Below are 144,179 nucleotides of genomic sequence, written 5' to 3' on the forward strand. Positions count from 1 at the left end.
ACTCAAAAGAAAGATAACTACTCACCGGAAGCATTCGAGAGAAGGAATATGCCACGTGTGAAGACATGACACATTCTGAACACTTATATTTCCTGCACATTTTTAAAACATATGCAGGGCTGAGTACCTGATGTACCCAGTGAACACGTGCCAAAATAATTCAACAAAATATTGTGTCAGCATTTAAAAGTGAACTCGGTGTTTTACAAAAGACCAAGTCACCAAAACATTTCTCGCTCAAAAGTATGGCTGAAGCCCATTTTTCTCTCTCCTCATACCATATCTGAACCTCATATGTGAAACGAGAACGTGGCCACATTCTCGATCACCGCACCGGCCAACTCGAAAGCTAGCGCACGATCCCCTCTGTTTACACTAGCTTGAATAGGGACTCACTCCCTAGACAAACCCGAATTCGATTAAACTCAAAACTTCTAGTAGGGACTCACTCCCCACTAGGGCGATCAGATAGTGGCACATCCTTAAAAACAAAATACGGCATGACACAACATATTTGAATTTTAAGCACATAACTCATACTCGAAACATATTGCGTAAATTTAAAAGTTAGCCTACACATAATGTAGGATAGAAAGGCCACCTCGTTCTCTTAATATTCTTAACTTGAAAATTCTCACTCTGCCTTAACTCGCTTGCGAAAATAAACCCTGCAGAAAAATCTTGGTCTCTACTCACGGCTTTCTCCCTACTCCTCTATTTTCTCTCTCTCAGATTTGAATGTGATGAAACGTGAAATCGTGTGGAGAGTACATATATATAAAACGGATTGCTATTGTTGGGGGAAAGATATGTCAAAAAGATCCGATTTTTAGTTGGAGATATTTAAGGCGGTGGGATAAGGATGAAGCCGTTTAGAACTGGGAGTGGAAGAAAGATTTGAAGGAAATTTGGGCTTCTCCCAGAATACACTCAAAAGGATTGGGCTCGGATGTATTACTAAAATAAACAAAGATAGGCCCTAAATTTTATTCTTTGACCACTCATTTATATTTGAGAAAAAAATATAATTTCTAATTTCTCCTCAAGAATCGTGTATCATTCCTCGATAAAAGTAAACAAAGGTGCAAAAATTTCCCGGTGCTCAACGACATCCCTTTAAGAACAAAAAGAAAGGTGGAAAAAGTCGGGGTGTTACAATCTACCCATCTTAACAAAAATTTCATCCCAAAATTTGGTTACGTCCTTCGAATTGCATTATTCTCCATCATCTTGTCTTTCCATTTCCAAGCAGCTTCCTCGTATTGATAAAACTAATAACTATAGTTAAAGGTTGTATCTTCATAATATTTTTGTAATGTCACAAATGTCATTCTCGTAGAATATTTTAATCATCCCCGTGCATGCTCTAAAGGTTCCCTCTGTCGTGTCGCCACTTTTAGCAAATTACGCAAGATTAGCCTATACAAATTTAAATCGCGAGTACGATCTCTCGTCGTTGCATGGTTACATCACTTGGCATCTCCTCTTGTCTCACACTCTTTCTCGTCTGAAATTTTTTTTCATTTCGAACTTCTTTTCTTCTTGAACTCCTTATCACACGCAACATCGTTTTGTATTCTCCTTGTTTTTAAGGTTCAGGGAAAATGATAGGAAATTGTAACTACCCATCTTAACTCGAGCTCAACTACAGATTTTAGTTAATCTTATCACTCAGGAAAGTGGGGTTGCAGCTGAAACTTCTTAACAAAATTCGAGCATGTTCATCCTAGCCTATCTCTTAGTTACTCTATGTTCGCACGCAAAGCTCATTGTCTCATACTTCACTTCCATCAACAATTTCATAATCTACCTCATACCTCAACATCTACAAACCATTACATAAAAACGTCATTCATATCTCACATAATTAAACATGCATAAACACATAGCACCTCGCATCCTATGTCGCAGCACCTTCGCGTTTCCCGTCCACTTCCACAATCCAAGCTCTTCGAAAGAAACAAAAGTTACTCGTTTTCTCTTGAAACTCAAAATATATTTGAAACTCACACATTTTCTCCAAAATCAAAAGCCTTTACTTTCAAACTTTAAAAGGTTTTGACTCGAAACAAACATCATCATAAAACTCTCAACTTATCTTAAAAAAAATTGAACTGTCTCTCTCACTTTCAAACTCAAAATTCAAACTCAACCCAAACTCAAACTCAAACTCATCATTCCTCTTCAAAACTCGCTCTTTTCTTAAACATAGCAAATACTCTTCTTAGTTTGAAATCAGTGCCTCACGGAAAGATTTTACTTCCTCATTCTTACAAAAATTTTCTCTTCTTTCTTTCTCAAAAATTTTCTACTTCCTTTTCTCATTAAAATAAATTACCTCTTTCTCGGTTGAGCGTGGTGAGCCTTCAATACTAAAACTGTTTAGTCTAGTGAAATAACGCTGAAAAAGACTCTCGGGTCCAGAGCGGAAAGAAAAATTGCTCTGATACCAATTTGTCACGACCGCATTTTCTAAGGATAGAAAACACGGTTGAATCGCGACTAGGGGAGGATTAAAGAAGAGGGGAAGAAAGGGGAAAACAACGAAACTCGACCATAGCTCGAAATAAATGGGAATAGCTCGAATAAAATCAGAGTGTCTCAACAATCAACAACTTGAAAAGAATATTATCTCAACAGTACAAGAACTCAAAAGAAAGATAACTACTCAGCGGAAGCATTCGAGAGAAGGAATATGCCACGTGTGAAGACATGACACATTCTGAACACTTATATTTCCTGCACATTTTTAAAACATATGCAGGGCTGAGTACCTGATGTACCCAGTGAACACGTGCCAAAATAATTCAACAAAATATTGTGTCAGCATTTAAAAGTGAACTCGGTGTTTTACAAAAGACCAAGTCACCAAAACATTTCTCGCTCAAAAGTATGGCTGAAGCCCATTTTTCTCTCTCCTCATACCATATCTGAACCTCATATGTGAAACGAGAACGTGGCCACATTCTCGATCACCGCACCGGCCAACTCGAAAGCTAGCGCACGATCCCCTCTGTTTACACTAGCTTGAATAGGGACTCACTCCCTAGACAAACCCGAATTCGATTAAACTCAAAACTTCTAGTAGGGACTCACTCCCCACTAGGGCGATCAGATAGTGGCACATCCTTAAAAACAAAATACGGCATGACACAACATATTTGAATTTTAAGCACATAACTCATACTCGAAACATATTGCGTAAATTTAAAAGTTAGCCTACACATAATGTAGGATAGAAAGGCCACCTCGTTCTCTTAATATTCTTAACTTGAAAATTCTCACTCTGCCTTAACTCGCTTGCGAAAATAAACCCTGCAGAAAAATCTTGGTCTCTACTCACGGCTTTCTCCCTACTCCTCTATTTTCTCTCTCTCAGATTTGAATGTGATGAAACGTGAAATCGTGTGGAGAGTACATATATATAAAACGGATTGCTATTGTTGGGGGAAAGATATGTCAAAAAGATCCGATTTTTAGTTGGAGATATTTAAGGCGGTGGGATAAGGATGAAGCCGTTTAGAACTGGGAGTGGAAGAAAGATTTGAAGGAAATTTGGGCTTCTCCCAGAATACACTCAAAAGGATTGGGCTCGGATGTATTACTAAAATAAACAAAGATAGGCCCTAAATTTTATTCTTTGACCACTCATTTATATTTGAGAAAAAAATATAATTTCTAATTTCTCCTCAAGAATCGTGTATCATTCCTCGATAAAAGTAAACAAAGGTGCAAAAATTTCCCGGTGCTCAACGACATCCCTTTAAGAACAAAAAGAAAGGTGGAAAAAGTCGGGGTGTTACAATCTACCCATCTTAACAAAAATTTCATCCCAAAATTTGGTTACGTCCTTCGAATTGCATTATTCTCCATCATCTTGTCTTTCCATTTCCAAGCAGCTTCCTCGTATTGATAAAACTAATAACTATAGTTAAAGGTTGTATCTTCATAATATTTTTGTAATGTCACAAATGTCATTCTCGTAGAATATTTTAATCATCCCCGTGCATGCTCTAAAGGTTCCCTCTGTCGTGTCGCCACTTTTAGCAAATTACGCAAGATTAGCCTATACAAATTTAAATCGCGAGTACGATCTCTCGTCGTTGCATGGTTACATCACTTGGCATCTCCTCTTGTCTCACACTCTTTCTCGTCTGAAATTTTTTTTCATTTCGAACTTCTTTTCTTCTTGAACTCCTTATCACACGCAACATCGTTTTGTATTCTCCTTGTTTTTAAGGTTCAGGGAAAATGATAGGAAATTGTAACTACCCATCTTAACTCGAGCTCAACTACAGATTTTAGTTAATCTTATCACTCAGGAAAGTGGGGTTGCAGCTGAAACTTCTTAACAAAATTCGAGCATGTTCATCCTAGCCTATCTCTTAGTTACTCTATGTTCGCACGCAAAGCTCATTGTCTCATACTTCACTTCCATCAACAATTTCATAATCTACCTCATACCTCAACATCTACAAACCATTACATAAAAACGTCATTCATATCTCACATAATTAAACATGCATAAACACATAGCACCTCGCATCCTATGTCGCAGCACCTTCGCGTTTCCCGTCCACTTCCACAATCCAAGCTCTTCGAAAGAAACAAAAGTTACTCGTTTTCTCTTGAAACTCAAAATATATTTGAAACTCACACATTTTCTCCAAAATCAAAAGCCTTTACTTTCAAACTTTAAAAGGTTTTGACTCGAAACAAACATCATCATAAAACTCTCAACTTATCTTAAAAAAAATTGAACTGTCTCTCTCACTTTCAAACTCAAAATTCAAACTCAACCCAAACTCAAACTCAAACTCATCATTCCTCTTCAAAACTCGCTCTTTTCTTAAACATAGCAAATACTCTTCTCAGTTTGAAATCAGTCCCTCACGGAAAGATTTTACTTCCTCATTCTTACAAAAATTTTCTCTTCTTTCTTTCTCAAAAATTTTCTACTTCCTTTTCTCATTAAAATAAATTACCTCTTTCTCGGTTGAGCGTGGTGAGCCTTCAATACTAAAACTGTTTAGTCTAGTGAAACGAAACTAGACTAACGCTGAAAAAGACTCTCGGGTCCAGAGCGGAAAGAAAAATTGCTCTGATACCAATTTGTCACGACCGCATTTTCTAAGGATAGAAAACACGGTTGAATCGCGACTAGGGGAGGATTAAAGAAGAGGGGAAGAAAGGGGAAAACAACGAAACTCGACCATAGCTCGAAATAAATGGGAATAGCTCGAATAAAATCAGAGTGTCTCAACAATCAACAACTTGAAAAGAATATTATCTCAACAGTACAAGAACTCAAAAGAAAGATAACTACTCACCGGAAGCATTCGAGAGAAGGAATATGCCACGTGTGAAGACATGACACATTCTGAACACTTATATTTCCTGCACATTTTTAAAACATATGCAGGGCTGAGTACCTGATGTACCCAGTGAACACGTGCCAAAATAATTCAACAAAATATTGTGTCAGCATTTAAAAGTGAACTCGGTGTTTTACAAAAGACCAAGTCACCAAAACATTTCTCGCTCAAAAGTATGGCTGAAGCCCATTTTTCTCTCTCCTCATACCATATCTGAACCTCATATGTGAAACGAGAACGTGGCCACATTCTCGATCACCGCACCGGCCAACTCGAAAGCTAGCGCACGATCCCCTCTGTTTACACTAGCTTGAATAGGGACTCACTCCCTAGACAAACCCGAATTCGATTAAACTCAAAACTTCTAGTAGGGACTCACTCCCCACTAGGGCGATCAGATAGTGGCACATCCTTAAAAACAAAATACGGCATGACACAACATATTTGAATTTTAAGCACATAACTCATACTCGAAACATATTGCGTAAATTTAAAAGTTAGCCTACACATAATGTAGGATAGAAAGGCCACCTCGTTCTCTTAATATTTTTAACTTGAAAATTCTCACTCTGCCTTAACTCGCTTGCGAAAATAAACCCTGCAGAAAAATCTTGGTCTCTACTCACGGCTTTCTCCCTACTCCTCTATTTTCTCTCTCTCAGATTTGAATGTGATGAAACGTGAAATCGTGTGGAGAGTATATATATATAAAACGGATTGCTATTGTTGGGGGAAAGATATATCAAAAAGATCCGATTTTTAGTTGGAGATATTTAAGGCGGTGGGATAAGGATGAAGCCGTTTAGAACTGGGAGTGGAAGAAAGATTTGAAGGAAATTTGGGCTTCTCCCAGAATACACTCAAAAGGATTGGGCTCGGATGTATTACTAAAATAAACAAAGATAGGCCCTAAATTTTATTCTTTGACCACTCATTTATATTTGAGAAAAAAATATAATTTCTAATTTCTCCTCAAGAATCGTGTATCATTCCTCGATAAAAGTAAACAAAGGTGCAAAAATTTCCCGGTGCTCAAACGACATCCCTTTAAGAACAAAAAGAAAGGTGGAAAAAGTCGGGGTGTTACAATCTACCCATCTTAACAAAAATTTCATCCCGAAATTTGGTTACGTCCTTCGAATTGCATTATTCTCCATCATCTTGTCTTTCCATTTCCAAGCAGCTTCCTCGTATTGATAAAACTAATAACTATAGTTAAAGGTTGTATCTTCATAATATTTTTGTAATGTCACAAATGTCATTCTCGTAGAATATTTTAATCATCCCCGTGCATGCTCTAAAGGTTCCCTCTGTCGTGTCGCCACTTTTAGCAAATTACGCAAGATTAGCCTATACAAATTTAAATCGCGAGTACGATCTCTCGTTGTTGCATGGTTACATCACTTGGCATCTCCTCTTGTCTCACACTCTTTCTCGTCTGAAATTTTTTTTCATTTTGAACTTCTTTTCTTCTTGAACTCCTTATCACACGCAACATCGTTTTGTATTCTCCTTGTTTTTAAGGTTCAGGGAAAATGATAGGAAATTGTAACTACCCATCTTAACTCGAGCTCAACTACAGATTTTAGTTAATCTTATCACTCAGGAAAGTGGGGTTGCAGCTGAAACTTCTTAACAAAATTCGAGCATGTTCATCCTAGCCTATCTCTTAGTTACTCTATGTTCGCACGCAAAGCTCATTGTCTCATACTTCACTTCCATCAACAATTTCAAAATCTACCTCATACCTCAACATCTACAAACCATTACATAAAAACGTCATTCATATCTCACATAATTAAACATGCCTAAACACATAGCACCTCGCATCCTATGTCGCAGCACCTTCGCGTTTCCCGTCCACTTCCACAATCCAAGCTCTTCGAAAGAAACAAAAGTTACTCGTTTTCTCTTGAAACTCAAAATATATTTGAAACTCACACATTTTCTCCAAAATCAAAAGCCTTTACTTTCAAACTTTAAAAGGTTTTGACTCGAAACAAACATCATCATAAAACTCTCAACTTATCTTAAAAAAAATTGAACTGTCTCTCTCACTTTCAAACTCAAAATTCAAACTCAACCCAAACTCAAACTCAAACTCATCATTCCTCTTCAAAACTCGCTCTTTTCTTAAACATAGCAAATACTCTTCTTAGTTTGAAATCAGTGCCTCACGGAAAGATTTTACTTCCTCATTCTTACAAAAATTTTCTCTTCTTTCTTTCTCAAAAATTTTCTACTTCCTTTTCTCATTAAAATAAATTACCTCTTTCTCGGTTGAGCGTGGTGAGCCTTCAATACTAAAACTGTTTAGTCTAGTGAAATAACGCTGAAAAAGACTCTCGGGTCCAGAGCGGAAAGAAAAATTGCTCTGATACCAATTTGTCACGACCGCATTTTCTAAGGATAGAAAACACGGTTGAATCGCGACTAGGGGAGGATTAAAGAAGAGGGGAAGAAAGGGGAAAACAACGAAACTCGACCATAGCTCGAAATAAATGGGAATAGCTCGAATAAAATCAGAGTGTCTCAACAATCAACAACTTGAAAAGAATATTATCTCAACAGTACAAGAACTCAAAAGAAAGATAACTACTCAGCGGAAGCATTCGAGAGAAGGAATATGCCACGTGTGAAGACATGACACATTCTGAACACTTATATTTCCTGCACATTTTTAAAACATATGCAGGGCTGAGTACCTGATGTACCCAGTGAACACGTGCCAAAATAATTCAACAAAATATTGTGTCAGCATTTAAAAGTGAACTCGGTGTTTTACAAAAGACCAAGTCACCAAAACATTTCTCGCTCAAAAGTATGGCTGAAGCCCATTTTTCTCTCTCCTCATACCATATCTGAACCTCATATGTGAAACGAGAACGTGGCCACATTCTCGATCACCGCACCGGCCAACTCGAAAGCTAGCGCACGATCCCCTCTGTTTACACTAGCTTGAATAGGGACTCACTCCCTAGACAAACCCGAATTCGATTAAACTCAAAACTTCTAGTAGGGACTCACTCCCCACTAGGGCGATCAGATAGTGGCACATCCTTAAAAACAAAATACGGCATGACACAACATATTTGAATTTTAAGCACATAACTCATACTCGAAAGATATTGCGTAAATTTAAAAGTTAGCCTACACATAATGTAGGATAGAAAGGCCACCTCGTTCTCTTAATATTCTTAACTTGAAAATTCTCACTCTGCCTTAACTCGCTTGCGAAAATAAACCCTGCAGAAAAATCTTGGTCTCTACTCACGGCTTTCTCCCTACTCCTCTATTTTCTCTCTCTCAGATTTGAATGTGATGAAACGTGAAATCGTGTGGAGAGTATATATATATAAAACGGATTGCTATTGTTGGGGGAAAGATATGTCAAAAAGATCCGATTTTTAGTTGGAGATATTTAAGGCGGTGGGATAAGGATGAAGCCGTTTAGAACTGGGAGTGGAAGAAAGATTTGAAGGAAATTTGGGCTTCTCCCAGAATACACTCAAAAGGATTGGGCTCGGATGTATTACTAAAATAAACAAAGATAGGCCCTAAATTTTATTCTTTGACCACTCATTTATATTTGAGAAAAAAATATAATTTCTAATTTCTCCTCAAGAATCGTGTATCATTCCTCGATAAAAGTAAACAAAGGTGCAAAAATTTCCCGGTGCTCAAACGACATCCCTTTAAGAACAAAAAGAAAGGTGGAAAAAGTCGGGGTGTTACAATCTACCCATCTTAACAAAAATTTCATCCCGAAATTTGGTTACGTCCTTCGAATTGCATTATTCTCCATCATCTTGTCTTTCCATTTCCATGCAGCTTCCTCGTATTGATAAAACTAATAACTATAGTTAAAGGTTGTATCTTCATAATATTTTTGTAATGTCACAAATGTCATTCTCGTAGAATATTTTAATCATCCCCGTGCATGCTCTAAAGGTTCCCTCTGTCGTGTCGCCACTTTTAGCAAATTACGCAAGATTAGCCTATACAAATTTAAATCGCGAGTACGATCTCTCGTCGTTGCATGGTTACATCACTTGGCATCTCCTCTTGTCTCACACTCTTTCTCGTCTGAAATTTTTTTTCATTTTGAACTTCTTTTCTTCTTGAACTCCTTATCACACGCAACATCGTTTTGTATTCTCCTTGTTTTTAAGGTTCAGGGAAAATGATAGGAAATTGTAACTACCCATCTTAACTCGAGCTCAACTACAGATTTTAGTTAATCTTATCACTCAGGAAAGTGGGGTTGCAGCTGAAACTTCTTAACAAAATTCGAGCATGTTCATCCTAGCCTATCTCTTAGTTACTCTATGTTCGCACGCAAAGCTCATTGTCTCATACTTCACTTCCATCAACAATTTCATAATCTACCTCATACCTCAACATCTACAAACCATTACATAAAAACGTCATTCATATCTCACATAATTAAACATGCATAAACACATAGCACCTCGCATCCTATGTCGCAGCACCTTCGCGTTTCCCGTCCACTTCCACAATCCAAGCTCATCGAAAGAAACAAAAGTTACTTGTTTTCTCTTGAAACTCAAAATATATTTAAAACTCACACATTTTCTCCAAAATCAAAAGCCTTTACTTTCAAACTTTAAAAGGTTTTGACTCGAAACAAACATCATCATAAAACTCTCAACTTATCTTAAAAAAAATTGAACTGTCTCTCTCACTTTCAAACTCAAAATTCAAACTCAACCCAAACTCAAACTCAAACTCATCATTCCTCTTCAAAACTCGCTCTTTTCTTAAACATAGCAAATACTTTTCTCAGTTTGAAATCAGTCCCTCACGGAAAGATTTTACTTCCTCATTGTTACAAAAATTTTCTCTTCTTTCTTTCTCAAAAATTTTCTACTTCCTTTTCTCATTAAAATAAATTACCTCTTTCTCGGTTGAGCGTGGTGAGCCTTCAATACTAAAACTGTTTAGTCTAGTGAAACGAAACTAGACTAACGCTGAAAAAGACTCTCGGGTCCAGAGCGGAAAGAAAAATTGCTCTGATACCAATTTGTCATGACCGCATTTTCTAAGGATAGAAAACACGGATGAATCGCGACTAGGGGAGGATTAAAGAAGAGGGGAAGAAAGGGGAAAACAACGAAACTCGACCATAGCTCGAAATAAATGGGAATAGCTCGAATAAAATCAGAGTGTCTCAACAATCAACAACTTGAAAAGAATATTATCTCAACAGTACAAGAACTCAAAAGAAAGATAACTACTCAGCGGAAGCATTCGAGAGAAGGAATATACCACGTGTGAAGACATGACACATTCTGAACACTTATATTTCCTGCACATTTTTAAAACATATGCAGGGCTGAGTACCTGATGTACCCAGTGAACACGTGCCAAAATAATTCAACAAAATATTGTGTCAGCATTTAAAAGTGAACTCGGTGTTTTACAAAAGACCAAGTCACCAAAACATTTCTCGCTCAAAAGTATGGCTGAAGCCCATTTTTCTCTCTCCTCATACCATATCTGAACCTCATATGTGAAACGTCACCAAAACATTTCTCGCTCAAAAGTATGGCTGAAGCCCATTTTTCTCTCTCCTCATACCATATCTGAACCTCATATGTGAAACGAGAACGTGGCCACATTCTCGATCACCGCACCGGCCAACTCGAAAGCTAGCGCACGATCCCCTCTGTTTACACTAGCTTGAATAGGGACTCACTCCCTAGACAAACCCGAATTCGATTAAACTCAAAACTTCTAGTAGGGACTCACTCCCCACTAGGGCGATCAGGTAGTGGCACATCCTTAAAAACAAAATACGGCATGACACAACATATTTGAATTTTAAGCACATAACTCATACTCGAAAGATATTGCGTAAATTTAAAAGTTAGCCTACACATAATGTAGGATAGAAAGGCCACCTCGTTCTCTTAATATTCTTAACTTGAAAATTCTCACTCTGCCTTAACTCGCTTGCGAAAATAAACCCTGCAGAAAAATCTTGGTCTCTACTCACGGCTTTCTCCCTACTCCTCTATTTTCTCTCTCTCAGATTTGAATGTGATGAAACGTGAAATCGTGTGGAGAGTATATATATATAAAACGGATTGCTATTGTTGGGGGAAAGATATATCAAAAAGATCCGATTTTTAGTTGGAGATATTTAAGGCGGTGGGATAAGGATGAAGCCGTTTAGAACTGGGAGTGGAAGAAAGATTTGAAGGAAATTTGGGCTTCTCCCAGAATACACTCAAAAGGATTGGGCTCGGATGTATTACTAAAATAAACAAAGATAGGCCCTAAATTTTATTCTTTGACCACTCATTTATATTTGAGAAAAAAATATAATTTCTAATTTCTCCTCAAGAATCGTGTATCATTCCTCGATAAAAGTAAACAAAGGTGCAAACATTTCCCGGTGCTCAAACGACATCCCTTTAAGAACAAAAAGAAAGGTGGAAAAAGTCGGGGTGTTACAATCTACCCATCTTAACAAAAATTTCATCCCGAAATTTGGTTACGTCCTTCGAATTGCATTATTCTCCATCATCTTGTCTTTCCATTTCCAAGCAGCTTCCTCGTATTGATAAAACTAATAACTATAGTTAAAGGTTGTATCTTCATAATATTTTTGTAATGTCACAAATGTCATTCTCGTAGAATATTTTAATCATCCCCGTGCATGCTCTAAAGGTTCCCTCTGTCGTGTCGCCACTTTTAGCAAATTACGCAAGATTAGCCTATACAAATTTAAATCGCGAGTACGATCTCTCGTCGTTGCATGGTTACATCACTTGGCATCTCCTCTTGTCTCACACTCTTTCTCGTCTGAAATTTTTTTTCATTTTGAACTTCTTTTCTTCTTGAACTCCTTATCACACGCAACATCGTTTTGTATTCTCCTTGTTTTTAAGGTTCAGGGAAAATGATACGAAATTGTAACTACCCATCTTAACTCGAGCTCAACTACAGATTTTAGTTAATCTTATCACTCAGGAAAGTGGGGTTGCAGCTGAAACTTCTTAACAAAATTCGAGCATGTTCATCCTAGCCTATCTCTTAGTTACTCTATGTTCGCACGCAAAGCTCATTGTCTCATACTTCACTTCCATCAACAATTTCATAATCTACCTCATACCTCAACATCTACAAACCATTACATAAAAACGTCATTCATATCTCACATAATTAAACATGCATAAACACATAACACCTCGCATCCTATGTCGCAGCACCTTCGCGTTTCCCGTCCACTTCCACAATCCAAGCTCTTCGAAAGAAACAAAAGTTACTCGTTTTCTCTTGAAACTCAAAATATATTTGAAACTCACACATTTTCTCCAAACTCAAAAGCCTTTACTTTCAAACATTAAAAGGTTTTGACTCGAAACAAACATCATCATAAAACTCTCAACTTATCTTAAAAAAAATTGAACTGTCTCTCTCTCTTTCAAACTCAAAATTCAAACTCAACCCAAACTCAAACTCAAACTCATCATTCCTCTTCAAAACTCGCTCTTTTCTTAAACATAGCAAATACTCTTCTCAGTTTGAAATCAGTCCCTCACGGAAAGATTTTACTTCCTCATTCTTACAAAAATTTTCTCTTCTTTCTTTCTCAAAAATTTTCTACTTCCTTTTCTCATTAAAATAAATTACCTCTTTCTCGGTTGAGCGTGGTGAGCCTTCAATACTAAAACTGTTTAGTCTAGTGAAACGAAACTAGACTAACGCTGAAAAAGACTCTCGGGTCCAGAGCGGAAAGAAAAATTGCTCTGATACCAATTTGTCACGACCGCATTTTCTAAGGATAGAAAACACGGTTGAATCGCGACCAGGGGAGGATTAAAGAAGAGGGGAAGAAAGGGGAAAACAACGAAACTCGACCATAGCTCGAAATAAATGGGAATAGCTCGAATAAAATCAGAGTGTCTCAACAATCAACAACTTGAAAAGAATATTATCTCAACAGTACAAGAACTCAAAAGAAAGATAACTACTCAGCGGAAGCATTCGAGAGAAGGAATATGCCACGTGTGAAGACATGACACATTCTGAACACTTATATTTCCTGCACATTTTTAAAACATATGCAGGGCTGAGTACCTGATGTACCCAGTGAACACGTGCCAAAATAATTCAACAAAATATTGTGTCAGCATTTAAAAGTGAACTCGGTGTTTTACAAAACACCAAGTCACCAAAACATTTCTCGCTCAAAAGTATGGCTGAAGCCCATTTTTCTCTCTCCTCATACCATATCTGAACCTCATATGTGAAACGAGAACGTGGCCACATTCTCGATCACCGCACCGGCCAACTCGAAAGCTAGCGCACGATCCCCTCTGTTTACACTAGCTTGAATAGGGACTCACTCCCTAGACAAACCCGAATTCGATTAAACTCAAAACTTCTAGTAGGGACTCACTCCCCACTAGGGTGATCAGATAGTAGCACATCCTTAAAAACAAAATACGGCATGACACAACATATTTGAATTTTAAGCACATAACTCATACTCGAAAGATATTGCGTAAATTTAAAAGTTAGCCTACACATAATGTAGGATAGAAAGGCCACCTCGTTCTCTTAATATTCTTAACTTGAAAATTCTCACTCTGCCTTAACTCGCTTGCGAAAATAAACCCTGCAGAAAAATCTTGGTCTCTACTCACGGCTTTCTCCCTACTCCTCTATTTTCTCTCTCTCAGATTTGAATGTGATGAAACGTGAAATCGTGTGGAGAGTATATATATATAAAACGGATTGCTATTGTTGGGGGAAAGATATGTCAAAAAGATCCGATTTTTAGTTGGAGATATTTAAGGCGGTGGGATAAGGATGAAGCCGTTTAGAACTGGGAGTGGAAGAAAGATTTGAAGGAAATTTGGGCTTCTCCCAGAATACACTCAAAAGGATTGGGCTCGGATGTATTACTAAAATAAACAAAGATAGGCCCTAAATTTTATTCTTTGACCACTCATTTATATTTGAGAAAAAAATATAATTTCTAATTTCTCCTCAAGAATCGTGTATCATTCCTCGATAAAAGTAAACAAAGGTGCAAAAATTTCCCGGTGCTCAACGACATCCCTTTAAGAACAAAAAGAAAGGTGGAAAAAGTCGGGGTGTTACAATCTACCCATCTTAACAAAAATTTCATCCCGAAATTTGGTTACGTCCTTCGAATTGCATTATTCTCCATCATCTTGTCTTTCCATTTCCAAGCAGCTTCCTCGTATTGATAAAACTAATAACTATAGTTAAAGGTTGTATCTTCATAATATTTTTGTAATGTCACAAATGTCATTCTCGTAGAATATTTTAATCATCCCCGTGCATGCTCTAAAGGTTCCCTCTGTCGTGTCGCCACTTTTAGCAAATTACGCAAGATTAGCCTATACAAATTTAAATCGCGAGTACGATCTCTCGTCGTTGCATGGTTACATCACTTGGCATCTCCTCTTGTCTCACACTCTTTCTCGTCTGAAATTTTTTTTCATTTTGAACTTCTTTTCTTCTTGAACTCCTTATCACACGCAACATCGTTTTTTATTCTCCTTGTTTTTAAGGTTCAGGGAAAATGATAGGAAATTGTAACTACCCATCTTAACTCGAGCTCAACTACAGATTTTAGTTAATCTTATCACTCAGGAAAATGGGGTTGCAGCTGAAACTTCTTAACAAAATTCGAGCATGTTCATCCTAGCCTATCTCTTAGTTACTCTATGTTCGCACGCAAAGCTCATTGTCTCATACTTCACTTCCATCAACAATTTCATAATCTACCTCATACCTCAACATCTACAAACCATTACATAAAAACGTCATTCATATCTCACATAATTAAACATGCATAAACACATAGCACCTCGCATCCTATGTCGCAGCACCTTCGCGTTTCCCGTCCACTTCCACAATCCAAGCTCTTCGAAAGAAACAAAAGTTACTCGTTTTCTCTTGAAACTCAAAATATATTTGAAACTCACACATTTTCTCCAAAATCAAAAGCCTTTACTTTCAAACTTTAAAAGGTTTTGACTCGAAACAAACATCATCATAAAACTCTCAACTTATCTTAAAAAAAATTGAACTGTCTCTCTCACTTTCAAACTCAAAATTCAAACTCAACCCAAACTCAAACTCAAACTCATCATTCCTCTTCAAAACTCGCTCTTTTCTTAAACATAGCAAATACTCTTCTCAGTTTGAAATCAGTCCCTCACGGAAAGATTTTACTTCCTCATTCTTACAAAAATTTTCTCTTCTTTCTTTCTCAAAAATTTTCTACTTCCTTTTCTCATTAAAATAAATTACCTCTTTCTCGGTTGAGCGTGGTGAGCCTTCAATACTAAAACTGTTTAGTCTAGTGAAACGAAACTAGACTAACGCTGAAAAAGACTCTCGGGTCCAGAGCGGAAAGAAAAATTGCTCTGATACCAATTTGTCACGACCGCATTTTCTAAGGATAGAAAACACGGTTGAATCGCGACTAGGGGAGGATTAAAGAAGAGGGGAAGAAAGGGGAAAACAACGAAACTCGACCATAGCTCGAAATAAATGGGAATAGCTCGAATAAAATCAGAGTGTCTCAACAATCAACAACTTGAAAAGAATATTATCTCAACAGTACAAGAACTCAAAAGAAAGATAACTACTCACCGGAAGCATTCGAGAGAAGGAATATGCCACGTGTGAAGACATGACACATTCTGAACACTTATATTTCCTGCACATTTTTAAAACATATGCAGGGCTGAGTACCTGATGTACCCAGTGAACACGTGCCAAAATAATTCAACAAAATATTGTGTCAGCATTTAAAAGTGAACTCGGTGTTTTACAAAAGACCAAGTCACCAAAACATTTCTCGCTCAAAAGTATGGCTGAAGCCCATTTTTCTCTCTCCTCATACCATATCTGAACCTCATATGTGAAACGAGAACGTGGCCACATTCTCGATCACCGCACCGGCCAACTCGAAAGCTAGCGCACGATCCCCTCTGTTTACACTAGCTTGAATAGGGACTCACTCCCTAGACTAACCCGAATTCGATTAAACTCAAAACTTCTAGTAGGGACTCACTCCCCACTAGGGCGATCAGATAGTGGCACATCCTTAAAAACAAAATACGGCATGACACAACATATTGCGTAAATTTAAAAGTTAGCCTACACATAATGTAGGATAGAAAGGCCACCTCGTTCTCTTAATATTCGTAACTTGAAAATTCTCACTCTGCCTTAACTCGCTTGCGAAAATAAACCCTGCAGAAAAATCTTGGTCTCTACTCACGGCTTTCTCCCTACTCCTCTATTTTCTCTCTCTCAGATTTGAATGTGATGAAACGTGAAATCGTGTGGAGAGTATATATATATAAAACGGATTGCTATTGTTGGGGGAAAGATATATCAAAAAGATCCGATTTTTAGTTGGAGATATTTAAGGCGGTGGGATAAGGATGAAGCCGTTTAGAACTGGGAGTGGAAGAAAGATTTGAAGGAAATTTGGGCTTCTCCCAGAATACACTCAAAAGGATTGGGCTCGGATGTATTACTAAAATAAACAAAGATAGGCCCTAAATTTTATTCTTTGACCACTCATTTATATTTGAGAAAAAAATATAATTTCTAATTTCTCCTCAAGAATCGTGTATCATTCCTCGATAAAAGTAAACAAAGGTGCAAACATTTCCCGGTGCTCAAACGACATCCCTTTAAGAACAAAAAGAAAGGTGGAAAAAGTCGGGGTGTTACAATCTACCCATCTTAACAAAAATTTCATCCCGAAATTTGGTTACGTCCTTCGAATTGCATTATTCTCCATCATCTTGTCTTTCCATTTCCAAGCAGCTTCCTCGTATTGATAAAACTAATAACTATAGTTAAAGGTTGTATCTTCATAATATTTTTGTAATGTCACAAATGTCATTCTCGTAGAATATTTTAATCATCCCCGTGCATGCTCTAAAGGTTCCCTCTGTCGTGTCGCCACTTTTAGCAAATTACGCAAGATTAGCCTATACAAATTTAAATCGCGAGTACGATCTCTCGTCGTTGCATGGTTACATCACTTGGCATCTCCTCTTGTCTCACACTCTTTCTCGTCTGAAATTTTTTTTCATTTTGAACTTCTTTTCTTCTTGAACTCCTTATCACACGCAACATCGTTTTGTATTCTCCTTGTTTTTAAGGTTCAGGGAAAATGATACGAAATTGTAACTACCCATCTTAACTCGAGCTCAACTACAGATTTTAGTTAATCTTATCACTCAGGAAAGTGGGGTTGCAGCTGAAACTTCTTAACAAAATTCGAGCATGTTCATCCTAGCCTATCTCTTAGTTACTCTATGTTCGCACGCAAAGCTCATTGTCTCATACTTCACTTCCATCAACAATTTCATAATCTACCTCATACCTCAACATCTACAAACCATTACATAAAAACGTCATTCATATCTCACATAATTAAACATGCATAAACACATAACACCTCGCATCCTATGTCGCAGCACCTTCGCGTTTCCCGTCCACTTCCACAATCCAAGCTCTTCGAAAGAAACAAAAGTTACTCGTTTTCTCTTGAAACTCAAAATATATTTGAAACTCACACATTTTCTCCAAACTCAAAAGCCTTTACTTTCAAACATTAAAAGGTTTTGACTCGAAACAAACATCATCATAAAACTCTCAACTTATCTTAAAAAAAATTGAACTGTCTCTCTCTCTTTCAAACTCAAAATTCAAACTCAACCCAAACTCAAACTCAAACTCATCATTCCTCTTCAAAACTCGCTCTTTTCTTAAACATAGCAAATACTCTTCTCAGTTTGAAATCAGTCCCTCACGGAAAGATTTTACTTCCTCATTCTTACAAAAATTTTCTCTTCTTTCTTTCTCAAAAATTTTCTACTTCCTTTTCTCATTAAAATAAATTACCTCTTTCTCGGTTGAGCGTGGTGAGCCTTCAATACTAAAACTGTTTAGTCTAGTGAAACGAAACTAGACTAACGCTGAAAAAGACTCTCGGGTCCAGAGCGGAAAGAAAAATTGCTCTGATACCAATTTGTCACGACCGCATTTTCTAAGGATAGAAAACACGGTTGAATCGCGACCAGGGGAGGATTAAAGAAGAGGGGAAGAAAGGGGAAAACAACGAAACTCGACCATAGCTCGAAATAAATGGGAATAGCTCGAATAAAATCAGAGTGTCTCAACAATCAACAACTTGAAAAGAATATTATCTCAACAGTACAAGAACTCAAAAGAAAGATAACTACTCAGCGGAAGCATTCGAGAGAAGGAATATGCCACGTGTGAAGACATGACACATTCTGAACACTTATATTTCCTGCACATTTTTAAAACATATGCAGGGCTGAGTACCTGATGTACCCAGTGAACACGTGCCAAAATAATTCAACAAAATATTGTGTCAGCATTTAAAAGTGAACTCGGTGTTTTACAAAACACCAAGTCACCAAAACATTTCTCGCTCAAAAGTATGGCTGAAGCCCATTTTTCTCTCTCCTCATACCATATCTGAACCTCATATGTGAAACGAGAACGTGGCCACATTCTCGATCACCGCACCGGCCAACTCGAAAGCTAGCGCACGATCCCCTCTGTTTACACTAGCTTGAATAGGGACTCACTCCCTAGACAAACCCGAATTCGATTAAACTCAAAACTTCTAGTAGGGACTCACTCCCCACTAGGGTGATCAGATAGTAGCACATCCTTAAAAACAAAATACGGCATGACACAACATATTTGAATTTTAAGCACATAACTCATACTCGAAAGATATTGCGTAAATTTAAAAGTTAGCCTACACATAATGTAGGATAGAAAGGCCACCTCGTTCTCTTAATATTCTTAACTTGAAAATTCTCACTCTGCCTTAACTCGCTTGCGAAAATAAACCCTGCAGAAAAATCTTGGTCTCTACTCACGGCTTTCTCCCTACTCCTCTATTTTCTCTCTCTCAGATTTGAATGTGATGAAACGTGAAATCGTGTGGAGAGTATATATATATAAAACGGATTGCTATTGTTGGGGGAAAGATATGTCAAAAAGATCCGATTTTTAGTTGGAGATATTTAAGGCGGTGGGATAAGGATGAAGCCGTTTAGAACTGGGAGTGGAAGAAAGATTTGAAGGAAATTTGGGCTTCTCCCAGAATACACTCAAAAGGATTGGGCTCGGATGTATTACTAAAATAAACAAAGATAGGCCCTAAATTTTATTCTTTGACCACTCATTTATATTTGAGAAAAAAATATAATTTCTAATTTCTCCTCAAGAATCGTGTATCATTCCTCGATAAAAGTAAACAAAGGTGCAAAAATTTCCCGGTGCTCAACGACATCCCTTTAAGAACAAAAAGAAAGGTGGAAAAAGTCGGGGTGTTACAATCTACCCATCTTAACAAAAATTTCATCCCGAAATTTGGTTACGTCCTTCGAATTGCATTATTCTCCATCATCTTGTCTTTCCATTTCCAAGCAGCTTCCTCGTATTGATAAAACTAATAACTATAGTTAAAGGTTGTATCTTCATAATATTTTTGTAATGTCACAAATGTCATTCTCGTAGAATATTTTAATCATCCCCGTGCATGCTCTAAAGGTTCCCTCTGTCGTGTCGCCACTTTTAGCAAATTACGCAAGATTAGCCTATACAAATTTAAATCGCGAGTACGATCTCTCGTCGTTGCATGGTTACATCACTTGGCATCTCCTCTTGTCTCACACTCTTTCTCGTCTGAAATTTTTTTTCATTTTGAACTTCTTTTCTTCTTGAACTCCTTATCACACGCAACATCGTTTTTTATTCTCCTTGTTTTTAAGGTTCAGGGAAAATGATAGGAAATTGTAACTACCCATCTTAACTCGAGCTCAACTACAGATTTTAGTTAATCTTATCACTCAGGAAAATGGGGTTGCAGCTGAAACTTCTTAACAAAATTCGAGCATGTTCATCCTAGCCTATCTCTTAGTTACTCTATGTTCGCACGCAAAGCTCATTGTCTCATACTTCACTTCCATCAACAATTTCATAATCTACCTCATACCTCAACATCTACAAACCATTACATAAAAACGTCATTCATATCTCACATAATTAAACATGCATAAACACATAGCACCTCGCATCCTATGTCGCAGCACCTTCGCGTTTCCCGTCCACTTCCACAATCCAAGCTCTTCGAAAGAAACAAAAGTTACTCGTTTTCTCTTGAAACTCAAAATATATTTGAAACTCACACATTTTCTCCAAAATCAAAAGCCTTTACTTTCAAACTTTAAAAGGTTTTGACTCGAAACAAACATCATCATAAAACTCTCAACTTATCTTAAAAAAAATTGAACTGTCTCTCTCACTTTCAAACTCAAAATTCAAACTCAACCCAAACTCAAACTCAAACTCATCATTCCTCTTCAAAACTCGCTCTTTTCTTAAACATAGCAAATACTCTTCTCAGTTTGAAATCAGTCCCTCACGGAAAGATTTTACTTCCTCATTCTTACAAAAATTTTCTCTTCTTTCTTTCTCAAAAATTTTCTACTTCCTTTTCTCATTAAAATAAATTACCTCTTTCTCGGTTGAGCGTGGTGAGCCTTCAATACTAAAACTGTTTAGTCTAGTGAAACGAAACTAGACTAACGCTGAAAAAGACTCTCGGGTCCAGAGCGGAAAGAAAAATTGCTCTGATACCAATTTGTCACGACCGCATTTTCTAAGGATAGAAAACACGGTTGAATCGCGACTAGGGGAGGATTAAAGAAGAGGGGAAGAAAGGGGAAAACAACGAAACTCGACCATAGCTCGAAATAAATGGGAATAGCTCGAATAAAATCAGAGTGTCTCAACAATCAACAACTTGAAAAGAATATTATCTCAACAGTACAAGAACTCAAAAGAAAGATAACTACTCACCGGAAGCATTCGAGAGAAGGAATATGCCACGTGTGAAGACATGACACATTCTGAACACTTATATTTCCTGCACATTTTTAAAACATATGCAGGGCTGAGTACCTGATGTACCCAGTGAACACGTGCCAAAATAATTCAACAAAATATTGTGTCAGCATTTAAAAGTGAACTCGGTGTTTTACAAAAGACCAAGTCACCAAAACATTTCTCGCTCAAAAGTATGGCTGAAGCCCATTTTTCTCTCTCCTCATACCATATCTGAACCTCATATGTGAAACGAGAACGTGGCCACATTCTCGATCACCGCACCGGCCAACTCGAAAGCTAGCGCACGATCCCCTCTGTTTACACTAGCTTGAATAGGGACTCACTCCCTAGACTAACCCGAATTCGATTAAACTCAAAACTTCTAGTAGGGACTCACTCCCCACTAGGGCGATCAGATAGTGGCACATCCTTAAAAACAAAATACGGCATGACACAACATATTGCGTAAATTTAAAAGTTAGCCTACACATAATGTAGGATAGAAAGGCCACCTCGTTCTCTTAATATTCGTAACTTGAAAATTCTCACTCTGCCTTAACTCGCTTGCGAAAATAAACCCTGCAGAAAAATCTTGGTCTCTACTCACGGCTTTCTCCCTACTCCTCTATTTTCTCTCTCTCAGATTTGAATGTGATGAAACGTGAAATCGTGTGGAGAGTATATATATATAAAACGGATTGCTATTGTTGGGGGAAAGATATATCAAAAAGATCCGATTTTTAGTTGGAGATATTTAAGGCGGTGGGATAAGGATGAAGCCGTTTAGAACTGGGAGTGGAAGAAAGATTTGAAGGAAATTTGGGCTTCTCCCAGAATACACTCAAAAGGATTGGGCTCGGATGTATTACTAAAATAAACAAAGATAGGCCCTAAATTTTATTCTTTGACCACTCATTTATATTTGAGAAAAAAATATAATTTCTAATTTCTCCTCAAGAATCGTGTATCATTCCTCGATAAAAGTAAACAAAGGTGCAAAAATTTCCCGGTGCTCAAACGACATCCCTTTAAGAACAAAAAGAAAGGTGGAAAAAGTCGGGGTGTTACAATCTACCCATCTTAACAAAAATTTCATCCCGAAATTTGGTTACGTCCTTCGAATTGCATTATTCTCCATCATCTTGTCTTTCCATTTCCATGCAGCTTCCTCGTATTGATAAAACTAATAACTATAGTTAAAGGTTGTATCTTCATAATATTTTTGTAATGTCACAAATGTCATTCTCGTAGAATATTTTAATCATCCCCGTGCATGCTCTAAAGGTTCCCTCTGTCGTGTCGCCACTTTTAGCAAATTACGCAAGATTAGCCTATACAAATTTAAATCGCGAGTACGATCTCTCGTCGTTGCATGGTTACATCACTTGGCATCTCCTCTTGTCTCACACTCTTTCTCGTCTGAAATTTTTTTTCATTTTGAACTTCTTTTCTTCTTGAACTCCTTATCACACGCAACATCGTTTTGTATTCTCCTTGTTTTTAAGGTTCAGGGAAAATGATAGGAAATTGTAACTACCCATCTTAACTCGAGCTCAACTACAGATTTTAGTTAATCTTATCACTCAGGAAAGTGGGGTTGCAGCTGAAACTTCTTAACAAAATTCGAGCATGTTCATCCTAGCCTATCTCTTAGTTACTCTATGTTCGCACGCAAAGCTCATTGTCTCATACTTCACTTCCATCAACAATTTCATAATCTACCTCATACCTCAACATCTACAAACCATTACATAAAAATGTCATTCATATCTCACATAATTAAACATGCATAAACACATAGCACCTCGCATCCTATGTCGCAGCACCTTCGCGTTTCCCGTCCACTTCCACAATCCAAGCTCTTCGAAAGAAACAAAAGTTACTCGTTTTCTCTTGAAACTCAAAATATATTTGAAACTCACACATTTTCTCCAAAATCAAAAGCCTTTACTTTCAAACTTTAAAAGGTTTTGACTCGAAACAAACATCATCATAAAACTCTCAACTTATCTTAAAAAAAATTGAACTGTCTCTCTCACTTTCAAACTCAAAATTCAAACTCAACCCAAACTCAAACTCAAACTCATCATTCCTCTTCAAAACTCGCTCTTTTCTTAAACATAGCAAATACTCTTCTCAGTTTGAAATCAGTCCCTCACGGAAAGATTTTACTTCCTCATTCTTACAAAAATTTTCTCTTCTTTCTTTCTCAAAAATTTTCTACTTCCTTTTCTCATTAAAATAAATTACCTCTTTCTCGGTTGAGCGTGGTGAGCCTTCAATACTAAAACTGTTTAGTCTAGTGAAACGAAACTAGACTAACGCTGAAAAAGACTCTCGGGTCCAGAGCGGAAAGAAAAATTGCTCTGATACCAATTTGTCACGACCGCATTTTCTAAGGATAGAAAACACGGTTGAATCGCGACTAGGGGAGGATTAAAGAAGAGGGGAAGAAAGGGGAAAACAACGAAACTCGACCATAGCTCGAAATAAATGGGAATAGCTCGAATAAAATCAGAGTGTCTCAACAATCAACAACTTGAAAAGAATATTATCTCAACAGTACAAGAACTCAAAAGAAAGATAACTACTCACCGGAAGCATTCGAGAGAAGGAATATGCCACGTGTGAAGACATGACACATTCTGAACACTTATATTTCCTGCACATTTTTAAAACATATGCAGGGCTGAGTACCTGATGTACCCAGTGAACACGTGCCAAAATAATTCAACAAAATATTGTGTCAGCATTTAAAAGTGAACTCGGTGTTTTACAAAAGACCAAGTCACCAAAACATTTCTCGCTCAAAAGTATGGCTGAAGCCCATTTTTCTCTCTCCTCATACCATATCTGAACCTCATATGTGAAACGAGAACGTGGCCACATTCTCGATCACCGCACCGGCCAACTCGAAAGCTAGCGCACGATCCCCTCTGTTTACACTAGCTTGAATAGGGACTCACTCCCTAGACTAACCCGAATTCGATTAAACTCAAAACTTCTAGTAGGGACTCACTCCCCACTAGGGCGATCAGATAGTGGCACATCCTTAAAAACAAAATACGGCATGACACAACATATTGCGTAAATTTAAAAGTTAGCCTACACATAATGTAGGATAGAAAGGCCACCTCGTTCTCTTAATATTCGTAACTTGAAAATTCTCACTCTGCCTTAACTCGCTTGCGAAAATAAACCCTGCAGAAAAATCTTGGTCTCTACTCACGGCTTTCTCCCTACTCCTCTATTTTCTCTCTCTCAGATTTGAATGTGATGAAACGTGAAATCGTGTGGAGAGTATATATATATAAAACGGATTGCTATTGTTGGGGGAAAGATATATCAAAAAGATCCGATTTTTAGTTGGAGATATTTAAGGCGGTGGGATAAGGATGAAGCCGTTTAGAACTGGGAGTGGAAGAAAGATTTGAAGGAAATTTGGGCTTCTCCCAGAATACACTCAAAAGGATTGGGCTCGGATGTATTACTAAAATAAACAAAGATAGGCCCTAAATTTTATTCTTTGACCACTCATTTATATTTGAGAAAAAAATATAATTTCTAATTTCTCCTCAAGAATCGTGTATCATTCCTCGATAAAAGTAAACAAAGGTGCAAAAATTTCCCGGTGCTCAAACGACATCCCTTTAAGAACAAAAAGAAAGGTGGAAAAAGTCGGGGTGTTACAATCTACCCATCTTAACAAAAATTTCATCCCGAAATTTGGTTACGTCCTTCGAATTGCATTATTCTCCATCATCTTGTCTTTCCATTTCCATGCAGCTTCCTCGTATTGATAAAACTAATAACTATAGTTAAAGGTTGTATCTTCATAATATTTTTGTAATGTCACAAATGTCATTCTCGTAGAATATTTTAATCATCCCCGTGCATGCTCTAAAGGTTCCCTCTGTCGTGTCGCCACTTTTAGCAAATTACGCAAGATTAGCCTATACAAATTTAAATCGCGAGTACGATCTCTCGTCGTTGCATGGTTACATCACTTGGCATCTCCTCTTGTCTCACACTCTTTCTCGTCTGAAATTTTTTTTCATTTTGAACTTCTTTGCTTCTTGAACTCCTTATCACACGCAACATCGTTTTGTATTCTCCTTGTTTTTAAGGTTCAGGGAAAATGATAGGAAATTGTAACTACCCATCTTAACTCGAGCTCAACTACAGATTTTAGTTAATCTTATCACTCAGGAAAGTGGGGTTGCAGCTGAAACTTCTTAACAAAATTCGAGCATGTTCATCCTAGCCTATCTCTTAGTTACTCTATGTTCGCACGCAAAGCTCATTGTCTCATACTTCACTTCCATCAACAATTTCATAATCTACCTCATACCTCAACATCTACAAACCATTACATAAAAATGTCATTCATATCTCACATAATTAAACATGCATAAACACATAGCACCTCGCATCCTATGTCGCAGCACCTTCGCGTTTCCCGTCCACTTCCACAATCCAAGCTCTTCGAAAGAAACAAAAGTTACTCGTTTTCTCTTGAAACTCAAAATATATTTGAAACTCACACATTTTCTCCAAAATCAAAAGCCTTTACTTTCAAACTTTAAAAGGTTTTGACTCGAAACAAACATCATCATAAAACTCTCAACTTATCTTAAAAAAAATTGAACTGTCTCTCTCACTTTCAAACTCAAAATTCAAACTCAACCCAAACTCAAACTCAAACTCATCATTCCTCTTCAAAACTCGCTCTTTTCTTAAACATAGCAAATACTCTTCTCAGTTTGAAATCAGTCCCTCACGGAAAGATTTTACTTCCTCATTCTTACAAAAATTTTCTCTTCTTTCTTTCTCAAAAATTTTCTACTTCCTTTTCTCATTAAAATAAATTACCTCTTTCTCGGTTGAGCGTGGTGAGCCTTCAATACTAAAACTGTTTAGTCTAGTGAAACGAAACTAGACTAACGCTGAAAAAGACTCTCGGGTCCAGAGCGGAAAGAAAAATTGCTCTGATACCAATTTGTCACGACCGCATTTTCTAAGGATAGAAAACACGGTTGAATCGCGACTAGGGGAGGATTAAAGAAGAGGGGAAGAAAGGGGAAAACAACGAAACTCGACCATAGCTCGAAATAAATGGGAATAGCTCGAATAAAATCAGAGTGTCTCAACAATCAACAACTTGAAAAGAATATTATCTCAACAGTACAAGAACTCAAAAGAAAGATAACTACTCAGCGGAAGCATTCGAGAGAAGGAATATGCCACGTGTGAAGACATGACACATTCTGAACACTTATATTTCCTGCACATTTTTAAAACATATGCAGGGCTGAGTACCTGATGTACCCAGTGAACACGTGCCAAAATAATTCAACAAAATATTGTGTCAGCATTTAAAAGTGAACTCGGTGTTTTACAAAAGACCAAGTCACCAAAACATTTCTCGCTCAAAAGTATGGCTGAAGCCCATTTTTCTCTCTCCTCATACCATATCTGAACCTCATATGTGAAATGAGAACGTGGCCACATTCTCGATCACCGCACCGGCCAACTCGAAAGCTAGCGCACGATCCCCTCTGTTTACACTACCTTGAATAGGGACTCACTCCCTAGACAAACCCGAATTCGATTAAACTCAAAACTTCTAGTAGGGACTCACTCCCCACTAGGGCGATCAGATAGTGGCACATCCTTAAAAACAAAATACGGCATGACACAACATATTTGAATTTTAAGCACATAACTCATACTCGAAACATATTGCGTAAATTTAAAAGTTAGCCTACACATAATGGAGGATAGAAAGGCCACCTCGTTCTCTTACTATTCTTAACTTGAAAATTCTCACTCTGCCTTAACTCGCTTGCGAAAATAAACCCTGCAGAAAAATCTTGGTCTCTACTCACGGCTTTCTCCCTACTCCTCTATTTTCTCTCTCTCAGATTTGAATGTGATGAAACGTGAAATCGTGTGGAGAGTATATATATATAAAACGGATTGCTATTGTTGGGGGAAAGATATGTCAAAAAGATCCGATTTTTAGTTGGAGATATTTAAGGCGGTGGGATAAGGATGAAGCCGTTTAGAACTGGGAGTGGAAGAAAGATTTGAAGGAAATTTGGGCTTCTCCCAGAATACACTCAAAAGGATTGGGCTCGGATGTATTACTAAAATAAACAAAGATAGGCCCTAAATTTTATTCTTTGACCACTCATTTATATTTGAGAAAAAAATATAATTTCTAATTTCTCCTCAAGAATCGTGTATCATTCCTCGATAAAAGTAAACAAAGGTGCAAAAATTTCCCGGTGCTCAACGACATCCCTTTAAGAACAAAAAGAAAGGTGGAAAAAGTCGGGGTGTTACAATCTACCCATCTTAACAAAAATTTCATCCCGAAATTTGGTTACGTCCTTCGAATTGCATTATTCTCCATCATCTTGTCTTTCCATTTCCAAGCAGCTTCCTCGTATTGATAAAACTAATAACTATAGTTAAAGGTTGTATCTTCATAATATTTTTGTAATGTCACAAATGTCATTCTCGTAGAATATTTTAATCATCCCCGTGCATGCTCTAAAGGTTCCCTCTGTCGTGTCGCCACTTTTAGCAAATTACGCAAGATTAGCCTATACAAATTTAAATCGCGAGTACGATCTCTCGTCGTTGCATGGTTACATCACTTGGCATCTCCTCTTGTCTCACACTCTTTCTCGTCTGAAATTTTTTTTCATTTTGAACTTCTTTGCTTCTTGAACTCCTTATCACACGCAACATCGTTTTGTATTCTCCTTGTTTTTAAGGTTCAGGGAAAATGATAGGAAATTGTAACTACCCATCTTAACTCGAGCTCAACTACAGATTTTAGTTAATCTTATCACTCAGGAAAGTGGGGTTGCAGCTGAAACTTCTTAACAAAATTCGAGCATGTTCATCCTAGCCTATCTCTTAGTTACTCTATGTTCGCACGCAAAGCTCATTGTCTCATACTTCACTTCCATCAACAATTTCATAATCTACCTCATACCTCAACATCTACAAACCATTACATAAAAATGTCATTCATATCTCACATAATTAAACATGCATAAACACATAGCACCTCGCATCCTATGTCGCAGCACCTTCGCGTTTCCCGTCCACTTCCACAATCCAAGCTCTTCGAAAGAAACAAAAGTTACTCGTTTTCTCTTGAAACTCAAAATATATTTGAAACTCACACATTTTCTCCAAAATCAAAAGCCTTTACTTTCAAACTTTAAAAGGTTTTGACTCGAAACAAACATCATCATAAAACTCTCAACTTATCTTAAAAAAAATTGAACTGTCTCTCTCACTTTCAAACTCAAAATTCAAACTCAACCCAAACTCAAACTCAAACTCATCATTCCTCTTCAAAACTCGCTCTTTTCTTAAACATAGCAAATACTCTTCTCAGTTTGAAATCAGTCCCTCACGGAAAGATTTTACTTCCTCATTCTTACAAAAATTTTCTCTTCTTTCTTTCTCAAAAATTTTCTACTTCCTTTTCTCATTAAAATAAATTACCTCTTTCTCGGTTGAGCGTGGTGAGCCTTCAATACTAAAACTGTTTAGTCTAGTGAAACGAAACTAGACTAACGCTGAAAAAGACTCTCGGGTCCAGAGCGGAAAGAAAAATTGCTCTGATACCAATTTGTCACGACCGCATTTTCTAAGGATAGAAAACACGGTTGAATCGCGACTAGGGGAGGATTAAAGAAGAGGGGAAGAAAGGGGAAAACAACGAAACTCGACCATAGCTCGAAATAAATGGGAATAGCTCGAATAAAATCAGAGTGTCTCAACAATCAACAACTTGAAAAGAATATTATCTCAACAGTACAAGAACTCAAAAGAAAGATAACTACTCAGCGGAAGCATTCGAGAGAAGGAATATGCCACGTGTGAAGACATGACACATTCTGAACACTTATATTTCCTGCACATTTTTAAAACATATGCAGGGCTGAGTACCTGATGTACCCAGTGAACACGTGCCAAAATAATTCAACAAAATATTGTGTCAGCATTTAAAAGTGAACTCGGTGTTTTACAAAAGACCAAGTCACCAAAACATTTCTCGCTCAAAAGTATGGCTGAAGCCCATTTTTCTCTCTCCTCATACCATATCTGAACCTCATATGTGAAACGAGAACGTGGCCACATTCTCGATCACCGCACCGGCCAACTCGAAAGCTAGCGCACGATCCCCTCTGTTTACACTACCTTGAATAGGGACTCACTCCCTAGACAAACCCGAATTCGATTAAACTCAAAACTTCTAGTAGGGACTCACTCCCCACTAGGGCGATCAGATAGTGGCACATCCTTAAAAACAAAATACGGCATGACACAACATATTTGAATTTTAAGCACATAACTCATACTCGAAACATATTGCGTAAATTTAAAAGTTAGCCTACACATAATGGAGGATAGAAAGGCCACCTCGTTCTCTTACTATTCTTAACTTGAAAATTCTCACTCTGCCTTAACTCGCTTGCGAAAATAAACCCTGCAGAAAAATCTTGGTCTCTACTCACGGCTTTCTCCCTACTCCTCTATTTTCTCTCTCTCAGATTTGAATGTGATGAAACGTGAAATCGTGTGGAGAGTATATATATATAAAACGGATTGCTATTGTTGGGGGAAAGATATGTCAAAAAGATCCGATTTTTAGTTGGAGATATTTAAGGCGGTGGGATAAGGATGAAGCCGTTTAGAACTGGGAGTGGAAGAAAGATTTGAAGGAAATTTGGGCTTCTCCCAGAATACACTCAAAAGGATTGGGCTCGGATGTATTACTAAAATAAACAAAGATAGGCCCTAAATTTTATTCTTTGACCACTCATTTATATTTGAGAAAAAAATATAATTTCTAATTTCTCCTCAAGAATCGTGTATCATTCCTCGATAAAAGTAAACAAAGGTGCAAAAATTTCCCGGTGCTCAACGACATCCCTTTAAGAACAAAAAGAAAGGTGGAAAAAGTCGGGGTGTTACAATCTACCCATCTTAACAAAAATTTCATCCCGAAATTTGGTTACGTCCTTCGAATTGCATTATTCTCCATCATCTTGTCTTTCCATTTCCAAGCAGCTTCCTCGTATTGATAAAACTAATAACTATAGTTAAAGGTTGTATCTTCATAATATTTTTGTAATGTCACAAATGTCATTCTCGTAGAATATTTTAATCATCCCCGTGCATGCTCTAAAGGTTCCCTCTGTCGTGTCGCCACTTTTAGCAAATTACGCAAGATTAGCCTATACAAATTTAAATCGCGAGTACGATCTCTCGTCGTTGCATGGTTACATCACTTGGCATCTCCTCTTGTCTCACACTCTTTCTCGTCTGAAATTTTTTTTCATTTTGAACTTCTTTGCTTCTTGAACTCCTTATCACACGCAACATCGTTTTGTATTCTCCTTGTTTTTAAGGTTCAGGGAAAATGATAGGAAATTGTAACTACCCATCTTAACTCGAGCTCAACTACAGATTTTAGTTAATCTTATCACTCAGGAAAGTGGGGTTGCAGCTGAAACTTCTTAACAAAATTCGAGCATGTTCATCCTAGCCTATCTCTTAGTTACTCTATGTTCGCACGCAAAGCTCATTGTCTCATACTTCACTTCCATCAACAATTTCATAATCTACCTCATACCTCAACATCTACAAACCATTACATAAAAATGTCATTCATATCTCACATAATTAAACATGCATAAACACATAGCACCTCGCATCCTATGTCGCAGCACCTTCGCGTTTCCCGTCCACTTCCACAATCCAAGCTCTTCGAAAGAAACAAAAGTTACTCGTTTTCTCTTGAAACTCAAAATATATTTGAAACTCACACATTTTCTCCAAAATCAAAAGCCTTTACTTTCAAACTTTAAAAGGTTTTGACTCGAAACAAACATCATCATAAAACTCTCAACTTATCTTAAAAAAAATTGAACTGTCTCTCTCACTTTCAAACTCAAAATTCAAACTCAACCCAAACTCAAACTCAAACTCATCATTCCTCTTCAAAACTCGCTCTTTTCTTAAACATAGCAAATACTCTTCTCAGTTTGAAATCAGTCCCTCACGGAAAGATTTTACTTCCTCATTCTTACAAAAATTTTCTCTTCTTTCTTTCTCAAAAATTTTCTACTTCCTTTTCTCATTAAAATAAATTACCTCTTTCTCGGTTGAGCGTGGTGAGCCTTCAATACTAAAACTGTTTAGTCTAGTGAAACGAAACTAGACTAACGCTGAAAAAGACTCTCGGGTCCAGAGCGGAAAGAAAAATTGCTCTGATACCAATTTGTCACGACCGCATTTTCTAAGGATAGAAAACACGGTTGAATCGCGACTAGGGGAGGATTAAAGAAGAGGGGAAGAAAGGGGAAAACAACGAAACTCGACCATAGCTCGAAATAAATGGGAATAGCTCGAATAAAATCAGAGTGTCTCAACAATCAACAACTTGAAAAGAATATTATCTCAACAGTACAAGAACTCAAAAGAAAGATAACTACTCAGCGGAAGCATTCGAGAGAAGGAATATGCCACGTGTGAAGACATGACACATTCTGAACACTTATATTTCCTGCACATTTTTAAAACATATGCAGGGCTGAGTACCTGATGTACCCAGTGAACACGTGCCAAAATAATTCAACAAAATATTGTGTCAGCATTTAAAAGTGAACTCGGTGTTTTACAAAAGACCAAGTCACCAAAACATTTCTCGCTCAAAAGTATGGCTGAAGCCCATTTTTCTCTCTCCTCATACCATATCTGAACCTCATATGTGAAACGAGAACGTGGCCACATTCTCGATCACCGCACCGGCCAACTCGAAAGCTAGCGCACGATCCCCTCTGTTTACACTACCTTGAATAGGGACTCACTCCCTAGACAAACCCGAATTCGATTAAACTCAAAACTTCTAGTAGGGACTCACTCCCCACTAGGGCGATCAGATAGTGGCACATCCTTAAAAACAAAATACGGCATGACACAACATATTTGAATTTTAAGCACATAACTCATACTCGAAACATATTGCGTAAATTTAAAAGTTAGCCTACACATAATGGAGGATAGAAAGGCCACCTCGTTCTCTTACTATTCTTAACTTGAAAATTCTCACTCTGCCTTAACTCGCTTGCGAAAATAAACCCTGCAGAAAAATCTTGGTCTCTACTCACGGCTTTCTCCCTACTCCTCTATTTTCTCTCTCTCAGATTTGAATGTGATGAAACGTGAAATCGTGTGGAGAGTATATATATATAAAACGGATTGCTATTGTTGGGGGAAAGATATGTCAAAAAGATCCGATTTTTAGTTGGAGATATTTAAGGCGGTGGGATAAGGATGAAGCCGTTTAGAACTGGGAGTGGAAGAAAGATTTGAAGGAAATTTGGGCTTCTCCCAGAATACACTCAAAAGGATTGGGCTCGGATGTATTACTAAAATAAACAAAGATAGGCCCTAAATTTTATTCTTTGACCACTCATTTATATTTGAGAAAAAAATATAATTTCTAATTTCTCCTCAAGAATCGTGTATCATTCCTCGATAAAAGTAAACAAAGGTGCAAAAATTTCCCGGTGCTCAACGACATCCCTTTAAGAACAAAAAGAAAGGTGGAAAAAGTCGGGGTGTTACAATCTACCCATCTTAACAAAAATTTCATCCCGAAATTTGGTTACGTCCTTCGAATTGCATTATTCTCCATCATCTTGTCTTTCCATTTCCAAGCAGCTTCCTCGTATTGATAAAACTAATAACTATAGTTAAAGGTTGTATCTTCATAATATTTTTGTAATGTCACAAATGTCATTCTCGTAGAATATTTTAATCATCCCCGTGCATGCTCTAAAGGTTCCCTCTGTCGTGTCGCCACTTTTAGCAAATTACGCAAGATTAGCCTATACAAATTTAAATCGCGAGTACGATCTCTCGTCGTTGCATGGTTACATCACTTGGCATCTCCTCTTGTCTCACACTCTTTCTCGTCTGAAATTTTTTTTCATTTTGAACTTCTTTTCTTCTTGAACTCCTTATCACACGCAACATCGTTTTGTATTCTCCTTGTTTTTAAGGTTCAGGGAAAATGATAGGAAATTGTAACTACCCATCTTAACTCGAGCTCAACTACAGATTTTAGTTAATCTTATCACTCAGGAAAGTGGGGTTGCAGCTGAAACTTCTTAACAAAATTCGAGCATGTTCATCCTAGCCTATCTCTTAGTTACTCTATGTTCGCACGCAAAGCTCATTGTCTCATACTTCACTTCCATGAACAATTTCATAATCTACCTCATACCTCAACATCTACAAACCATTACATAAAAACGTCATTCATATCTCACATAATTAAACATGCATAAACACATAGCACCTCGCATCCTATGTCGCAGCACCTTCGCGTTTCCCGTCCACTTCCACAATCCAAGCTCTTCGAAAGAAACAAAAGTTACTCGTTTTCTCTTGAAACTCAAAATATATTTGAAACTCACACATTTTCTCCAAAATCAAAAGCCTTTACTTTCAAACTTTAAAAGGTTTTGACTCGAAACAAACATCATCATAAAACTCTCAACTTATCTTAAAAAAAATTGAACTGTCTCTCTCACTTTCAAACTCAAAATTCAAACTCAACCCAAACTCAAACTCAAACTCATCATTCCTCTTCAAAACTCGCTCTTTTCTTAAACATAGCAAATACTCTTCTCAGTTTGAAATCAGTCCCTCACGGAAAGATTTTACTTCCTCATTCTTACAAAAATTTTCTCTTCTTTCTTTCTCAAAAATTTTCTACTTCCTTTTCTCATTAAAATAAATTACCTCTTTCTCGGTTGAGCGTGGTGAGCCTTCAATACTAAAACTGTTTAGTCTAGTGAAACGAAACTAGACTAACGCTGAAAAAGACTCTCGGGTCCAGAGCGGAAAGAAAAATTGCTCTGATACCAATTTGTCACGACCGCATTTTCTAAGGATAGAAAACACGGTTGAATCGCGACTAGGGGAGGATTAAAGAAGAGGGGAAGAAAGGGGAAAACAACGAAACTCGACCATAGCTCGAAATAAATGGGAATAGCTCGAATAAAATCAGAGTGTCTCAACAATCAACAACTTGAAAAGAATATTATCTCAACAGTACAAGAACTCAAAAGAAAGATAACTACTCAGCGGAAGCATTCGAGAGAAGGAATATGCCACGTGTGAAGACATGACACATTCTGAACACTTATATTTCCTGCACATTTTTAAAACATATGCAGGGCTGAGTACCTGATGTACCCAGTGAACACGTGCCAAAATAATTCAACAAAATATTGTGTCAGCATTTAAAAGTGAACTCGGTGTTTTACAAAAGACCAAGTCACCAAAACATTTCTCGCTCAAAAGTATGGCTGAAGCCCATTTTTCTCTCTCCTCATACCATATCTGAACCTCATATGTGAAACGAGAACGTGGCCACATTCTCGATCACTGCACCGGCCAACTCGAAAGCTAGCGCACGATCACCTCTGTTTACACTAGCTTGAATAGGGACTCACTCCCTAGACAAACCCGAATTCGATTAAACTCAAAACTTCTAGTAGGGACTCACTCCCCACTAGGGCGATCAGATAGTGGCACATCCTTAAAAACAAAATACGGCATGACACAACATATTTGAATTTTAAGCACATAACTCATACTCGAAACATATTGCGTAAATTTAAAAGTTAGCCTACACATAATGGAGGATAGAAAGGCCACCTCGTTCTCTTACTATTCTTAACTTGAAAATTCTCACTCTGCCTTAACTCGCTTGCGAAAATAAACCCTGCAGAAAAATCTTGGTCTCTACTCACGGCTTTCTCCCTACTCCTCTATTTTCTCTCTCTCAGATTTGAATGTGATGAAACGTGAAATCGTGTGGAGAGTATATATATATAAAACGGATTGCTATTGTTGGGGGAAAGATATGTCAAAAAGATCCGATTTTTAGTTGGAGATATTTAAGGCGGTGGGATAAGGATGAAGCCGTTTAGAACTGGGAGTGGAAGAAAGATTTGAAGGAAATTTGGGCTTCTCCCAGAATACACTCAAAAGGATTGGGCTCGGATGTATTACTAAAATAAACAAAGATAGGCCCTAAATTTTATTCTTTGACCACTCATTTATATTTGAGAAAAAAATATAATTTCTAATTTCTCCTCAAGAATCGTGTATCATTCCTCGATAAAAGTAAACAAAGGTGCAAAAATTTCCCGGTGCTCAACGACATCCCTTTAAGAACAAAAAGAAAGGTGGAAAAAGTCGGGGTGTTACAATCTACCCATCTTAACAAAAATTTCATCCCGAAATTTGGTTACGTCCTTCGAATTGCATTATTCTCCATCATCTTGTCTTTCCATTTCCAAGCAGCTTCCTCGTATTGATAAAACTAATAACTATAGTTAAAGGTTGTATCTTCATAATATTTTTGTAATGTCACAAATGTCATTCTCGTAGAATATTTTAATCATCCCCGTGCATGCTCTAAAGGTTCCCTCTGTCGTGTCGCCACTTTTAGCAAATTACGCAAGATTAGCCTATACAAATTTAAATCGCGAGTACGATCTCTCGTCGTTGCATGGTTACATCACTTGGCATCTCCTCTTGTCTCACACTCTTTCTCGTCTGAAATTTTTTTTCATTTTGAACTTCTTTTCTTCTTGAACTCCTTATCACACGCAACATCGTTTTGTATTCTCCTTGTTTTTAAGGTTCAGGGAAAATGATAGGAAATTGTAACTACCCATCTTAACTCGAGCTCAACTACAGATTTTAGTTAATCTTATCACTCAGGAAAGTGGGGTTGCAGCTGAAACTTCTTAACAAAATTCGAGCATGTTCATCCTAGCCTATCTCTTAGTTACTCTATGTTCGCACGCAAAGCTCATTGTCTCATACTTCACTTCCATGAACAATTTCATAATCTACCTCATACCTCAACATCTACAAACCATTACATAAAAACGTCATTCATATCTCACATAATTAAACATGCATAAACACATAGCACCTCGCATCCTATGTCGCAGCACCTTCGCGTTTCCCGTCCACTTCCACAATCCAAGCTCTTCGAAAGAAACAAAAGTTACTCGTTTTCTCTTGAAACTCAAAATATATTTGAAACTCACACATTTTCTCCAAAATCAAAAGCCTTTACTTTCAAACTTTAAAAGGTTTTGACTCGAAACAAACATCATCATAAAACTCTCAACTTATCTTAAAAAAAATTGAACTGTCTCTCTCACTTTCAAACTCAAAATTCAAACTCAACCCAAACTCAAACTCAAACTCATCATTCCTCTTCAAAACTCGCTCTTTTCTTAAACATAGCAAATACTCTTCTCAGTTTGAAATCAGTCCCTCACGGAAAGATTTTACTTCCTCATTCTTACAAAAATTTTCTCTTCTTTCTTTCTCAAAAATTTTCTACTTCCTTTTCTCATTAAAATAAATTACCTCTTTCTCGGTTGAGCGTGGTGAGCCTTCAATACTAAAACTGTTTAGTCTAGTGAAACGAAACTAGACTAACGCTGAAAAAGACTCTCGGGTCCAGAGCGGAAAGAAAAATTGCTCTGATACCAATTTGTCACGACCGCATTTTCTAAGGATAGAAAACACGGTTGAATCGCGACTAGGGGAGGATTAAAGAAGAGGGGAAGAAAGGGGAAAACAACGAAACTCGACCATAGCTCGAAATAAATGGGAATAGCTCGAATAAAATCAGAGTGTCTCAACAATCAACAACTTGAAAAGAATATTATCTCAACAGTACAAGAACTCAAAAGAAAGATAACTACTCAGCGGAAGCATTCGAGAGAAGGAATATGCCACGTGTGAAGACATGACACATTCTGAACACTTATATTTCCTGCACATTTTTAAAACATATGCAGGGCTGAGTACCTGATGTACCCAGTGAACACGTGCCAAAATAATTCAACAAAATATTGTGTCAGCATTTAAAAGTGAACTCGGTGTTTTACAAAAGACCAAGTCACCAAAACATTTCTCGCTCAAAAGTATGGCTGAAGCCCATTTTTCTCTCTCCTCATACCATATCTGAACCTCATATGTGAAACGAGAACGTGGCCACATTCTCGATCACTGCACCGGCCAACTCGAAAGCTAGCGCACGATCACCTCTGTTTACACTAGCTTGAATAGGGACTCACTCCCTAGACAAACCCGAATTCGATTAAACTCAAAACTTCTAGTAGGGACTCACTCCCCACTAGGACGATCAGATAGTGGCACATCCTTAAAAACAAAATACGGCATGACACAACATATTTGAATTTTAAGCACATAACTCATACTCGAAACATATTGCGTAAATTTAAAAGTTAGCCTACACATAATGGAGGATAGAAAGGCCACCTCGTTCTCTTAATATTCTTAACTTGAAAATTCTCACTCTGCCTTAACTCGCTTGCGAAAATAAACCCTGCAGAAAAATCTTGGTCTCTACTCACGGCTTTCTCCCTACTCCTCTATTTTCTCTCTCTCAGATTTGAATGTGATGAAACGTGAAATCGTGTGGAGAGTATATATATATAAAACGGATTGCTATTGTTGGGGGAAAGATATGTCAAAAAGATCCGATTTTTAGTTGGAGATATTTAAGGCGGTGGGATAAGGATGAAGCCGTTTAGAACTGGGAGTGGAAGAAAGATTTGAAGGAAATTTGGGCTTCTCCCAGAATACACTCAAAAGGATTGGGCTCGGATGTATTACTAAAATAAACAAAGATAGGCCCTAAATTTTATTCTTTGACCACTCATTTATATTTGAGAAAAAAATATAATTTCTAATTTCTCCTCAAGAATCGTGTATCATTCCTCGATAAAAGTAAACAAAGGTGCAAAAATTTCCCGGTGCTCAACGACATCCCTTTAAGAACAAAAAGAAAGGTGGAAAAAGTCGGGGTGTTACAATCTACCCATCTTAACAAAAATTTCATCCCGAAATTTGGTTACGTCCTTCGAATTGCATTATTCTCCATCATCTTGTCTTTCCATTTCCAAGCAGCTTCCTCGTATTGATAAAACTAATAACTATAGTTAAAGGTTGTATCTTCATAATATTTTTGTAATGTCACAAATGTCATTCTCGTAGAATATTTTAATCATCCCCGTGCATGCTCTAAAGGTTCCCTCTGTCGTGTCGCCACTTTTAGCAAATTACGCAAGATTAGCCTATACAAATTTAAATCGCGAGTACGATCTCTCGTCGTTGCATGGTTACATCACTTGGCATCTCCTCTTGTCTCACACTCTTTCTCGTCTGAAATTTTTTTTCATTTTGAACTTCTTTTCTTCTTGAACTCCTTATCACACGCAACATCGTTTTGTATTCTCCTTGTTTTTAAGGTTCAGGGAAAATGATAGGAAATTGTAACTACCCATCTTAACTCGAGCTCAACTACAGATTTTAGTTAATCTTATCACTCAGGAAAGTGGGGTTGCAGCTGAAACTTCTTAACAAAATTCGAGCATGTTCATCCTAGCCTATCTTTTAGTTACTCTATGTTCGCACGCAAAGCTCATTGTCTCATACTTCACTTCCGTCAACAATTTCAAAATCTACCTCATACCTCAACATCTACAAACCATTACATAAAAACGTCATTCATATCTCACATAATTAAACATGCCTAAACACATAGCACCTCGCATCCTATGTCGCAGCACCTTCGCGTTTCCCGTCCACTTCCACAATCCAAGCTCTTCGAAAGAAACAAAAGTTACTCGTTTTCTCTTGAAACTCAAAATATATTTGAAACTCACACATTTTCTCCAAAATCAAAAGCCTTTACTTTCAAACTTTAAAAGGTTTTGACTCGAAACAAACATCATCATAAAACTCTCAACTTATCTTAAAAAAAATTGAACTGTCTCTCTCACTTTCAAACTCAAAATTCAAACTCAACCCAAACTCAAACTCAAACTCATCATTCCTCTTCAAAACTCGCTCTTTTCTTAAACATAGCAAATACTCTTCTCAGTTTGAAATCAGTCCCTCACGGAAAGATTTTACTTCCTCATTCTTACGAAAATTTTCTCTTCTTTCTTTCTCAAAAATTTTCTACTTCGTTTTCTCATTAAAATAAATTACCTCTTTCTCGGTTGAGCGTGGTGAGCCTTCAATACTAAAACTGTTTAGTCTAGTGAAATAACGCTGAAAAAGACTCTCGGGTCCAGAGCGGAAAGAAAAATTGCTCTGATACCAATTTGTCACGACCGCATTTTCTAAGGATAGAAAACACGGTTGAATCGCGACTAGGGGAGGATTAAAGAAGAGGGGAAGAAAGGGGAAAACAACGAAACTCGACCATAGCTCGAAATAAATGGGAATAGCTCGAATAAAATCAGAGTGTCTCAACAATCAACAACTTGAAAAGAATATTATCTCAACAGTACAAGAACTCAAAAGAAAGATAACTACTCAGCGGAAGCATTCGAGAGAAGGAATATGCCACGTGTGAAGACATGACACATTCTGAACACTTATATTTCCTGCACATTTTTAAAACATATGCAGGGCTGAGTACCTGATGTACCCAGTGAACACGTGCCAAAATAATTCAACAAAATATTGTGTCAGCATTTAAAAGTGAACTCGGTGTTTTACAAAAGACCAAGTCACCAAAACATTTCTCGCTCAAAAGTATGGCTGAAGCCCATTTTTCTCTCTCCTCATACCATATCTGAACCTCATATGTGAAACGAGAACGTGGCCACATTCTCGATCACCGCACCGGCCAACTCGAAAGCTAGCGCACGATCCCCTCTGTTTACACTAGCTTGAATAGGGACTCACTCCCTAGACAAACCCGAATTCGATTAAACTCAAAACTTCTAGTAGGGACTCACTCCCCACTAGGGCGATCAGATAGTGGCACATCCTTAAAAACAAAATACGGCATGACACAACATATTTGAATTTTAAGCACATAACTCATACTCGAAACATATTGCGTAAATTTAAAAGTTAGCCTACACATAATGTAGGATAGAAAGGCCACCTCGTTCTCTTAATATTTTTAACTTGAAAATTCTCACTCTGCCTTAACTCGCTTGCGAAAATAAACCCTGCAGAAAAATCTTGGTCTCTACTCACGGCTTTCTCCCTACTCCTCTATTTTCTCTCTCTCAGATTTGAATGTGATGAAACGTGAAATCGTGTGGAGAGTATATATATATAAAACGGATTGCTATTGTTGGGGGAAAGATATATCAAAAAGATCCGATTTTTAGTTGGAGATATTTAAGGCGGTGGGATAAGGATGAAGCCGTTTAGAACTGGGAGTGGAAGAAAGATTTGAAGGAAATTTGGGCTTCTCCCAGAATACACTCAAAAGGATTGGGCTCGGATGTATTACTAAAATAAACAAAGATAGGCCCTAAATTTTATTCTTTGACCACTCATTTATATTTGAGAAAAAAATATAATTTCTAATTTCTCCTCAAGAATCGTGTATCATTCCTCGATAAAAGTAAACAAAGGTGCAAAAATTTCCCGGTGCTCAAACGACATCCCTTTAAGAACAAAAAGAAAGGTGGAAAAAGTCGGGGTGTTACAATCTACCCATCTTAACAAAAATTTCATCCCGAAATTTGGTTACGTCCTTCGAATTGCATTATTCTCCATCATCTTGTCTTTCCATTTCCAAGCAGCTTCCTCGTATTGATAAAACTAATAACTATAGTTAAAGGTTGTATCTTCATAATATTTTTGTAATGTCACAAATGTCATTCTCGTAGAATATTTTAATCATCCCCGTGCATGCTCTAAAGGTTCCCTCTGTCGTGTCGCCACTTTTAGCAAATTACGCAAGATTAGCCTATACAAATTTAAATCGCGAGTACGATCTCTCGTTGTTGCATGGTTACATCACTTGGCATCTCCTCTTGTCTCACACTCTTTCTCGTCTGAAATTTTTTTTCATTTTGAACTTCTTTTCTTCTTGAACTCCTTATCACACGCAACATCGTTTTGTATTCTCCTTGTTTTTAAGGTTCAGGGAAAATGATAGGAAATTGTAACTACCCATCTTAACTCGAGCTCAACTACAGATTTTAGTTAATCTTATCACTCAGGAAAGTGGGGTTGCAGCTGAAACTTCTTAACAAAATTCGAGCATGTTCATCCTAGCCTATCTTTTAGTTACTCTATGTTCGCACGCAAAGCTCATTGTCTCATACTTCACTTCCGTCAACAATTTCAAAATCTACCTCATACCTCAACATCTACAAACCATTACATAAAAACGTCATTCATATCTCACATAATTAAACATGCCTAAACACATAGCACCTCGCATCCTATGTCGCAGCACCTTCGCGTTTCCCGTCCACTTCCACAATCCAAGCTCTTCGAAAGAAACAAAAGTTACTCGTTTTCTCTTGAAACTCAAAATATATTTGAAACTCACACATTTTCTCCAAAATCAAAAGCCTTTACTTTCAAACTTTAAAAGGTTTTGACTCGAAACAAACATCATCATAAAACTCTCAACTTATCTTAAAAAAAATTGAACTGTCTCTCTCACTTTCAAACTCAAAATTCAAACTCAACCCAAACTCAAACTCAAACTCATCATTCCTCTTCAAAACTCGCTCTTTTCTTAAACATAGCAAATACTCTTCTCAGTTTGAAATCAGTCCCTCACGGAAAGATTTTACTTCCTCATTCTTACGAAAATTTTCTCTTCTTTCTTTCTCAAAAATTTTCTACTTCGTTTTCTCATTAAAATAAATTACCTCTTTCTCGGTTGAGCGTGGTGAGCCTTCAATACTAAAACTGTTTAGTCTAGTGAAATAACGCTGAAAAAGACTCTCGGGTCCAGAGCGGAAAGAAAAATTGCTCTGATACCAATTTGTCACGACCGCATTTTCTAAGGATAGAAAACACGGTTGAATCGCGACTAGGGGAGGATTAAAGAAGAGGGGAAGAAAGGGGAAAACAACGAAACTCGACCATAGCTCGAAATAAATGGGAATAGCTCGAATAAAATCAGAGTGTCTCAACAATCAACAACTTGAAAAGAATATTATCTCAACAGTACAAGAACTCAAAAGAAAGATAACTACTCACCGGAAGCATTCGAGAGAAGGAATATGCCACGTGTGAAGACATGACACATTCTGAACACTTATATTTCCTGCACATTTTTAAAACATATGCAGGGCTGAGTACCTGATGTACCCAGTGAACACGTGCCAAAATAATTCAACAAAATATTGTGTCAGCATTTAAAAGTGAACTCGGTGTTTTACAAAAGACCAAGTCACCAAAACATTTCTCGCTCAAAAGTATGGCTGAAGCCCATTTTTCTCTCTCCTCATACCATATCTGAACCTCATATGTGAAACGAGAACGTGGCCACATTCTCGATCACCGCACCGGCCAACTCGAAAGCTAGCGCACGATCCCCTCTGTTTACACTAGCTTGAATAGGGACTCACTCCCTAGACAAACCCGAATTCGATTAAACTCAAAACTTCTAGTAGGGACTCACTCCCCACTAGGGCGATCAGATAGTGGCACATCCTTAAAAACAAAATACGGCATGACACAACATATTTGAATTTTAAGCACATAACTCATACTCGAAACATATTGCGTAAATTTAAAAGTTAGCCTACACATAATGTAGGATAGAAAGGCCACCTCGTTCTCTTAATATTTTTAACTTGAAAATTCTCACTCTGCCTTAACTCGCTTGCGAAAATAAACCCTGCAGAAAAATCTTGGTCTCTACTCACGGCTTTCTCCCTACTCCTCTATTTTCTCTCTCTCAGATTTGAATGTGATGAAACGTGAAATCGTGTGGAGAGTATATATATATAAAACGGATTGCTATTGTTGGGGGAAAGATATATCAAAAAGATCCGATTTTTAGTTGGAGATATTTAAGGCGGTGGGATAAGGATGAAGCCGTTTAGAACTGGGAGTGGAAGAAAGATTTGAAGGAAATTTGGGCTTCTCCCAGAATACACTCAAAAGGATTGGGCTCGGATGTATTACTAAAATAAACAAAGATAGGCCCTAAATTTTATTCTTTGACCACTCATTTATATTTGAGAAAAAAATATAATTTCTAATTTCTCCTCAAGAATCGTGTATCATTCCTCGATAAAAGTAAACAAAGGTGCAAAAATTTCCCGGTGCTCAAACGACATCCCTTTAAGAACAAAAAGAAAGGTGGAAAAAGTCGGGGTGTTACAATCTACCCATCTTAACAAAAATTTCATCCCGAAATTTGGTTACGTCCTTCGAATTGCATTATTCTCCATCATCTTGTCTTTCCATTTCCAAGCAGCTTCCTCGTATTGATAAAACTAATAACTATAGTTAAAGGTTGTATCTTCATAATATTTTTGTAATGTCACAAATGTCATTCTCGTAGAATATTTTAATCATCCCCGTGCATGCTCTAAAGGTTCCCTCTGTCGTGTCGCCACTTTTAGCAAATTACGCAAGATTAGCCTATACAAATTTAAATCGCGAGTACGATCTCTCGTTGTTGCATGGTTACATCACTTGGCATCTCCTCTTGTCTCACACTCTTTCTCGTCTGAAATTTTTTTTCATTTTGAACTTCTTTTCTTCTTGAACTCCTTATCACACGCAACATCGTTTTGTATTCTCCTTGTTTTTAAGGTTCAGGGAAAATGATAGGAAATTGTAACTACCCATCTTAACTCGAGCTCAACTACAGATTTTAGTTAATCTTATCACTCAGGAAAGTGGGGTTGCAGCTGAAACTTCTTAACAAAATTCGAGCATGTTCATCCTAGCCTATCTTTTAGTTACTCTATGTTCGCACGCAAAGCTCATTGTCTCATACTTCACTTCCGTCAACAATTTCAAAATCTACCTCATACCTCAACATCTACAAACCATTACATAAAAACGTCATTCATATCTCACATAATTAAACATGCCTAAACACATAGCACCTCGCATCCTATGTCGCAGCACCTTCGCGTTTCCCGTCCACTTCCACAATCCAAGCTCTTCGAAAGAAACAAAAGTTACTCGTTTTCTCTTGAAACTCAAAATATATTTGAAACTCACACATTTTCTCCAAAATCAAAAGCCTTTACTTTCAAACTTTAAAAGGTTTTGACTCGAAACAAACATCATCATAAAACTCTCAACTTATCTTAAAAAAAATTGAACTGTCTCTCTCACTTTCAAACTCAAAATTCAAACTCAACCCAAACTCAAACTCAAACTCATCATTCCTCTTCAAAACTCGCTCTTTTCTTAAACATAGCAAATACTCTTCTCAGTTTGAAATCAGTCCCTCACGGAAAGATTTTACTTCCTCATTCTTACGAAAATTTTCTCTTCTTTCTTTCTCAAAAATTTTCTACTTCGTTTTCTCATTAAAATAAATTACCTCTTTCTCGGTTGAGCGTGGTGAGCCTTCAATACTAAAACTGTTTAGTCTAGTGAAATAACGCTGAAAAAGACTCTCGGGTCCAGAGCGGAAAGAAAAATTGCTCTGATACCAATTTGTCACGACCGCATTTTCTAAGGATAGAAAACACGGTTGAATCGCGACTAGGGGAGGATTAAAGAAGAGGGGAAGAAAGGGGAAAACAACGAAACTCGACCATAGCTCGAAATAAATGGGAATAGCTCGAATAAAATCAGAGTGTCTCAACAATCAACAACTTGAAAAGAATATTATCTCAACAGTACAAGAACTCAAAAGAAAGATAACTACTCACCGGAAGCATTCGAGAGAAGGAATATGCCACGTGTGAAGACATGACACATTCTGAACACTTATATTTCCTGCACATTTTTAAAACATATGCAGGGCTGAGTACCTGATGTACCCAGTGAACACGTGCCAAAATAATTCAACAAAATATTGTGTCAGCATTTAAAAGTGAACTCGGTGTTTTACAAAAGACCAAGTCACCAAAACATTTCTCGCTCAAAAGTATGGCTGAAGCCCATTTTTCTCTCTCCTCATACCATATCTGAACCTCATATGTGAAACGAGAACGTGGCCACATTCTCGATCACCGCACCGGCCAACTCGAAAGCTAGCGCACGATCCCCTCTGTTTACACTAGCTTGAATAGGGACTCACTCCCTAGACAAACCCGAATTCGATTAAACTCAAAACTTCTAGTAGGGACTCACTCCCCACTAGGGCGATCAGATAGTGGCACATCCTTAAAAACAAAATACGGCATGACACAACATATTTGAATTTTAAGCACATAACTCATACTCGAAACATATTGCGTAAATTTAAAAGTTAGCCTACACATAATGTAGGATAGAAAGGCCACCTCGTTCTCTTAATATTTTTAACTTGAAAATTCTCACTCTGCCTTAACTCGCTTGCGAAAATAAACCCTGCAGAAAAATCTTGGTCTCTACTCACGGCTTTCTCCCTACTCCTCTATTTTCTCTCTCTCAGATTTGAATGTGATGAAACGTGAAATCGTGTGGAGAGTATATATATATAAAACGGATTGCTATTGTTGGGGGAAAGATATATCAAAAAGATCCGATTTTTAGTTGGAGATATTTAAGGCGGTGGGATAAGGATGAAGCCGTTTAGAACTGGGAGTGGAAGAAAGATTTGAAGGAAATTTGGGCTTCTCCCAGAATACACTCAAAAGGATTGGGCTCAGATGTATTACTAAAATAAACAAAGATAGGCCCTAAATTTTATTCTTTGACCACTCATTTATATTTGAGAAAAAAATATAATTTCTAATTTCTCCTCAAGAATCGTGTATCATTCCTCGATAAAAGTAAACAAAGGTGCAAAAATTTCCCGGTGCTCAAACGACATCCCTTTAAGAACAAAAAGAAAGGTGGAAAAAGTCGGGGTGTTACAATCTACCCATCTTAACAAAAATTTCATCCCGAAATTTGGTTACGTCCTTCGAATTGCATTATTCTCCATCATCTTGTCTTTCCATTTCCAAGCAGCTTCCTCGTATTGATAAAACTAATAACTATAGTTAAAGGTTGTATCTTCATAATATTTTTGTAATGTCACAAATGTCATTCTCGTAGAATATTTTAATCATCCCCGTGCATGCTCTAAAGGTTCCCTCTGTCGTGTCGCCACTTTTAGCAAATTACGCAAGATTAGCCTATACAAATTTAAATCGCGAGTACGATCTCTCGTTGTTGCATGGTTACATCACTTGGCATCTCCTCTTGTCTCACACTCTTTCTCGTCTGAAATTTTTTTTCATTTTGAACTTCTTTTCTTCTTGAACTCCTTATCACACGCAACATCGTTTTGTATTCTCCTTGTTTTTAAGGTTCAGGGAAAATGATAGGAAATTGTAACTACCCATCTTAACTCGAGCTCAACTACAGATTTTAGTTAATCTTATCACTCAGGAAAGTGGGGTTGCAGCTGAAACTTCTTAACAAAATTCGAGCATGTTCATCCTAGCCTATCTTTTAGTTACTCTATGTTCGCACGCAAAGCTCATTGTCTCATACTTCACTTCCGTCAACAATTTCAAAATCTACCTCATACCTCAACATCTACAAACCATTACATAAAAACGTCATTCATATCTCACATAATTAAACATGCCTAAACACATAGCACCTCGCATCCTATGTCGCAGCACCTTCGCGTTTCCCGTCCACTTCCACAATCCAAGCTCTTCGAAAGAAACAAAAGTTACTCGTTTTCTCTTGAAACTCAAAATATATTTGAAACTCACACATTTTCTCCAAAATCAAAAGCCTTTACTTTCAAACTTTAAAAGGTTTTGACTCGAAACAAACATCATCATAAAACTCTCAACTTATCTTAAAAAAAATTGAACTGTCTCTCTCACTTTCAAACTCAAAATTCAAACTCAACCCAAACTCAAACTCAAACTCATCATTCCTCTTCAAAACTCGCTCTTTTCTTAAACATAGCAAATACTCTTCTCAGTTTGAAATCAGTGCCTCACGGAAAGATTTTACTTCCTCATTCTTACAAAAATTTTCTCTTCTTTCTTTCTCAAAAATTTTCTACTTCCTTTTCTCATTAAAATAAATTACCTCTTTCTCGGTTGAGCGTGGTGAGCCTTCAATACTAAAACTGTTTAGTCTAGTGAAATAACGCTGAAAAAGACTCTCGGGTCCAGAGCGGAAAGAAAAATTGCTCTGATACCAATTTGTCACGACCGCATTTTCTAAGGATAGAAAACACGGTTGAATCGCGACTAGGGGAGGATTAAAGAAGAGGGGAAGAAAGGGGAAAACAACGAAACTCGACCATAGCTCGAAATAAATGGGAATAGCTCGAATAAAATCAGAGTGTCTCAACAATCAACAACTTGAAAAGAATATTATCTCAACAGTACAAGAACTCAAAAGAAAGATAACTACTCACCGGAAGCATTCGAGAGAAGGAATATGCCACGTGTGAAGACATGACACATTCTGAACACTTATATTTCCTGCACATTTTTAAAACATATGCAGGGCTGAGTACCTGATGTACCCAGTGAACACGTGCCAAAATAATTCAACAAAATATTGTGTCAGCATTTAAAAGTGAACTCGGTGTTTTACAAAAGACCAAGTCACCAAAACATTTCTCGCTCAAAAGTATGGCTGAAGCCCATTTTTCTCTCTCCTCATACCATATCTGAACCTCATATGTGAAACGAGAACGTGGCCACATTCTCGATCACCGCACCGGCCAACTCGAAAGCTAGCGCACGATCCCCTCTGTTTACACTAGCTTGAATAGGGACTCACTCCCTAGACAAACCCGAATTCGATTAAACTCAAAACTTCTAGTAGGGACTCACTCCCCACTAGGGCGATCAGATAGTGGCACATCCTTAAAAACAAAATACGGCATGACACAACATATTTGAATTTTAAGCACATAACTCATACTCGAAACATATTGCGTAAATTTAAAAGTTAGCCTACACATAATGTAGGATAGAAAGGCCACCTCGTTCTCTTAATATTTTTAACTTGAAAATTCTCACTCTGCCTTAACTCGCTTGCGAAAATAAACCCTGCAGAAAAATCTTGGTCTCTACTCACGGCTTTCTCCCTACTCCTCTATTTTCTCTCTCTCAGATTTGAATGTGATGAAACGTGAAATCGTGTGGAGAGTATATATATATAAAACGGATTGCTATTGTTGGGGGAAAGATATATCAAAAAGATCCGATTTTTAGTTGGAGATATTTAAGGCGGTGGGATAAGGATGAAGCCGTTTAGAACTGGGAGTGGAAGAAAGATTTGAAGGAAATTTGGGCTTCTCCCAGAATACACTCAAAAGGATTGGGCTCAGATGTATTACTAAAATAAACAAAGATAGGCCCTAAATTTTATTCTTTGACCACTCATTTATATTTGAGAAAAAAATATAATTTCTAATTTCTCCTCAAGAATCGTGTATCATTCCTCGATAAAAGTAAACAAAGGTGCAAAAATTTCCCGGTGCTCAAACGACATCCCTTTAAGAACAAAAAGAAAGGTGGAAAAAGTCGGGGTGTTACAATCTACCCATCTTAACAAAAATTTCATCCCGAAATTTGGTTACGTCCTTCGAATTGCATTATTCTCCATCATCTTGTCTTTCCATTTCCAAGCAGCTTCCTCGTATTGATAAAACTAATAACTATAGTTAAAGGTTGTATCTTCATAATATTTTTGTAATGTCACAAATGTCATTCTCGTAGAATATTTTAATCATCCCCGTGCATGCTCTAAAGGTTCCCTCTGTCGTGTCGCCACTTTTAGCAAATTACGCAAGATTAGCCTATACAAATTTAAATCGCGAGTACGATCTCTCGTTGTTGCATGGTTACATCACTTGGCATCTCCTCTTGTCTCACACTCTTTCTCGTCTGAAATTTTTTTTCATTTTGAACTTCTTTTCTTCTTGAACTCCTTATCACACGCAACATCGTTTTGTATTCTCCTTGTTTTTAAGGTTCAGGGAAAATGATAGGAAATTGTAACTACCCATCTTAACTCGAGCTCAACTACAGATTTTAGTTAATCTTATCACTCAGGAAAGTGGGGTTGCAGCTGAAACTTCTTAACAAAATTCGAGCATGTTCATCCTAGCCTATCTTTTAGTTACTCTATGTTCGCACGCAAAGCTCATTGTCTCATACTTCACTTCCGTCAACAATTTCAAAATCTACCTCATACCTCAACATCTACAAACCATTACATAAAAACGTCATTCATATCTCACATAATTAAACATGCCTAAACACATAGCACCTCGCATCCTATGTCGCAGCACCTTCGCGTTTCCCGTCCACTTCCACAATCCAAGCTCTTCGAAAGAAACAAAAGTTACTCGTTTTCTCTTGAAACTCAAAATATATTTGAAACTCACACATTTTCTCCAAAATCAAAAGCCTTTACTTTCAAACTTTAAAAGGTTTTGACTCGAAACAAACATCATCATAAAACTCTCAACTTATCTTAAAAAAAATTGAACTGTCTCTCTCACTTTCAAACTCAAAATTCAAACTCAACCCAAACTCAAACTCAAACTCATCATTCCTCTTCAAAACTCGCTCTTTTCTTAAACATAGCAAATACTCTTCTCAGTTTGAAATCAGTCCCTCACGGAAAGATTTTACTTCCTCATTCTTACGAAAATTTTCTCTTCTTTCTTTCTCAAAAATTTTCTACTTCGTTTTCTCATTAAAATAAATTACCTCTTTCTCGGTTGAGCGTGGTGAGCCTTCAATACTAAAACTGTTTAGTCTAGTGAAATAACGCTGAAAAAGACTCTCGGGTCCAGAGCGGAAAGAAAAATTGCTCTGATACCAATTTGTCACGACCGCATTTTCTAAGGATAGAAAACACGGTTGAATCGCGACTAGGGGAGGATTAAAGAAGAGGGGAAGAAAGGGGAAAACAACGAAACTCGACCATAGCTCGAAATAAATGGGAATAGCTCGAATAAAATCAGAGTGTCTCAACAATCAACAACTTGAAAAGAATATTATCTCAACAGTACAAGAACTCAAAAGAAAGATAACTACTCACCGGAAGCATTCGAGAGAAGGAATATGCCACGTGTGAAGACATGACACATTCTGAACACTTATATTTCCTGCACATTTTTAAAACATATGCAGGGCTGAGTACCTGATGTACCCAGTGAACACGTGCCAAAATAATTCAACAAAATATTGTGTCAGCATTTAAAAGTGAACTCGGTGTTTTACAAAAGACCAAGTCACCAAAACATTTCTCGCTCAAAAGTATGGCTGAAGCCCATTTTTCTCTCTCCTCATACCATATCTGAACCTCATATGTGAAACGAGAACGTGGCCACATTCTCGATCACCGCACCGGCCAACTCGAAAGCTAGCGCACGATCCCCTCTGTTTACACTAGCTTGAATAGGGACTCACTCCCTAGACAAACCCGAATTCGATTAAACTCAAAACTTCTAGTAGGGACTCACTCCCCACTAGGGCGATCAGATAGTGGCACATCCTTAAAAACAAAATACGGCATGACACAACATATTTGAATTTTAAGCACATAACTCATACTCGAAACATATTGCGTAAATTTAAAAGTTAGCCTACACATAATGTAGGATAGAAAGGCCACCTCGTTCTCTTAATATTTTTAACTTGAAAATTCTCACTCTGCCTTAACTCGCTTGCGAAAATAAACCCTGCAGAAAAATCTTGGTCTCTACTCACGGCTTTCTCCCTACTCCTCTATTTTCTCTCTCTCAGATTTGAATGTGATGAAACGTGAAATCGTGTGGAGAGTATATATATATAAAACGGATTGCTATTGTTGGGGGAAAGATATATCAAAAAGATCCGATTTTTAGTTGGAGATATTTAAGGCGGTGGGATAAGGATGAAGCCGTTTAGAACTGGGAGTGGAAGAAAGATTTGAAGGAAATTTGGGCTTCTCCCAGAATACACTCAAAAGGATTGGGCTCAGATGTATTACTAAAATAAACAAAGATAGGCCCTAAATTTTATTCTTTGACCACTCATTTATATTTGAGAAAAAAATATAATTTCTAATTTCTCCTCAAGAATCGTGTATCATTCCTCGATAAAAGTAAACAAAGGTGCAAAAATTTCCCGGTGCTCAAACGACATCCCTTTAAGAACAAAAAGAAAGGTGGAAAAAGTCGGGGTGTTACAATCTACCCATCTTAACAAAAATTTCATCCCGAAATTTGGTTACGTCCTTCGAATTGCATTATTCTCCATCATCTTGTCTTTCCATTTCCAAGCAGCTTCCTCGTATTGATAAAACTAATAACTATAGTTAAAGGTTGTATCTTCATAATATTTTTGTAATGTCACAAATGTCATTCTCGTAGAATATTTTAATCATCCCCGTGCATGCTCTAAAGGTTCCCTCTGTCGTGTCGCCACTTTTAGCAAATTACGCAAGATTAGCCTATACAAATTTAAATCGCGAGTACGATCTCTCGTTGTTGCATGGTTACATCACTTGGCATCTCCTCTTGTCTCACACTCTTTCTCGTCTGAAATTTTTTTTCATTTTGAACTTCTTTTCTTCTTGAACTCCTTATCACACGCAACATCGTTTTGTATTCTCCTTGTTTTTAAGGTTCAGGGAAAATGATAGGAAATTGTAACTACCCATCTTAACTCGAGCTCAACTACAGATTTTAGTTAATCTTATCACTCAGGAAAGTGGGGTTGCAGCTGAAACTTCTTAACAAAATTCGAGCATGTTCATCCTAGCCTATCTTTTAGTTACTCTATGTTCGCACGCAAAGCTCATTGTCTCATACTTCACTTCCGTCAACAATTTCAAAATCTACCTCATACCTCAACATCTACAAACCATTACATAAAAACGTCATTCATATCTCACATAATTAAACATGCCTAAACACATAGCACCTCGCATCCTATGTCGCAGCACCTTCGCGTTTCCCGTCCACTTCCACAATCCAAGCTCTTCGAAAGAAACAAAAGTTACTCGTTTTCTCTTGAAACTCAAAATATATTTGAAACTCACACATTTTCTCCAAAATCAAAAGCCTTTACTTTCAAACTTTAAAAGGTTTTGACTCGAAACAAACATCATCATAAAACTCTCAACTTATCTTAAAAAAAATTGAACTGTCTCTCTCACTTTCAAACTCAAAATTCAAACTCAACCCAAACTCAAACTCAAACTCATCATTCCTCTTCAAAACTGCTCTTTTCTTAAACATAGCAAATACTCTTCTTAGTTTGAAATCAGTGCCTCACGGAAAGATTTTACTTCCTCATTCTTACAAAAATTTTCTCTTCTTTCTTTCTCAAAAATTTTCTACTTCCTTTTCTCATTAAAATAAATTACCTCTTTCTCGGTTGAGCGTGGTGAGCCTTCAATACTAAAACTGTTTAGTCTAGTGAAATAACGCTGAAAAAGACTCTCGGGTCCAGAGCGGAAAGAAAAATTGCTCTGATACCAATTTGTCACGACCGCATTTTCTAAGGATAGAAAACACGGTTGAATCGCGACTAGGGGAGGATTAAAGAAGAGGGGAAGAAAGGGGAAAACAACGAAACTCGACCATAGCTCGAAATAAATGGGAATAGCTCGAATAAAATCAGAGTGTCTCAACAATCAACAACTTGAAAAGAATATTATCTCAACAGTACAAGAACTCAAAAGAAAGATAACTACTCACCGGAAGCATTCGAGAGAAGGAATATGCCACGTGTGAAGACATGACACATTCTGAACACTTATATTTCCTGCACATTTTTAAAACATATGCAGGGCTGAGTACCTGATGTACCCAGTGAACACGTGCCAAAATAATTCAACAAAATATTGTGTCAGCATTTAAAAGTGAACTCGGTGTTTTACAAAAGACCAAGTCACCAAAACATTTCTCGCTCAAAAGTATGGCTGAAGCCCATTTTTCTCTCTCCTCATACCATATCTGAACCTCATATGTGAAACGAGAACGTGGCCACATTCTCGATCACCGCACCGGCCAACTCGAAAGCTAGCGCACGATCCCCTCTGTTTACACTAGCTTGAATAGGGACTCACTCCCTAGACAAACCCGAATTCGATTAAACTCAAAACTTCTAGTAGGGACTCACTCCCCACTAGGGCGATCAGATAGTGGCACATCCTTAAAAACAAAATACGGCATGACACAACATATTTGAATTTTAAGCACATAACTCATACTCGAAACATATTGCGTAAATTTAAAAGTTAGCCTACACATAATGTAGGATAGAAAGGCCACCTCGTTCTCTTAATATTTTTAACTTGAAAATTCTCACTCTGCCTTAACTCGCTTGCGAAAATAAACCCTGCAGAAAAATCTTGGTCTCTACTCACGGCTTTCTCCCTACTCCTCTATTTTCTCTCTCTCAGATTTGAATGTGATGAAACGTGAAATCGTGTGGAGAGTATATATATATAAAACGGATTGCTATTGTTGGGGGAAAGATATATCAAAAAGATCCGATTTTTAGTTGGAGATATTTAAGGCGGTGGGATAAGGATGAAGCCGTTTAGAACTGGGAGTGGAAGAAAGATTTGAAGGAAATTTGGGCTTCTCCCAGAATACACTCAAAAGGATTGGGCTCGGATGTATTACTAAAATAAACAAAGATAGGCCCTAAATTTTATTCTTTGACCACTCATTTATATTTGAGAAAAAAATATAATTTCTAATTTCTCCTCAAGAATCGTGTATCATTCCTCGATAAAAGTAAACAAAGGTGCAAAAATTTCCCGGTGCTCAAACGACATCCCTTTAAGAACAAAAAGAAAGGTGGAAAAAGTCGGGGTGTTACAATCTACCCATCTTAACAAAAATTTCATCCCGAAATTTGGTTACGTCCTTCGAATTGCATTATTCTCCATCATCTTGTCTTTCCATTTCCAAGCAGCTTCCTCGTATTGATAAAACTAATAACTATAGTTAAAGGTTGTATCTTCATAATATTTTTGTAATGTCACAAATGTCATTCTCGTAGAATATTTTAATCATCCCCGTGCATGCTCTAAAGGTTCCCTCTGTCGTGTCGCCACTTTTAGCAAATTACGCAAGATTAGCCTATACAAATTTAAATCGCGAGTACGATCTCTCGTCGTTGCATGGTTACATCACTTGGCATCTCCTCTTGTCTCACACTCTTTCTCGTCTGAAATTTTTTTTCATTTTGAACTTCTTTTCTTCTTGAACTCCTTATCACACGCAACATCGTTTTGTATTCTCCTTGTTTTTAAGGTTCAGGGAAAATGATACGAAATTGTAACTACCCATCTTAACTCGAGCTCAACTACAGATTTTAGTTAATCTTATCACTCAGGAAAGTGGGGTTGCAGCTGAAACTTCTTAACAAAATTCGAGCATGTTCATCCTAGCCTATCTCTTAGTTACTCTATGTTCGCACGCAAAGCTCATTGTCTCATACTTCACTTCCATCAACAATTTCATAATCTACCTCATACCTCAACATCTACAAACCATTACATAAAAACGTCATTCATATCTCACATAATTAAACATGCATAAACACATAACACCTCGCATCCTATGTCGCAGCACCTTCGCGTTTCCCGTCCACTTCCACAATCCAAGCTCTTCGAAAGAAACAAAAGTTACTCGTTTTCTCTTGAAACTCAAAATATATTTGAAACTCACACATTTTCTCCAAACTCAAAAGCCTTTACTTTCAAACATTAAAAGGTTTTGACTCGAAACAAACATCATCATAAAACTCTCAACTTATCTTAAAAAAAATTGAACTGTCTCTCTCACTTTCAAACTCAAAATTCAAACTCAACCCAAACTCAAACTCAAACTCATCATTCCTCTTCAAAACTCGCTCTTTTCTTAAACATAGCAAATACTCTTCTCAGTTTGAAATCAGTCCCTCACGGAAAGATTTTACTTCCTCATTCTTACAAAAATTTTCTCTTCTTTCTTTCTCAAAAATTTTCTACTTCCTTTTCTCATTAAAATAAATTACCTCTTTCTCGGTTGAGCGTGGTGAGCCTTCAATACTAAAACTGTTTAGTCTAGTGAAACGAAACTAGACTAACGCGGAAAAAGACTCTCGGGTCCAGAGCGGAAAGAAAAATTGCTCTGATACCAATTTGTCACGACCGCATTTTCTAAGGATAGAAAACACGGTTGAATCGCGACCAGGGGAGGATTAAAGAAGAGGGGAAGAAAGGGGAAAACAACGAAACTCGACCATAGCTCGAAATAAATGGGAATAGCTCGAATTAAATCAGAGTGTCTCAACAATCAACAACTTGAAAAGAATATTATCTCAACAGTACAAGAACTCAAAAGAAAGATAACTACTCAGCGGAAGCATTCGAGAGAAGGAATATGCCACGTGTGAAGACATGACACATTCTGAACACTTATATTTCCTGCACATTTTTAAAACATATGCAGGGCTGAGTACCTGATGTACCCAGTGAACACGTGCCAAAATAATTCAACAAAATATTGTGTCAGCATTTAAAAGTGAACTCGGTGTTTTACAAAACACCAAGTCACCAAAACATTTCTCGCTCAAAAGTATGGCTGAAGCCCATTTTTCTCTCTCCTCATACCATATCTGAACCTCATATGTGAAACGAGAACGTGGCCACATTCTCGATCACCGCACCGGCCAACTCGAAAGCTAGCGCACGATCCCCTCTGTTTACACTAGCTTGAATAGGGACTCACTCCCTAGACAAACCCGAATTCGATTAAACTCAAAACTTCTAGTAGGGACTCACTCCCCACTAGGGCGATCAGATAGTGGCACATCCTTAAAAACAAAATACGGCATGACACAACATATTTGAATTTTAAGCACATAACTCATACTCGAAAGATATTGCGTAAATTTAAAAGTTAGCCTACACATAATGTAGGATAGAAAGGCCACCTCGTTCTCTTAATATTCTTAACTTGAAAATTCTCACTCTGCCTTAACTCGCTTGCGAAAATAAACCCTGCAGAAAAATCTTGGTCTCTACTCACGGCTTTCTCCCTACTCCTCTATTTTCTCTCTCTCAGATTTGAATGTGATGAAACGTGAAATCGTGTGGAGAGTATATATATATAAAACGGATTGCTATTGTTGGGGGAAAGATATATCAAAAAGATCCGATTTTTAGTTGGAGATATTTAAGGCGGTGGGATAAGGATGAAGCCGTTTAGAATTGGGAGTGGAAGAAAGATTTGAAGGAAATTTGGGCTTCTCCCAGAATACACTCAAAAGGATTGGGCTCGGATGTATTACTAAAATAAACAAAGATAGGCCCTAAATTTTATTCTTTGACCACTCATTTATATTTGAGAAAAAAATATAATTTCTAATTTCTCCTCAAGAATCGTGTATCATTCCTCGATAAAAGTAAACAAAGGTGCAAAAATTTCCCGGTGCTCAAACGACATCCCTTTAAGAACAAAAAGAAAGGTGGAAAAAGTCGGGGTGTTACAATCTACCCATCTTAACAAAAATTTCATCCCGAAATTTGGTTACGTCCTTCGAATTGCATTATTCTCCATCATCTTGTCTTTCCATTTCCAAGCAGCTTCCTCGTATTGATAAAACTAATAACTATAGTTAAAGGTTGTATCTTCATAATATTTTTGTAATGTCACAAATGTCATTCTCGTAGAATATTTTAATCATCCCCGTGCATGCTCTAAAGGTTCCCTCTGTCGTGTCGCCACTTTTAGCAAATTACGCAAGATTAGCCTATACAAATTTAAATCGCGAGTACGATCTCTCGTCGTTGCATGGTTACATCACTTGGGCATCTCCTCTTGTCTCACACTCTTTCTCGTCTGAAATTTTTTTTCATTTTGAACTTCTTTTCTTCTTGAACTCCTTATCACACGCAACATCGTTTTGTATTCTCCTTGTTTTTAAGGTTCAGGGAAAATGATAGGAAATTGTAACTACCCATCTTAACTCGAGCTCAACTACAGATTTTAGTTAATCTTATCACTCAGGAAAGTGGGGTTGCAGCTGAAACTTCTTAACAAAATTCGAGCATGTTCATCCTAGCCTATCTCTTAGTTACTCTATGTTCGCAAGCAAAGCTCATTGTCTCATACTTCACTTCCATCAACAATTTCATAATCTACCTCATACCTCAACATCTACAAACCATTACATAAAAACGTCATTCATATCTCACATAATTAAACATGCATAAACACATAACACCTCGCATCCTATGTCGCAGCACCTTCGCGTTTCTCGTCCACTTCCACAATCCAAGCTCTTTGAAAGAAACAAAAGTTACTCGTTTTCTCTTGAAACTCAAAATATATTTGAAACTCACACATTTTCTCCAAACTCAAAAGCCTTTACTTTCAAACTTTAAAAGGTTTTGACTCGAAACAAACATCATCATAAAACTCTCAACTTATCTTAAAAAAAATTGAACTGTCTCTCTCACTTTCAAACTCAAAATTCAAACTCAACCCAAACTCAAACTCAAACTCATCATTCCTCTTCAAAACTCGCTCTTTTCTTAAATAGCAAATACTCTTCTCAGTTTGAAATCAGTTCCTCACGGAAAGATTTTACTTCCTCATTCTTACAAAAATTTTCTCTTCTTTCTTTCTGAAAAATTTTCTACTTCCTTTTCTCATTAAAATAAATTACCTCTTTCTCGGTTGAGCGTGGTGAGCCTTCAATACTAAAACTGTTTAGTCTAGTGAAACGAAACTAGACTAACGCTGAAAAAGACTCTCGGGTCCAGAGCGGAAAGAAAAATTGCTCTGATACCAATTTGTCACGACCGCATTTTCTAAGGATAGAAAACACGGTTGAATCGCGACTAGGGGAGGATTAAAGAAGAGGGGAAGAAAGGGGAAAACAACGAAACTCGACCATAGCTCGAAATAAATGGGAATAGCTCGAATAAAATCAGAGTGTCTCAACAATCAACAACTTGAAAAGAATATTATCTCAACAGTACAAGAACTCAAAAGAAAGATAACTACTCAGCGGAAGCATTCGAGAGAAGGAATATGCCACGTGTGAAGACATGACACATTCTGAACACTTATATTTCCTGCACATTTTTAAAACATATGCAGGGCTGAGTACCTGATGTACCCAGTGAACACGTGCCAAAATAATTCAACAAAATATTGTGTCAGCATTTAAAAGTGAACTCGGTGTTTTACAAAAGACCAAGTCACCAAAACATTTCTCGCTCAAAAGTATGGCTGAAGCCCATTTTTCTCTCTCCTCATACCATATCTGAACCTCATATGTGAAACGAGAACGTGGCCACATTCTCGATCACCGCACCGGCCAACTCGAAAGCTAGCGCACGATCCCCTCTGTTTACACTAGCTTGAATAGGGACTCACTCCCTAGACAAACCCGAATTCGATTAAACTCAAAACTTCTAGTAGGGACTCACTCCCCACTAGGGCGATCAGATAGTGGCACATCCTTAAAAACAAAATACGGCATGACACAACATATTTGAATTTTAAGCACATAACTCATACTCGAAAGATATTGCGTAAATTTAAAAGTTAGCCTACACATAATGTAGGATAGAAAGGCCACCTCGTTCTCTTAATATTCTTAACTTGAAAATTCTCACTCTGCCTTAACTCGCTTGCGAAAATAAACCCTGCAGAAAAATCTTGGTCTCTACTCACGGCTTTCTCCCTACTCCTCTATTTTCTCTCTCTCAGATTTGAATGTGATGAAACGTGAAATCGTGTGGAGAGTATATATATATAAAACGGATTGCTATTGTTGGGGGAAAGATATATCAAAAAGATCCGATTTTTAGTTGGAGATATTTAAGGCGGTGGGATAAGGATGAAGCCGTTTAGAATTGGGAGTGGAAGAAAGATTTGAAGGAAATTTGGGCTTCTCCCAGAATACACTCAAAAGGATTGGGCTCGGATGTATTACTAAAATAAACAAAGATAGGCCCTAAATTTTATTCTTTGACCACTCATTTATATTTGAGAAAAAAATATAATTTCTAATTTCTCCTCAAGAATCGTGTATCATTCCTCGATAAAAGTAAACAAAGGTGCAAAAATTTCCCGGTGCTCAAACGACATCCCTTTAAGAACAAAAAGAAAGGTGGAAAAAGTCGGGGTGTTACAATCTACCCATCTTAACAAAAATTTCATCCCGAAATTTGGTTACGTCCTTCGAATTGCATTATTCTCCATCATCTTGTCTTTCCATTTCCAAGCAGCTTCCTCGTATTGATAAAACTAATAACTATAGTTAAAGGTTGTATCTTCATAATATATTTGTAATGTCACAAATGTCATTCTCGTAGAATATTATAATCATCCCCGTGCATGCTCTAAAGGTTCCCTCTGTCGTGTCGCCACTTTTAGCAAATTACGCAAGATTAGCCTATACAAATTTAAATCGCGAGTACGATCTCTCGTCGTTGCATGGTACATCACTTGGGCATCTCCACTTGTCTCACACTCTTTCTCGTCTGAAATTTTTTTTCATTTTGAACTTCTTTTCTTCTTGAACTCCTTATCACACGCAACATCGTTTTGTATTCTCCTTGTTTTTAAGGTTCAGGGAAAATGATAGGAAATTGTAACTACCCATCTTAACTCGAGCTCAACTACAGATTTTAGTTAATCTTATCACTCAGGAAAGTGGGGTTGCAGCTGAAACTTCTTAACAAAATTCGAGCATGTTCATCCTAGCCTATCTCTTAGTTACTCTATGTTCGCACGCAAAGCTCATTGTCTCATACTTCACTTCCATCAACAATTTCATAATCTACCTCATACCTCAACATCTACAAACCATTACATAAAAACGTCATTCATATCTCACATAATTAAACATGCATAAACACATAACACCTCGCATCCTATGTCGCAGCACCTTCGCGTTTCTCGTCCACTTCTACAATCCAAGCTCTTCGAAAGAAACAAAAGTTACTCGTTTTCTCTTGAAACTCAAAATATATTTGAAACTCACACATTTTCTCCAAACTCAAAAGCCTTTACTTTCAAACTTTAAAAGGTTTTGACTCGAAACAAACATCATCATAAAACTCTCAACTTATCTTAAAAAAAATTGAACTGTCTCTCTCACTTTCAAACTCAAAATTCAAACTCAACCCAAACTCAAACTCAAACTCATCATTCCTCTTCAAAACTCGCTCTTTTCTTAAATAGCAAATACTCTTCTCAGTTTGAAATCAGTTCCTCACGGAAAGATTTTACTTCCTCATTCTTACAAAAATTTTCTCTTCTTTCTTTCTGAAAAATTTTCTACTTCCTTTTCTCATTAAAATAAATTACCTCTTTCTCGGTTGAGCGTGGTGAGCCTTCAATACTAAAACTGTTTAGTCTAGTGAAACGAAACTAGACTAACGCTGAAAAAGACTCTCGGGTCCAGAGCGGAAAGAAAAATTGCTCTGATACCAATTTGTCACGACCGCATTTTCTAAGGATAGAAAACACGGTTGAATCGCGACTAGGGGAGGATTAAAGAAGAGGGGAAGAAAGGGGAAAACAACGAAACTCGACCATAGCTCGAAATAAATGGGAATAGCTCGAATAAAATCAGAGTGTCTCAACAATCAACAACTTGAAAAGAATATTATCTCAACAGTACAAGAACTCAAAAGAAAGATAACTACTCAGCGGAAGCATTCGAGAGAAGGAATATGCCACGTGTGAAGACATGACACATTCTGAACACTTATATTTCCTGCACATTTTTAAAACATATGCAGGGCTGAGTACCTGATGTACCCAGTGAACACGTGCCAAAATAATTCAACAAAATATTGTGTCAGCATTTAAAAGTGAACTCGGTGTTTTACAAAAGACCAAGTCACCAAAACATTTCTCGCTCAAAAGTATGGCTGAAGCCCATTTTTCTCTCTCCTCATACCATATCTGAACCTCATATGTGAAACGAGAACGTGGCCACATTCTCGATCACCGCACCGGCCAACTCGAAAGCTAGCGCACGATCCCCTCTGTTTACACTAGCTTGAATAGGGACTCACTCCCTAGACAAACCCGAATTCGATTAAACTCAAAACTTCTAGTAGGGACTCACTCCCCACTAGGGCGATCAGATAGTGGCACATCCTTAAAAACAAAATACGGCATGACACAACATATTTGAATTTTAAGCACATAACTCATACTCGAAAGATATTGCGTAAATTTAAAAGTTAGCCTACACATAATGTAGGATAGAAAGGCCACCTCGTTCTCTTAATATTCTTAACTTGAAAATCCTCACTCTGCCTTAACTCGCTTGCGAAAATAAACCCTGCAGAAAAATCTTGGTCTCTACTCACGGCTTTCTCCCTACTCCTCTATTTTCTCTCTCTCAGATTTGAATGTGATGAAACGTGAAATCGTGTGGAGAGTATATATATATAAAACGGATTGCTATTGTTGGGGGAAAGATATATCAAAAAGATCCGATTTTTAGTTGGAGATATTTAAGGCGGTGGGATAAGGATGAAGCCGTTTAGAATTGGGAGTGGAAGAAAGATTTGAAGGAAATTTGGGCTTCTCCCAGAATACACTCAAAAGGATTGGGCTCGGATGTATTACTAAAATAAACAAAGATAGGCCCTAAATTTTATTCTTTGACCACTCATTTATATTTGAGAAAAAAATATAATTTCTAATTTCTCCTCAAGAATCGTGTATCATTCCTCGATAAAAGTAAACAAAGGTGCAAAAATTTCCCGGTGCTCAAACGACATCCCTTTAAGAACAAAAAGAAAGGTGGAAAAAGTCGGGGTGTTACAATCTACCCATCTTAACAAAAATTTCATCCCGAAATTTGGTTACGTCCTTCGAATTGCATTATTCTCCATCATCTTGTCTTTCCATTTCCAAGCAGCTTCCTCGTATTGATAAAACTAATAACTATAGTTAAAGGTTGTATCTTCATAATATATTTGTAATGTCACAAATGTCATTCTCGTAGAATATTATAATCATCCCCGTGCATGCTCTAAAGGTTCCCTCTGTCGTGTCGCCACTTTTAGCAAATTACGCAAGATTAGCCTATACAAATTTAAATCGCGAGTACGATCTCTCGTCGTTGCATGGTACATCACTTGGGCATCTCCACTTGTCTCACACTCTTTCTCGTCTGAAATTTTTTTTCATTTTGAACTTCTTTTCTTCTTGAACTCCTTATCACACGCAACATCGTTTTGTATTCTCCTTGTTTTTAAGGTTCAGGGAAAATGATAGGAAATTGTAACTACCCATCTTAACTCGAGCTCAACTACAGATTTTAGTTAATCTTATCACTCAGGAAAGTGGGGTTGCAGCTGAAACTTCTTAACAAAATTCGAGCATGTTCATCCTAGCCTATCTCTTAGTTACTCTATGTTCGCACGCAAAGCTCATTGTCTCATACTTCACTTCCATCAACAATTTCATAATCTACCTCATACCTCAACATCTACAAACCATTACATAAAAACGTCATTCATATCTCACATAATTAAACATGCATAAACACATAACACCTCGCATCCTATGTCGCAGCACCTTCGCGTTTCTCGTCCACTTCTACAATCCAAGCTCTTCGAAAGAAACAAAAGTTACTCGTTTTCTCTTGAAACTCAAAATATATTTGAAACTCACACATTTTCTCCAAACTCAAAAGCCTTTACTTTCAAACTTTAAAAGGTTTTGACTCGAAACAAACATCATCATAAAACTCTCAACTTATCTTAAAAAAAATTGAACTGTCTCTCTCACTTTCAAACTCAAAATTCAAACTCAACCCAAACTCAAACTCAAACTCATCATTCCTCTTCAAAACTCGCTCTTTTCTTAAATAGCAAATACTCTTCTCAGTTTGAAATCAGTTCCTCACGGAAAGATTTTACTTCCTCATTCTTACAAAAATTTTCTCTTCTTTCTTTCTGAAAAATTTTCTACTTCCTTTTCTCATTAAAATAAATTACCTCTTTCTCGGTTGAGCGTGGTGAGCCTTCAATACTAAAACTGTTTAGTCTAGTGAAACGAAACTAGACTAACGCTGAAAAAGACTCTCGGGTCCAGAGCGGAAAGAAAAATTGCTCTGATACCAATTTGTCACGACCGCATTTTCTAAGGATAGAAAACACGGTTGAATCGCGACTAGGGGAGGATTAAAGAAGAGGGGAAGAAAGGGGAAAACAACGAAACTCGACCATAGCTCGAAATAAATGGGAATAGCTCGAATAAAATCAGAGTGTCTCAACAATCAACAACTTGAAAAGAATATTATCTCAACAGTACAAGAACTCAAAAGAAAGATAACTACTCAGCGGAAGCATTCGAGAGAAGGAATATGCCACGTGTGAAGACATGACACATTCTGAACACTTATATTTCCTGCACATTTTTAAAACATATGCAGGGCTGAGTACCTGATGTACCCAGTGAACACGTGCCAAAATAATTCAACAAAATATTGTGTCAGCATTTAAAAGTGAACTCGGTGTTTTACAAAAGACCAAGTCACCAAAACATTTCTCGCTCAAAAGTATGGCTGAAGCCCATTTTTCTCTCTCCTCATACCATATCTGAACCTCATATGTGAAACGAGAACGTGGCCACATTCTCGATCACCGCACCGGCCAACTCGAAAGCTAGCGCACGATCCCCTCTGTTTACACTAGCTTGAATAGGGACTCACTCCCTAGACAAACCCGAATTCGATTAAACTCAAAACTTCTAGTAGGGACTCACTCCCTAGACAAACCCGAATTCGATTAAACTCAAAACTTCTAGTAGGGACTCACTCCCCACTAGGGCGATCGGATAGTGGCACATCCTTAAAAACAAAATACGGCATGACACAACATATTTGAATTTTAAGCACATAACTCATACTCGAAAGATATTGCGTAAATTTAAAAGTTAGCCTACACAATAATGTAGGATAGAAACGCCACCTCGTTCTCTTAATATTCTTAACTTGAAAATCCTCACTCTGCCTTAACTCGCTTGCGAAAATAAACCCTGCAGAAAAATCTTGGTCTCTACTCACGGCTTTCTCCCTACTCCTCTATTTTCTCTCTCTCAGATTTGAATGTGATGAAACGTGAAATCGTGTGGAGAGTATATATATATAAAACGGATTGCTATTGTTGGGGGAAAGATATATCAAAAAGATCCGATTTTTAGTTGGAGATATTTAAGGCGGTGGGATAAGGATGAAGCCGTTTAGAATTGGGAGTGGAAGAAAGATTTGAAGGAAATTTGGGCTTCTCCCAGAATACACTCAAAAGGATTGGGCTCGGATGTATTACTAAAATAAACAAAGATAGGCCCTAAATTTTATTCTTTGACCACTCATTTATATTTGAGAAAAAAATATAATTTCTAATTTCTCCTCAAGAATCGTGTATCATTCCTCGATAAAAGTAAACAAAGGTGCAAAAATTTCCCGGTGCTCAAACGACATCCCTTTAAGAACAAAAAGAAAGGTGGAAAAAGTCGGGGTGTTACAATCTACCCATCTTAACAAAAATTTCATCCCGAAATTTGGTTACGTCCTTCGAATTGCATTATTCTCCATCATCTTGTCTTTCCATTTCCAAGCAGCTTCCTCGTATTGATAAAACTAATAACTATAGTTAAAGGTTGTATCTTCATAATATTTTTGTAATGTCACAAATGTCATTCTCGTAGAATATTTTAATCATCCCCGTGCATGCTCTAAAGGTTCCCTCTGTCGTGTCGCCACTTTTAGCAAATTACGCAAGATTAGCCTATACAAATTTAAATCGCGAGTACGATCTCTCGTCGTTGCATGGTTACATCACTTGGGCATCTCCTCTTGTCTCACACTCTTTCTCGTCTGAAATTTTTTTTCATTTTGAACTTCTTTTCTTCTTGAACTCCTTATCACACGCAACATCGTTTTGTATTCTCCTTGTTTTTAAGGTTCAGGGAAAATGATAGGAAATTGTAACTACCCATCTTAACTCGAGCTCAACTACAGATTTTAGTTAATCTTATCACTCAGGAAAGTGGGGTTGCAGCTGAAACTTCTTAACAAAATTCGAGCATGTTCATCCTAGCCTATCTCTTAGTTACTCTATGTTCGCACGCAAAGCTCATTGTCTCATACTTCACTTCCATCAACAATTTCATAATCTACCTCATACCTCAACATCTACAAACCATTACATAAAAACGTCATTCATATCTCACATAATTAAACATGCATAAACACATAACACCTCGCATCCTATGTCGCAGCACCTTCGCGTTTCTCGTCCACTTCCACAATCCAAGCTCTTTGAAAGAAACAAAAGTTACTCGTTTTCTCTTGAAACTCAAAATATATTTGAAACTCACACATTTTCTCCAAACTCAAAAGCCTTTACTTTCAAACTTTAAAAGGTTTTGACTCGAAACAAACATCATCATAAAACTCTCAACTTATCTTAAAAAAAATTGAACTGTCTCTCTCACTTTCAAACTCAAAATTCAAACTCAACCCAAACTCAAACTCAAACTCATCATTCCTCTTCAAAACTCGCTCTTTTCTTAAATAGCAAATACTCTTCTCAGTTTGAAATCAGTTCCTCACGGAAAGATTTTACTTCCTCATTCTTACAAAAATTTTCTCTTCTTTCTTTCTGAAAAATTTTCTACTTCCTTTTCTCATTAAAATAAATTACCTCTTTCTCGGTTGAGCGTGGTGAGCCTTCAATACTAAAACTGTTTAGTCTAGTGAAACGAAACTAGACTAACGCTGAAAAAGACTCTCGGGTCCAGAGCGGAAAGAAAAATTGCTCTGATACCAATTTGTCACGACCGCATTTTCTAAGGATAGAAAACACGGTTGAATCGCGACTAGGGGAGGATTAAAGAAGAGGGGAAGAAAGGGGAAAACAACGAAACTCGACCATAGCTCGAAATAAATGGGAATAGCTCGAATAAAATCAGAGTGTCTCAACAATCAACAACTTGAAAAGAATATTATCTCAACAGTACAAGAACTCAAAAGAAAGATAACTACTCAGCGGAAGCATTCGAGAGAAGGAATATGCCACGTGTGAAGACATGACACATTCTGAACACTTATATTTCCTGCACATTTTTAAAACATATGCAGGGCTGAGTACCTGATGTACCCAGTGAACACGTGCCAAAATAATTCAACAAAATATTGTGTCAGCATTTAAAAGTGAACTCGGTGTTTTACAAAAGACCAAGTCACCAAAACATTTCTCGCTCAAAAGTATGGCTGAAGCCCATTTTTCTCTCTCCTCATACCATATCTGAACCTCATATGTGAAACGAGAACGTGGCCACATTCTCGATCACCGCACCGGCCAACTCGAAAGCTAGCGCACGATCCCCTCTGTTTACACTAGCTTGAATAGGGACTCACTCCCTAGACAAACCCGAATTCGATTAAACTCAAAACTTCTAGTAGGGACTCACTCCCCACTAGGGCGATCGGATAGTGGCACATCCTTAAAAACAAAATACGGCATGACACAACATATTTGAATTTTAAGCACATAACTCATACTCGAAAGATATTGCGTAAATTTAAAAGTTAGCCTACACAATAATGTAGGATAGAAACGCCACCTCGTTCTCTTAATATTCTTAACTTGAAAATCCTCACTCTGCCTTAACTCGCTTGCGAAAATAAACCCTGCAGAAAAATCTTGGTCTCTACTCACGGCTTTCTCCCTACTCCTCTATTTTCTCTCTCTCAGATTTGAATGTGATGAAACGTGAAATCGTGTGGAGAGTATATATATATAAAACGGATTGCTATTGTTGGGGGAAAGATATATCAAAAAGATCCGATTTTTAGTTGGAGATATTTAAGGCGGTGGGATAAGGATGAAGCCGTTTAGAATTGGGAGTGGAAGAAAGATTTGAAGGAAATTTGGGCTTCTCCCAGAATACACTCAAAAGGATTGGGCTCGGATGTATTACTAAAATAAACAAAGATAGGCCCTAAATTTTATTCTTTGACCACTCATTTATATTTGAGAAAAAAATATAATTTCTAATTTCTCCTCAAGAATCGTGTATCATTCCTCGATAAAAGTAAACAAAGGTGCAAAAATTTCCCGGTGCTCAAACGACATCCCTTTAAGAACAAAAAGAAAGGTGGAAAAAGTCGGGGTGTTACAATCTACCCATCTTAACAAAAATTTCATCCCGAAATTTGGTTACGTCCTTCGAATTGCATTATTCTCCATCATCTTGTCTTTCCATTTCCAAGCAGCTTCCTCGTATTGATAAAACTAATAACTATAGTTAAAGGTTGTATCTTCATAATATTTTTGTAATGTCACAAATGTCATTCTCGTAGAATATTTTAATCATCCCCGTGCATGCTCTAAAGGTTCCCTCTGTCGTGTCGCCACTTTTAGCAAATTACGCAAGATTAGCCTATACAAATTTAAATCGCGAGTACGATCTCTCGTCGTTGCATGGTTACATCACTTGGGCATCTCCTCTTGTCTCACACTCTTTCTCGTCTGAAATTTTTTTTCATTTTGAACTTCTTTTCTTCTTGAACTCCTTATCACACGCAACATCGTTTTGTATTCTCCTTGTTTTTAAGGTTCAGGGAAAATGATAGGAAATTGTAACTACCCATCTTAACTCGAGCTCAACTACAGATTTTAGTTAATCTTATCACTCAGGAAAGTGGGGTTGCAGCTGAAACTTCTTAACAAAATTCGAGCATGTTCATCCTAGCCTATCTCTTAGTTACTCTATGTTCGCACGCAAAGCTCATTGTCTCATACTTCACTTCCATCAACAATTTCATAATCTACCTCATACCTCAACATCTACAAACCATTACATAAAAACGTCATTCATATCTCACATAATTAAACATGCATAAACACATAACACCTCGCATCCTATGTCGCAGCACCTTCGCGTTTCTCGTCCACTTCCACAATCCAAGCTCTTTGAAAGAAACAAAAGTTACTCGTTTTCTCTTGAAACTCAAAATATATTTGAAACTCACACATTTTCTCCAAACTCAAAAGCCTTTACTTTCAAACTTTAAAAGGTTTTGACTCGAAACAAACATCATCATAAAACTCTCAACTTATCTTAAAAAAAATTGAACTGTCTCTCTCACTTTCAAACTCAAAATTCAAACTCAACCCAAACTCAAACTCATCATTCCTCTTCAAAACTCGCTCTTTTCTTAAATAGCAAATACTCTTCTCAGTTTGAAATCAGTTCCTCACGGAAAGATTTTACTTCCTCATTCTTACAAAAATTTTCTCTTCTTTCTTTCTGAAAAATTTTCTACTTCCTTTTCTCATTAAAATAAATTACCTCTTTCTCGGTTGAGCGTGGTGAGCCTTCAATACTAAAACTGTTTAGTCTAGTGAAACGCAACTAGACTAACGCTGAAAAAGACTCTCGGGTCCAGAGCGGAAAGAAAAATTGCTCTGATACCAATTTGTCACGACCGCATTTTCTAAGGATAGAAAACACGGTTGAATCGCGACTAGGGGAGGATTAAAGAAGAGGGGAAGAAAGGGGAAAACAACGAAACTCGACCATAGCTCGAAATAAATGGGAATAGCTCGAATAAAATCAGAGTGTCTCAACAATCAACAACTTGAAAAGAATATTATCTCAACAGTACAAGAACTCAAAAGAAAGATAACTACTCAGCGGAAGCATTCGAGAGAAGGAATATGCCACGTGTGAAGACATGACACATTCTGAACACTTATATTTCCTGCACATTTTTAAAACATATGCAGGGCTGAGTACCTGATGTACCCAGTGAACACGTGCCAAAATAATTCAACAAAATATTGTGTCAGCATTTAAAAGTGAACTCGGTGTTTTACAAAAGACCAAGTCACCAAAACATTTCTCGCTCAAAAGTATGGCTGAAGCCCATTTTTCTCTCTCCTCATACCATATCTGAACCTCATATGTGAAACGAGAACGTGGCCACATTCTCGATCACCGCACCGGCCAACTCGAAAGCTAGCGCACGATCCCCTCTGTTTACACTAGCTTGAATAGGGACTCACTCCCTAGACAAACCCGAATTCGATTAAACTCAAAACTTCTAGTAGGGACTCACTCCCCACTAGGGCGATCAGATAGTGGCACATCCTTAAAAACAAAATACGGCATGACACAACATATTTGAATTTTAAGCACATAACTCATACTCGAAAGATATTGCGTAAATTTAAAAGTTAGCCTACACATAATGTAGGATAGAAAGGCCACCTCGTTCTCTTAATATTCTTAACTTGAAAATTCTCACTCTGCCTTAACTCGCTTGCGAAAATAAACCCTGCAGAAAAATCTTGGTCTCTACTCACGGCTTTCTCCCTACTCCTCTATTTTCTCTCTCTCAGATTTGAATGTGATGAAACGTGAAATCGTGTGGAGAGTATATATATATAAAACGGATTGCTATTGTTGGGGGAAAGATATATCAAAAAGATCCGATTTTTAGTTGGAGATATTTAAGGCGGTGGGATAAGGATGAAGCCGTTTAGAATTGGGAGTGGAAGAAAGATTTGAAGGAAATTTGGGCTTCTCCCAGAATACACTCAAAAGGATTGGGCTCGGATGTATTACTAAAATAAACAAAGATAGGCCCTAAATTTTATTCTTTGACCACTCATTTATATTTGAGAAAAAAATATAATTTCTAATTTCTCCTCAAGAATCGTGTATCATTCCTCGATAAAAGTAAACAAAGGTGCAAAAATTTCCCGGTGCTCAAACGACATCCCTTTAAGAACAAAAAGAAAGGTGGAAAAAGTCGGGGTGTTACAATCTACCCATCTTAACAAAAATTTCATCCCGAAATTTGGTTACGTCCTTCGAATTGCATTATTCTCCATCATCTTGTCTTTCCATTTCCAAGCAGCTTCCTCGTATTGATAAAACTAATAACTATAGTTAAAGGTTGTATCTTCATAATATATTTGTAATGTCACAAATGTCATTCTCGTAGAATATTATAATCATCCCCGTGCATGCTCTAAAGGTTCCCTCTGTCGTGTCGCCACTTTTAGCAAATTACGCAAGATTAGCCTATACAAATTTAAATCGCGAGTACGATCTCTCGTCGTTGCATGGTACATCACTTGGGCATCTCCACTTGTCTCACACTCTTTCTCGTCTGAAATTTTTTTTCATTTTGAACTTCTTTTCTTCTTGAACTCCTTATCACACGCAACATCGTTTTGTATTCTCCTTGTTTTTAAGGTTCAGGGAAAATGATAGGAAATTGTAACTACCCATCTTAACTCGAGCTCAACTACAGATTTTAGTTAATCTTATCACTCAGGAAAGTGGGGTTGCAGCTGAAACTTCTTAACAAAATTCGAGCATGTTCATCCTAGCCTATCTCTTAGTTACTCTATGTTCGCACGCAAAGCTCATTGTCTCATACTTCACTTCCATCAACAATTTCATAATCTACCTCATACCTCAACATCTACAAACCATTACATAAAAACGTCATTCATATCTCACATAATTAAACATGCATAAACACATAACACCTCGCATCCTATGTCGCAGCACCTTCGCGTTTCTCGTCCACTTCTACAATCCAAGCTCTTCGAAAGAAACAAAAGTTACTCGTTTTCTCTTGAAACTCAAAATATATTTGAAACTCACACATTTTCTCCAAACTCAAAAGCCTTTACTTTCAAACTTTAAAAGGTTTTGACTCGAAACAAACATCATCATAAAACTCTCAACTTATCTTAAAAAAAATTGAACTGTCTCTCTCACTTTCAAACTCAAAATTCAAACTCAACCCAAACTCAAACTCAAACTCATCATTCCTCTTCAAAACTCGCTCTTTTCTTAAATAGCAAATACTCTTCTCAGTTTGAAATCAGTTCCTCACGGAAAGATTTTACTTCCTCATTCTTACAAAAATTTTCTCTTCTTTCTTTCTGAAAAATTTTCTACTTCCTTTTCTCATTAAAATAAATTACCTCTTTCTCGGTTGAGCGTGGTGAGCCTTCAATACTAAAACTGTTTAGTCTAGTGAAACGAAACTAGACTAACGCTGAAAAAGACTCTCGGGTCCAGAGCGGAAAGAAAAATTGCTCTGATACCAATTTGTCACGACCGCATTTTCTAAGGATAGAAAACACGGTTGAATCGCGACTAGGGGAGGATTAAAGAAGAGGGGAAGAAAGGGGAAAACAACGAAACTCGACCATAGCTCGAAATAAATGGGAATAGCTCGAATAAAATCAGAGTGTCTCAACAATCAACAACTTGAAAAGAATATTATCTCAACAGTACAAGAACTCAAAAGAAAGATAACTACTCAGCGGAAGCATTCGAGAGAAGGAATATGCCACGTGTGAAGACATGACACATTCTGAACACTTATATTTCCTGCACATTTTTAAAACATATGCAGGGCTGAGTACCTGATGTACCCAGTGAACACGTGCCAAAATAATTCAACAAAATATTGTGTCAGCATTTAAAAGTGAACTCGGTGTTTTACAAAAGACCAAGTCACCAAAACATTTCTCGCTCAAAAGTATGGCTGAAGCCCATTTTTCTCTCTCCTCATACCATATCTGAACCTCATATGTGAAACGAGAACGTGGCCACATTCTCGATCACCGCACCGGCCAACTCGAAAGCTAGCGCACGATCCCCTCTGTTTACACTAGCTTGAATAGGGACTCACTCCCTAGACAAACCCGAATTCGATTAAACTCAAAACTTCTAGTAGGGACTCACTCCCCACTAGGGCGATCGGATAGTGGCACATCCTTAAAAACAAAATACGGCATGACACAACATATTTGAATTTTAAGCACATAACTCATACTCGAAAGATATTGCGTAAATTTAAAAGTTAGCCTACACAATAATGTAGGATAGAAACGCCACCTCGTTCTCTTAATATTCTTAACTTGAAAATCCTCACTCTGCCTTAACTCGCTTGCGAAAATAAACCCTGCAGAAAAATCTTGGTCTCTACTCACGGCTTTCTCCCTACTCCTCTATTTTCTCTCTCTCAGATTTGAATGTGATGAAACGTGAAATCGTGTGGAGAGTATATATATATAAAACGGATTGCTATTGTTGGGGGAAAGATATATCAAAAAGATCCGATTTTTAGTTGGAGATATTTAAGGCGGTGGGATAAGGATGAAGCCGTTTAGAATTGGGAGTGGAAGAAAGATTTGAAGGAAATTTGGGCTTCTCCCAGAATACACTCAAAAGGATTGGGCTCGGATGTATTACTAAAATAAACAAAGATAGGCCCTAAATTTTATTCTTTGACCACTCATTTATATTTGAGAAAAAAATATAATTTCTAATTTCTCCTCAAGAATCGTGTATCATTCCTCGATAAAAGTAAACAAAGGTGCAAAAATTTCCCGGTGCTCAAACGACATCCCTTTAAGAACAAAAAGAAAGGTGGAAAAAGTCGGGGTGTTACAATCTACCCATCTTAACAAAAATTTCATCCCGAAATTTGGTTACGTCCTTCGAATTGCATTATTCTCCATCATCTTGTCTTTCCATTTCCAAGCAGCTTCCTCGTATTGATAAAACTAATAACTATAGTTAAAGGTTGTATCTTCATAATATTTTTGTAATGTCACAAATGTCATTCTCGTAGAATATTTTAATCATCCCCGTGCATGCTCTAAAGGTTCCCTCTGTCGTGTCGCCACTTTTAGCAAATTACGCAAGATTAGCCTATACAAATTTAAATCGCGAGTACGATCTCTCGTCGTTGCATGGTTACATCACTTGGGCATCTCCTCTTGTCTCACACTCTTTCTCGTCTGAAATTTTTTTTCATTTTGAACTTCTTTTCTTCTTGAACTCCTTATCACACGCAACATCGTTTTGTATTCTCCTTGTTTTTAAGGTTCAGGGAAAATGATAGGAAATTGTAACTACCCATCTTAACTCGAGCTCAACTACAGATTTTAGTTAATCTTATCACTCAGGAAAGTGGGGTTGCAGCTGAAACTTCTTAACAAAATTCGAGCATGTTCATCCTAGCCTATCTCTTAGTTACTCTATGTTCGCACGCAAAGCTCATTGTCTCATACTTCACTTCCATCAACAATTTCATAATCTACCTCATACCTCAACATCTACAAACCATTACATAAAAACGTCATTCATATCTCACATAATTAAACATGCATAAACACATAACACCTCGCATCCTATGTCGCAGCACCTTCGCGTTTCTCGTCCACTTCCACAATCCAAGCTCTTTGAAAGAAACAAAAGTTACTCGTTTTCTCTTGAAACTCAAAATATATTTGAAACTCACACATTTTCTCCAAACTCAAAAGCCTTTACTTTCAAACTTTAAAAGGTTTTGACTCGAAACAAACATCATCATAAAACTCTCAACTTATCTTAAAAAAAATTGAACTGTCTCTCTCACTTTCAAACTCAAAATTCAAACTCAACCCAAACTCAAACTCAAACTCATCATTCCTCTTCAAAACTCGCTCTTTTCTTAAATAGCAAATACTCTTCTCAGTTTGAAATCAGTTCCTCACGGAAAGATTTTACTTCCTCATTCTTACAAAAATTTTCTCTTCTTTCTTTCTGAAAAATTTTCTACTTCCTTTTCTCATTAAAATAAATTACCTCTTTCTCGGTTGAGCGTGGTGAGCCTTCAATACTAAAACTGTTTAGTCTAGTGAAACGAAACTAGACTAACGCTGAAAAAGACTCTCGGGTCCAGAGCGGAAAGAAAAATTGCTCTGATACCAATTTGTCACGACCGCATTTTCTAAGGATAGAAAACACGGTTGAATCGCGACTAGGGGAGGATTAAAGAAGAGGGGAAGAAAGGGGAAAACAACGAAACTCGACCATAGCTCGAAATAAATGGGAATAGCTCGAATAAAATCAGAGTGTCTCAACAATCAACAACTTGAAAAGAATATTATCTCAACAGTACAAGAACTCAAAAGAAAGATAACTACTCAGCGGAAGCATTCGAGAGAAGGAATATGCCACGTGTGAAGACATGACACATTCTGAACACTTATATTTCCTGCACATTTTTAAAACATATGCAGGGCTGAGTACCTGATGTACCCAGTGAACACGTGCCAAAATAATTCAACAAAATATTGTGTCAGCATTTAAAAGTGAACTCGGTGTTTTACAAAAGACCAAGTCACCAAAACATTTCTCGCTCAAAAGTATGGCTGAAGCCCATTTTTCTCTCTCCTCATACCATATCTGAACCTCATATGTGAAACGAGAACGTGGCCACATTCTCGATCACCGCACCGGCCAACTCGAAAGCTAGCGCACGATCCCCTCTGTTTACACTAGCTTGAATAGGGACTCACTCCCTAGACAAACCCGAATTCGATTAAACTCAAAACTTCTAGTAGGGACTCACTCCCTAGACAAACCCGAATTCGATTAAACTCAAAACTTCTAGTAGGGACTCACTCCCCACTAGGGCGATCGGATAGTGGCACATCCTTAAAAACAAAATACGGCATGACACAACATATTTGAATTTTAAGCACATAACTCATACTCGAAAGATATTGCGTAAATTTAAAAGTTAGCCTACACAATAATGTAGGATAGAAACGCCACCTCGTTCTCTTAATATTCTTAACTTGAAAATCCTCACTCTGCCTTAACTCGCTTGCGAAAATAAACCCTGCAGAAAAATCTTGGTCTCTACTCACGGCTTTCTCCCTACTCCTCTATTTTCTCTCTCTCAGATTTGAATGTGATGAAACGTGAAATCGTGTGGAGAGTATATATATATAAAACGGATTGCTATTGTTGGGGGAAAGATATATCAAAAAGATCCGATTTTTAGTTGGAGATATTTAAGGCGGTGGGATAAGGATGAAGCCGTTTAGAATTGGGAGTGGAAGAAAGATTTGAAGGAAATTTGGGCTTCTCCCAGAATACACTCAAAAGGATTGGGCTCGGATGTATTACTAAAATAAACAAAGATAGGCCCTAAATTTTATTCTTTGACCACTCATTTATATTTGAGAAAAAAATATAATTTCTAATTTCTCCTCAAGAATCGTGTATCATTCCTCGATAAAAGTAAACAAAGGTGCAAAAATTTCCCGGTGCTCAAACGACATCCCTTTAAGAACAAAAAGAAAGGTGGAAAAAGTCGGGGTGTTACAATCTACCCATCTTAACAAAAATTTCATCCCGAAATTTGGTTACGTCCTTCGAATTGCATTATTCTCCATCATCTTGTCTTTCCATTTCCAAGCAGCTTCCTCGTATTGATAAAACTAATAACTATAGTTAAAGGTTGTATCTTCATAATATTTTTGTAATGTCACAAATGTCATTCTCGTAGAATATTTTAATCATCCCCGTGCATGCTCTAAAGGTTCCCTCTGTCGTGTCGCCACTTTTAGCAAATTACGCAAGATTAGCCTATACAAATTTAAATCGCGAGTACGATCTCTCGTCGTTGCATGGTTACATCACTTGGGCATCTCCTCTTGTCTCACACTCTTTCTCGTCTGAAATTTTTTTTCATTTTGAACTTCTTTTCTTCTTGAACTCCTTATCACACGCAACATCGTTTTGTATTCTCCTTGTTTTTAAGGTTCAGGGAAAATGATAGGAAATTGTAACTACCCATCTTAACTCGAGCTCAACTACAGATTTTAGTTAATCTTATCACTCAGGAAAGTGGGGTTGCAGCTGAAACTTCTTAACAAAATTCGAGCATGTTCATCCTAGCCTATCTCTTAGTTACTCTATGTTCGCACGCAAAGCTCATTGTCTCATACTTCACTTCCATCAACAATTTCATAATCTACCTCATACCTCAACATCTACAAACCATTACATAAAAACGTCATTCATATCTCACATAATTAAACATGCATAAACACATAACACCTCGCATCCTATGTCGCAGCACCTTCGCGTTTCTCGTCCACTTCCACAATCCAAGCTCTTTGAAAGAAACAAAAGTTACTCGTTTTCTCTTGAAACTCAAAATATATTTGAAACTCACACATTTTCTCCAAACTCAAAAGCCTTTACTTTCAAACTTTAAAAGGTTTTGACTCGAAACAAACATCATCATAAAACTCTCAACTTATCTTAAAAAAAATTGAACTGTCTCTCTCACTTTCAAACTCAAAATTCAAACTCAACCCAAACTCAAACTCAAACTCATCATTCCTCTTCAAAACTCGCTCTTTTCTTAAATAGCAAATACTCTTCTCAGTTTGAAATCAGTTCCTCACGGAAAGATTTTACTTCCTCATTCTTACAAAAATTTTCTCTTCTTTCTTTCTGAAAAATTTTCTACTTCCTTTTCTCATTAAAATAAATTACCTCTTTCTCGGTTGAGCGTGGTGAGCCTTCAATACTAAAACTGTTTAGTCTAGTGAAACGAAACTAGACTAACGCTGAAAAAGACTCTCGGGTCCAGAGCGGAAAGAAAAATTGCTCTGATACCAATTTGTCACGACCGCATTTTCTAAGGATAGAAAACACGGTTGAATCGCGACTAGGGGAGGATTAAAGAAGAGGGGAAGAAAGGGGAAAACAACGAAACTCGACCATAGCTCGAAATAAATGGGAATAGCTCGAATAAAATCAGAGTGTCTCAACAATCAACAACTTGAAAAGAATATTATCTCAACAGTACAAGAACTCAAAAGAAAGATAACTACTCAGCGGAAGCATTCGAGAGAAGGAATATGCCACGTGTGAAGACATGACACATTCTGAACACTTATATTTCCTGCACATTTTTAAAACATATGCAGGGCTGAGTACCTGATGTACCCAGTGAACACGTGCCAAAATAATTCAACAAAATATTGTGTCAGCATTTAAAAGTGAACTCGGTGTTTTACAAAAGACCAAGTCACCAAAACATTTCTCGCTCAAAAGTATGGCTGAAGCCCATTTTTCTCTCTCCTCATACCATATCTGAACCTCATATGTGAAACGAGAACGTGGCCACATTCTCAATCACCGCACCGGCCAACTCGAAAGCTAGCGCACGATCCCCTCTGTTTACACTAGCTTGAATAGGGACTCACTCCCTAGACAAACCCGAATTCGATTAAACTCAAAACTTCTAGTAGGGACTCACTCCCCACTAGGGCGATCAGATAGTGGCACATCCTTAAAAACAAAATACGGCATGACACAACATATTTGAATTTTAAGCACATAACTCATACTCGAAAGATATTGCGTAAATTTAAAAGTTAGCCTACACATAATGTAGGATAGAAAGGCCACCTCGTTCTCTTAATATTCTTAACTTGAAAATTCTCACTCTGCCTTAACTCGCTTGCGAAAATAAACCCTGCAGAAAAATCTTGGTCTCTACTCACGGCTTTCTCCCTACTCCTCTATTTTCTCTCTCTCAGATTTGAATGTGATGAAACGTGAAATCGTGTGGAGAGTATATATATATAAAACGGATTGCTATTGTTGGGGGAAAGATATATCAAAAAGATCCGATTTTTAGTTGGAGATATTTAAGGCGGTGGGATAAGGATGAAGCCGTTTAGAATTGGGAGTGGAAGAAAGATTTGAAGGAAATTTGGGCTTCTCCCAGAATACACTCAAAAGGATTGGGCTCGGATGTATTACTAAAATAAACAAAGATAGGCCCTAAATTTTATTCTTTGACCACTCATTTATATTTGAGAAAAAAATATAATTTCTAATTTCTCCTCAAGAATCGTGTATCATTCCTCGATAAAAGTAAACAAAGGTGCAAAAATTTCCCGGTGCTCAAACGACATCCCTTTAAGAACAAAAAGAAAGGTGGAAAAAGTCGGGGTGTTACAATCTACCCATCTTAACAAAAATTTCATCCCGAAATTTGGTTACGTCCTTCGAATTGCATTATTCTCCATCATCTTGTCTTTCCATTTCCAAGCAGCTTCCTCGTATTGATAAAACTAATAACTATAGTTAAAGGTTGTATCTTCATAATATTTTTGTAATGTCACAAATGTCATTCTCGTAGAATATTTTAATCATCCCCGTGCATGCTCTAAAGGTTCCCTCTGTCGTGTCGCCACTTTTAGCAAATTACGCAAGATTAGCCTATACAAATTTAAATCGCGAGTACGATCTCTCGTCGTTGCATGGTACATCACTTGGGCATCTCCACTTGTCTCACACTCTTTCTCGTCTGAATTTTTTTTTCATTTTGAACTTCTTTTCTTCTTGAACTCCTTATCACACGCAACATCGTTTTGTATTCTCCTTGTTTTTAAGGTTCAGGGAAAATGATAGGAAATTGTAACTACCCATCTTAACTCGAGCTCAACTACAGATTTTAGTTAATCTTATCACTCAGGAAAGTGGGGTTGCAGCTGAAACTTCTTAACAAAATTCGAGCATGTTCATCCTAGCCTATCTCTTAGTTACTCTATGTTCGCACGCAAAGCTCATTGTCTCATACTTCACTTCCATCAACAATTTCATAATCTACCTCATACCTCAACATCTACAAACCATTACATAAAAACGTCATTCATATCTCACATAATTAAACATGCATAAACACATAACACCTCGCATCCTATGTCGCAGCACCTTCGCGTTTCTCGTCCACTTCCACAATGCTCTTCGAAAGAAACAAAAGTTACTCGTTTTCTCTTGAAACTCAAAATATATTTGAAACTCACACATTTTCTCCAAACTCAAAAGCCTTTACTTTCAAACTTTAAAAGGTTTTGACTCGAAACAAACATCATCATAAAACTCTCAACTTATCTTAAAAAAAATTGAACTGTCTCTCTCACTTTCAAACTCAAAATTCAAACTCAACCCAAACTCAAACTCAAACTCATCATTCCTCTTCAAAACTCGCTCTTTTCTTAAACATAGCAAATACTCTTCTCAGTTTGAAATCAGTCCCTCACGGAAAGATTTTACTTCCTCATTCTTACAAAAATTTTCTCTTCTTTCTTTCTGAAAAATTTTCTACTTCCTTTTCTCATTAAAATAAATTACCTCTTTCTCGGTTGAGCGTGGTGAGCCTTCAATACTAAAACTGTTTAGTCTAGTGAAACGAAACTAGACTAACGCTGAAAAAGACTCTCGGGTCCAGAGCGGAAAGAAAAATTGCTCTGATACCAATTTGTCACGACCGCATTTTCTAAGGATAGAAAACACGGTTGAATCGCGACTAGGGGAGGATTAAAGAAGAGGGGAAGAAAGGGGAAAACAACGAAACTCGACCATAGCTCGAAATAAATGGGAATAGCTCGAATAAAATCAGAGTGTCTCAACAATCAACAACTTGAAAAGAATATTATCTCAACAGTACAAGAACTCAAAAGAAAGATAACTACTCAGCGGAAGCATTCGAGAGAAGGAATATGCCACGTGTGAAGACATGACACATTCTGAACACTTATATTTCCTGCACATTTTTAAAACATATGCAGGGCTGAGTACCTGATGTACCCAGTGAACACGTGCCAAAATAATTCAACAAAATATTGTGTCAGCATTTAAAAGTGAACTCGGTGTTTTACAAAAGACCAAGTCACCAAAACATTTCTCGCTCAAAAGTATGGCTGAAGCCCATTTTTCTCTCTCCTCATACCATATCTGAACCTCATATGTGAAACGAGAACGTGGCCACATTCTCGATCACCGCACCGGCCAACTCGAAAGCTAGCGCACGATCCCCTCTGTTTACACTAGCTTGAATAGGGACTCACTCCATAGACAAACCCGAATTCGATTAAACTCAAAACTTCTAGTAGGGACTCACTCCCCACTAGGGCGATCAGATAGTGGCACATCCTTAAAAACAAAATACGGCATGACACAACATATTTGAATTTTAAGCACATAACTCATACTCGAAAGATATTGCGTAAATTTAAAAGTTAGCCTACACATAATGTAGGATAGAAAGGCCACCTCGTTCTCTTAATATTCTTAACTTGAAAATTCTCACTCTGCCTTAACTCGCTTGCGAAAATAAACCCTGCAGAAAAATCTTGGTCTCTACTCACGGCTTTCTCCCTACTCCTCTATTTTCTCTCTCTCAGATTTGTATGTGATGAAACGTGAAATCGTGTGGAGAGTATATATATATAAAACGGATTGCTATTGTTGGGGGAAAGATATATCAAAAAGATCCGATTTTTAGTTGGAGATATTTAAGGCGGTGGGATAAGGATGAAGCCGTTTAGAATTGGGAGTGGAAGAAAGATTTGAAGGAAATTTGGGCTTCTCCCAGAATACACTCAAAAGGATTGGGCTCGGATGTATTACTAAAATAAACAAAGATAGGCCCTAAATTTTATTCTTTGACCACTCATTTATATTTGAGAAAAAAATATAATTTCTAATTTCTCCTCAAGAATCGTGTATCATTCCTCGATAAAAGTAAACAAAGGTGCAAAAATTTCCCGGTGCTCAAACGACATCCCTTTAAGAACAAAAAGAAAGGTGGAAAAAGTCGGGGTGTTACAATCTACCCATCTTAACAAAAATTTCATCCCGAAATTTGGTTACGTCCTTCGAATTGCATTATTCTCCATCATCTTGTCTTTCCATTTCCAAGCAGCTTCCTCGTATTGATAAAACTAATAACTATAGTTAAAGGTTGTATCTTCATAATATTTTTGTAATGTCACAAATGTCATTCTCGTAGAATATTTTAATCATCCCCGTGCATGCTCTAAAGGTTCCCTCTGTCGTGTCGCCACTTTTAGCAAATTACGCAAGATTAGCCTATACAAATTTAAATCGCGAGTACGATCTCTCGTCGTTGCATGGTACATCACTTGGGCATCTCCACTTGTCTCACACTCTTTCTCGTCTGAATTTTTTTTTCATTTTGAACTTCTTTTCTTCTTGAACTCCTTATCACACGCAACATCGTTTTGTATTCTCCTTGTTTTTAAGGTTCAGGGAAAATGATAGGAAATTGTAACTACCCATCTTAACTCGAGCTCAACTACAGATTTTAGTTAATCTTATCACTCAGGAAAGTGGGGTTGCAGCTGAAACTTCTTAACAAAATTCGAGCATGTTCATCCTAGCCTATCTCTTAGTTACTCTATGTTCGTACGCAAAGCTCATTGTCTCATACTTCACTTCCATCAACAATTTCATAATCTACCTCATACCTCAACTTCTACAAACCATTACATAAAAACGTCATTCATATCTCACATAATTAAACATGCATAAACACATAACACCTCGCATCCTATGTCGCAGCACCTTCGCGTTTCTCGTCCACTTCCACAATGCTCTTCGAAAGAAACAAAAGTTACTCGTTTTCTCTTGAAACTCAAAATATATTTGAAACTCACACATTTTCTCCAAACTCAAAAGCCTTTACTTTCAAACTTTAAAAGGTTTTGACTCGAAACAAACATCATCATAAAACTCTCAACTTATCTTAAAAAAAATTGAACTGTCTCTCTCACTTTCAAACTCAAAATTCAAACTCAACCCAAACTCAAACTCAAACTCATCATTCCTCTTCAAAACTCGCTTTTTTCTTAAACATAGCAAATACTCTTCTCAGTTTGAAATCAGTCCCTCACGGAAAGATTTTACTTCCTCATTCTTACAAAAATTTTCTCTTCTTTCTTTCTGAAAAATTTTCTACTTCCTTTTCTCATTAAAATAAATTACCTCTTTCTCGGTTGAGCGTGGTGAGCCTTCAATACTAAAACTGTTTAGTCTAGTGAAACGAAACTAGACTAACGCTGAAAAAGACTCTCGGGTCCAGAGCGGAAAGAAAAATTGCTCTGATACCAATTTGTCACGACCGCATTTTCTAAGGATAGAAAACACGGTTGAATCGCGACTAGGGGAGGATTAAAGAAGAGGGGAAGAAAGGGGAAAACAACGAAACTCGACCATAGCTCGAAATAAATGGGAATAGCTCGAATAAAATCAGAGTGTCTCAACAATCAACAACTTGAAAAGAATATTATCTCAACAGTACAAGAACTCAAAAGAAAGATAACTACTCAGCGGAAGCATTCGAGAGAAGGAATATGCCACGTGTGAAGACATGACACATTCTGAACACTTATATTTCCTGCACATTTTTAAAACATATGCAGGGCTGAGTACCTGATGTACCCAGTGAACACGTGCCAAAATAATTCAACAAAATATTGTGTCAGCATTTAAAAGTGAACTCGGTGTTTTACAAAAGACCAAGTCACCAAAACATTTCTCGCTCAAAAGTATGGCTGAAGCCCATTTTTCTCTCTCCTCATACCATATCTGAACCTCATATGTGAAACGAGAACGTGGCCACATTCTCGATCACCGCACCGGCCAACTCGAAAGCTAGCGCACGATCCCCTCTGTTTACACTAGCTTGAATAGGGACTCACTCCATAGACAAACCCGAATTCGATTAAACTCAAAACTTCTAGTAGGGACTCACTCCCCACTAGGGCGATCAGATAGTGGCACATCCTTAAAAACAAAATACGGCATGACACAACATATTTGAATTTTAAGCACATAACTCATACTCGAAAGATATTGCGTAAATTTAAAAGTTAGCCTACACATAATGTAGGATAGAAAGGCCACCTCGTTCTCTTAATATTCTTAACTTGAAAATTCTCACTCTGCCTTAACTCGCTTGCGAAAATAAACCCTGCAGAAAAATCTTGGTCTCTACTCACGGCTTTCTCCCTACTCCTCTATTTTCTCTCTCTCAGATTTGTATGTGATGAAACGTGAAATCGTGTGGAGAGTATATATATATAAAACGGATTGCTATTGTTGGGGGAAAGATATATCAAAAAGATCCGATTTTTAGTTGGAGATATTTAAGGCGGTGGGATAAGGATGAAGCCGTTTAGAATTGGGAGTGGAAGAAAGATTTGAAGGAAATTTGGGCTTCTCCCAGAATACACTCAAAAGGATTGGGCTCGGATGTATTACTAAAATAAACAAAGATAGGCCCTAAATTTTATTCTTTGACCACTCATTTATATTTGAGAAAAAAATATAATTTCTAATTTCTCCTCAAGAATCGTGTATCATTCCTCGATAAAAGTAAACAAAGGTGCAAAAATTTCCCGGTGCTCAAACGACATCCCTTTAAGAACAAAAAGAAAGGTGGAAAAAGTCGGGGTGTTACAATCTACCCATCTTAACAAAAATTTCATCCCGAAATTTGGTTACGTCCTTCGAATTGCATTATTCTCCATCATCTTGTCTTTCCATTTCCAAGCAGCTTCCTCGTATTGATAAAACTAATAACTATAGTTAAAGGTTGTATCTTCATAATATTTTTGTAATGTCACAAATGTCATTCTCGTAGAATATTTTAATCATCCCCGTGCATGCTCTAAAGGTTCCCTCTGTCGTGTCGCCACTTTTAGCAAATTACGCAAGATTAGCCTATACAAATTTAAATCGCGAGTACGATCTCTCGTCGTTGCATGGTACATCACTTGGGCATCTCCACTTGTCTCACACTCTTTCTCGTCTGAATTTTTTTTTCATTTTGAACTTCTTTTCTTCTTGAACTCCTTATCACACGCAACATCGTTTTGTATTCTCCTTGATTTTAAGGTTCAGGGAAAATGATAGGAAATTGTAACTACCCATCTTAACTCGAGCTCAACTACAGATTTTAGTTAATCTTATCACTCAGGAAAGTGGGGTTGCAGCTGAAACTTCTTAACAAAATTCGAGCATGTTCATCCTAGCCTATCTCTTAGTTACTCTATGTTCGCACGCAAAGCTCATTGTCTCATACTTCACTTCCATCAACAATTTCATAATCTACCTCATACCTCAACATCTACAAACCATTACATAAAAACGTCATTCATATCTCACATAATTAAACATGCATAAACACATAACACCTCGCATCCTATGTCGCAACACCTTCGCGTTTCTCGTCCACTTCCACAATCCAAGCTCTTCGAAAGAAACAAAAGTTACTCGTTTTCTCTTGAAACTCAAAATATATTTGAAACTCACACATTTTCTCCAAACTCAAAAGCCTTTACTTTCAAACTTTAAAAGGTTTTGACTCGAAACAAACATCATCATAAAACTCTCAACTTATCTTAAAAAAAATTGAACTATCTCTCTCACTTTCAAACTCAAAATTCAAACTCAACCCAAACTCAAACTCAAACTCATCATTCCTCTTCAAAACTCGCTCTTTTCTTAAACATAGCAAATACTCTTCTCAGTTTGAAATCAGTCCCTCACGGAAAGATTTTACTTCCTCATTCTTACAAAAATTTTCTCTTCTTTCTTTCTCAAAAATTTTCTACTTCCTTTTCTCATTAAAATAAATTACCTCTTTCTCGGTTGAGCGTGGTGAGCCTTCAATACTAAAACTGTTTAGTCTAGTGAAACGAAACTAGACTAACGCTGAAAAAGACTCTCGGGTCCAGAGCGGAAAGAAAAATTGCTCTGATACCAATTTGTCACGACCGCATTTTCTAAGGATAGAAAACACGGTTGAATCGCGACTAGGGGAGGATTAAAGAAGAGGGGAAGAAAGGGGAAAACAACGAAACTCGACCATAGCTCGAAATAAATGGGAATAGCTCGAATAAAATCAGAGTGTCTCAACAATCAACAACTTGAAAAGAATATTATCTCAACAGTACAAGAACTCAAAAGAAAGATAACTACTCAGCGGAAGCATTCGAGAGAAGGAATATGCCACGTGTGAAGACATGACACATTCTGAACACTTATATTTCCTGCACATTTTTAAAACATATGCAGGGCTGAGTACCTGATGTACCAGGTGAACACGTGCCAAAATAATTTAACAAAATATTGTGTCAGCATTTAAAAGTGAACTCGGTGTTTTACAAAAGACCAAGTCACCAAAACATTTCTCGCTCAAAAGTATGGCTGAAGCCCATTTTTCTCTCTCCTCATACCATATCTGAACCTCATATGTGAAACGAGAACGTGGCCACATTCTCGATCACCGCACCGGCCAACTCGAAAGCTAGCGCACGATCCCCTCTGTTTACACTAGCTTGAATAGGGACTCACTCCCTAGACAAACCCGAATTCGATTAAACTCAAAACTTCTAGTAGGGACTCACTCCCCACTAGGGCGATCAGATAGTGGCACATCCTTAAAAACAAAATACGGCATGACACAACATATTTGAATTTTAAGCACATAACTCATACTCGAAAGATATTGCGTAAATTTAAAAGTTAGCCTACACATAATGTAGGATAGAAAGGCCACCTCGTTCTCTTAATATTCTTAACTTGAAAATTCTCACTCTGCCTTAACTCGCTTGCGAAAATAAACCCTGCAGAAAAATCTTGGTCTCTACTCACGGCTTTCTCCCTACTCCTCTATTTTCTCTCTCTCAGATTTGAATGTGATGAAACGTGAAATCGTGTGGAGAGTATATATATATAAAACGGATTGCTATTGTTGGGGGAAAGATATATCAAAAAGATCCGATTTTTAGTTGGAGATATTTAAGGCGGTGGGATAAGGATGAAGCCGTTTAGAATTGGGAGTGGAAGAAAGATTTGAAGGAAATTTGGGCTTCTCCCAGAATACACTCAAAAGGATTGGGCTCGGATGTATTACTAAAATAAACAAAGATAGGCCCTAAATTTTATTCTTTGACCACTCATTTATATTTGAGAAAAAAATATAATTTCTAATTTCTCCTCAAGAATCGTGTATCATTCCTCGATAAAAGTAAACAAAGGTGCAAAAATTTCCCGGTGCTCAAACGACATCCCTTTAAGAACAAAAAGAAAGGTGGAAAAAGTCGGGGTGTTACAATCTACCCATCTTAACAAAAATTTCATCCCGAAATTTGGTTACGTCCTTCGAATTGCATTATTCTCCATCATCTTGTCTTTCCATTTCCAAGCAGCTTCCTCGTATTGATAAAACTAATAACTATAGTTAAAGGTTGTATCTTCATAATATTTTTGTAATGTCACAAATGTCATTCTCGTAGAATATTTTAATCATCCCCGTGCATGCTCTAGAGGTTCCCTCTGTCGTGTCGCCACTTTTAGCAAATTACGCAAGATTAGCCTATACAAATTTAAATCGCGAGTACGATCTCTCGTCGTTGCATGGTACATCACTTGGGCATCTCCACTTGTCTCACACTCTTTCTCGTCTGAATTTTTTTTTCATTTTGAACTTCTTTTCTTCTTGAACTCCTTATCACACGCAACATCGTTTTGTATTCTCCTTGTTTTTAAGGTTCAGGGAAAATGATAGGAAATTGTAACTACCCATCTTAACTCGAGCTCAACTACAGATTTTAGTTAATCTTATCACTCAGGAAAGTGGGGTTGCAGCTGAAACTTCTTAACAAAATTCGAGCATGTTCATCCTAGCCTATCTCTTAGTTACTCTATGTTCGCACGCAAAGCTCATTGTCTCATACTTCACTTCCATCAACAATTTCATAATCTACCTCATACCTCAACATCTACAAACCATTACATAAAAACGTCATTCATATCTCACATAATTAAACATGCATAAACACATAACACCTCGCATCCTATGTCGCAGCACCTTCGCGTTTCTCGTCCACTTCCACAATGCTCTTCGAAAGAAACAAAAGTTACTCGTTTTCTCTTGAAACTCAAAATATATTTGAAACTCACACATTTTCTCCAAACTCAAAAGCCTTTACTTTCAAACTTTAAAAGGTTTTGACTCGAAACAAACATCATCATAAAACTCTCAACTTATCTTAAAAAAAATTGAACTGTCTCTCTCACTTTCAAACTCAAAATTCAAACTCAACCCAAACTCAAACTCAAACTCATCATTCCTCTTCAAAACTCGCTCTTTTCTTAAACATAGCAAATACTCTTCTCAGTTTGAAATCAGTCCCTCACGGAAAGATTTTACTTCCTCATTCTTACAAAAATTTTCTCTTCTTTCTTTCTGAAAAATTTTCTACTTCCTTTTCTCATTAAAATAAATTACCTCTTTCTCGGTTGAGCGTGGTGAGCCTTCAATACTAAAACTGTTTAGTCTAGTGAAACGAAACTAGACTAACGCTGAAAAAGACTCTCGGGTCCAGAGCGGAAAGAAAAATTGCTCTGATACCAATTTGTCACGACCGCATTTTCTAAGGATAGAAAACACGGTTGAATCGCGACTAGGGGAGGATTAAAGAAGAGGGGAAGAAAGGGGAAAACAACGAAACTCGACCATAGCTCGAAATAAATGGGAATAGCTCGAATAAAATCAGAGTGTCTCAACAATCAACAACTTGAAAAGAATATTATCTCAACAGTACAAGAACTCAAAAGAAAGATAACTACTCAGCGGAAGCATTCGAGAGAAGGAATATGCCACGTGTGAAGACATGACACATTCTGAACACTTATATTTCCTGCACATTTTTAAAACATATGCAGGGCTGAGTACCTGATGTACCAGGTGAACACGTGCCAAAATAATTTAACAAAATATTGTGTCAGCATTTAAAAGTGAACTCGGTGTTTTACAAAAGACCAAGTCACCAAAACATTTCTCGCTCAAAAGTATGGCTGAAGCCCATTTTTCTCTCTCCTCATACCATATCTGAACCTCATATGTGAAACGAGAACGTGGCCACATTCTCGATCACCGCACCGGCCAACTCGAAAGCTAGCGCACGATCCCCTCTGTTTACACTAGCTTGAATAGGGACTCACTCCCTAGACAAACCCGAATTCGATTAAACTCAAAACTTCTAGTAGGGACTCACTCCCCACTAGGGCGATCAGATAGTGGCACATCCTTAAAAACAAAATACGGCATGACACAACATATTTGAATTTTAAGCACATAACTCATACTCGAAAGATATTGCGTAAATTTAAAAGTTAGCCTACACATAATGTAGGATAGAAAGGCCACCTCGTTCTCTTAATATTCTTAACTTGAAAATTCTCACTCTGCCTTAACTCGCTTGCGAAAATAAACCCTGCAGAAAAATCTTGGTCTCTACTCACGGCTTTCTCCCTACTCCTCTATTTTCTCTCTCTCAGATTTGAATGTGATGAAACGTGAAATCGTGTGGAGAGTATATATATATAAAACGGATTGCTATTGTTGGGGGAAAGATATATCAAAAAGATCCGATTTTTAGTTGGAGATATTTAAGGCGGTGGGATAAGGATGAAGCCGTTTAGAATTGGGAGTGGAAGAAAGATTTGAAGGAAATTTGGGCTTCTCCCAGAATACACTCAAAAGGATTGGGCTCGGATGTATTACTAAAATAAACAAAGATAGGCCCTAAATTTTATTCTTTGACCACTCATTTATATTTGAGAAAAAAATATAATTTCTAATTTCTCCTCAAGAATCGTGTATCATTCCTCGATAAAAGTAAACAAAGGTGCAAAAATTTCCCGGTGCTCAAACGACATCCCTTTAAGAACAAAAAGAAAGGTGGAAAAAGTCGGGGTGTTACAATCTACCCATCTTAACAAAAATTTCATCCCGAAATTTGGTTACGTCCTTCGAATTGCATTATTCTCCATCATCTTGTCTTTCCATTTCCAAGCAGCTTCCTCGTATTGATAAAACTAATAACTATAGTTAAAGGTTGTATCTTCATAATATTTTTGTAATGTCACAAATGTCATTCTCGTAGAATATTTTAATCATCCCCGTGCATGCTCTAGAGGTTCCCTCTGTCGTGTCGCCACTTTTAGCAAATTACGCAAGATTAGCCTATACAAATTTAAATCGCGAGTACGATCTCTCGTCGTTGCATGGTACATCACTTGGGCATCTCCACTTGTCTCACACTCTTTCTCGTCTGAATTTTTTTTTCATTTTGAACTTCTTTTCTTCTTGAACTCCTTATCACACGCAACATCGTTTTGTATTCTCCTTGTTTTTAAGGTTCAGGGAAAATGATAGGAAATTGTAACTACCCATCTTAACTCGAGCTCAACTACAGATTTTAGTTAATCTTATCACTCAGGAAAGTGGGGTTGCAGCTGAAACTTCTTAACAAAATTCGAGCATGTTCATCCTAGCCTATCTCTTAGTTACTCTATGTTCGCACGCAAAGCTCATTGTCTCATACTTCACTTCCATCAACAATTTCATAATCTACCTCATACCTCAACATCTACAAACCATTACATAAAAACGTCATTCATATCTCACATAATTAAACATGCATAAACACATAACACCTCGCATCCTATGTCGCAGCACCTTCGCGTTTCTCGTCCACTTCCACAATGCTCTTCGAAAGAAACAAAAGTTACTCGTTTTCTCTTGAAACTCAAAATATATTTGAAACTCACACATTTTCTCCAAACTCAAAAGCCTTTACTTTCAAACTTTAAAAGGTTTTGACTCGAAACAAACATCATCATAAAACTCTCAACTTATCTTAAAAAAAATTGAACTGTCTCTCTCACTTTCAAACTCAAAATTCAAACTCAACCCAAACTCAAACTCAAACTCATCATTCCTCTTCAAAACTCGCTCTTTTCTTAAACATAGCAAATACTCTTCTCAGTTTGAAATCAGTCCCTCACGGAAAGATTTTACTTCCTCATTCTTACAAAAATTTTCTCTTCTTTCTTTCTGAAAAATTTTCTACTTCCTTTTCTCATTAAAATAAATTACCTCTTTCTCGGTTGAGCGTGGTGAGCCTTCAATACTAAAACTGTTTAGTCTAGTGAAACGAAACTAGACTAACGCTGAAAAAGACTCTCGGGTCCAGAGCGGAAAGAAAAATTGCTCTGATACCAATTTGTCACGACCGCATTTTCTAAGGATAGAAAACACGGTTGAATCGCGACTAGGGGAGGATTAAAGAAGAGGGGAAGAAAGGGGAAAACAACGAAACTCGACCATAGCTCGAAATAAATGGGAATAGCTCGAATAAAATCAGAGTGTCTCAACAATCAACAACTTGAAAAGAATATTATCTCAACAGTACAAGAACTCAAAAGAAAGATAACTACTCAGCGGAAGCATTCGAGAGAAGGAATATGCCACGTGTGAAGACATGACACATTCTGAACACTTATATTTCCTGCACATTTTTAAAACATATGCAGGGCTGAGTACCTGATGTACCAGGTGAACACGTGCCAAAATAATTCAACAAAATATTGTGTCAGCATTTAAAAGTGAACTCGGTGTTTTACAAAAGACCAAGTCACCAAAACATTTCTCGCTCAAAAGTATGGCTGAAGCCCATTTTTCTCTCTCCTCATACCATATCTGAACCTCATATGTGAAACGAGAACGTGGCCACATTCTCGATCACCGCACCGGCCAACTCGAAAGCTAGCGCACGATCCCCTCTGTTTACACTAGCTTGAATAGGGACTCACTCCCTAGACAAACCCGAATTCGATTAAACTCAAAACTTCTAGTAGGGACTCACTCCCCACTAGGGCGATCAGATAGTGGCACATCCTTAAAAACAAAATACGGCATGACACAACATATTTGAATTTTAAGCACATAACTCATACTCGAAAGATATTGCGTAAATTTAAAAGTTAGCCTACACATAATGTAGGATAGAAAGGCCACCTCGTTCTCTTAATATTCTTAACTTGAAAATTCTCACTCTGCCTTAACTCGCTTGCGAAAATAAACCCTGCAGAAAAATCTTGGTCTCTACTCACGGCTTTCTCCCTACTCCTCTATTTTCTCTCTCTCAGATTTGAATGTGATGAAACGTGAAATCGTGTGGAGAGTATATATATATAAAACGGATTGCTATTGTTGGGGGAAAGATATATCAAAAAGATCCGATTTTTAGTTGGAGATATTTAAGGCGGTGGGATAAGGATGAAGCCGTTTAGAATTGGGAGTGGAAGAAAGATTTGAAGGAAATTTGGGCTTCTCCCAGAATACACTCAAAAGGATTGGGCTCGGATGTATTACTAAAATAAACAAAGATAGGCCCTAAATTTTATTCTTTGACCACTCATTTATATTTGAGAAAAAAATATAATTTCTAATTTCTCCTCAAGAATCGTGTATCATTCCTCGATAAAAGTAAACAAAGGTGCAAAAATTTCCCGGTGCTCAAACGACATCCCTTTAAGAACAAAAAGAAAGGTGGAAAAAGTCGGGGTGTTACAATCTACCCATCTTAACAAAAATTTCATCCCGAAATTTGGTTACGTCCTTCGAATTGCATTATTCTCCATCATCTTGTCTTTCCATTTCCAAGCAGCTTCCTCGTATTGATAAAACTAATAACTATAGTTAAAGGTTGTATCTTCATAATATTTTTGTAATGTCACAAATGTCATTCTCGTAGAATATTTTAATCATCCCCGTGCATGCTCTAAAGGTTCCCTCTGTCGTGTCGCCACTTTTAGCAAATTACGCAAGATTAGCCTATACAAATTTAAATCGCGAGTACGATCTCTCGTCGTTGCATGGTACATCACTTGGGCATCTCCACTTGTCTCACACTCTTTCTCGTCTGATTTTTTTTTTCATTTTGAACTTCTTTTCTTCTTGAACTCCTTATCACACGCAACATCGTTTTGTATTCTCCTTGTTTTTAAGGTTCAGGGAAAATGATAGGAAATTGTAACTACCCATCTTAACTCGAGCTCAACTACAGATTTTAGTTAATCTTATCACTCAGGAAAGTGGGGTTGCAGCTGAAACTTCTTAACAAAATTCGAGCATGTTCATCCTAGCCTATCTCTTAGTTACTCTATGTTCGCACGCAAAGCTCATTGTCTCATACTTCACTTCCATCAACAATTTCATAATCTACCTCATACCTCAACATCTACAAACCATTACATAAAAACGTCATTCATATCTCACATAATTAAACATGCATAAACACATAACACCTCGCATCCTATGTCGCAACACCTTCGCGTTTCTCGTCCACTTCCACAATCCAAGCTCTTCGAAAGAAACAAAAGTTACTCGTTTTCTCTTGAAACTCAAAATATATTTGAAACTCACACATTTTCTCCAAACTCAAAAGCCTTTACTTTCAAACTTTAAAAGGTTTTGACTCGAAACAAACATCATCATAAAACTCTCAACTTATCTTAAAAAAAATTGAACTGTCTCTCTCACTTTCAAACTCAAAATTCAAACTCAACCCAAACTCAAACTCAAACTCATCATTCCTCTTCAAAACTCGCTCTTTTCTTAAACATAGCAAATACTCTTCTCAGTTTGAAATCAGTCCCTCACGGAAAGATTTTACTTCCTCATTCTTACAAAAATTTTCTCTTCTTTCTTTCTGAAAAATTTTCTACTTCCTTTTCTCATTAAAATAAATTACCTCTTTCTCGGTTGAGCGTGGTGAGCCTTCAATACTAAAACTGTTTAGTCTAGTGAAACGAAACTAGACTAACGCTGAAAAAGACTCTCGGGTCCAGAGCGGAAAGAAAAATTGCTCTGATACCAATTTGTCACGACCGCATTTTCTAAGGATAGAAAACACGGTTGAATCGCGACTAGGGGAGGATTAAAGAAGAGGGGAAGAAAGGGGAAAACAACGAAACTCGACCATAGCTCGAAATAAATGGGAATAGCTCGAATAAAATCAGAGTGTCTCAACAATCAACAACTTGAAAAGAATATTATCTCAACAGTACAAGAACTCAAAAGAAAGATAACTACTCAGCGGAAGCATTCGAGAGAAGGAATATGCCACGTGTGAAGACATGACACATTCTGAACACTTATATTTCCTGCACATTTTTAAAACATATGCAGGGCTGAGTACCTGATGTACCAGGTGAACACGTGCCAAAATAATTCAACAAAATATTGTGTCAGCATTTAAAAGTGAACTCGGTGTTTTACAAAAGACCAAGTCACCAAAACATTTCTCGCTCAAAAGTATGGCTGAAGCCCATTTTTCTCTCTCCTCATACCATATCTGAACCTCATATGTGAAACGAGAACGTGGCCACATTCTCGATCACCGCACCGGCCAACTCGAAAGCTAGCGCACGATCCCCTCTGTTTACACTAGCTTGAATAGGGACTCACTCCCTAGACAAACCCGAATTCGATTAAACTCAAAACTTCTAGTAGGGACTCACTCCCCACTAGGGCGATCAGATAGTGGCACATCCTTAAAAACAAAATACGGCATGACACAACATATTTGAATTTTAAGCACATAACTCATACTCGAAAGATATTGCGTAAATTTAAAAGTTAGCCTACACATAATGTAGGATAGAAAGGCCACCTCGTTCTCTTAATATTCTTAACTTGAAAATTCTCACTCTGCCTTAACTCGCTTGCGAAAATAAACCCTGCAGAAAAATCTTGGTCTCTACTCACGGCTTTCTCCCTACTCCTCTATTTTCTCTCTCTCAGATTTGAATGTGATGAAACGTGAAATCGTGTGGAGAGTATATATATATAAAACGGATTGCTATTGTTGGGGGAAAGATATATCAAAAAGATCCGATTTTTAGTTGGAGATATTTAAGGCGGTGGGATAAGGATGAAGCCGTTTAGAATTGGGAGTGGAAGAAAGATTTGAAGGAAATTTGGGCTTCTCCCAGAATACACTCAAAAGGATTGGGCTCGGATGTATTACTAAAATAAACAAAGATAGGCCCTAAATTTTATTCTTTGACCACTCATTTATATTTGAGAAAAAAATATAATTTCTAATTTCTCCTCAAGAATCGTGTATCATTCCTCGATAAAAGTAAACAAAGGTGCAAAAATTTCCCGGTGCTCAAACGACATCCCTTTAAGAACAAAAAGAAAGGTGGAAAAAGTCGGGGTGTTACAATCTACCCATCTTAACAAAAATTTCATCCCGAAATTTGGTTACGTCCTTCGAATTGCATTATTCTCCATCATCTTGTCTTTCCATTTCCAAGCAGCTTCCTCGTATTGATAAAACTAATAACTATAGTTAAAGGTTGTATCTTCATAATATTTTTGTAATGTCACAAATGTCATTCTCGTAGAATATTTTAATCATCCCCGTGCATGCTCTAAAGGTTCCCTCTGTCGTGTCGCCACTTTTAGCAAATTACGCAAGATTAGCCTATACAAATTTAAATCGCGAGTACGATCTCTCGTCGTTGCATGGTACATCACTTGGGCATCTCCACTTGTCTCACACTCTTTCTCGTCTGATTTTTTTTTTCATTTTGAACTTCTTTTCTTCTTGAACTCCTTATCACACGCAACATCGTTTTGTATTCTCCTTGTTTTTAAGGTTCAGGGAAAATGATAGGAAATTGTAACTACCCATCTTAACTCGAGCTCAACTACAGATTTTAGTTAATCTTATCACTCAGGAAAGTGGGGTTGCAGCTGAAACTTCTTAACAAAATTCGAGCATGTTCATCCTAGCCTATCTCTTAGTTACTCTATGTTCGCACGCAAAGCTCATTGTCTCATACTTCACTTCCATCAACAATTTCATAATCTACCTCATACCTCAACATCTACAAACCATTACATAAAAACGTCATTCATATCTCACATAATTAAACATGCATAAACACATAACACCTCGCATCCTATGTCGCAACACCTTCGCGTTTCTCGTCCACTTCCACAATCCAAGCTCTTCGAAAGAAACAAAAGTTACTCGTTTTCTCTTGAAACTCAAAATATATTTGAAACTCACACATTTTCTCCAAACTCAAAAGCCTTTACTTTCAAACTTTAAAAGGTTTTGACTCGAAACAAACATCATCATAAAACTCTCAACTTATCTTAAAAAAAATTGAACTGTCTCTCTCACTTTCAAACTCAAAATTCAAACTCAACCCAAACTCAAACTCAAACTCATCATTCCTCTTCAAAACTCGCTCTTTTCTTAAACATAGCAAATACTCTTCTCAGTTTGAAATCAGTCCCTCACGGAAAGATTTTACTTCCTCATTCTTACAAAAATTTTCTCTTCTTTCTTTCTGAAAAATTTTCTACTTCCTTTTCTCATTAAAATAAATTACCTCTTTCTCGGTTGAGCGTGGTGAGCCTTCAATACTAAAACTGTTTAGTCTAGTGAAACGAAACTAGACTAACGCTGAAAAAGACTCTCGGGTCCAGAGCGGAAAGAAAAATTGCTCTGATACCAATTTGTCACGACCGCATTTTCTAAGGATAGAAAACACGGTTGAATCGCGACTAGGGGAGGATTAAAGAAGAGGGGAAGAAAGGGGAAAACAACGAAACTCGACCATAGCTCGAAATAAATGGGAATAGCTCGAATAAAATCAGAGTGTCTCAACAATCAACAACTTGAAAAGAATATTATCTCAACAGTACAAGAACTCAAAAGAAAGATAACTACTCAGCGGAAGCATTCGAGAGAAGGAATATGCCACGTGTGAAGACATGACACATTCTGAACACTTATATTTCCTGCACATTTTTAAAACATATGCAGGGCTGAGTACCTGATGTACCAGGTGAACACGTGCCAAAATAATTCAACAAAATATTGTGTCAGCATTTAAAAGTGAACTCGGTGTTTTACAAAAGACCAAGTCACCAAAACATTTCTCGCTCAAAAGTATGGCTGAAGCCCATTTTTCTCTCTCCTCATACCATATCTGAACCTCATATGTGAAACGAGAACGTGGCCACATTCTCGATCACCGCACCGGCCAACTCGAAAGCTAGCGCACGATCCCCTCTGTTTACACTAGCTTGAATAGGGACTCACTCCCTAGACAAACCCGAATTCGATTAAACTCAAAACTTCTAGTAGGGACTCACTCCCCACTAGGGCGATCAGATAGTGGCACATCCTTAAAAACAAAATACGGCATGACACAACATATTTGAATTTTAAGCACATAACTCATACTCGAAAGATATTGCGTAAATTTAAAAGTTAGCCTACACATAATGTAGGATAGAAAGGCCACCTCGTTCTCTTAATATTCTTAACTTGAAAATTCTCACTCTGCCTTAACTCGCTTGCGAAAATAAACCCTGCAGAAAAATCTTGGTCTCTACTCACGGCTTTCTCCCTACTCCTCTATTTTCTCTCTCTCAGATTTGAATGTGATGAAACGTGAAATCGTGTGGAGAGTATATATATATAAAACGGATTGCTATTGTTGGGGGAAAGATATATCAAAAAGATCCGATTTTTAGTTGGAGATATTTAAGGCGGTGGGATAAGGATGAAGCCGTTTAGAATTGGGAGTGGAAGAAAGATTTGAAGGAAATTTGGGCTTCTCCCAGAATACACTCAAAAGGATTGGGCTCGGATGTATTACTAAAATAAACAAAGATAGGCCCTAAATTTTATTCTTTGACCACTCATTTATATTTGAGAAAAAAATATAATTTCTAATTTCTCCTCAAGAATCGTGTATCATTCCTCGATAAAAGTAAACAAAGGTGCAAAAATTTCCCGGTGCTCAAACGACATCCCTTTAAGAACAAAAAGAAAGGTGGAAAAAGTCGGGGTGTTACAATCTACCCATCTTAACAAAAATTTCATCCCGAAATTTGGTTACGTCCTTCGAATTGCATTATTCTCCATCATCTTGTCTTTCCATTTCCAAGCAGCTTCCTCGTATTGATAAAACTAATAACTATAGTTAAAGGTTGTATCTTCATAATATTTTTGTAATGTCACAAATGTCATTCTCGTAGAATATTTTAATCATCCCCGTGCATGCTCTAAAGGTTCCCTCTGTCGTGTCGCCACTTTTAGCAAATTACGCAAGATTAGCCTATACAAATTTAAATCGCGAGTACGATCTCTCGTCGTTGCATGGTACATCACTTGGGCATCTCCACTTGTCTCACACTCTTTCTCGTCTGATTTTTTTTTTCATTTTGAACTTCTTTTCTTCTTGAACTCCTTATCACACGCAACATCGTTTTGTATTCTCCTTGTTTTTAAGGTTCAGGGAAAATGATAGGAAATTGTAACTACCCATCTTAACTCGAGCTCAACTACAGATTTTAGTTAATCTTATCACTCAGGAAAGTGGGGTTGCAGCTGAAACTTCTTAACAAAATTCGAGCATGTTCATCCTAGCCTATCTCTTAGTTACTCTATGTTCGCACGCAAAGCTCATTGTCTCATACTTCACTTCCATCAACAATTTCATAATCTACCTCATACCTCAACATCTACAAACCATTACATAAAAACGTCATTCATATCTCACATAATTAAACATGCATAAACACATAACACCTCGCATCCTATGTCGCAACACCTTCGCGTTTCTCGTCCACTTCCACAATCCAAGCTCTTCGAAAGAAACAAAAGTTACTCGTTTTCTCTTGAAACTCAAAATATATTTGAAACTCACACATTTTCTCCAAACTCAAAAGCCTTTACTTTCAAACTTTAAAAGGTTTTGACTCGAAACAAACATCATCATAAAACTCTCAACTTATCTTAAAAAAAATTGAACTGTCTCTCTCACTTTCAAACTCAAAATTCAAACTCAACCCAAACTCAAACTCAAACTCATCATTCCTCTTCAAAACTCGCTCTTTTCTTAAACATAGCAAATACTCTTCTCAGTTTGAAATCAGTCCCTCACGGAAAGATTTTACTTCCTCATTCTTACAAAAATTTTCTCTTCTTTCTTTCTCAAAAATTTTCTACTTCCTTTTCTCATTAAAATAAATTACCTCTTTCTCGGTTGAGCGTGGTGAGCCTTCAATACTAAAACTGTTTAGTCTAGTGAAACGAAACTAGACTAACGCTGAAAAAGACTCTCGGGTCCAGAGCGGAAAGAAAAATTGCTCTGATACCAATTTGTCACGACCGCATTTTCTAAGGATAGAAAACACGGTTGAATCGCGACTAGGGGAGGATTAAAGAAGAGGGGAAGAAAGGGGAAAACAACGAAACTCGACCATAGCTCGAAATAAATGGGAATAGCTCGAATAAAATCAGAGTGTCTCAACAATCAACAACTTGAAAAGAATATTATCTCAACAGTACAAGAACTCAAAAGAAAGATAACTACTCAGCGGAAGCATTCGAGAGAAGGAATATGCCACGTGTGAAGACATGACACATTCTGAACACTTATATTTCCTGCACATTTTTAAAACATATGCAGGGCTGAGTACCTGATGTACCAGGTGAACACGTGCCAAAATAATTTAACAAAATATTGTGTCAGCATTTAAAAGTGAACTCGGTGTTTTACAAAAGACCAAGTCACCAAAACATTTCTCGCTCAAAAGTATGGCTGAAGCCCATTTTTCTCTCTCCTCATACCATATCTGAACCTCATATGTGAAACGAGAACGTGGCCACATTCTCGATCACCGCACCGGCCAACTCGAAAGCTAGCGCACGATCCCCTCTGTTTACACTAGCTTGAATAGGGACTCACTCCCTAGACAAACCCGAATTCGATTAAACTCAAAACTTCTAGTAGGGACTCACTCCCCACTAGGGCGATCAGATAGTGGCACATCCTTAAAAACAAAATACGGCATGACACAACATATTTGAATTTTAAGCACATAACTCATACTCGAAAGATATTGCGTAAATTTAAAAGTTAGCCTACACATAATGTAGGATAGAAAGGCCACCTCGTTCTCTTAATATTCTTAACTTGAAAATTCTCACTCTGCCTTAACTCGCTTGCGAAAATAAACCCTGCAGAAAAATCTTGGTCTCTACTCACGGCTTTCTCCCTACTCCTCTATTTTCTCTCTCTCAGATTTGAATGTGATGAAACGTGAAATCGTGTGGAGAGTATATATATATAAAACGGATTGCTATTGTTGGGGGAAAGATATATCAAAAAGATCCGATTTTTAGTTGGAGATATTTAAGGCGGTGGGATAAGGATGAAGCCGTTTAGAATTGGGAGTGGAAGAAAGATTTGAAGGAAATTTGGGCTTCTCCCAGAATACACTCAAAAGGATTGGGCTCGGATGTATTACTAAAATAAACAAAGATAGGCCCTAAATTTTATTCTTTGACCACTCATTTATATTTGAGAAAAAAATATAATTTCTAATTTCTCCTCAAGAATCGTGTATCATTCCTCGATAAAAGTAAACAAAGGTGCAAAAATTTCCCGGTGCTCAAACGACATCCCTTTAAGAACAAAAAGAAAGGTGGAAAAAGTCGGGGTGTTACAATCTACCCATCTTAACAAAAATTTCATCCCGAAATTTGGTTACGTCCTTCGAATTGCATTATTCTCCATCATCTTGTCTTTCCATTTCCAAGCAGCTTCCTCGTATTGATAAAACTAATAACTATAGTTAAAGGTTGTATCTTCATAATATTTTTGTAATGTCACAAATGTCATTCTCGTAGAATATTTTAATCATCCCCGTGCATGCTCTAAAGGTTCCCTCTGTCGTGTCGCCACTTTTAGCAAATTACGCAAGATTAGCCTATACAAATTTAAATCGCGAGTACGATCTCTCGTCGTTGCATGGTACATCACTTGGGCATCTCCACTTGTCTCACACTCTTTCTCGTCTGATTTTTTTTTTCATTTTGAACTTCTTTTCTTCTTGAACTCCTTATCACACGCAACATCGTTTTGTATTCTCCTTGTTTTTAAGGTTCAGGGAAAATGATAGGAAATTGTAACTACCCATCTTAACTCGAGCTCAACTACAGATTTTAGTTAATCTTATCACTCAGGAAAGTGGGGTTGCAGCTGAAACTTCTTAACAAAATTCGAGCATGTTCATCCTAGCCTATCTCTTAGTTACTCTATGTTCGCACGCAAAGCTCATTGTCTCATACTTCACTTCCATCAACAATTTCATAATCTACCTCATACCTCAACATCTACAAACCATTACATAAAAACGTCATTCATATCTCACATAATTAAACATGCATAAACACATAACACCTCGCATCCTATGTCGCAACACCTTCGCGTTTCTCGTCCACTTCCACAATCCAAGCTCTTCGAAAGAAACAAAAGTTACTCGTTTTCTCTTGAAACTCAAAATATATTTGAAACTCACACATTTTCTCCAAACTCAAAAGCCTTTACTTTCAAACTTTAAAAGGTTTTGACTCGAAACAAACATCATCATAAAACTCTCAACTTATCTTAAAAAAAATTGAACTGTCTCTCTCACTTTCAAACTCAAAATTCAAACTCAACCCAAACTCAAACTCAAACTCATCATTCCTCTTCAAAACTCGCTCTTTTCTTAAACATAGCAAATACTCTTCTCAGTTTGAAATCAGTCCCTCACGGAAAGATTTTACTTCCTCATTCTTACAAAAATTTTCTCTTCTTTCTTTCTCAAAAATTTTCTACTTCCTTTTCTCATTAAAATAAATTACCTCTTTCTCGGTTGAGCGTGGTGAGCCTTCAATACTAAAACTGTTTAGTCTAGTGAAACGAAACTAGACTAACGCTGAAAAAGACTCTCGGGTCCAGAGCGGAAAGAAAAATTGCTCTGATACCAATTTGTCACGACCGCATTTTCTAAGGATAGAAAACACGGTTGAATCGCGACTAGGGGAGGATTAAAGAAGAGGGGAAGAAAGGGGAAAACAACGAAACTCGACCATAGCTCGAAATAAATGGGAATAGCTCGAATAAAATCAGAGTGTCTCAACAATCAACAACTTGAAAAGAATATTATCTCAACAGTACAAGAACTCAAAAGAAAGATAACTACTCAGCGGAAGCATTCGAGAGAAGGAATATGCCACGTGTGAAGACATGACACATTCTGAACACTTATATTTCCTGCACATTTTTAAAACATATGCAGGGCTGAGTACCTGATGTACCAGGTGAACACGTGCCAAAATAATTTAACAAAATATTGTGTCAGCATTTAAAAGTGAACTCGGTGTTTTACAAAAGACCAAGTCACCAAAACATTTCTCGCTCAAAAGTATGGCTGAAGCCCATTTTTCTCTCTCCTCATACCATATCTGAACCTCATATGTGAAACGAGAACGTGGCCACATTCTCGATCACCGCACCGGCCAATTCGAAAGCTAGCGCACGATCCCCTCTGTTTACACTAGCTTGAATAGGGACTCACTCCCTAGACAAACCCGAATTCGATTAAACTCAAAACTTCTAGTAGGGACTCACTCCCCACTAGGGCGATCAGATAGTGGCACATCCTTAAAAACAAAATACGGCATGACACAACATATTTGAATTTTAAGCACATAACTCATACTCGAAAGATATTGCGTAAATTTAAAAGTTAGCCTACACATAATGTAGGATAGAAAGGCCACCTCGTTCTCTTAATATTCTTAACTTGAAAATTCTCACTCTGCCTTAACTCGCTTGCGAAAATAAACCCTGCAGAAAAATCTTGGTCTCTACTCACGGCTTTCTCCCTACTCCTCTATTTTCTCTCTCTCAGATTTGAATGTGATGAAACGTGAAATCGTGTGGAGAGTATATATATATAAAACGGATTGCTATTGTTGGGGGAAAGATATATCAAAAAGATCCGATTTTTAGTTGGAGATATTTAAGGCGGTGGGATAAGGATGAAGCCGTTTAGAATTGGGAGTGGAAGAAAGATTTGAAGGAAATTTGGGCTTCTCCCAGAATACACTCAAAAGGATTGGGCTCGGATGTATTACTAAAATAAACAAAGATAGGCCCTAAATTTTATTCTTTGACCACTCATTTATATTTGAGAAAAAAATATAATTTCTAATTTCTCCTCAAGAATCGTGTATCATTCCACGATAAAAGTAAACAAAGGTGCAAAAATTTCCCGGTGCTCAAACGACATCCCTTTAAGAACAAAAAGAAAGGTGGAAAAAGTCGGGGTGTTACAATCTACCCATCTTAACAAAAATTTCATCCCGAAATTTGGTTACGTCCTTCGAATTGCATTATTCTCCATCATCTTGTCTTTCCATTTCCAAGCAGCTTCCTCGTATTGATAAAACTAATAACTATAGTTAAAGGTTGTATCTTCATAATATTTTTGTAATGTCACAAATGTCATTCTCGTAGAATATTTTAATCATCCCCGTGCATGCTCTAAAGGTTCCCTCTGTCGTGTCGCCACTTTTAGCAAATTACGCAAGATTAGCCTATACAAATTTAAATCGCGAGTACGATCTCTCGTCGTTGCATGGTACATCACTTGGGCATCTCCACTTGTCTCACACTCTTTCTCGTCTGAAATTTTTTTTCATTTTGAACTTCTTTTCTTCTTGAACTCCTTATCACACGCAACATCGTTTTGTATTCTCCTTGTTTTTAAGGTTCAGGGAAAATGATAGGAAATTGTAACTACCCATCTTAACTCGAGCTCAACTACAGATTTTAGTTAATCTTATCACTCAGGAAAGTGGGGTTGCAGCTGAAACTTCTTAACAAAATTCGAGCATGTTCATCCTAGCCTATCTCTTAGTTACTCTATGTTCGCACGCAAAGCTCATTGTCTCATACTTCACTTCCATCAACAATTTCATAATCTACCTCATACCTCAACATCTACAAACCATTACATAAAAACGTCATTCATATCTCACATAATTAAACATGCATAAACACATAACACCTCGCATCCTATGTCGCAGCACCTTCGCGTTTCTCGTCCTCTTCAACAATCCAAGCTCTTCGAAAGAAACAAAAGTTACTCGTTTTCTCTTGAAACTCAAAATATATTTGAAACTCACACATTTTCTCCAAACTCAAAAGCCTTTACTTTCAAACATTAAAAGGTTTTGACTCGAAACAAACATCATCATAAAACTCTCAACTTATCTTAAAAAAAATTGAACTGCCTCTCTCACTTTCAAACTCAAAATTCAAACTCAACCCAAACTCAAACTCAAACTCATCATTCCTCTTCAAAACTCGCTCTTTTCTTAAATAGCAAATACTCTTCTCAGTTTGAAATCAGTCCCTCACGGAAAGATTTTACTTCCTCATTCTTACAAAAATTTTCTCTTCTTTCTTTCTCAAAAATTTTCTACTTCCTTTTCTCATTAAAATAAATTACCTCTTTCTCGGTTGAGCGTGGTGAGCCTTCAATACTAAAACTGTTTAGTCTAGTGAAACGAAACTAGACTAACGCTGAAAAAGACTCTCGGGTCCAGAGCGGAAAGAAAAATTGCTCTGATACCAATTTGTCACGACCGCATTTTCTAAGGATAGAAAACACGGTTGAATCGCGACTAGGGGAGGATTAAAGAAGAGGGGAAGAAAGGGGAAAACAACGAAACTCGACCATAGCTCGAAATAAATGGGAATAGCTCGAATAAAATCAGAGTGTCTCAACAATCAACAACTTGAAAAGAATATTATCTCAACAGTACAAGAACTCAAAAGAAAGATAACTACTCAGCGGAAGCATTCGAGAGAAGGAATATGCCACGTGTGAAGACATGACACATTCTGAACACTTATATTTCCTGCACATTTTTAAAACATATGCAGGGCTGAGTACCTGATGTACCCAGTGAACACGTGCCAAAATAATTCAACAAAATATTGTGTCAGCATTTAAAAGTGAACTCGGTGTTTTACAAAAGACCAAGTCACCAAAACATTTCTCGCTCAAAAGTATGGCTGAAGCCCATTTTTCTCTCTCCTCATACCATATCTGAACCTCATATGTGAAACGAGAACGTTGGCCACATTCTCGATCACCGCACCGGCCAACTCGAAAGCTAGCGCACGATCCCCTCTGTTTACACTAGCTTGAATAGGGACTCACTCCCTAGACAAACCCGAATTCGATTAAACTCAAAACTTCTAGTAGGGACTCACTCCCCACTAGGGCGATCAGATAGTGGCACATCCTTAAAAACAAAATACGGCATGACACAACATATTTGAATTTTAAGCACATAACTCATACTCGAAAGATATTGCGTAAATTTAAAAGTTAGCCTACACATAATGTAGGATAGAAAGGCCACCTCGTTCTCTTAATATTCTTAACTTGAAAATTCTCACTCTGCCTTAACTCGCTTGCGAAAATAAACCCTGCAGAAAAATCTTGGTCTCTACTCACGGCTTTCTCCCTACTCCTCTATTTTCTCTCTCTCAGATTTGAATGTGATGAAACGTGAAATCGTGTGGAGAGTATATATATATAAAACGGATTGCTATTGTTGGGGGAAAGATATATCAAAAAGATCCGATTTTTAGTTGGAGATATTTAAGGCGGTGGGATAAGGATGAAGCCGTTTAGAATTGGGAGTGGAAGAAAGATTTGAAGGAAATTTGGGCTTCTCCCAGAATACACTCAAAAGGATTGGGCTCGGATGTATTACTAAAATAAACAAAGATAGGCCCTAAATTTTATTCTTTGACCACTCATTTATATTTGAGAAAAAAATATAATTTCTAATTTCTCCTCAAGAATCGTGTATCATTCCTCGATAAAAGTAAACAAAGGTGCAAAAATTTCCCGGTGCTCAAACGACATCCCTTTAAGAACAAAAAGAAAGGTGGAAAAAGTCGGGGTGTTACAATCTACCCATCTTAACAAAAATTTCATCCCGAAATTTGGTTACATCCTTCGAATTACATTATTCTCCATCATCTTGTCTTTCCATTTCCAAGCAGCTTCCTCGTATTGATAAAACTAATAACTATAGTTAAAGGTTGTATCTTCATAATATTTTTGTAATGTCACAAATGTCATTCTCGTAGAATATTTTAATCATCCCCGTGCATGCTCTAAAGGTTCCCTCTGTCGTGTCGCCACTTTTAGCAAATTACGCAAGATTAGCCTATACAAATTTAAATCGCGAGTACGATCTCTCGTCGTTGCATGGTTACATCACTTGGGCATCTCCTCTTGTCTCACACTCTTTCTCGTCTGAAATTTTTTTTCATTTTGAACTTCTTTTCTTCTTGAACTCCTTATCACACGCAACATCGTTTTGTATTCTCCTTGTTTTTAAGGTTCAGGGAAAATGATAGGAAATTGTAACTACCCATCTTAACTCGAGCTCAACTACAGATTTTAGTTAATCTTATCACTCAGGAAAGTGGGGTTGCAGCTGAAACTTCTTAACAAAATTCGAGCATGTTCATCCTAGCCTATCTCTTAGTTACTCTATGTTCGCACGCAAAGCTCATTGTCTCATACTTCACTTCCATCAACAATTTCATAATCTACCTCATACCTCAACATCTACAAACCATTACATAAAAACGTCATTCATATCTCACATAATTAAACATGCATAAACACATAACACCTCGCATCCTATGTCGCAGCACCTTCGCGTTTCTCGTCCTCTTCAACAATCCAAGCTCTTCGAAAGAAACAAAAGTTACTCGTTTTCTCTTGAAACTCAAAATATATTTGAAACTCACACATTTTCTCCAAACTCAAAAGCCTTTACTTTCAAACATTAAAAGGTTTTGACTCGAAACAAACATCATCATAAAACTCTCAACTTATCTTAAAAAAAATTGAACTGCCTCTCTCACTTTCAAACTCAAAATTCAAACTCAACCCAAACTCAAACTCAAACTCATCATTCCTCTTCAAAACTCGCTCTTTTCTTAAATAGCAAATACTCTTCTCAGTTTGAAATCAGTCCCTCACGGAAAGATTTTACTTCCTCATTCTTACAAAATTTTCTCTTCTTTCTTTCTCAAAAATTTTCTACTTCCTTTTCTCATTAAAATAAATTACCTCTTTCTCGGTTGAGCGTGGTGAGCCTTCAATACTAAAACTGTTTAGTCTAGTGAAACGAAACTAGACTAACGCTGAAAAAGACTCTCGGGTCCAGAGCGGAAAGAAAAATTGCTCTGATACCAATTTGTCACGACCGCATTTTCTAAGGATAGAAAACACGGTTGAATCGCGACTAGGGGAGGATTAAAGAAGAGGGGAAGAAAGGGGAAAACAACGAAACTCGACCATAGCTCGAAATAAATGGGAATAGCTCGAATAAAATCAGAGTGTCTCAACAATCAACAACTTGAAAAGAATATTATCTCAACAGTACAAGAACTCAAAAGAAAGATAACTACTCAGCGGAAGCATTCGAGAGAAGGAATATGCCACGTGTGAAGACATGACACATTCTGAACACTTATATTTCCTGCACATTTTTAAAACATATGCAGGGCTGAGTACCTGATGTACCCAGTGAACACGTGCCAAAATAATTCAACAAAATATTGTGTCAGCATTTAAAAGTGAACTCGGTGTTTTACAAAAGACCAAGTCACCAAAACATTTCTCGCTCAAAAGTATGGCTGAAGCCCATTTTTCTCTCTCCTCATACCATATCTGAACCTCATATGTGAAACGAGAACGTGGCCACATTCTCGATCACCGCACCGGCCAACTCGAAAGCTAGCGCACGATCCCCTCTGTTTACACTAGCTTGAATAGGGACTCACTCCCTAGACAAACCCGAATTCGATTAAACTCAAAACTTCTAGTAGGGACTCACTCCCCACTAGGGCGATCAGATAGTGGCACATCCTTAAAAACAAAATACGGCATGACACAACATATTTGAATTTTAAGCACATAACTCATACTCGAAAGATATTGCGTAAATTTAAAAGTTAGCCTACACATAATGTAGGATAGAAAGGCCACCTCGTTCTCTTAATATTCTTAACTTGAAAATTCTCACTCTGCCTTAACTCGCTTGCGAAAATAAACCCTGCAGAAAAATCTTGGTCTCTACTCACGGCTTTCTCCCTACTCCTCTATTTTCTCTCTCTCAGATTTGAATGTGATGAAACGTGAAATCGTGTGGAGAGTATATATATATAAAACGGATTGCTATTGTTGGGGGAAAGATATATCAAAAAGATCCGATTTTTAGTTGGAGATATTTAAGGCGGTGGGATAAGGATGAAGCCATTTAGAATTGGGAGTGGAAGAAAGATTTGAAGGAAATTTGGGCTTCTCCCAGAATACACTCAAAAGGATTGGGCTCGGATGTATTACTAAAATAAACAAAGATAGGCCCTAAATTTTATTCTTTGACCACTCATTTATATTTGAGAAAAAAATATAATTTCTAATTTCTCCTCAAGAATCGTGTATCATTCCTCGATAAAAGTAAACAAAGGTGCAAAAATTTCCCGGTGCTCAAACGACATCCCTTTACGAACAAAAAGAAAGGTGGAAAAAGTCGGGGTGTTACAATCTACCCATCTTAACAAAAATTTCATCCCGAAATTTGGTTACATCCTTCGAATTGCATTATTCTCCATCATCTTGTCTTTCCATTTCCAAGCAGCTTCCTCGTATTGATAAAACTAATAACTATAGTTAAAGGTTGTATCTTCATAATATTTTTGTAATGTCACAAATGTCATTCTCGTAGAATATTTTAATCATCCCCGTGCATGCTCTAAAGGTTCCCTCTGTCGTGTCGCCACTTTTAGCAAATTACGCAAGATTAGCCTATACAAATTTAAATCGCGAGTACGATCTCTCGTCGTTGCATGGTTACATCACTTGGGCATCTCCTCTTGTCTCACACTCTTTCTCGTCTGAAATTTTTTTTCATTTTGAACTTCTTTTCTTCTTGAACTCCTTATCACACGCAACATCGTTTTGTATTCTCCTTGTTTTTAAGGTTCAGGGAAAATGATAGGAAATTGTAACTACCCATCTTAACTCGAGCTCAACTACAGATTTTAGTTAATCTTATCACTCAGGAAAGTGGGGTTGCAGCTGAAACTTCTTAACAAAATTCGAGCATGTTCATCCTAGCCTATCTCTTAGTTACTCTATGTTCGCACGCAAAGCTCATTGTCTCATACTTCACTTCCATCAACAATTTCATAATCTACCTCATACCTCAACATCTACAAACCATTACATAAAAACGTCATTCATATCTCACATAATTAAACATGCATAAACACATAACACCTCGCATCCTATGTCGCAGCACCTTCGCGTTTCTCGTCCTCTTCAACAATCCAAGCTCTTCGAAAGAAACAAAAGTTACTCGTTTTCTCTTGAAACTCAAAATATATTTGAAACTCACACATTTTCTCCAAACTCAAAAGCCTTTACTTTCAAACATTAAAAGGTTTTGACTCGAAACAAACATCATCATAAAACTCTCAACTTATCTTAAAAAAAATTGAACTGCCTCTCTCACTTTCAAACTCAAAATTCAAACTCAACCCAAACTCAAACTCAAACTCATCATTCCTCTTCAAAACTCGCTCTTTTCTTAAATAGCAAATACTCTTCTCAGTTTGAAATCAGTCCCTCACGGAAAGATTTTACTTCCTCATTCTTACAAAATTTTCTCTTCTTTCTTTCTCAAAAATTTTCTACTTCCTTTTCTCATTAAAATAAATTACCTCTTTCTCGGTTGAGCGTGGTGAGCCTTCAATACTAAAACTGTTTAGTCTAGTGAAACGAAACTAGACTAACGCTGAAAAAGACTCTCGGGTCCAGAGCGGAAAGAAAAATTGCTCTGATACCAATTTGTCACGACCGCATTTTCTAAGGATAGAAAACACGGTTGAATCGCGACTAGGGGAGGATTAAAGAAGAGGGGAAGAAAGGGGAAAACAACGAAACTCGACCATAGCTCGAAATAAATGGGAATAGCTCGAATAAAATCAGAGTGTCTCAACAATCAACAACTTGAAAAGAATATTATCTCAACAGTACAAGAACTCAAAAGAAAGATAACTACTCAGCGGAAGCATTCGAGAGAAGGAATATGCCACGTGTGAAGACATGACACATTCTGAACACTTATATTTCCTGCACATTTTTAAAACATATGCAGGGCTGAGTACCTGATGTACCCAGTGAACACGTGCCAAAATAATTCAACAAAATATTGTGTCAGCATTTAAAAGTGAACTCGGTGTTTTACAAAAGACCAAGTCACCAAAACATTTCTCGCTCAAAAGTATGGCTGAAGCCCATTTTTCTCTCTCCTCATACCATATCTGAACCTCATATGTGAAACGAGAACGTGGCCACATTCTCGATCACCGCACCGGCCAACTCGAAAGCTAGCGCACGATCCCCTCTGTTTACACTAGCTTGAATAGGGACTCACTCCCTAGACAAACCCGAATTCGATTAAACTCAAAACTTCTAGTAGGGACTCACTCCCCACTAGGGCGATCAGATAGTGGCACATCCTTAAAAACAAAATACGGCATGACACAACATATTTGAATTTTAAGCACATAACTCATACTCGAAAGATATTGCGTAAATTTAAAAGTTAGCCTACACATAATGTAGGATAGAAAGGCCACCTCGTTCTCTTAATATTCTTAACTTGAAAATTCTCACTCTGCCTTAACTCGCTTGCGAAAATAAACCCTGCAGAAAAATCTTGGTCTCTACTCACGGCTTTCTCCCTACTCCTCTATTTTCTCTCTCTCAGATTTGAATGTGATGAAACGTGAAATCGTGTGGAGAGTATATATATATAAAACGGATTGCTATTGTTGGGGGAAAGATATATCAAAAAGATCCGATTTTTAGTTGGAGATATTTAAGGCGGTGGGATAAGGATGAAGCCATTTAGAATTGGGAGTGGAAGAAAGATTTGAAGGAAATTTGGGCTTCTCCCAGAATACACTCAAAAGGATTGGGCTCGGATGTATTACTAAAATAAACAAAGATAGGCCCTAAATTTTATTCTTTGACCACTCATTTATATTTGAGAAAAAAATATAATTTCTAATTTCTCCTCAAGAATCGTGTATCATTCCTCGATAAAAGTAAACAAAGGTGCAAAAATTTCCCGGTGCTCAAACGACATCCCTTTACGAACAAAAAGAAAGGTGGAAAAAGTCGGGGTGTTACAATCTACCCATCTTAACAAAAATTTCATCCCGAAATTTGGTTACATCCTTCGAATTGCATTATTCTCCATCATCTTGTCTTTCCATTTCCAAGCAGCTTCCTCGTATTGATAAAACTAATAACTATAGTTAAAGGTTGTATCTTCATAATATTTTTGTAATGTCACAAATGTCATTCTCGTAGAATATTTTAATCATCCCCGTGCATGCTCTAAAGGTTCCCTCTGTCGTGTCGCCACTTTTAGCAAATTACGCAAGATTAGCCTATACAAATTTAAATCGCGAGTACGATCTCTCGTCGTTGCATGGTTACATCACTTGGGCATCTCCTCTTGTCTCACACTCTTTCTCGTCTGAAATTTTTTTTCATTTTGAACTTCTTTTCTTCTTGAACTCCTTATCACACGCAACATCGTTTTGTATTCTCCTTGTTTTTAAGGTTCAGGGAAAATGATAGGAAATTGTAACTACCCATCTTAACTCGAGCTCAACTACAGATTTTAGTTAATCTTATCACTCAGGAAAGTGGGGTTGCAGCTGAAACTTCTTAACAAAATTCGAGCATGTTCATCCTAGCCTATCTCTTAGTTACTCTATGTTCGCACGCAAAGCTCATTGTCTCATACTTCACTTCCATCAACAATTTCATAATCTACCTCATACCTCAACATCTACAAACCATTACATAAAAACGTCATTCATATCTCACATAATTAAACATGCATAAACACATAACACCTCGCATCCTATGTCGCAGCACCTTCGCGTTTCTCGTCCTCTTCAACAATCCAAGCTCTTCGAAAGAAACAAAAGTTACTCGTTTTCTCTTGAAACTCAAAATATATTTGAAACTCACACATTTTCTCCAAACTCAAAAGCCTTTACTTTCAAACATTAAAAGGTTTTGACTCGAAACAAACATCATCATAAAACTCTCAACTTATCTTAAAAAAAATTGAACTGCCTCTCTCACTTTCAAACTCAAAATTCAAACTCAACCCAAACTCAAACTCAAACTCATCATTCCTCTTCAAAACTCGCTCTTTTCTTAAATAGCAAATACTCTTCTCAGTTTGAAATCAGTCCCTCACGGAAAGATTTTACTTCCTCATTCTTACAAAATTTTCTCTTCTTTCTTTCTCAAAAATTTTCTACTTCCTTTTCTCATTAAAATAAATTACCTCTTTCTCGGTTGAGCGTGGTGAGCCTTCAATACTAAAACTGTTTAGTCTAGTGAAACGAAACTAGACTAACGCTGAAAAAGACTCTCGGGTCCAGAGCGGAAAGAAAAATTGCTCTGATACCAATTTGTCACGACCGCATTTTCTAAGGATAGAAAACACGGTTGAATCGCGACTAGGGGAGGATTAAAGAAGAGGGGAAGAAAGGGGAAAACAACGAAACTCGACCATAGCTCGAAATAAATGGGAATAGCTCGAATAAAATCAGAGTGTCTCAACAATCAACAACTTGAAAAGAATATTATCTCAACAGTACAAGAACTCAAAAGAAAGATAACTACTCAGCGGAAGCATTCGAGAGAAGGAATATGCCACGTGTGAAGACATGACACATTCTGAACACTTATATTTCCTGCACATTTTTAAAACATATGCAGGGCTGAGTACCTGATGTACCCAGTGAACACGTGCCAAAATAATTCAACAAAATATTGTGTCAGCATTTAAAAGTGAACTCGGTGTTTTACAAAAGACCAAGTCACCAAAACATTTCTCGCTCAAAAGTATGGCTGAAGCCCATTTTTCTCTCTCCTCATACCATATCTGAACCTCATATGTGAAACGAGAACGTGGCCACATTCTCGATCACCGCACCGGCCAACTCGAAAGCTAGCGCACGATCCCCTCTGTTTACACTAGCTTGAATAGGGACTCACTCCCTAGACAAACCCGAATTCGATTAAACTCAAAACTTCTAGTAGGGACTCACTCCCCACTAGGGCGATCAGATAGTGGCACATCCTTAAAAACAAAATACGGCATGACACAACATATTTGAATTTTAAGCACATAACTCATACTCGAAAGATATTGCGTAAATTTAAAAGTTAGCCTACACATAATGTAGGATAGAAAGGCCACCTCGTTCTCTTAATATTCTTAACTTGAAAATTCTCACTCTGCCTTAACTCGCTTGCGAAAATAAACCCTGCAGAAAAATCTTGGTCTCTACTCACGGCTTTCTCCCTACTCCTCTATTTTCTCTCTCTCAGATTTGAATGTGATGAAACGTGAAATCGTGTGGAGAGTATATATATATAAAACGGATTGCTATTGTTGGGGGAAAGATATATCAAAAAGATCCGATTTTTAGTTGGAGATATTTAAGGCGGTGGGATAAGGATGAAGCCATTTAGAATTGGGAGTGGAAGAAAGATTTGAAGGAAATTTGGGCTTCTCCCAGAATACACTCAAAAGGATTGGGCTCGGATGTATTACTAAAATAAACAAAGATAGGCCCTAAATTTTATTCTTTGACCACTCATTTATATTTGAGAAAAAAATATAATTTCTAATTTCTCCTCAAGAATCGTGTATCATTCCTCGATAAAAGTAAACAAAGGTGCAAAAATTTCCCGGTGCTCAAACGACATCCCTTTACGAACAAAAAGAAAGGTGGAAAAAGTCGGGGTGTTACAATCTACCCATCTTAACAAAAATTTCATCCCGAAATTTGGTTACATCCTTCGAATTGCATTATTCTCCATCATCTTGTCTTTCCATTTCCAAGCAGCTTCCTCGTATTGATAAAACTAATAACTATAGTTAAAGGTTGTATCTTCATAATATTTTTGTAATGTCACAAATGTCATTCTCGTAGAATATTTTAATCATCCCCGTGCATGCTCTAAAGGTTCCCTCTGTCGTGTCGCCACTTTTAGCAAATTACGCAAGATTAGCCTATACAAATTTAAATCGCGAGTACGATCTCTCGTCGTTGCATGGTTACATCACTTGGGCATCTTCTCTTGTCTCACACTCTTTCTCGTCTGAATTTTTTTTTCATTTTGAACTTCTTTTCTTCTTGAACTCCTTATCACACGCAACATCGTTTTGTATTCTCCTTGTTTTTAAGGTTCAGGGAAAATGATAGGAAATTGTAACTACCCATCTTAACTCGAGCTCAACTACAGATTTTAGTTAATCTTATCACTCAGGAAAGTGGGGTTGCAGCTGAAACTTCTTAACAAAATTCGAGCATGTTCATCCTAGCCTATCTCTTAGTTACTCTATGTTCGCACGCAAAGCTCATTGTCTCATACTTCACTTCCATCAACAATTTCATAATCTACCTCATACCTCAACATCTACAAACCATTACATAAAAACGTCATTCATATCTCACATAATTAAACATGCATAAACACATAACACCTCGCATCCTATGTCGCAGCACCTTCGCGTTTCTCGTCCTCTTCCACAATCCAAGCTCTTCGAAAGAAACAAAAGTTACTCGTTTTCTCTTGAAACTCAAAATATATTTGAAACTCACACATTTTCTCCAAACTCAAAAGCCTTTACTTTCAAACATTAAAAGGTTTTGACTCGAAACAAACATCATCATAAAACTCTCAACTTATCTTAAAAAAAATTGAACTGCCTCTCTCACTTTCAAACTCAAAATTCAAACTCAACCCAAACTCAAACTCAAACTCATCATTCCTCTTCAAAACTCGCTCTTTTCTTAAATAGCAAATACTCTTCTCAGTTTGAAATCAGTCCCTCACGGAAAGATTTTACTTCCTCATTCTTACAAAAATTTTCTCTTCTTTCTTTCTCAAAAATTTTCTACTTCCTTTTCTCATTAAAATAAATTACCTCTTTCTCGGTTGAGCGTGGTGAGCCTTCAATACTAAAACTGTTTAGTCTAGTGAAACGAAACTAGACTAACGCTGAAAAAGACGCTCGGGTCCAGAGCGGAAAGAAAAATTGCTCTGATACCAATTTGTCACGACCGCATTTTCTAAGGATAGAAAACACGGTTGAATCGCGACTAGGGGAGGATTAAAGAAGAGGGGAAGAAAGGGGAAAACAACGAAACTCGACCATAGCTCGAAATAAATGGGAATAGCTCGAATAAAATCAGAGTGTCTCAACAATCAACAACTTGAAAAGAATATTATCTCAACAGTACAAGAACTCAAAAGAAAGATAACTACTCAGCGGAAGCATTCGAGAGAAGGAATATGCCACGTGTGAAGACATGACACATTCTGAACACTTATATTTCCTGCACATTTTTAAAACATATGCAGGGCTGAGTACCTGATGTACCCAGTGAACACGTGCCAAAATAATTCAACAAAATATTGTGTCAGCATTTAAAAGTGAACTCGGTGTTTTACAAAAGACCAAGTCACCAAAACATTTCTCGCTCAAAAGTATGGCTGAAGCCCATTTTTCTCTCTCCTCATACCATATCTGAACCTCATATGTGAAACGAGAACGTGGCCACATTCTCGATCACCGCACCGGCCAACTCGAAAGCTAGCGCACGATCCCCTCTGTTTACACTAGCTTGAATAGGGACTCACTCCCTAGACAAACCCGAATTCGATTAAACTCAAAACTTCTAGTAGGGACTCACTCCCCACTAGGGCGATCAGATAGTGGCACATCCTTAAAAACAAAATACGGCATGACACAACATATTTGAATTTTAAGCACATAACTCATACTCGAAAGATATTGCGTAAATTTAAAAGTTAGCCTACACATAATGTAGGATAGAAAGGCCACCTCGTTCTCTTAATATTCTTAACTTGAAAATTCTCACTCTGCCTTAACTCGCTTGCAAAAATAAACCCTGCAGAAAAATCTTGGTCTCTACTCACGGCTTTCTCCCTACTCCTCTATTTTCTCTCTCTCAGATTTGAATGTGATGAAACGTGAAATCGTGTGGAGAGTATATATATATAAAACGGATTGCTATTGTTGGGGGAAAGATATATCAAAAAGATCCGATTTTTAGTTGGAGATATTTAAGGCGGTGGGATAAGGATGAAGCCATTTAGAATTGGGAGTGGAAGAAAGATTTGAAGGAAATTTGGGCTTCTCCCAGAATACACTCAAAAGGATTGGGCTCGGATGTATTACTAAAATAAACAAAGATAGGCCCTAAATTTTATTCTTTGACCACTCATTTATATTTGAGAAAAAAATATAATTTCTAATTTCTCCTCAAGAATCGTGTATCATTCCTCGATAAAAGTAAACAAAGGTGCAAAAATTTCCCGGTGCTCAAACGACATCCCTTTACGAACAAAAAGAAAGGTGGAAAAAGTCGGGGTGTTACAATCTACCCATCTTAACAAAAATTTCATCCCGAAATTTGGTTACATCCTTCGAATTGCATTATTCTCCATCATCTTGTCTTTCCATTTCCAAGCAGCTTCCTCGTATTGATAAAACTAATAACTATAGTTAAAGGTTGTATCTTCATAATATTTTTGTAATGTCACAAATGTCATTCTCGTAGAATATTTTAATCATCCCCGTGCATGCTCTAAAGGTTCCCTCTGTCGTGTCGCCACTTTTAGCAAATTACGCAAGATTAGCCTATACAAATTTAAATCGCGAGTACGATCTCTCGTCGTTGCATGGTTACATCACTTGGGCATCTCCTCTTGTCTCACACTCTTTCTCGTCTGAATTTTTTTTTCATTTTGAACTTCTTTTCTTCTTGAACTCCTTATCACACGCAACATCGTTTTGTATTCTCCTTGTTTTTATGGTTCAGGGAAAATGATAGGAAATTGTAACTACCCATCTTAACTCGAGCTCAACTACAGATTTTAGTTAATCTTATCACTCAGGAAAGTGGGGTTGCAGCTGAAACTTCTTAACAAAATTCGAGCATGTTCATCCTAGCCTATCTCTTAGTTACTCTATGTTCGCACGCAAAGCTCATTGTCTCATACTTCACTTCCATCAACAATTTCATAATCTACCTCATACCTCAACATCTACAAACCATTACATAAAAACGTCATTCATATCTCACATAATTAAACATGCATAAACACATAACACCTCGCATCCTATGTCGCAGCACCTTCGCGTTTCTCGTCCTCTTCCACAATCCAAGCTCTTCGAAAGAAACAAAAGTTACTCGTTTTCTCTTGAAACTCAAAATATATTTGAAACTCACACATTTTCTCCAAACTCAAAAGCCTTTACTTTCAAACATTAAAAGGTTTTGACTCGAAACAAACATCATCATAAAACTCTCAACTTATCTTAAAAAAAATTGAACTGCCTCTCTCACTTTCAAACTCAAAATTCAAACTCAACCCAAACTCAAACTCAAACTCATCATTCCTCTTCAAAACTCGCTCTTTTCTTAAATAGCAAATACTCTTCTCAGTTTGAAATCAGTCCCTCACGGAAAGATTTTACTTCCTCATTCTTACAAAAATTTTCTCTTCTTTCTTTCTCAAAAATTTTCTACTTCCTTTTCTCATTAAAATAAATTACCTCTTTCTCGGTTGAGCGTGGTGAGCCTTCAATACTAAAACTGTTTAGTCTAGTGAAACGAAACTAGACTAACGCTGAAAAAGACGCTCGGGTCCAGAGCGGAAAGAAAAATTGCTCTGATACCAATTTGTCACGACCGCATTTTCTAAGGATAGAAAACACGGTTGAATCGCGACTAGGGGAGGATTAAAGAAGAGGGGAAGAAAGGGGAAAACAACGAAACTCGACCATAGCTCGAAATAAATGGGAATAGCTCGAATAAAATCAGAGTGTCTCAACAATCAACAACTTGAAAAGAATATTATCTCAACAGTACAAGAACTCAAAAGAAAGATAACTACTCAGCGGAAGCATTCGAGAGAAGGAATATGCCACGTGTGAAGACATGACACATTCTGAACACTTATATTTCCTGCACATTTTTAAAACATATGCAGGGCTGAGTACCTGATGTACCCAGTGAACACGTGCCAAAATAATTCAACAAAATATTGTGTCAGCATTTAAAAGTGAACTCGGTGTTTTACAAAAGACCAAGTCACCAAAACATTTCTCGCTCAAAAGTATGGCTGAAGCCCATTTTTCTCTCTCCTCATACCATATCTGAACCTCATATGTGAAACGAGAACGTGGCCACATTCTCGATCACCGCACCGGCCAACTCGAAAGCTAGCGCACGATCCCCTCTGTTTACACTAGCTTGAATAGGGACTCACTCCCTAGACAAACCCGAATTCGATTAAACTCAAAACTTCTAGTAGGGACTCACTCCCCACTAGGGCGATCAGATAGTGGCACATCCTTAAAAACAAAATACGGCGTGACACAACATATTTGAATTTTAAGCACATAACTCATACTCGAAAGATATTGCGTAAATTTAAAAGTTAGCCTACAAATAATGTAGGATAGAAAGGCCACCTCGTTCTCTTAATATTCTTAACTTGAAAATTCTCACTCTGCCTTAACTCGCTTGCGAAAATAAAACCTGCAGAAAAATCTTGGTCTCTACTCACGGCTTTCTCCCTACTCCTCTATTTTCTCTCTCTCAGATTTGAATGTGATGAAACGTGAAATCGTGTGGAGAGTATATATATATAAAACGGATTGCTATTGTTGGGGGAAAGATATATCAAAAAGATCCGATTTTTAGTTGGAGATATTTAAGGCGGTGGGATAAGGATGAAGCCGTTTAGAATTGGGAGTGGAAGAAAGATTTGAAGGAAATTTGGGCTTCTCCCAGAATACACTCAAAAGGATTGGGCTCGGATGTATTACTAAAATAAACAAAGATAGGCCCTAAATTTTGTTCTTTGACCACTCATTTATATTTGAGAAAAAAATATAATTTCTAATTTCTCCTCAAGAATCGTGTATCATTCCTCGATAAAAGTAAACAAAGGAGCAAAAATTTCCCGGTGCTCAAACGACATACCTTTAAGAACAAAAAGAAAGGTGGAAAAAGTCGGGGTGTTACAATCTACCCATCTTAACAAAAATTTCATCCCGAAATTTGGGTACGTCCTTCGAATTGCATTATTCTCCATCATCTTGTCTTTCCATTTCCAAGCAGCTTCCTCGTATTGATAAAACTAATAACTATAGTTAAAGGTTGTATCTTCATAATATTTTTGTAATGTCACAAATGTCATTCTCGTAGAATATTTTAATCATCCCCGTGCATGCTCTAAAGGTTCCCTCTGTCGTGTCGCCACTTTTAGCAAATTACGCAAGATTAGCCTATACAAATTTAAATCGCGAGTACGATCTCTCGTCGTTGCATGGTTACATCACTTGGCATCTCCTCTTGTCTCACACTCTTTCTCGTCTGAAATTTTTTTTCATTTTGAACTTCTTTTCTTCTTGAACTCCTTATCACACGCAACATCGTTTTGTATTCTCCTTGTTTTTAAGGTTCAGGGAAAATGATAGGAAATTGTAACTACCCATCTTAACTCGAGCTCAACTACAGATTTTAGTTAATCTTATCACTCAGGAAAGTGGGGTTGCAGCTGAAACTTCTTAACAAAATTCGAGCATGTTCATCCTAGCCTATCTCTTAGTTACTCTATGTTCGCACGCAAAGCTCATTGTCTCATACTTCACTTCCATCAACAATTTCATAATCTACCTCATACCTCAACATCTACAAACCATTACATAAAAACGTCATTCATATCTCACATAATTAAACATGCATAAACACATAACACCTCGCATCCTATGTCGCAGCACCTTCGCGTTTCTCGTCCACTTCCACAATCCAAGCTCTTCGAAAGAAACAAAAGTTACTCGTTTTCTCTTGAAACTCAAAATATATTTGAAACTCACACATTTTCTCCAAAATCAAAAGCCTTTACTTTCAAACTTTAAAAGGTTTTGACTCGAAACAAACATCATCATAAAACTCTCAACTTATCTTAAAAAAAATTGAACTGTCTCTCTCACTTTCAAACTCAAAATTCAAACTCAACCCAAACTCAAACTCAAACTCATCATTCCTCTTCAAAACTCGCTCTTTTCTTAAACATAGCAAATACTCTTCTCAGTTTGAAATCAGTCCCTCACGGAAAGATTTTACTTCCTCATTCTTACAAAAATTTTCTCTTCTTTCTTTCTCAAAAATTTTCTACTTCCTTTTCTCATTAAAATAAATTACCTCTTTCTCGGTTGAGCGTGGTGAGCCTTCAATACTAAAACTGTTTAGTCTAGTGAAACGAAACTAGACTAACGCTGAAAAAGACTCTCGGGTCCAGAGCGGAAAGAAAAATTGCTCTGATACCAATTTGTCACGACCGCATTTTCTAAGGATAGAAAACACGGTTGAATCGCGACTAGGGGAGGATTAAAGAAGAGGGGAAGAAAGGGGAAAACAACGAAACTCGACCATAGCTCGAAATAAATGGGAATAGCTCGAATAAAATCAGAGTGTCTCAACAATCAACAACTTGAAAAGAATATTATCTCAACAGTACAAGAAGTCAAAAGAAAGATAACTACTCAGCGGAAGCATTCGAGAGAAGGAATATGCCACGTGTGAAGACATGACACATTCTGAACACTTATATTTCCTGCACATTTTTAAAACATATGCAGGGCTGAGTACCTGATGTACCCAGTGAACACGTGCCAAAATAATTCAACAAAATATTGTGTCAGCATTTAAAAGTGAACTCGGTGATTTACAAAAGACCAAGTCACCAAAACATTTCTCGCTCAAAAGTATGGCTGAAGCCCATTTTTCTCTCTCCTCATACCATATCTGAACCTCATATGTGAAACGAGAACGTGGCCACATTCTCGATCACCGCACCGGCCAACTCGAAAGCTAGCGCACGATCCCCTCTGTTTACACTAGCTTGAATAGGGACTCACTCCCTAGACAAACCCGAATTCGATTAAACTCAAAACTTCTAGTAGGGACTCACTCCCCACTAGGGCGATCAGATAGTGGCACATCCTTAAAAACAAAATACGGCATGACACAACATATTTGAATTTTAAGCACATAACTCATACTCGAAAGATATTGCGTAAATTTAAAAGTTAGCCTACACATAATGTAGGATAGAAAGGCCACCTCGTTCTCTTAATATTCTTAACTTGAAAATTCTCACTCTGCCTTAACTCGCTTGCGAAAATAAACCCTGCAGAAAAATCTTGGTCTCTACTCACGGCTTTCTCCCTACTCCTCTATTTTCTCTCTCTCAGATTTGAATGTGATGAAACGTGAAATCGTGTGGAGAGTATATATATATAAAACGGATTGCTATTGTTGGGGGAAAGATATATCAAAAAGATCCGATTTTTAGTTGGAGATATTTAAGGCGGTGGGATAAGGATGAAGCCGTTTAGGATTGGGAGTGGAAGAAAGATTTGAAGGAAATTTGGGCTTCTCTCAAGAATACACTCAAAAGGATTGGGCTCGGATGTATTACTAAAATAAACAAAGATAGGCCCTAAATTTTATTCTTTGACCACTCATTTATATTTGAGAAAAAAATATAATTTCTAATTTCTCCTCAAGAATCGTGTATCATTCCTCGATAAAAGTAAACAAAGGTGCAAAAATTTCCCGGTGCTCAAACGACATCCCTTTAAGAACAAAAAGAAAGGTGGAAAAAGTCGGGGTGTTACAATCTACCCATCTTAACAAAAATTTCATCCGAAATTTGGTTACGTCCTTCGAATTGCATTATTCTCCATCATCTTGTCTTTCCATTTCCAAGCAGCTTCCTCGTATTGATAAAACTAATAACTATAGTTAAAGGTTGTATCTTCATAATATTTTTGTAATGTCACAAATGTCATTCTCGTAGAATATTTTAATCATCCCCGTGCATGCTCTAAAGGTTCCCTCTGTCGTGTCGCCACTTTTAGCAAATTACGCAAGATTAGCCTATACAAATTTAAATCGCGAGTACGATCTCTCGTCGTTGCATGGTTACATCACTTGGCATCTCCTCTTGTCTCACACTCTTTCTCGTCTGAAATTTTTTTTCATTTTGAACTTCTTTTCTTCTTGAACTCCTTATCACACGCAACATCGTTTTGTATTCTCCTTGTTTTTAAGGTTCAGGGAAAATGATAGGAAATTGTAACTACCCATCTTAACTCGAGCTCAACTACAGATTTTAGTTAATCTTATCACTCAGGAAAGTGGGGTTGCAGCTGAAACTTCTTAACAAAATTCGAGCATGTTCATCCTAGCCTATCTCTTAGTTACTCTATGTTCGCACGCAAAGCTCATTGTCTCATACTTCACTTCCATCAACAATTTCATAATCTACCTCATACCTCAACATCTACAAACCATTACATAAAAACGTCATTCATATCTCACATAATTAAACATGCATAAACACATAACACCTCGCATCCTATGTCGCAGCACCTTCGCGTTTCTCGTCCACTTCCACAATCCAAGCTCTTCGAAAGAAACAAAAGTTACTCGTTTTCTCTTGAAACTCAAAATATATTTGAAACTCACACATTTTCTCCAAACTCAAAAGCCTTTACTTTCAAACTTTAAAAGGTTTTGACTCGAAACAAACATCATCATAAAACTCTCAACTTATCTTAAAAAAAATTGAATTGTCTCTCTCACTTTCAAACTCAAAATTCAAACTCAACCCAAACTCAAACTCAAACTCATCATTCCTCTTCAAAACTCGCTCTTTTCTTAAACATAGCAAATACTCTTCTCAGTTTGAAATCAGTCCCTCACGGAAAGATTTTACTTCCTCATTCTTACAAAAATTTTCTCTTCTTTCTTTCTCAAAAATTTTCTACTTCCTTTTCTCATTAAAATAAATTACCTCTTTCTCGGTTGAGCGTGGTGAGCCTTCAATACTAAAACTGTTTAGTCTAGTGAAATGAAACTAGACTAACGCTGAAAAAGACTCTCGGGTCCAGAGCGGAAAGAAAAATTGCTCTGATACCAATTTGTCACGACCGCATTTTCTAAGGATAGAAAACACGGTTGAATCGCGACTAGGGGAGGATTAAAGAAGAGGGGAAGAAAGGGGAAAACAACGAAACTCGACCATAGCTCGAAATAAATGGGAATAGCTCGAATAAAATCAGAGTGTCTCAACAATCAACAACTTGAAAAGAATATTATCTCAACAGTACAAGAAGTCAAAAGAAAGATAACTACTCAGCGGAAGCATTCGAGAGAAGGAATATGCCACGTGTGAAGACATGACACATTCTGAACACTTATATTTCCTGCACATTTTTAAAACATATGCAGGGCTGAGTACCTGATGTACCCAGTGAACACGTGCCAAAATAATTCAACAAAATATTGTGTCAGCATTTAAAAGTGAACTCGGTGATTTACAAAAGACCAAGTCACCAAAACATTTCTCGCTCAAAAGTATGGCTGAAGCCCATTTTTCTCTCTCCTCATACCATATCTGAACCTCATATGTGAAACGAGAACGTGGCCACATTCTCGATCACCGCACCGGCCAACTCGAAAGCTAGCGCACGATCCCCTCTGTTTACACTAGCTTGAATAGGGACTCACTCCCTAGACAAACCCGAATTCGATTAAACTCAAAACTTCTAGTAGGGACTCACTCCCCACTAGGGCGATCAGATAGTGGCACATCCTTAAAAACAAAATACGGCATGACACAACATATTTGAATTTTAAGCACATAACTCATACTCGAAAGATATTGCGTAAATTTAAAAGTTAGCCTACACATAATGTAGGATAGAAAGGCCACCTCGTTCTCTTAATATTCTTAACTTGAAAATTCTCACTCTGCCTTAACTCGCTTGCGAAAATAAACCCTGCAGAAAAATCTTGGTCTCTACTCACGGCTTTCTCCCTACTCCTCTATTTTCTCTCTCTCAGATTTGAATGTGATGAAACGTGAAATCGTGTGGAGAGTATATATATATAAAACGGATTGCTATTGTTGGGGGAAAGATATATCAAAAAGATCCGATTTTTAGTTGGAGATATTTAAGGCGGTGGGATAAGGATGAAGCCGTTTAGGATTGGGAGTGGAAGAAAGATTTGAAGGAAATTTGGGCTTCTCTCAAGAATACACTCAAAAGGATTGGGCTCGGATGTATTACTAAAATAAACAAAGATAGGCCCTAAATTTTATTCTTTGACCACTCATTTATATTTGAGAAAAAAATATAATTTCTAATTTCTCCTCAAGAATCGTGTATCATTCCTCGATAAAAGTAAACAAAGGTGCAAAAATTTCCCGGTGCTCAAACGACATCCCTTTAAGAACAAAAAGAAAGGTGGAAAAAGTCGGGGTGTTACAATCTACCCATCTTAACAAAAATTTCATCCGAAATTTGGTTACGTCCTTCGAATTGCATTATTCTCCATCATCTTGTCTTTCCATTTCCAAGCAGCTTCCTCGTATTGATAAAACTAATAACTATAGTTAAAGGTTGTATCTTCATAATATTTTTGTAATGTCACAAATGTCATTCTCGTAGAATATTTTAATCATCCCCGTGCATGCTCTAAAGGTTCCCTCTGTCGTGTCGCCACTTTTAGCAAATTACGCAAGATTAGCCTATACAAATTTAAATCGCGAGTACGATCTCTCGTCGTTGCATGGTTACATCACTTGGCATCTCCTCTTGTCTCACACTCTTTCTCGTCTGAAATTTTTTTTCATTTTGAACTTCTTTTCTTCTTGAACTCCTTATCACACGCAACATCGTTTTGTATTCTCCTTGTTTTTAAGGTTCAGGGAAAATGATAGGAAATTGTAACTACCCATCTTAACTCGAGCTCAACTACAGATTTTAGTTAATCTTATCACTCAGGAAAGTGGGGTTGCAGCTGAAACTTCTTAACAAAATTCGAGCATGTTCATCCTAGCCTATCTCTTAGTTACTCTATGTTCGCACGCAAAGCTCATTGTCTCATACTTCACTTCCATCAACAATTTCATAATCTACCTCATACCTCAACATCTACAAACCATTACATAAAAACGTCATTCATATCTCACATAATTAAACATGCATAAACACATAACACCTCGCATCCTATGTCGCAGCACCTTCGCGTTTCTCGTCCACTTCCACAATCCAAGCTCTTCGAAAGAAACAAAAGTTACTCGTTTTCTCTTGAAACTCAAAATATATTTGAAACTCACACATTTTCTCCAAACTCAAAAGCCTTTACTTTCAAACTTTAAAAGGTTTTGACTCGAAACAAACATCATCATAAAACTCTCAACTTATCTTAAAAAAAATTGAACTGTCTCTCTCACTTTCAAACTCAAAATTCAAACTCAACCCAAACTCAAACTCAAACTCATCATTCCTCTTCAAAACTCGCTCTTTTCTTAAACATAGCAAATACTCTTCTCAGTTTGAAATCAGTCCCTCACGGAAAGATTTTACTTCCTCATTCTTACAAAAATTTTCTCTTCTTTCTTTCTCAAAAATTTTCTACTTCCTTTTCTCATTAAAATAAATTACCTCTTTCTCGGTTGAGCGTGGTGAGCCTTCAATACTAAAACTGTTTAGTCTAGTGAAACGAAACTAGACTAACGCTGAAAAAGACTCTCGGGTCCAGAGCGGAAAGAAAAATTGCTCTGATACCAATTTGTCACGACCGCATTTTCTAAGGATAGAAAACACGGTTGAATCGCGACTAGGGGAGGATTAAAGAAGAGGGGAAGAAAGGGGAAAACAACGAAACTCGACCATAGCTCGAAATAAATGGGAATAGCTCGAATAAAATCAGAGTGTCTCAACAATCAACAACTTGAAAAGAATATTATCTCAACAGTACAAGAACTCAAAAGAAAGATAACTACTCAGCGGAAGCATTCGAGAGAAGGAATATGCCACGTGTGAAGACATGACACATTCTGAACACTTATATTTCCTGCACATTTTTAAAACATATGCAGGGCTGAGTACCTGATGTACCCAGTGAACACGTGCCAAAATAATTCAACAAAATATTGTGTCAGCATTTAAAAGTGAACTCGGTGATTTACAAAAGACCAAGTCACCAAAACATTTCTCGCTCAAAAGTATGGCTGAAGCCCATTTTTCTCTCTCCTCATACCATATCTGAACCTCATATGTGAAACGAGAACGTGGCCACATTCTCGATCACCGCACCGGCCAACTCGAAAGCTAGCGCACGATCCCCTCTGTTTACACTAGCTTGAATAGGGACTCACTCCCTAGACAAACCCGAATTCGATTAAACTCAAAACTTCTAGTAGGGACTCACTCCCCACTAGGGCGATCAGATAGTGGCACATCCTTAAAAACAAAATACGGCATGACACAACATATTTGAATTTTAAGCACATAACTCATACTCGAAAGATATTGCGTAAATTTAAAAGTTAGCCTACACATAATGTAGGATAGAAAGGCCACCTCGTTCTCTTAATATTCTTAACTTGAAAATTCTCACTCTGCCTTAACTCGCTTGCGAAAATAAACCCTGCAGAAAAATCTTGGTCTCTACTCACGGCTTTCTCCCTACTCCTCTATTTTCTCTCTCTCAGATTTGAATGTGATGAAACGTGAAATCGTGTGGAGAGTATATATATATAAAACGGATTGCTATTGTTGGGGGAAAGATATATCAAAAAGATCCGATTTTTAGTTGGAGATATTTAAGGCGGTGGGATAAGGATGAAGCCGTTTAGGATTGGGAGTGGAAGAAAGATTTGAAGGAAATTTGGGCTTCTCTCAAGAATACACTCAAAAGGATTGGGCTCGGATGTATTACTAAAATAAACAAAGATAGGCCCTAAATTTTATTCTTTGACCACTCATTTATATTTGAGAAAAAAATATAATTTCTAATTTCTCCTCAAGAATCGTGTATCATTCCTCGATAAAAGTAAACAAAGGTGCAAAAATTTCCCGGTGCTCAAACGACATCCCTTTAAGAACAAAAAGAAAGGTGGAAAAAGTCGGGGTGTTACAATCTACCCATCTTAACAAAAATTTCATCCGAAATTTGGTTACGTCCTTCGAATTGCATTATTCTCCATCATCTTGTCTTTCCATTTCCAAGCAGCTTCCTCGTATTGATAAAACTAATAACTATAGTTAAAGGTTGTATCTTCATAATATTTTTGTAATGTCACAAATGTCATTCTCGTAGAATATTTTAATCATCCCCGTGCATGCTCTAAAGGTTCCCTCTGTCGTGTCGCCACTTTTAGCAAATTACGCAAGATTAGCCTATACAAATTTAAATCGCGAGTACGATCTCTCGTCGTTGCATGGTTACATCACTTGGCATCTCCTCTTGTCTCACACTCTTTCTCGTCTGAAATTTTTTTTCATTTTGAACTTCTTTTCTTCTTGAACTCCTTATCACACGCAACATCGTTTTGTATTCTCCTTGTTTTTAAGGTTCAGGGAAAATGATAGGAAATTGTAACTACCCATCTTAACTCGAGCTCAACTACAGATTTTAGTTAATCTTATCACTCAGGAAAGTGGGGTTGCAGCTGAAACTTCTTAACAAAATTCGAGCATGTTCATCCTAGCCTATCTCTTAGTTACTCTATGTTCGCACGCAAAGCTCATTGTCTCATACTTCACTTCCATCAACAATTTCATAATCTACCTCATACCTCAACATCTACAAACCATTACATAAAAACGTCATTCATATCTCACATAATTAAACATGCATAAACACATAACACCTCGCATCCTATGTCGCAGCACCTTCGCGTTTCTCGTCCACTTCCACAATCCAAGCTCTTCGAAAGAAACAAAAGTTACTCGTTTTCTCTTGAAACTCAAAATATATTTGAAACTCACACATTTTCTCCAAACTCAAAAGCCTTTACTTTCAAACTTTAAAAGGTTTTGACTCGAAACAAACATCATCATAAAACTCTCAACTTATCTTAAAAAAAATTGAACTGTCTCTCTCACTTTCAAACTCAAAATTCAAACTCAACCCAAACTCAAACTCAAACTCATCATTCCTCTTCAAAACTCGCTCTTTTCTTAAACATAGCAAATACTCTTCTCAGTTTGAAATCAGTCCCTCACGGAAAGATTTTACTTCCTCATTCTTACAAAAATTTTCTCTTCTTTCTTTCTCAAAAATTTTCTACTTCCTTTTCTCATTAAAATAAATTACCTCTTTCTCGGTTGAGCGTGGTGAGCCTTCAATACTAAAACTGTTTAGTCTAGTGAAACGAAACTAGACTAACGCTGAAAAAGACTCTCGGGTCCAGAGCGGAAAGAAAAATTGCTCTGATACCAATTTGTCACGACCGCATTTTCTAAGGATAGAAAACACGGTTGAATCGCGACTAGGGGAGGATTAAAGAAGAGGGGAAGAAAGGGGAAAACAACGAAACTCGACCATAGCTCGAAATAAATGGGAATAGCTCGAATAAAATCAGAGTGTCTCAACAATCAACAACTTGAAAAGAATATTATCTCAACAGTACAAGAACTCAAAAGAAAGATAACTACTCAGCGGAAGCATTCGAGAGAAGGAATATGCCACGTGTGAAGACATGACACATTCTGAACACTTATATTTCCTGCACATTTTTAAAACATATGCAGGGCTGAGTACCTGATGTACCCAGTGAACACGTGCCAAAATAATTCAACAAAATATTGTGTCAGCATTTAAAAGTGAACTCGGTGATTTACAAAAGACCAAGTCACCAAAACATTTCTCGCTCAAAAGTATGGCTGAAGCCCATTTTTCTCTCTCCTCATACCATATCTGAACCTCATATGTGAAACGAGAACGTGGCCACATTCTCGATCACCGCACCGGCCAACTCGAAAGCTAGCGCACGATCCCCTCTGTTTACACTAGCTTGAATAGGGACTCACTCCCTAGACAAACCCGAATTCGATTAAACTCAAAACTTCTAGTAGGGACTCACTCCCCACTAGGGCGATCAGATAGTGGCACATCCTTAAAAACAAAATACGGCATGACACAACATATTTGAATTTTAAGCACATAACTCATACTCGAAAGATATTGCGTAAATTTAAAAGTTAGCCTACACATAATGTAGGATAGAAAGGCCACCTCGTTCTCTTAATATTCTTAACTTGAAAATTCTCACTCTGCCTTAACTCGCTTGCGAAAATAAACCCTGCAGAAAAATCTTGGTCTCTACTCACGGCTTTCTCCCTACTCCTCTATTTTCTCTCTCTCAGATTTGAATGTGATGAAACGTGAAATCGTGTGGAGAGTATATATATATAAAACGGATTGCTATTGTTGGGGGAAAGATATATCAAAAAGATCCGATTTTTAGTTGGAGATATTTAAGGCGGTGGGATAAGGATGAAGCCGTTTAGGATTGGGAGTGGAAGAAAGATTTGAAGGAAATTTGGGCTTCTCTCAAGAATACACTCAAAAGGATTGGGCTCGGATGTATTACTAAAATAAACAAAGATAGGCCCTAAATTTTATTCTTTGACCACTCATTTATATTTGAGAAAAAAATATAATTTCTAATTTCTCCTCAAGAATCGTGTATCATTCCTCGATAAAAGTAAACAAAGGTGCAAAAATTTCCCGGTGCTCAAACGACATCCCTTTAAGAACAAAAAGAAAGGTGGAAAAAGTCGGGGTGTTACAATCTACCCATCTTAACAAAAATTTCATCCGAAATTTGGTTACGTCCTTCGAATTGCATTATTCTCCATCATCTTGTCTTTCCATTTCCAAGCAGCTTCCTCGTATTGATAAAACTAATAACTATAGTTAAAGGTTGTATCTTCATAATATTTTTGTAATGTCACAAATGTCATTCTCGTAGAATATTTTAATCATCCCCGTGCATGCTCTAAAGGTTCCCTCTGTCGTGTCGCCACTTTTAGCAAATTACGCAAGATTAGCCTATACAAATTTAAATCGCGAGTACGATCTCTCGTCGTTGCATGGTTACATCACTTGGCATCTCCTCTTGTCTCACACTCTTTCTCGTCTGAAATTTTTTTTCATTTTGAACTTCTTTTCTTCTTGAACTCCTTATCACACGCAACATCGTTTTGTATTCTCCTTGTTTTTAAGGTTCAGGGAAAATGATAGGAAATTGTAACTACCCATCTTAACTCGAGCTCAACTACAGATTTTAGTTAATCTTATCACTCAGGAAAGTGGGGTTGCAGCTGAAACTTCTTAACAAAATTCGAGCATGTTCATCCTAGCCTATCTCTTAGTTACTCTATGTTCGCACGCAAAGCTCATTGTCTCATACTTCACTTCCATCAACAATTTCATAATCTACCTCATACCTCAACATCTACAAACCATTACATAAAAACGTCATTCATATCTCACATAATTAAACATGCATAAACACATAACACCTCGCATCCTATGTCGCAGCACCTTCGCGTTTCTCGTCCACTTCCACAATCCAAGCTCTTCGAAAGAAACAAAAGTTACTCGTTTTCTCTTGAAACTCAAAATATATTTGAAACTCACACATTTTCTCCAAACTCAAAAGCCTTTACTTTCAAACTTTAAAAGGTTTTGACTCGAAACAAACATCATCATAAAACTCTCAACTTATCTTAAAAAAAATTGAACTGTCTCTCTCACTTTCAAACTCAAAATTCAAACTCAACCCAAACTCAAACTCAAACTCATCATTCCTCTTCAAAACTCGCTCTTTTCTTAAACATAGCAAATACTCTTCTCAGTTTGAAATCAGTCCCTCACGGAAAGATTTTACTTCCTCATTCTTACAAAAATTTTCTCTTCTTTCTTTCTCAAAAATTTTCTACTTCCTTTTCTCATTAAAATAAATTACCTCTTTCTCGGTTGAGCGTGGTGAGCCTTCAATACTAAAACTGTTTAGTCTAGTGAAACGAAACTAGACTAACGCTGAAAAAGACTCTCGGGTCCAGAGCGGAAAGAAAAATTGCTCTGATACCAATTTGTCACGACCGCATTTTCTAAGGATAGAAAACACGGTTGAATCGCGACTAGGGGAGGATTAAAGAAGAGGGGAAGAAAGGGGAAAACAACGAAACTCGACCATAGCTCGAAATAAATGGGAATAGCTCGAATAAAATCAGAGTGTCTCAACAATCAACAACTTGAAAAGAATATTATCTCAACAGTACAAGAACTCAAAAGAAAGATAACTACTCAGCGGAAGCATTCGAGAGAAGGAATATGCCACGTGTGAAGACATGACACATTCTGAACACTTATATTTCCTGCACATTTTTAAAACATATGCAGGGCTGAGTACCTGATGTACCCCCAGTGAACACGTGCCAAAATAATTCAACAAAATATTGTGTCAGCATTTAAAAGTGAACTCGGTGTTTTACAAAAGACCAAGTCACCAAAACATTCTCGCTCAAAAGTATGGCTGAAGCCCATTTTTCTCTCTCCTCATACCATATCTGAACCTCATATGTGAAACGAGAACGTGGCCACATTCTCGATCACCGCACCGGCCAACTCGAAAGCTTGCGCACGAACCCTCTGTTTACACTAGCTTGAATAGGGACTCACTCCCTAGACAAACCCGAATTCGATTAAACTCAAAACTTCTAGTAGGGACTCACTCCCCACTAGGGCGATCAGATAGTGGCACATCCTTAAAAACAAAATACGGCATGACACAACATATTTGAATTTTAAGCACATAACTCATACTCGAAAGATATTGCGTAAATTTAAAAGTTAGCCTACACATAATGTAGGATAGAAAGGCCACCTCGTTCTCATAATATTCTTAACTTGAAAATTCTCACTCTGCCTTAACTCGCTTGCGAAAATAAACCCTGCAGAAAAATCTTGGTCTCTACTCACGGCTTTCTCCCTACTCCTCTATTTTCTCTCTCTCAGATTTGAATGTGATGAAACGTGAAATCGTGTGGAGAGTATATATATATAAAACGGATTGCTATTGTTGGGGGAAAGATATATCAAAAAGATCCGATTTTTAGTTGGAGATATTTAAGGCGGTGGGATAAGGATGAAGCCGTTTAGAATTGGGAGTGGAAGAAAGATTTGAAGGAAATTTGGGCTTCTCCCAGAATACACTCAAAAGGATTGGGCTCGGATGTATTACTAAAATAAACAAAGATAGGCCCTAAATTTTATTCTTTGACCACTCATTTATATTTGAGAAAAAAATATAATTTCTAATTTCTCCTCAAGAATCGTGTATCATTCCTCGATAAAAGTAAACAAAGGTGCAAAAATTTCCCGGTGCTCAAACGACATCCCTTTAAGGACAAAAAGAAAGGTGGAAAAAGTCGGGGTGTTACAATCTACCCATCTTAACAAAAATTTCATCCCGAAATTTGGTTACGTCCTTCGAATTGCATTATTCTCCATCATCTTGTCTTTCCATTTCCAAGCAGCTTCCTCGTATTGATAAAACTAATAACTATAGTTAAAGGTTGTATCTTCATAATATTTTTGTAATGTCACAAATGTCATTCTCGTAGAATATTTTAATCATCCCCGTGCATGCTCTAAAGGTTCCCTCTGTCGTGTCGCTACTTTTAGCAAATTACGCAAGATTAGCCTATACAAATTTAAATCGCGAGTACGATCTCTCGTCGTTGCATGGTTACATCACTTGGCATCTCCTCTTGTCTCACACTCTTTCTCGTCTGAAATATTTTTTCATTTTGAACTTCTTTTCTTCTTGAACTCCTTATCACACGCAACATCGTTTTGTATTCTCCTTGTTTTTAAGGTTCAGGGAAAATGATAGGAAATTGTAACTACCCATCTTAACTCGAGCTCAACTACAGATTTTAGTTAATCTTATCACTCAGGAAAGTGGGGTTGCAGCTGAAACTTCTTAACAAAATTCGAGCATGTTCATCCTAGCCTATCTCTTAGTTACTCTTTGTTCGCACGCAAAGCTCATTGTCTCATACTTCACTTCCATCAACAATTTCATAATCTACCTCATACCTCAACATCTACAAACCATTACATAAAAACGTCATTCATATCTCACATAATTAAACATGCATAAACACATAACACCTCGCATCCTATGTCGCAGCACCTTCGCGTTTCTCGTCTACTTCCACAATCCAAGCTCTTCGAAAGAAACAAAAGTTACTCGTTTTCTCTTGAAACTCAAAATATATTTGAAACTCACACATTTTCTCCAAACTCAAAAGCCTTTACTTTCAAACTTTAAAAGGTTTTGACTCGAAACAAACATCATCATAAAACTCTCAACTTATCTTAAAAAAAATTGAACTGTCTCTCTCACTTTCAAACTCAAAATTCAAACTCAACCCAAACTCAAACTCAAACTCATCATTCCTCTTCAAAACTCGCTCTTTTCTTAAACATAGCAAATACTCTTCTCAGTTTGAAATCAGTCCCTCACGGAAAGATTTTACTTCCTCATTCTTACAAAAATTTTCTCTTCTTTCTTTCTCAACAATTTTCTACTTCCTTTTCTCATTAAAATAAATTACCTCTTTCTCGGTTGAGCGTGGTGAGCCTTCAATACTAAAACTGTTTAGTCTAGTGAAACGAAACTAGACTAACGCTGAAAAAGACTCTCGGGTCCAGAGCGGAAAGAAAAATTGCTCTGATACCAATTTGTCACGACCGCATTTTCTAAGGATAGAAAACACGGTTGAATCGCGACTAGGGGAGGATTAAAGAAGAGGGGAAGAAAGGGGAAAACAACGAAACTCTACCATAGCTCGAAATAAATGGGAATAGCTCGAATAAAATCAGAGTGTCTCAACAATCAACAACTTGAAAAGAATATTATCTCAACAGTACAAGAACTCAAAAGAAAGATAACTACTCAGCGGAAGCATTCGAGAGAAGGAATATACCACGTGTGAAGACATGACACATTCTGAACACTTATATTTCCTGCACATTTTTAAAACATATGCAGGGCTGAGTACCTGATGTACCCCCAGTGAACACGTGCCAAAATAATTCAACAAAATATTGTGTCAGCATTTAAAAGTGAACTCGGTGTTTTACAAAAGACCAAGTCACCAAAACATTTCTCGCTCAAAAGTATGGCTGAAGCCCATTTTTCTCTCTCCTCATACCATATCTGAACCTCATATGTGAAACGAGAACGTGGCCACATTCTCGATCACCGCACCGGCCAACTCGAAAGCTTGCGCACGAACCCTCTGTTTACACTAGCTTGAATAGGGACTCACTCCCTAGACAAACCCGAATTCGATTAAACTCAAAACTTCTAGTAGGGACTCACTCCCCACTAGGGCGATCAGATAGTGGCACATCCTTAAAAACAAAATACGGCATGACACAACATATTTGAATTTTAAGCACATAACTCATACTCGAAAGATATTGCGTAAATTTAAAAGTTAGCCTACACAATAATGTAGGATAGAAACGCCACCTCGTTCTCTTAATATTCTTAACTTGAAAATCCTCACTCTGCCTTAACTCGCTTGCGAAAATAAACCCTGCAGAAAAATCTTGGTCTCTACTCACGGCTTTCTCCCTACTCCTTTATTTTCTCTCTCTCAGATTTGAATGTGATGAAACGTGAAATCGTGTGGAGAGTATATATATATAAAACGATTGCTATTGTTGGGGGAAAGATATATCAAAAAGATCCAATTTTTAGTTGGAGATATTTAAGGCGGTGGGATAAGGATGAAGCCGTTTAGAATTGGGAGTGGAAGAATGATTTGAAGGAAATTTGGGCTTCTCCCAGAATACACTCAAAAGGATTGGGCTCGGATGTATTACTAAAATAAACAAAGATAGGCCCTAAATTTTATTCTTTGACCACTCATTTATATTTGAGAAAAAAATATAATTTCTAATTTCTCCTCAAGAATCATGTATCATTCCTCGATAAAAGTAAACAAAGGTGCAAAAATTTCCCGGTGCTCAAACGACATCCCTTTAAGGACAAAAAGAAAGGTGGAAAAAGTCGGGGTGTTACAATCTACCCATCTTAACAAAAATTTCATCCCGAAATTTGGTTACGTCCTTCGAATTGCATTATTCTCCATCATCTTGTCTTTCCATTTCCAAGCAGCTTCCTCGTATTGATAAAACTAATAACTATAGTTAAAGGTTGTATCTTCATAATATTTTTGTAATGTCACAAATGTCATTCTCGTAGAATATTTTAATCATCCCCGTGCATGCTCTAAAGGTTCCCTCTGTCGTGTCGCCACTTTTAGCAAATTACGCAAGATTAGCCTATACAAATTTAAATCGCGAGTACGATCTCTCGTTGTTGCATGGTTACATCACTTGGCATCTCCTCTTGTCTCACACTCTTTCTCGTCTGAAATTTTTTTTCATTTTGAACTTCTTTTCTTCTTGAACTCCTTATCACACGCAACATCGTTTTGTATTCTCCTTGTTTTTAAGGTTCAGGGAAAATGATAGGAAATTGTAACTACCCATCTTAACTCGAGCTCAACTACAGATTTTAGTTAATCTTATCACTCAGGAAAGTGGGGTTGCAGCTGAAACTTCTTAACAAAATTCGAGCATGTTCATCCTAGCCTATCTCTTAGTTACTCTATGTTCGCACGCAAAGCTCATTGTCTCATACTTCACTTCCATCAACAATTTCATAATCTACCTCATACCTCAACATCTACAAACCATTACATAAAAACGTCATTCATATCTCACATAATTAAACATGCATAAACACATAACACCTCGCATCCTAAGTCGCAGCACCTTCGCGTTTCTCGTCCACTTCCACAATCCAAGCTCTTCGAAAGAAACAAAAGTTACTCGTTTTCTCTTGAAACTCAAAATATATTTGAAACTCACACATTTTCTCCAAACTCAAAAGCCTTTACTTTCAAACTTTAAAAGGTTTTGACTCGAAACAAACATCATCATAAAACTCTCAACTTATCTTAAAAAAAATTGAACTGTCTCTCTAACTTTCAAACTCAAAATTCAAACTCAACCCAAACTCAAACTCAAACTCATCATTCCTCTTCAAAACTCGCTCTTTTCTTAAACATAGCAAATACTCTTCTCAGTTTGAAATCAGTCCCTCACGGAAAGATTTTACTTCCTCATTCTTACAAAAATTTTCTCTTCTTTCTTTCTCAAAAATTTTCTACTTCCTTTTCTCATTAAAATAAATTACCTCTTTCTCGGTTGAGCGTGGTGAGCCTTCAATACTAAAACTGTTTAGTCTAGTGAAACGAAACTAGACTAACGCTGAAAAAGACTCTCGGGTCCAGAGCGGAAAGAAAAATTGCTCTGATACCAATTTGTCACGACCGCATTTTCTAAGGATAGAAAACACGGTTGAATCGCGACTATGGGAGGATTAAAGAAGAGGGGAAGAAAGGGGAAAACAACGAAACTCGACCATAGCTCGAAATAAATGGGAATAGCTCGAATAAAATCAGAGTGTCTCAACAATCAACAACTTGAAAAGAATATTATCTCAATAGTACAAGAACTCAAAAGAAAGATAACTACTCAGCGGAAGCAATCGAGAGAAGGAATATGCCACGTGTGAAGACATGACACATTCTGACACTTATATTTCCTGCACATTTTTAAAACATATGCAGGGCTGAGTACTTGATGTACCCAGTGAACACGTGCCAAAATAATTCAACAAAATATTGTGTCAGCATTTAAAAGTGAACTCCGTGTTTTACAAAAGACCAAGTCACCAAAACATTTCTCGCTCAAAAGTATGGCTGAAGCCCATTTTTCTCTCTCCTCATACCATATCTGAACCTCATATGTGAAACGAGAACGTGGCCACATTCTCGATCAACGCACCGGCCAACTCGAAAGCTAACGCACGAACCCTCTGTTTACACTAGCTTGAATAGGGACTCACTCCCTGGACAAACCCGAATTCGATTAAACTCAAAACTTCTAGTAGGGACTCACTCCCCATTAGGGCGATCAGATAGTGGCACATCCTTAAAAACAAAATACGGCATGACACAACATATTTGAATTTTAAGCACATAACTCATACTCGAAAGATATTGCGTAAATTTAAAAGTTAGCCTACACAATAATGTAGGATAGAAACGCCCCCTCGTTCTCTTAATATTCTTAACTTGAAAATCCTCACTCTGCCTTAACTCGCTTGCGAAAATAAACCCTGCAGAAAAATCTTGGTCTCTACTCACGGCTTTCTCCCTACTCCTCTATTTTCTCTCTCTCAGATTTGAATGTGATGAAACGTGAAATCGTGTGGAGAGTATATATATATATAAAACGGATTGCTATTGTTGGGGGAAAGATATATCAAAAAGATCCGATTTTTAGTTGGAGATATTTAAGGCGGTGGGATAAGGATGAAGCCGTTTAGAATTGGGAGTGGAAGAAAGATTTGAAGGAAATTTGGGCTTCTCCCAGAATACACTCAAAAGGATTGGGCTCGGATGTATTACTAAAATAAACAAAGATAGGCCCTAAATTTTATTCTTTGACCACTCATTTATATTTGAGAAAAAAATATAATTTCTAATTTCTCCTCAAGAATCGTGTATCATTCCTCGATAAAAGTAAACAAAGGTGCAAAAATTTCCCGGTGCTCAAACGACATCCCTTTAAGAACAAAAAGAAAGGTGGAAAAAGTCGGGGTGTTACAATCTACCCATCTTAACAAAAATTTCATCCCGAAATTTGGTTACGTCCTTCGAATTGGATTATTCTCCATCATCTTGTCTTTCCATTTCCAAGCAGCTTCCTCGTATTGATAAAACTAATAACTATAGTTAAAGGTTGTATCTTCATAATATTTTTGTAATGTCACAAATGTCATTCTCGTAGAATATTTTAATCATCCCCGTGCATGCTCTAAAGGTTCCCTCAGTCGTGTCGCCACTTTTAGCAAATTACGCATGATTAGCCTGTACAAATTTAAATCGCGAGTACGATCTCTCGTCGTTGCATGGTTACATCACTTGGCATCTCCTCTTGTCTCACACTCTTTCTCGTCTGAAATTTTTTTTCATTTTGAACTTCTTTTCTTCTTGAACTCCTTATCACACGCAACATCGTTTTGTATTCTCCTTGTTTTTAAGGTTCAGGGAAAATGATAGGAAATTGTAACTACCCATCTTAACTCGAGCTCAACTACAGATTTTAGTTAATCTTATCACTCAGGAAAGTGGGGTTGCAGCTGAAACTTCTTAACAAAATTCGAGCATGTTCATCCTAGCCTATCTCTTAGTTACTCTATGTTCGCACGCAAAGCTCATTGTCTCATACTTCACTTCCATCAACAATTTCATAATCTACCTCATACCTCAACATCTACAAACCATTACATAAAAACGTCATTCATATCTCACATAATTAAACATGCATAAACACATAACACCTCGCATCCTATGTCGCAGCACCTTCGCGTTTCTCGTCCACTTCCACAATCCAAGCTCTTCGAAAGAAACAAAAGTTACTCGTTTTCTCTTGAAACTCAAAATATATTTGAAACTCACACATTTTCTCCGAACTCAAAAGCCTTTACTTTCAAACTTTAAAAGGTTTTGACTCGAAACAAACATCATCATAAAACTCTCAACTTATCTTAAAAAAAATTGAACTGTCTCTCTCACTTTCAAACTCAAAATTCAAACTCAACCCAAACTCAAACTCAAACTCATCATTCCTCTTCAAAACTCGCTCTTTTCTTAAACATAGCAAATACTCTTCTCAGTTTGAAATCAGTCCCTCACGGAAAGATTTTACTTCCTCATTCTTACAAAAATTTTCTCTTCTTTCTTTCTCAAAAATTTTCTACTTCCTTTTCTCATTAAAATAAATTACCTCTTTCTCGGTTGAGCGTGGTGAGCCTTCAATACTAAAACTGTTTAGTCTAGTGAAACGAAACTAGACTAACGCTGAAAAAGACTCTCGGGTCCAGAGCGGAAAGAAAAATTGCTCTGATACCAATTTGTCACGACCGCATTTTCTAAGGATAGAAAACACGGTTGAATCGCGACTAGGGGAGGATTAAAGAAGAGGGGAAGAAAGGGGAAAACAACGAAACTCGACCATAGCTCGAAATAAATGGGAATAGCTCGAATAAAATCAGAGTGTCTCAACAATCAACAACTTGAAAAGAATATTATCTCAACAGTACAAGAACTCAAAAGAAAGATAACTACTCAGCGGAAGCATTCGAGAGAAGGAATATGCCACGTGTGAAGACATGACACATTCTGACACTTATATTTCCTGCACATTTTTAAAACATATGCAGGGCTGAGTACCTGATGTACCCAGTGAACACGTGCCAAAATAATTCAACAAAATATTGTGTCAGCATTTAAAAGTGAACTCGGTGTTTTACAAAAGTCCAAGTCACCAAAACATTTCTCGCTCAAAAGTATGGCTGAAGCCCATTTTTCTCTCTCCTCATACCATATCTGAACCTCATATGTGAAACGAGAACGTGGCCACATTCTCGATCAACGCACCGGCCAACTCGAAAGCTAGCGCACGAACCCTCTGTTTACACTAGCTTGAATAGGGACTCACTCCCTGGACAAACCCGAATTCGATTAAACTCAAAACTTCTAGTAGGGACTCACTCCCCATTAGGGCGATCAGATAGTGGCACATCCTTAAAAACAAAATACGGCATGACACAACATATTTGAATTTTAAGCACATAACTCATGCTCGAAAGATATTGCGTAAATTTAAAAGTTAGCCTACACAATAATGTAGGATAGAAACGCCCCCTCGTTCTCTTAATATTCTTAACTTGAAAATCCTCACTCTGCCTTAACTCGCTTGCGAAAATAAACCCTGCAGAAAAATCTTGGTCTCTACTCACGGCTTTCTCCCTACTCCTCTATTTTCTCTCTCTCAGATTTGAATGTGATGAAACGTGAAATCGTGTGGAGAGTATATATATATATAAAACGGATTGCTATTGTTGGGGGAAAGATATATCAAAAAGATCCGATTTTTAGTTGGAGATATTTAAGGCGGTGGGATAAGGATGAAGCCGTTTAGAATTGGGAGTGGAAGAAAGATTTGAAGGAAATTTGGGCTTCTCCCAGAATACACTCAAAAGGATTGGGCTCGGATGTATTACTAAAATAAACAAAGATAGGCCCTAAATTTTATTCTTTGACCACTCATTTATATTTGAGAAAAAAATATAATTTCTAATTTCTCCTCAAGAATCGTGTATCATTCCTCGATAAAAGTAAACAAAGGTGCAAAAATTTCCCGGTGCTCAAACGACATCCCTTTAAGAACAAAAAGAAAGGTGGAAAAAGTCGGGGTGTTACAATCTACCCATCTTAACAAAAATTTCATCCCGAAATTTGGTTACGTCCTTCGAATTGGATTATTCTCCATCATCTTGTCTTTCCATTTCCAAGCAGCTTCCTCGTATTGATAAAACTAATAACTATAGTTAAAGGTTGTATCTTCATAATATTTTTGTAATGTCACAAATGTCATTCTCGTAGAATATTTTAATCATCCCCGTGCATGCTCTAAAGGTTCCCTCTGTCGTGTCGCCACTTTTAGCAAATTACGCATGATTAGCCTATACAAATTTAAATCGCGAGTACGATCTCTCGTCGTTGCATGGTTACATCACTTGGCATCTCCTCTTGTCTCACACTCTTTCTCGTCTGAAATTTTTTTTCATTTTGAACTTCTTTTCTTCTTGAACTCCTTATCACACGCAACATCGTTTTGTATTCTCCTTGTTTTTAAGGTTCAGGGAAAATGATAGGAAATTGTAACTACCCATCTTAACTCGAGCTCAACTACAGATTTTAGTTAATCTTATCACTCAGGAAAGTGGGGTTGCAGCTGAAACTTCTTAACAAAATTCGAGCATGTTCATCCTAGCCTATCTCTTAGTTACTCTATGTTCGCACGCAAAGCTCATTGTCTCATACTTCACTTCCATCAACAATTTCATAATCTACCTCATACCTCAACATCTACAAACCATTACATAAAAACGTCATTCATATCTCACATAATTAAACATGCATAAACACATAACACCTCGCATCCTATGTCGCAGCACCTTCGCGTTTCTCGTCCACTTCCACAATCCAAGCTCTTCGAAAGAAACAAAAGTTACTCGTTTTCTCTTGAAACTCAAAATATATTTGAAACTCACACATTTTCTCCGAACTCAAAAGCCTTTACTTTCAAACTTTAAAAGGTTTTGACTCGAAACAAACATCATCATAAAACTCTCAACTTATCTTAAAAAAAATTGAACTGTCTCTCTCACTTTCAAACTCAAAATTCAAACTCAACCCAAACTCAAACTCAAACTCATCATTCCTCTTCAAAACTCGCTCTTTTCTTAAACATAGCAAATACTCTTCTCAGTTTGAAATCAGTCCCTCACGGAAAGATTTTACTTCCTCATTCTTACAAAAATTTTCTCTTCTTTCTTTCTCAAAAATTTTCTACTTCCTTTTCTCATTAAAATAAATTACCTCTTTCTCGGTTGAGCGTGGTGAGCCTTCAATACTAAAACTGTTTAGTCTAGTGAAACGAAACTAGACTAACGCTGAAAAAGACTCTCGGGTCCAGAGCGGAAAGAAAAATTGCTCTGATACCAATTTGTCACGACCGCATTTTCTAAGGATAGAAAACACGGTTGAATCGCGACTAGGGGAGGATTAAAGAAGAGGGGAAGAAAGGGGAAAACAACGAAACTCGACCATAGCTCGAAATAAATGGGAATAGCTCGAATAAAATCAGAGTGTCTCAACAATCAACAACTTGAAAAGAATATTATCTCAACAGTACAAGAACTCAAAAGAAAGATAACTACTCAGCGGAAGCATTCGAGAGAAGGAATATGCCACGTGTGAAGACATGACACATTCTGACACTTATATTTCCTGCACATTTTTAAAACATATGCAGGGCTGAGTACCTGATGTACCCAGTGAACACGTGCCAAAATAATTCAACAAAATATTGTGTCAGCATTTAAAAGTGAACTCGGTGTTTTACAAAAGTCCAAGTCACCAAAACATTTCTCGCTCAAAAGTATGGCTGAAGCCCATTTTTCTCTCTCCTCATACCATATCTGAACCTCATATGTGAAACGAGAACGTGGCCACATTCTCGATCAACGCACCGGCCAACTCGAAAGCTAGCGCACGAACCCTCTGTTTACACTAGCTTGAATAGGGACTCACTCCCTGGACAAACCCGAATTCGATTAAACTCAAAACTTCTAGTAGGGACTCACTCCCCATTAGGGCGATCAGATAGTGGCACATCCTTAAAAACAAAATACGGCATGACACAACATATTTGAATTTTAAGCACATAACTCATGCTCGAAAGATATTGCGTAAATTTAAAAGTTAGCCTACACAATAATGTAGGATAGAAACGCCCCCTCGTTCTCTTAATATTCTTAACTTGAAAATCCTCACTCTGCCTTAACTCGCTTGCGAAAATAAACCCTGCAGAAAAATCTTGGTCTCTACTCACGGCTTTCTCCCTACTCCTCTATTTTCTCTCTCTCAGATTTGAATGTGATGAAACGTGAAATCGTGTGGAGAGTATATATATATATAAAACGGATTGCTATTGTTGGGGGAAAGATATATCAAAAAGATCCGATTTTTAGTTGGAGATATTTAAGGCGGTGGGATAAGGATGAAGCCGTTTAGAATTGGGAGTGGAAGAAAGATTTGAAGGAAATTTGGGCTTCTCCCAGAATACACTCAAAAGGATTGGGCTCGGATGTATTACTAAAATAAACAAAGATAGGCCCTAAATTTTATTCTTTGACCACTCATTTATATTTGAGAAAAAAATATAATTTCTAATTTCTCCTCAAGAATCATGTATCATTCCTCGATAAAAGTAAACAAAGGTGCAAAAATTTCCCGGTGCTCAAACGACATCCCTTTAAGGACAAAAAGAAAGGTGGAAAAAGTCGGGGTGTTACAATCTACCCATCTTAACAAAAATTTCATCCCGAAATTTGGTTACGTCCTTCGAATTGCATTATTCTCCATCATCTTGTCTTTCCATTTCCAAGCAGCTTCCTCGTATTGATAAAACTAATAACTATAGTTAAAGGTTGTATCTTCATAATATTTTTGTAATGTCACAAATGTCATTCTCGTAGAATATTTTAATCATCCCCGTGCATGCTCTAAACGTTCCCTCTGTCGTGTCGCCACTTTTAGCAAATTACGCATGATTAGCCTATACAAATTTAAATCGCGAGTACGATCTCTCGTCGTTGCATGGTTACATCACTTGGCATCTCCTCTTGTCTCACACTCTTTCTCGTCTGAAATTTTTTTTCATTTTGAACTTCTTTTCTTCTTGAACTCCTTATCACACGCAACATCGTTTTGTATTCTCCTTGTTTTTAAGGTTCAGGGAAAATGATAGGAAATTGTAACTACCCATCTTAACTCGAGCTCAACTACAGATTTTAGTTAATCTTATCACTCAGGAAAGTGGGGTTGCAGCTGAAACTTCTTAACAAAATTCGAGCATGTTCATCCTAGCCTATCTCTTAGTTACTCTATGTTCGCACGCAAAGCTCATTGTCTCATACTTCACTTCCATCAACAATTTCATAATCTACCTCATACCTCAACATCTACAAACCATTACATAAAAACGTCATTCATATCTCACATAATTAAACATGCATAAACACATAACACCTCGCATCCTATGTCGCAGCACCTTCGCGTTTCTCGTCCACTTCCACAATCCAAGCTCTTCGAAAGAAACAAAAGTTACTCGTTTTCTCTTGAAACTCAAAATATATTTGAAACTCACACATTTTCTCCGAACTCAAAAGCCTTTACTTTCAAACTTTAAAAGGTTTTGACTCGAAACAAACATCATCATAAAACTCTCAACTTATCTTAAAAAAAATTGAACTGTCTCTCTCACTTTCAAACTCAAAATTCAAACTCAACCCAAACTCAAACTCAAACTCATCATTCCTCTTCAAAACTCGCTCTTTTCTTAAACATAGCAAATACTCTTCTCAGTTTGAAATCAGTCCCTCACGGAAAGATTTTACTTCCTCATTCTTACAAAAATTTTCTCTTCTTTCTTTCTCAAAAATTTTCTACTTCCTTTTCTCATTAAAATAAATTACCTCTTTCTCGGTTGAGCGTGGTGAGCCTTCAATACTAAAACTGTTTAGTCTAGTGAAACGAAACTAGACTAACGCTGAAAAAGACTCTCGGGTCCAGAGCGGAAAGAAAAATTGCTCTGATACCAATTTGTCACGACCGCATTTTCTAAGGATAGAAAACACGGTTGAATCGCGACTAGGGGAGGATTAAAGAAGAGGGGAAGAAAGGGGAAAACAACGAAACTCGACCATAGCTCGAAATAAATGGGAATAGCTCGAATAAAATCAGAGTGTCTCAACAATCAACAACTTGAAAAGAATATTATCTCAACAGTACAAGAACTCAAAAGAAAGATAACTACTCAGCGGAAGCATTCGAGAGAAGGAATATGCCACGTGTGAAGACATGACACATTCTGACACTTATATTTCCTGCACATTTTTAAAACATATGCAGGGCTGAGTACCTGATGTACCCAGTGAACACGTGCCAAAATAATTCAACAAAATATTGTGTCAGCATTTAAAAGTGAACTCGGTGTTTTACAAAAGTCCAAGTCACCAAAACATTTCTCGCTCAAAAGTATGGCTGAAGCCCATTTTTCTCTCTCCTCATACCATATCTGAACCTCATATGTGAAACGAGAACGTGGCCACATTCTCGATCAACGCACCGGCCAACTCGAAAGCTAGCGCACGAACCCTCTGTTTACACTAGCTTGAATAGGGACTCACTCCCTGGACAAACCCGAATTCGATTAAACTCAAAACTTCTAGTAGGGACTCACTCCCCATTAGGGCGATCAGATAGTGGCACATCCTTAAAAACAAAATACGGCATGACACAACATATTTGAATTTTAAGCACATAACTCATGCTCGAAAGATATTGCGTAAATTTAAAAGTTAGCCTACACAATAATGTAGGATAGAAACGCCCCCTCGTTCTCTTAATATTCTTAACTTGAAAATCCTCACTCTGCCT

Source organism: Salvia hispanica, chromosome 2, assembly GCF_029641045.1.
Source record: "Salvia hispanica isolate PSC_SH4W2 chromosome 2, Shi_PSC_v1, whole genome shotgun sequence".
In the NCBI taxonomy this organism is placed as follows: domain Eukaryota; kingdom Viridiplantae; phylum Streptophyta; class Magnoliopsida; order Lamiales; family Lamiaceae; genus Salvia; species Salvia hispanica.